The sequence below is a fragment of the Ovis canadensis genome, chromosome 23, assembly GCF_042477335.2.
Source record: "Ovis canadensis isolate MfBH-ARS-UI-01 breed Bighorn chromosome 23, ARS-UI_OviCan_v2, whole genome shotgun sequence".
Classification (NCBI taxonomy): domain Eukaryota; kingdom Metazoa; phylum Chordata; class Mammalia; order Artiodactyla; family Bovidae; genus Ovis; species Ovis canadensis.
In genome coordinates, this window is record NC_091267.1 from 55,337,952 (window position 1) to 55,468,537 (window position 130,586).

The window sequence follows — 130,586 nt, forward strand, 5'->3', positions numbered from 1 at the left end:
GGAGACAGGTGTCTACACATCTCAGGAGAACCGCCCTGCCCACACCCTGATGTCTGACCTCTAGCCTTCAAGACCGTGCGAAACTAATGTGCTGCTGTTCATGCCACCCAGTCTGTGGTGCTTTGTCATAGCAGCCCTAGAAACTACTGAAGGATCCAACATAGCAAGACAAAGGGAAAGCCCGGGATGCTGGTGAAGGAATGCCTGAAGAGGACGGCAGAGGCCTACAGAGAGCAAGTCACGGAGACGAGCAGCTCACAAGTTCCTGGAGAGACATCTCAAGAAGCAACAGACATCTGGGTGTTTACATACACAGAACACACAGCTCAGAGGAAATTACCTGTAAGTACATTGAAAACTAAATAATCAATCAAAAGCAAAAAAGCAATCACCAATTCTTCAGAATATAGAAGGTACAATAAAGGCAAGGCAGTCCTGGCTCATTACATGGCACACTTGAGATTAGCCCTGGGCTAGACTCAGTAATCCCATGGATGGAGGAGCCTGGTGGGCTGCAGTCCACAGGGTCGCTAGAGTCTGGCACGACTGAGCGACTTCACTTTCACTTTTCACTTTCATGCATTGGAGAAGGAAATGGCAACCCACTCCAGTGTTCTTGCCTGGAGAATCCCAGGGACGGAGGAGCCTGGTGGACTGCCGTCTCTGGGGTCGCACAGAGTCGGACACGACTGAAGCGATTTAGCAGCAGCAGCCAGACTCAGTCATATAAATACTGGGTCAGACCCAAATGATTGCATTGACTCTTAGAGAAATCCCAGCATCTAAAAGTATGTGATAACCTTCTATGACATTTTCTAAAATTTCATTTTCACTTGTATCAATTATCCATACACAGAAGCTGTATACAGTTATAGGACAGACACTATCCAAGAATATTAGCTTAGTGGTATGTCTGCTATCACATGGAGAGAGGCTGTCAGAAAATGAATCCAACACAAAGGAGAACCAAAAGATGGTAAGGGACAGTCCTCAAGATGCATTTAAAGCCCTAAAGCCAGCAGTGCAGAGAGTCAGTATCTTGGACTTCTTGCTTATGTGTGTGAATAAATTCTCCTTTTTTTTTAAGCAAATCTGAATTGGATTTCTATCACTTGCCACCAAAAAGAGTTTAACAGCCTCATTGCAGAAAAATTTATTAAGCATCTATTATGTGCCAGGCACTCTACCAGTCATCAGAAGTAGAATGGTGAACATGCTTAATTTTTGCTCCTGTACTTACTTCCACAGTGTTAGCCAAACCTGAGATACAGCTGGTTTAGCAAAGGTATCAATCACAGTGACTTATCACAGATTCTTGGAGGATATAAAATCATTCCTTAGAAGCCAAGGAGATTCAAGGGTTCTTGTCATAGTTTGCAAATAAATGGCACAAATTCTTTCCATTGCCTCCCATCTGGAGGTGGAGTCTATTCTCCATCCCTTGAGTCTGGGACTTGGTGTGTGACTTGGTTTGGCCAGTATCTCATTAGTAGACGACATGCAAATATTTGAAAAGTGCTCGTGCATTGAGAATGCAGCCTCAGTGGGAAGCTGAGAGTCTGTAAGAGAGGCTCACCATTGTAGCTGCTCCAAGCGAGCCCACCTCCACTTAACGCTGACTACAGTCACAAGAAGAGCAGAAAACTTTAAAGCCATTAAGTTGTGGGGCAGATTGCTGCAAAGAGCAAAAATGAACTCATACAGTTCTGATGCTTATTTTATTCAGTTCAGTTCAGTTGCTCAGTCGTGTCCAACTCTTTGCGACCCCATGGACTGCAGCACCGCCAGGCTTCACTGTCCATCACCAACTTCCAGAGTTTACTCAGACTCATGTCCATTGAGTTGGTGATGCCATCCAGCCATCTCATCCTCTATAGTGCCCTTCTCCTCCCACCTTTAATCTTTCCCAGCATCAGGGTCTTTTCTAATCAGTCAGTTCTTCGCATCAAGTGGCTAAAGTATTGGAGTTTCAGCTTTAACATCAGTCCTTGCAATGAACACCCAGGACTGATCTCCTTTAGGATGGACTGGTTGGATCTCCTTGCAGTCCAAGGGACTCTCAAGAGTCTTCTCCAACACCACAGTTCAAAAGCATCAATTCTTCGGTGCTCAGCTTTCTTTATAGTCCACCTCTCACATCCATACATGACTACTGGAAAAACCATAGCTTTGACTAGACGGACCTTTGTTGGCAAAGTAATGTATCTGCTTTACCATACATTTCAAAAATATACAAGCAGAACATTTCAATCATGTAACAATGCTATGACCCAGTGAACTGTTTAGGAATCAAGACCCTAGTGCCACTCCTGAGGATATAGGCAACAGGTGCTGAATTCTTTCACTCTGTTCATTGAGAGGTAGGGTTTATCTTTAGGATATTTCACTGAACACTCATATCTTAAAAAAATATAATGGCATTATTAAGATGCAGTTCACATACCATAAAATCAATCCCTTTAAGATGTATAATTTATGAAGGATTTCCATCTGTACTTCTGTATTTTTTTATGATGCTCTTGGTTTTGGTACCGGGGTGACTTGGCCTCCTAAAATAAACTGGGAAATATTCCTTATTTCTCTGTTTTCTAGAAAGTTATTATTAGGATGAGATGTTTGGATGGCATCACCGACTCAATGGACATGAGTTTGGGTAGGCTCCGGGAGTTGGTGTTGGAGAGGGAGGCCTGGCATGCTGCATCTCATGGGGTCGCAAAGATTTGGACATGACTGAACTGATTATTAGGTTGAGGGTTCCTCCCCCCTTAAAATATTGATAGAATTCATCTGTGAAGACATTTGGACCTGGGCTTTTCTTTGTGGTGGTAGGCTTCCCTGGTAGCTCAGCAGTAAAGAACCCGCCTGGGATGTAGGAAACATGGGTTAGAACATCCCTGGGTTGGGAAGATCCACAGGAGAAGGGCATGGCAACCCACTCCATTATTCTTGTCTGGGAAATCCCCTGGACAGAGGAGCCTGGAAGGCTATAGTCCATGGGGTCACAAAGAGGCAGACATGGCTGAATGACTAACACTTTTGGTTTTTTCTTTGTGGCAATATTTGTATTTAGTGATTCAATTTTTCTTACCTCAATATATAGTTGTTCAGATTTTCAATTTTTTAAGTTTGGTAATTGGTTCTCTGTAGGAATGCCTTCATTTTCATCTACCTTAAAAATTATTAGAATTATGATACTTATAATACTTCTTTATAATCCTTTTCATTTCTATAATTTGTGTTTGTATTATCCTTTTTTCCATCAGTGTAGCTAATGGTTTATCAGTTTGATCTTTCAAAGAATCAGCATTTGGGTCCTTTTCTCTGTGTTATTTTTTTAATTCATTGATTTCTATTCTGATCTTCACTATTTTCTTGCTTCTCTATAATTTAGGCTTGATTCATTCCTTTTTTTTGCTATTTTCTTGAGGGGGAGCTTAGTGGGAATATAAACTGGTAATTTAAGTTTTTAAAAGACTATTAATTTCCTTCTAAGCACACTTTAGTGTGCCATGTCACTTCAGTTGTATCCAACTCTTTGTGACCCTATGGACTGTAGCTCTCCAAATGCCTCTGTCCATGGGATTCTCCAAACAAGAATACTGGAGTGGGATTGCCATGCCCTCCTCCAGAGGATCTTCCCGACCCAGGGATGGAGCCCCATGTCTCCTGGGACTCTAGCATTGCAGGCGGAGTCTTTACTGCTAAGCCACCAGGGAAGCCCAAACACACTGATAGAGGCAATTAAATCTGATTCCCTTAGATTTGATGTTTTTCTTTTAATTCAATTAATTAGATATTTTCTAACTAAATTAAAATTAGGTATTTTCTAATTTTCCCTGTGATTTCTTCTTTGACCCGTATCTTATTTAGAAATATATTAATTTCTAACTATTTGGAGATTTCTCGGATTTCTTTTCTGTGGCTTTCTAATTTAATTTCTCCTTGTAGAAGGAGAACATATTCTGTATGTTCTTAATTCTTTTCAATTTGTTGACACGTGTTTTGTGACTACCATATGGTCTATTCTGGAGTGTCATTTGCACTTGAAAAGAATGTGTATTCCGACACTGTTGGATGGTTTTCTATAGTTGTCAAGTATTACAAGTTGGTTGATGTTTGATGGTGTAAGTCAGATTTTCTATACCCTTGTTGATTTTATCTTGTCCAATCAATGGCTAAGATTAAATTTTCAACTGCAAATGAATGGTCAATTTCTCCTTTCAGCTCTCATGATTTTTGTTTTACATCTGTTAAGCATTTCTTTCCTTTTAAAGGCTATATAGTGTTTCACTTTAGGTATGTAGCACATTTTATTTACCCATTCATCCATTAATGGACACCTGAGTTGCTTCCACCTTTGAGTGAAGTTGCTCAGTCGTGTCCAACTCTTTGCAATCCCGTGGACTGTTGCCTACCAGGCTTCTCCGTCCATGGGATTTTCCAGGAGTACTGGAAGAGTACTACAGTACTTTCCAAGAGTACTGGAAGAGTACTACAGTACTTTCCAAGAGTACTGGAAGAGTACTACAGTACTTTCCAAGAGTACTGGAGTGGGTTGCCATTTCCTTCTTCAGGAAATCTTCCTGACCCAGGGATTGAACCCGGGTCTCCTGCATTGCAGGCAGACACTTCACCCTCCGAGCCACCAAGGAAGCCCTCTACCTTTCTGCTATTGCAAATAATACCTCAAATATGGATTTACAAATCTCTTCTCTGTCTCTGGTTTCATTTCTTTGGGGTATGTACTCAGAAGTGCAATTGCTGGATCAAGTGGTAGTTCTATGTATAGTATTTTGAGGAACCACCGTGCTGTCTTCCATAGCAGATGCACTATTATATATTCCCTTCAGCCATCAAAGCCATGGGTTTTGACCTCCCACAGCAAATCGAGTCCATCCCCTCTGGGAGCAAAGCTGCTAGTTTTCTTGGCTAGCCCCACCTACACAAGTAAAATTTCAGTTCTGGGCCAACAGGGCAGCCTTGGGCAAGGTTACAGGTATCCACTCTTCCTACTAGAATCTTTAGCAGTTTTTCAAGAATAGCTGATTCTCAAATTGACTGTGTTTGATTTCCAATGCCCTGAAATGGTTGTGTTTGACAATTTTGTCCAAGTTATACTTGCTTTGTGTGCAGAGGAATTGTTGACCGTAACATATAACCATAGCTGAAAGTCTATTCCACAGTTTCTCTTCAAGTAGGAACCTGTCTTAGTCAGCGCCTTTTAACATCATGTAAAACAAATCCAACAGAATCAGTTAGGACTTTTAGAATTTTGAGTTACAGAAAACTCCCCAATGTAAACTTGTTGAATCAACACAGGAAATTCTAAACAGTCTATAGGACTGTCTACAAGACAGGCCAAAGGGGTGAGGTTTGACAGTGCAGCTCTAATGGTGCAACAGGGCACATTTGACAGTACTGACCTCATTTTCAGGCCCAACTGTTGCCTCTTCACCTAAACCTTTTCCCTCCAGATTTTCTTTTTGTAGGAGCAAAACAGCTGCCACCTGTCCAGACTTCACAAATGTACACCCTTCCAGAAGAGCAAGGAGGCTGCAGTTTACTAGAAGCCCCAACCCACGTCCCATTGAGTCTCATCAGGTTCTGATTGGGTTACCACCTCTGAAAGGCTCAGCTACCAAAGGGGATGATTACGCTGCATGGCTTAAATGGGAGGAATGACTCTCAAGAGGCAACCAACAAATATGTTCCATAACCACACAGTAATTGCACTGGCTCACTTAGCTAGCTTCACATACTCAAAGCACTTCAAATGAGCTATACAAACCATGGCTTCTGAAGCTGAAGCCAGTCTGCCTAGTGCCAGCTCCTGGTTCCTCTCCCCCTGTTCCCCAACCCCCCGTTCCCCAACCCCCCACATTTTTTAGCCTTTCATTGCTGCTGCAAAAATGCCTCTTTTTAAAACTATTTACTTATGGCTGTGCTGGGTCTTCGTTGCTGTATGTGCTTCCTCTAGTTGCAGCAAGTGGAGACTAGTCTTCCCTGAGGTTCACAGGCTTCTCATTGCATTGGCTTCTCTTGTTGCTGCAAAGCACAGGCTCTGGGCATACAGGTGTAGTTCTGGTGCATGGGGTTGCCCCGAGGCATGTGGGATCTTTCCCAACCAGGGATTGAAACTGTGTCCCCTGCATTAGCAGGCAGGTTCTTAGCCACTGGACTACCAGTGAAATTGAGAAAGGTCATATTCTTTGTGAATAACATAACCATCAATAAGATGCTACCTTTCCTCCCTTTTGTGTGTCCACGTAGCAACTTCCAACAACGATTCAATAGCCAATATGGTCAGTGCCCATCCCTTGGCCCAATCAATGTTGCCAGAGGCAGAGTACTGTAATTGGAAAGATAAAATGCCCATCCCAGTGGACAGAGGACACCGTTCTGTTGCCAGAAGAGCAGTAAGAAAGCTTTTCAAAAAGTCAGAATACAATGGCTACCGCAGACCATCTTGGTCTGTTGTGGGCCAGTTGTGGGTCCTTCCTGGACGTCAAGCCAAGGGGGCTGAACTTTTGAGTGGGAAATGCAGGGTACAAGGGAGGGATCTACCGTCAGACTTGAGGCGGGCTGATTTGGAACAGGATACGGTGGATCACAGAGGTCAGTCTAAATACGTAATGAAGTTGTAGGAAGAGGTGCACAGGCAGGAATGGAGGTGATAGGGAAGGGCCATCTATCCCCAATCTTGGGGCTTCCCCGGTGGCTCACATGGTAAAAAATCTGCTTGCAATGCGGGAGACCGGGGTTGGATCCCCGGGTCGGGAAGACCCCCTGGAGAAAGGAATTGACAACCCACTCCAGCATTCTTCCCTGGGGAATTCGATGGACAGGAGACATCCCCCAAGTCAACTGCCAAACTTTATAAGACAAGAACATTTGCAGGACAATTCTTGAAGCCTTTGTGAAGGGTTTCTGGAGGAAATGCAGTTATTTCCGTCTTCCTAGATCCAGTTCTGTGTGCACGCCTGCCGTGCGAAGGGCAGCTCTGACTCAAGAGCTCCTCGGTACAAGGTGCAAGGATCTAGAGAGGCTCTCGTCTACCCCCGTTTAAGGAACGCTGAGGCCAAGGCCGACACGAAATTCTAGCAGGTTCCTCTTTAGAAGCCCGGGGCGGTTCCTTTGTCCAAATCCCCAGCAAAAGTCCCCACCCCAAGCCAGACTCCCCACCCAGCCCGGGATGAGCCCCACCCCGCGGCTGCTGGGCTGGCCATCGGGCCGGTTTAACTGGTTGGGACTGAAACCCGCGGTGAAGACGGTCTGCGCCTCGGGAGCTAGGGAACAGGCTATGCGGAGCGTGGACAGGACAACTGCCCTTCTCCGGTGTTCGGCCGACTCTGCCCGCAGCAGTCCGCAGCAGTCCTCCCGGAGCCCGCGCTGAAGAGGTACCCGACCACCCGGTCCCAGACCACCGAGAACTGCGCAGGCGCCGGCGGAGCTCTGGCGCGACGCGTTCTCTCGCGCGCTCCCCGGTCTCCCCCGCGGGCCCCTGGGCCCGGCAGGCGTGATGCTTCCTGGATGTTGTAGTGCGCCTCCAGCGGAGGGCCGCATGAGGACTGGGCACTAGGTTTCCGAAGACTACTATTCCCAGCGTGCCCCGCGCGGGGGGTCACGGGACACTTGCCCTCACGGCCCCGGCCGTTTGCGCTGGGAGGAGGAGCCGGGAAGCTGGCTGCGGCGGGTGGAGGGAGTGCGCATGCGCGGTGGGCCGGCTCGCCCGGTTCTGTCCCAATCATTGTAAACAGGCGGAGGCTGGGGCGGGGTGGGAATGGGGAGACCGAGGCCGACCGGGGGCGCAGCGCAGGAAGCGGCCGCGGCGGCAGCGGCGTGAGAGCAAGGAGGTGGCGGCTGCGGCGCTGGCGGTCGCGCGGCGGCGGCGGCGCAGGTCAGTGGCAGGCGGCGGTCGCGTCGGGGCCCGGTGCCTGCAGCCGTCCGCGCGCCTCCCCGCGGCGTCTGTCAGGCAGCGGGCCGGGCTCTCGCGGCCGGGCGGCGAGGCGGGGGCGTGGCTGCCGGGGCGGCGGGGCCGGGCGCTGGTCGGCGGCTCCGGCCCGCGCAGCCCATTCCTCCGCTCGCCGGCCGGGGCTCTTGGGTCCGGGCGAGGAGGGTGGAAGCCGGGCCCTTCCCCGGGGCGCGGGCCTCGGATGGCGGAGAGGGACTCGGGGTTTTACGTAACCGCGGCCGGGATGCTGGAGGGTCTCCGGTGCGCGCCCGGCGCGGAGGGAGGCTGGTGGACGCGGGGGTGCTCCACGGGCGCCGACAAGTCCGAGCTGGGAATTCTTATCAGAACTCCTCGTCAGGTGGGCTTGTGCCCACAGGCTCTTGTGGAGGTCAACTGTGGGGTGGCTTTCGGGTTTTGTTTCTTGTTTTAAACGTTGTGAGAGTGAAACAGGTTTCCCCGCGTACCCCACACCCGAGCCTCCCTTAGTTCCTCACGCCCCTCGGGTTTGGGAGTCGTGACTCCAGAGCCTCCCCGCTGAGCAAGCAGAGCATCTTCTCCTAAGGCCTGGTTGAGTGCTCGAAGGTGATCAAGTGTTAACCTGAGCAGTTTTGACGGTGCGGGTGAAAGTGCTGTGGTTCGGACGCCGCGTTCACGTGGACGCGCCGGGTCAGGAGCCGGTCACCGCGGGTTGTGCGCCTGGAGCGGGCGGGTCTCCGCCCTGCGGCCCCGGTGGTGGTGCAGGTGCTCGGCGGAGAAGCGCTCACGTTCTCCGGAAGCCGCCGGCCACAGGCGGTTCGCTGGTCACGGAGTCTTGTCTGGAAATGAGAAAGGTAATCCATTTTCCGCCTTCCGAATTAGCTTGGCCACTTGGTCCTTTCTGAGTGTCTTCCTGAGGACGAGTTAATTGCTGTCAGCTGTTTCGGCAGATGGTGCCGGCAGGAAGGAAGTTAGTTAGCAGAGGGGCTTCCACTTTTCAGAGTGACCCATAAAAGGAAGCGAGGTGGGCTAGCTAAACAGGAGCCGATGGGAAGTAATTTTTTAAACGTATCTTGAAGCTGCGAGAGATAATTTATTATCTCTTTAAAATAGTATTGCTCCTTTTAGGTCTTCTAGGGACCATTTCTCCCTTGATTTAGAAAAATAGAAGTGATATCAGAAAGTGCATAATAACTTTAATTATGGTGTTTCCTTTACAAAGAGAGATTGGGCCCAAAATATAACCCAAAAGTATGTTCTTTCTTTTTTGGAAGAAAATCTCCAATAGAAGCTTTTGTTAGTATATGTAGAGGAAATAAGTAAAAGTGCAGGTCATTTAGTTTAATTTCTGTGTAGCAGGTACTGTGAAGACTTACAGATGGATAAGGTAGTGCCCCTGCCTTCAGGATGCTAAGACTATCTCTTACTTGAACTTCCATGAAGACTGTGTTTTTGAGATTGCTTTGACTGAAGGAAGGCCAGGGGCACGGTGGGTATACAAGGGAGGTAGTGGTCAGTTTTAAAGGGGCAGGGAGGAGAGTGTGGAAGGGGGCAGTGGTAGGGAAAACTATGGGAAGGGCTGAGAACAGTGAGGAGACAGGCTCAGACAGGATGGGCATTTCGGTAGGAGGATCTGTTTGAGAAAAGCCAGGAGTCCAAACTTACAGAGTGAGTGTGGGATCTGCAGGTATGGCCCATAAGGGTGGTGGGTGGTGGCAAGCTGTGAAACCCAGGAGGTAGGCAGAGGCCAAATTAGGAAGTTTTGTAGACAGGTGAAATAATTTCAGCTTTATCTTGAAGCAGACAGGAGTCACTGAGACAGGATAAAGAGGCCTAAGCCTCTCTCATAGGGACTAGAGTTACAGAGTTACATTGTAACTCTTCCCTGTGTGTCAGGCCTTGTATTAGGTGTTTTAGACTTGATGTCCTTAAACTTGAAGAAGGCTTTGGCGTGAAGGAGGCAGAAATTGCAGGAGAAGAGGCTAAGGCCAAGGGAAAGTTGAACCAGAGGACTGTGAGGGTGGAAAGTCGTTCTCTGCAGCTGTAGCATTGGGCTTATGGGATCAGGTGAGGCTGCACAGATCGGTCCCCATGCCATCCTAAGGGTTCTCGAGGGCTTTTTCTCTTGGTAATAATAGAGCATATGGATTTTAACCAGGCAAGAGTCATAAGGTTTTCATTTTAGGAAAATCACTCTGGTCTCATACAGATGTCAGAAGGGATGGAGGGAGGACAAGGCAGGATGTAGGAGGACGGTGAGCAGTTTTTGTAATATTTGAGGTGACAGATAAGGGCCTAAACTAAGGTAGGGTCAGTGGAGATGCAGCTGCTGCTAAGTCGTTTCAGTCGTGTCCAACTCTGTGCGACCCCATAGATGGCAGCCCACCAGGCTCCCCCATCCCTGGGATTCTCCAGGCAAGGATGCTGGAGTGGGTTGCCATTTCCTGCTCCAAAGCATGAAAGTGAAAAGTGAAAGTGCAGTGGCTCAGTCTTGTATGACTTGTAGCGATCCCATGGACTACAGCCTACCAGGCTTCTCCGTCCATGGGATTTTCCAGGCAAGAGTACTGGAGTGGGGTGCCATCGCCTTCTCCGGTGGAGATGCAGAGGAGTAAGTTAATAGCACAAATATTAACAAGGTAGAATTAACAGGATTCAGTGAGAATTGGATTTGGGAAGTGAGAGAGAAATAGTAGGACAAGATAACTGGATTTTAATTTGGGTGATTGAATAGACAACAGGAAAGTACACTGAGACAGGGAATTCAGGAAGATCCGCAGATCTGTGGAGGAACAGTATTTTGGCTTTTGGATACATTGAGTAGGAGTTACCTATAGAACATGCAGGTAGAAATGCTACAGGGTCAGGTGTGTGGGTTTGGAGCACGCGGGAGAGGTCTTGATAGAGTCATCAGGATCTATCATAGGTGGTACCTGAAGCTTTTCATTAGGTAACACGGCATAGGAAGAGTTTCCGCATGGAGAATAGTTGCATTTGAAGCCAAATGGAAGAAGAACTGAAATGGGAAATTCCCGTGTGTTTAGAAATGTCGAGAAATTGTGAGAAAATGGCTTAAAAGCCCAAATGGGATCATTTCAGAAGGAAGCTGTACTTCACAACTGCCTCTCCAGAAAAAAAAAAAAAATAAAGGAAGCTATATGTTGCCTTTGAGAACTTGAGGAAAACTGGGTTGTTGGGAGTTTGTTGAGTTTGATAACTGAGAGCACTTTCATAGCATCCTACTTAGTGCTATCATCTGGGGAGGGAGCTGTTCGATTGAATTGAGAGGTGTAAATGGAAAGTCAGAGTGGAGAAAGCCAATGTAGGTTATTTCAAGAATAAACAAATTTTCAGCTGTTAAGAGAAGAATAGGAAAAAGTGTTACCAGAGGTTAATAAAGGGATAGGAAGGAGCTTTTAAAGACCTGAGCCTGCTTTTTCCTTGTTGTTCAGTCGCTAAGTCGTGTCTGAGTTCGTGACCCCATGGACTGCAACATGCCACGCTTCCCTGTCCTTCACTATTTCCCAGAATTTGCTCAAATTCATATCTGTTGAGTCAGTGATGCTAACTATCTCTTCCTCTGCTGCCCTCTTCTTTTGCCTTGAATCTTTCTGAGCATCAGGGTCTTTTTGAATGAATTGGCTCTTCTCTTCAGGTGGCCAAAGTATTGGAGCTTCAACTTCAGCAGCAGTCCTTGCAGTAAATATTCAGGGTTGATTTCCTTTAGGATTGACTAGTTTGATCTCCTTGCTGTCCAAGGGACTCTCAAGAGTCTTCTCCAGCATCACAGTTCGAAAGCATCACTTCTTCAGCACTCAGCCTTCTTTGTGGTTTAACACTCACATTCGTACATGACTAATGGGAAAACTATGGCTTTGTCTATATGGACATTTGTCAGCAAAGTATGTATTTGCTTTTTAATACTCTGTCTAGGTTTGCCATAGCTGTTCTTCCAAGGAGCAAACGTCTTTTAATTTCATGGCTGCAGTCACCATCTGCAGTGATTTGGGAGCCCAGGAAAATAAAATCTGTCACTGCTTCCACTTTTTCCCTTTCTATTTGCTATGAAATGATGGGACCAGATGTCATGATCTTAACTTTACATTCCAGTCCCAAAGAAGGGCAGTGCCAAAGAGTGTTCAAACTACTATAAAAGTGTGCTCATTTCACATGCTAGTAAGGTTGTGCTCAAAATCCTTCAAGCTAGGTAGACTTCAGCAGTACATGAATGGAGAACTTACAGATATACAAGCTAGGTTTAGAAAAGGCAGAGGATCACATTGCCAACATTCGTTGGATCGTAGAGAAAGCAAGGGAATTCCAGAAAAACATCTGCTTCCTCATGAAAGTTTTTGATTGTATAGATCACAAGAAACTGGAAAATTCTTAAAGAGAGATGGAAATGCCAGACCACCTTACCTGTCTTCTAAGAAACTGTATGCAGGTCAAGAAGCAATAATTAGAACCTTACATGGAACAACTGACTGGTTTAAAATTGGAAAAGGAGTACATAAGACCGTATATTGTCATCCTGCTTATTTAACTTACATGTAGAGTACATCATGCGAAATGTCAGGCTGGATGCATCACAAGCTGGAATCAAGATTGCCGGGAGAAATATCAACAACCTCAGATATGCAGATGATTCCACTTTAATGGCAGAAAGCAAAGAGGAACTAAAGAGCCTCTTGATGAGGGTGAAAGAGGAGTGTGAAATTGCTGGATTTTTCCTTATGCTACCTTTCTTGAGATATCCATATAGCATAAAATTGATCCTTTTAAAGTGTACAATTCAATTTAAAGTGTTTTTAGTGTGTATAGGAGTGCAGTCACTCCTACAATCAATTTTAGAATCTTTCATTTTGGCTCTTCTTCATTATCAGCCACTCACCATTCTTCCTGCTCCCACTCACTAGCAACCGCTAATCTGCTTCTGCTCTGTGGGTTTGCCTGTTTCCGGCATTTCACGTGCATGGAATCATATATGTGATCATCTGTGACCAGGTTTTACTCAGCATCATGTTTTCAAGACCTGTCCATTTTGTAGCAGGTGTCAGGACTCCATTCCTCTTCATTGCTGAGAATATTCCACTGGCTGGAATATTCCACATTTTGTTTATTCATAAGTTGTTGAACATTTATGTTCATGCTGCGTTACGGCCATTTTGAATAGCGCTGATGTGAATAATCGTGTGCAGCGTTTTTTGCAGATACATGTTTTCATTGTTCCTGGGTACATACCTAAGAGTAGAATGGGCCAGATCATGTAGTGACTTTTATGTTGGAACAGTTTGAGGAACTTCTAAACTGTTTCCCAAAGCAGCTGCACCACTTCACTCTCCAGTGTAAAGATTCTCATTTCTCCATATCCTCAGCAACACTTGTTGTTTTCTGGTTTTTGAAAATTTGAGCTATCCTGGTAGATGTGAATTGGTAACTTATTGTGGGTTTGATTTGCATTTATTTCCCTGGTGGCTGATGATGTTGAACTTCTTTTCATGTGCTTATTGGCCATTTGTATATTTTCTTTGGAGAAATCTTTATTCAGGTGCTTTTCCTAGCTTCGCTTTGGGTTGTCTTCTTGTTGAGTTGTGAGAGTTCCTTTGTATATTCTGGATGGTAGACCCTTATCAGTATATGCTCAGTTGTTTACTACTGTTTTGCGACCCGGTGGACCATAGCCCACTAAACTCCTGTCTGTGGAATTTTCCAGGCAAGAATCCTGGAGTGGGTTGCCATTTCCTCTTATAGGGGATCCTCCTAACCCAGTGATCGAACCCACATCTCCTGTGCCTCCGGCATTCCAGGAGCTGAGCCATCTGGGAAGCCCCTTATCAGTATATGTGACCTGCAAATCCTTTCTTCCTTTCTCTGGGTAGTCTTTTTTACTTTCTTGATAATGCCCTCTGATCTACAGAAGTTTTAAATTTTGATGAAGTAGAATTTATCAGTGTTTTCTTTTGTTGCTTGTGATTTTGGCATCATATCTGTGAATCCATTGCCAAATCCACAGGCGTGAAGATTTACACTGTGTTTTCCTCTAGGAGTTTTATAGTTTTAGTTCTTATATGTAGGCGTTGGTTCATTTTGAGTGAATGTTTTTGTATATGGTCTGAGATAGGGCCTGTTTTTTGTATGTGGAAATCTAATTACCCCGTTCCTGTCTGTTGAAGAGACCATTTCTCCCCCATGGAGTAGAAATGGACGCATTTGTTGAAAATCAGTTGACCGTAGATGTTTGGGTCTATTCTGGACTCTTCGGATCGATTCTGCGGGGCTGTATGCTTATCCCGATGCCGGTGCCACGTTGTTTGGTTACTCTAGTTCTGTAATTGCTTTTGAAATTATGAAGTGTGAGTCTTCCCCCTTTGTTTCTTCATTATTTTTGTGCGGGTATTCGAGGCCCATTGCAATTCCATACTGAGGCTCAGATTTCCATTTCTGTCATCTTAACAGTACTGAATTATCCCATTAAAAAGGAGTTTATTTAGGTCTACTCTAATTCCTCTCAGCAGTGTTTCGTAGTTACAGTGTATGAGTCTTTCACCTCCTTGGTTACATTTATTCCTGTTTTATTCTCTTGGCTGCTAATGTCCAGTCATGAGCAGACCAGTAAGCTACCAGAACAGCTGTGTATCTCTTGGGTGTAGCTTCAGCACTCAGCCACTTGACAGCTTTGGTCTTAGCCTTTGTTTCTGTCTGTGCAGACGTCAAGATCATCCAGAGGTGAGTGGGGAGGGCTTTCTCGGGTGCGATGAGCTCAATGAGATCCACCTAAGACAGTTCTTAATCGACTGGTTTAAAGACAAGGAGAGAATCTTGAAAGTAGTAAGAGAAGTGGCTCGTCACATACAAGGGATCCTCAGTGTCATCCTCAGCTGATTTCTCATCAGAAACCACGGGAGCCAGAAGGCAGTGGGATGACACAGTCACACTGCTGCAAGGAAACAGGATCAGCCAGGAATTCTGTGTCCTGAGCATGTGCCTGGCGCTGGGCATCCACGTTTCTCCTGATTTCCAGGAATTTGTTGCAGCAGTTCAAGGTCTTTGTTCCCCAGAACATCTCCCTGCTCAGCCTTTCTTCTCATGGTTTGGAGGGAGTGTTCACTCCAGCTGTTGCCTGTTGCTTCAGGGGGCAGCGCTGCTAACACCTCTCTCTGGCTGCCCCCTAGCAGGCGTAGCCCTGGGCGTGGGGGAAGTTCTGAGGTAACTGCATTTAGGTGAGATAAGGTGGGCTGCTTCTGCAGGTAGGTCTTCCAGAGAGCCTGGATAATTTCAGTTTGTTTGTGAATGAGGTTGGTTCTGCTGTGCCAGTGCTGGGAATGTGGGCTGTTATTTTCAAGGCTGCCACTGATCTGGGAAGCCTAGGATAGGATCAGAGTGAGTTAAATATCACAGAATCCTACGTTCTCACTAAGATTCAGTTGTTTTTCCTGAATAAATACTCCCTAAATTGCTGCAAGCTTCTGGTTAGTTTCCAGGGTTAACGTGGATTCTAATTGGTTTTAGTTGGCTCTTCTGAGGGTGAACTTTTGGAGTTCCTTAAGCTATCATTTTTGGAGAAGGAGATGGCAACCCACTTCAGTGTTCTTGCTTGGGACATCCCATGGACGGAGGAGCCTTGAGAGCTACAGTCCATAGAGTTGCAAAGAGTTGGATACAATTTAGCAACTGAGCACTCAGGCTATCATTTTACCAACTTCCCTCCATCTGTTTATTTAGCACTCCATTCATTATTAGGCTGCCTCTGTTACTAGAGTTCACCTGAGTCTTTTGTAGACAGCATATAGTTGGGTTAGTATTTTTCTCTGTTCCTTGCTTTTTTCCTAAAGAATTTGAGGTGCTTGTAGAGATGCAACAAAATAAAGGTTTTTTGGCCATCAAAAACGGTGCTTTGCTTACTTTTGTCTATTTGGGGGACAGGGTTTAACAGTGGATTTGCTAGGTCGGAGTGTTAATTTTTGGTGGATGCTGCTGAATTGCCTTCTGAATGAGCCTGTTTACACTTCTTCCAGCAGCATGTGACTGTCTCACCACACCCTCCAGTGTTGGGCATCAGACCTGTTCCTCTTTAGAAAATCGGTGGGTGAAAAACAGAATCTTTAAATTCCGTTTTTGCATTTTAAAACTATTTGCTTCAGATTCAAATCCTCAGTCGCTTTTTGTTTTTGTTTATTAGTTTGCAAAGTAATTGTCATGTCGAGTGCCAGTACTTTTTCTCTAGGTTTCTTCTTGGCTTCTTATATTTGTTTATGATTTTTTTTTTAATGGTGCACTTATGATATTCTGAATGTTATTAAAAATGGGAGTCAAGGAAAGAAGAAATAGTGAAACTCTTCCTTTTCTCACTTTTATGGGTGGAGGATATAGTTTATAAAATCTCAAGTTTTGTCCAGGAATTTAATATTGTTGCTTTTATGTAGTTATTATTGTTGCTGCTTACTGAGTACCTGCTGTAGACCACGAATACTCCTTTGTTTAATCTTGGCAGTGCTGTGGCAGGTCGGTGTCAGTATTGACAGATAAGGAAACCCCGTCTATGAAGGGTGACGGTACTTAGACCCGCAGCCGTGCCACATTCTCTCTCCCCATCAGGGTCTCTCCCGATTTCTTTACTGAGGACTGGGGGCCTGGGTGAGCCATTAAGGATAATGCTGAAGAGATCACAACTTAATCTTTTCTGGTATATTCCTCCAGAGGCGTTTTATACACATATGAGCAAAGAATGTATAAACATGTATGCCCTCTGTTCTAAACAATCCTAGTGTAAATCGTGGAATGAGGCTTTTATTTTACTGTACACCAGGTGCTAGGTCTGTTTCTTTGCAGTTAATCAGTTTGAATGAAGTCCATCAAACTGATCACCTTAAAGGGTTGTATAGATATTTAAATGTGAAGCTTTTGCCTTAAAAGTAATTAAAAACAAAAATACTAGCTGAACAACAAAAATACTAGGAGAACTTGTTTGGAGTTGCTTTCAGAGTATACCTTGATAAAATGAAGCATGATCATAATCAGTTGGAGGCTAAATTAAATCAAAAGCACTGCAAATTGAGAGCCAGATTTGATATTTGTATATATTATGAAATGATCACCACAGTAAATCTAGTTAGCATTCATCATCACACACAGAAAAAATTTTTAAAAATCTAGATTTATTTTTGTCATGTTTATTGCTGTATTAATTTGTAATTCCCCAATGCTATATGATATGGAACATCTTTTCACGTGGTTATTTGTCATTTGTATCTTTTTTGGTGATGTTTCTGTTCTGGTCTTTTACCCATTTTTACATTGTTTTGTTTTCTTATTGCTGAGTTTTAAGAGTTCTTTGTGTATTTTGGATAATGGTCCTGTATCAGGTATGTCTTCTACAAATATTTTCTCCTAGTCTTCTCATTCTCGGTCTTCAGTTCAGTTTAGTTGCTCAGTCGTGTCTGACTCTTTGCGACCCCATGAACCACAGCACTCCAGGCCTGCCTGCCCTTCACCAACTCCCGGAGTTCACTCAACTTCATGTCCATTGAGTCGGTGATGCCATCCAGCCATCTCATCCTCTGTCGTCCCCTTCTTCTCTCGGTCTAAGTCTCTTAATTTTTATGTTCATTCTCCTACTCTTCCTCCTTCCCCTCTCTTTTTCTTTAGTATTAGCTAAATAAAATACATTGTATGTCTGTATATTTTGAGACTTAATCAGAATAAGGTTTTATCAGTTTAGTTTTTCCGGGCTAGTGTCTTTTTTGTCTGTAATATTAACAGCCATTGATCGTTGCCAGTATCTATTTTTAAATTGCTTATTAAGTGGTGATAGTCTTTTATTTCTTTGTTTATTACATGGAAGATTTTGATAAAAGGAAACTTGGCTGAACTATACTTCGTATAGGAGGTTCAGAATAAGTGCTCCCCCTCCTTTACTTGCCAGTTATTCCAATTACAAGGTTCTCTAGTTCTCATATCCTCCAAAGTGATCAGTGAATTTTATTTTTAAATGTCCTCATGAACTCATGAATTTAAATGTACTTGATACTTTAGTTCATGGCAGTTATTAATTTTATTGGTTCTTTGGCCAGTGGGAGCATCTTCTAGTTGACTTCTGAGTCCTTTTGTCTTGATTCCAAGCATCTTTCATTTCTTTTATGACTTGATATTTCAGCCTCATACATAACTTATGTATTTGACCTGGCGTCAGCCTAATGGAAATGTTTAATAGTATGTTAAATTATATAGTTAGGCTCACACAACTAAATACATATTTATGTCTTAGCAACTTTCAGTTCAGTTCAGTTGCTCAGTCATGTCCAACTCTTTGAGACCCCATTGCCTGCAGCACACCAGGCTTCCCTGTCCTTTACCAACTCCGGAGCTTGCCCAAACTTATGTCCATCAAATCGGTGATGCCATCCAAACATCTCATCCTCTGTCATCCCCTTTTCCTCCTGCCTTCCAACTTTCCCAGCATCAGCATCTTTTCCAGTGAGTCATTTCTTTGCATCAGGTGGCCAAAGTATTGGAGCTTCAACTTCAGCAGCAGTCCTTGCAGTAAATATTCAGGGTTGATTTCTTTTAGGATTGACTGGTTTGATCTCGTTGCAGTTCAAGGGACTCTCAAGAGTCTTCTCCAATACCACAGTTTAAAAGCATCAATTCTTCGGCACTCAGCTTTCTTTATAATCCAACTCTCACATCCATACATAACTACAGGGAAACCATAGCTTTGACTAGACGGACCTTTGCCTTTTCTAATTCAGGTTGAACATCTAGAAGATCACGGTTCATATACTGTTGAAGACTGGCTTGGAGAATTTTGAGCATTACTTTGCTAGTGTATGAGATGAGTGCAATTGTGTGGTAATTTGAACATATCTTTGGCATTGCCTTTCTTTGGGAGTGGAATGAAAATTGACCTTTTCCAGTCCTGTGGCCACTGCTGAGTTTTCCAAATTTGCTGGCATATTGAGTGCAGCACTTTTAACAGCATTGCCTTTTAGGATTTGAAATAGCTCAAGTGGGATTGCATCATCTCCACTAGCTTTGTTCCTAGTGATACTTCATAAGGCCCACATGACAGGCAACTTAGCCATTTGAAAAAAAATAATACACATAAGCTGAAAGAGAAAATAATTTTTATCTTAAATAACTAAAATTAGTGGTCTGTGTGTGTCCATTGAGCACTGTGCCGCTTATGATACTTTGCAATCAGACTGAACATCACAGCCCTTATTTCTTGTTCTCTCTTGATTTTTTAAAAACCCTTAGAAAACTCTGCTTTATGAAGGTATGCTGTTGAAGGGAATGTGCAGTTGAGTGTTGAAAGCCGCCATCTTTCCTGGTAGCTGTGCAGTGTCTGACAGGTGTCGAGTAGCACTGTGCTTCCCTCAGTTTGAGCTACCCCAGACCCTTGGAGTTTGCTCGTAGTGCCCTGGGTCCCTCTGCGCACTGTCGGGCAACAATGGACTAGATGCTTTTACCCGCTTTCTATTGTAGTCGATGGTGTGCATTTTAAAAATCATTAAATGAGGCTTATTGGGCTCCCCTGTTTCCAAGCTAAGTTCTGATTTAAGATTTACTTGAGATTAGATCATGTGATTATGAGATATGGCAGGAAAGATACCACCTGTCTTCCAGCCAAAGGATATACTGTTACTTTAAAAATGTGCTGTTTTACTGTTAAGTTCCAAATGATATTTATTATGTTCTTTAAAATTTAATTTTTATTGGAGTCTAGTTCCTTCACAGTGTTGCATTTCTGCTGTACAGCGAAGGGAACTGGCTGTACGTATACACATACCCCCTCTTTTTTGGATTTCCTTCCCACTTAGGTCACAGGGGTTTTTTTATAAGAAAATTTTCTTTTTGGTCCTCGGTGTTTGTGACTGCTGATGATGTAGCACTTTGGATTTTGTGTAAAGGCAGTGGACTTTTCTCTCCATACTTATACATACATGCCCTTTGATTTGGACAGCTGTGTGCAGAGCTGAACTGTGTCCTCCCCAGCCTTTCAGCCCAGGCAGAGGTGGAATTATTTCTGGCTGCTAGATACTGTGTGTTCTGGCTGCTCATTTCCTGACACCTGGAGTTCTGAACATCAGAGTTTTTATGTTCACCTAAATAATGGGCACAGTCTGTGCTTTGCAGATTTGTGTTTCATCCAGAGGTTGATTTAGTATTGCATTATATCAGTTTCCTAAAATGTGAATTTTTCTGTTTTCTTGTTAACAGTCATGTAATAGTTATTGTCAACCTTAAAAAGACATTCACACGTTCGTATTCATTATCATGAACTTTGGAATTTCACATCTTTTAAACTGATTTTGGTAACATATATCTTAGAGATTTTTATTAGTTACTCATTTACTTTTGGCTGTGCTGGTCTTCATTGCTGTTCATGGACTTTCTGAGGTTGCAGCAAATGGGGGCTACCTGCCAGTGGTGCCTGCGCTTCTCATTGCGGTGGCTTCTCCTGTTGTGGAGCACAGACGCGGCTCCCGGGCTCTAGAGCCCAGGCTCAGGAGTTACGGCACACAGACTTAGTTGCTCTGCAGCATGTTAAGTCTTCCGGGTCAGGGATCAAACCTGTGTCCCCTCCTTTGGACACTGGACTACCAGGGAAGCCCTCTTAGGCATATTTTAATCAGCGACACTGAGAATGTTGAGAAGCTGAGTGGAAAACATAAATCACTGTGTCTCAGTGAATTTCTCTATGGCATATGGGACACTAATTAAAAGTTTTTTGGCTAAGTCCCTGGGGGTTGGGGAGAAATTAAAATAAAGGTTAAGTTTGATGATATATAAGACAACTACAGAAAAGAAACAGTAACTCGAGTAAAATGTCTATTAAAGTACTTGTTGTTTAGTCACTCAGTCGTGCCCGATTGTTTGCGACCCCACCAGGCTCATCTGTCCTCACAGACCTGAACAAAAGTTGGAAGTTTAGAAAGGACCAATTACATAACAGTCCAGAGGGCTGACAGTTGGTCTGTGGGGTGTGCGTGGTTCTGTACCTCTGGATACTGCTGTGCGGCACAGGCACAGCCTGTGAACCTCGCGCGTCTTAGCGTGGCTGGGACTTTGCTGTGGACAATAGGAAACTCCCTAAGCCTTATCTGCTTCGTCTGAAGGATTATTTGCCTCATCTCAGCTTGTAAACTTGGTTTTGTTTTTTTTCTTGAACAGTAATATTCATGTCTTAAGAGAAATCCTTTGATGAGTAGAGTTCCTTATGGCCAATAAAATTTTGTGTAAGTGAGAAGTGTGGTTACTGGGCCTCAGCGGATTGTAGAATAGCCTGATTGACACAGAATGCCTGCCTTCTTTCTGGGAGTCTGGGACTTCAGTACCCGCTCCATAGAGAAAGCTGCTGTGACCAGGCTCCTCGGGGACCTTGGGCTGATGGAGGAGCAGCCAGAAACCCCTGGTGCTTCATATGTGTCCCTGTGTCTCCCCTGCCAGGGGGCCCTTGACATACGCCTGGTTCCTCTGGACTCAGCCCCTTGTCCTTTGCTTTTTTTGCTCTGTATCCTTTCTTTGTAATAAATCTTAGCCTGAGTGTGATTGTGTGGTTACTGATTTGAGTCCTCCTAGCGAATCGCTGACCCTGGGGTGGCCTTGGGGGCCTCAGGCAAAATGCTGGTTCCCACCTTGCCCCCGCCCCCTGCCCCCGAGTTTTATAGCTGAAGCTTTCCTTTCACCTATTTCTTTTGGTGTTTATTTCCTTTACCTAAGTAATACCCTTAAACTGCTGTTTTTGAAGATGGCAGTTCTGAATGTCCTTTGTTACCTAGGCATTAGGTGGATGAGGATTTGGGTCTCTGAGACCCTCCCCCGAGTTCGCTGCCCCCAGCCCTCCAGCATAGTCATGCCCTGCGCAGTGTTTGGTTCCATCAGTCAGCATCCATCGTTTTCATTGTGATTATTACAGAAGCATTGTGTAATCCTGAGCCAGGCAGAGGACTACAGTTTCATTTTCCCATCTGCCTTTTTTCTTAAAGTTAGTGGTCGTCTCTTACTGTTATTTGTTTTTCACTCTGTTCTTATGATGGATTTGTTCCCAAAGCTCCAGTCTTGCTCTTCTTTTCTGCACAGGCAGATGTCTTGGAGCCCTTCTTCCCCTGGGTCACAGGGACTGTGTCGCCAGCTGGCCACCGGCCTGCTCTTCCTGGGCTCCTTGCTGCCCATTGGGTCGCATCTCAGGCTGCCAAGTCTCTTGGGCAAGTGTACAGGGAATACAGTCCTTGCCGCTGTGTGTCTGGAGTATCTTTATTCTACCTGTACGCTTGGGTGGTTGTTGAAACTGGTTTTCTTATCAGAATTTTGAATATGTTTGTTTATTGTCTGTAAATTTCCAGTGTCCTATTGGCAAATCAGTCGTGATCTTTTGTAATTTACTTGTCCTGTTCCTGCCCGCTAGGAGTCCTTCAGAATCATCTCTCTCTCCCTTGCGCCCTGAGACCTCATGGGGTGCTCTGGTGGGTCTCTGCATGTATGGTGCTGGGTGCTTAGTGGCCACTTGTGATCTGGATGCTCTTTAATTCTGAGAAAATCTGAAGAACAAGAATGTGTTTTGCTTGCGCACGTGCTTATGGAGTTGGCCATCCCCAGACAGTAGGTTAATGGGGGTCGGCGCTCAGTGTGTTCTAACGAGCCAGTATCTGGATTCCCTTGTAGAGATTTAGGTTAGAGACTTTTAATCTACAGATTATTTTTAAAAACCATAAAAACAAGGAAAAGCTGCTTCCAGTGACTTTTAGGCTGTATTTAATAAAAATCCATTTATAAATACTGGACTCTTGTAGCTTGTGAACTAGTTAAGCAAGCTGTTAGTTTTTTTGGAAGAGGCCCTTGTCTGTGTAGATATTATCAGGTTTAATGAATCATTGGAGTTATTTTCAAAACCTCATTTCAGGAGACTTCAGTTTAGCTGTCAGTCTTTCCTGCTGATACCGCTTTATCCTTTGGCGTGGGTGAGTGATTCCTCTTACATGTGCTGGTTAACACTGGTACGTGAGCAGCGGAGACTGTTGGAACAGTGTGTATCCTGGTTCTTTAGAGGAGCGAAGCTTTTTAAGTCTTTATTAAGTTTGAGTCTGATTTTGTGAAACTTATTTTTGGCTTTACCCCAGTTAAAACTGTCATAACTATTCTTTTTACATGAAATATTTAATTTCAAAGGTATAATTTGGGGGGATTCTAAAGTAAATTTCTAGATGTATGGAAATACTTTTAATAGTTTTTGTTAGTTATTACAGAAGTCACATTTTTTCCCTTAAATTCTTTCTGGAGAGAGATTTTTTTCCAGATAGCCAAAGGCTTTCATTTGGGAAAGACTGGAAATAGAAATTCCTATTGCAGTGATTTGGGGTGTAGGGGGCTGGGAGGGGATGTCAACCATTAGGGTGAGAGTTGCAACATTTGAGGAGAGTTCATATTTTTAATGGCTCATGATCATCTCTGCATAGCATCTGTGTTTTTTTTCCTAATCTGTGAGATTTTACTGAGGTATAATTTATAATTCAGTGATAGGCACAGTTTAATTTTGTGTGTGTGTGTGACCCCATGGGTAGATAGATCTGGAGGGCATTTTGCTAAGTGAGATAAGCCAGACAGAGAAAAACAGATACCATATGACCTCACTTATGTGTAGAATCTGAAAAATAAGACAGAATGAAAATAGACTCATAGATACAGAGAGCAAATGTGTGGTTGCCAGAAGGGAAGGAGGTGGAGGGTTGAAGAGATGAAGGGGAACAGGAGGTGCAGGTTATTAAAAGAAAAGCCTCGAAATGTAACGTGCAGTGTAAGGACTGTGGAATAATGTTGAAATAACTTTGTGTGGGGACAGGTGGTTACTAGGCTCACCACTGGTCCTCATTTCAAAATGGACGTAAATATTAGAGCACTAGTACACCCGAGACTAACACGATCGTGTGTGTCAGCAAGTGTGTGTGTGTGTGTGTAGCCCTCATGCCTGTCAGGACATGGAACACAGCCATTAGCCTGGAGGGTTCTCTCTAGCTGCTCTGTACTCTGTCCCTGCCTCTTCCCCAAACCCCAGGACCACAGTTGTAGATTCTTGTGATGGAGATGAGCTTACCTCTCCCAGAGCTGCATATGAGTAGTCATACACTATGTAATCTCAGGTGTCTGCAGTGCTGTCTTGAAGTTCATCTGTTTTGTTGTATGGATGACTAGTTTGTTCATTTCAAAAAATGCTAGTATTCCATTGTGTGAATATATTTCCGCTTGTTTATTCAGGCTTATTAATGGGAATGTGTTTCTGTTTTTTATCTGTTATGAATACAGTTACTCTGATCATGTGAGTATGTGTGAATATGTTTCCATTTCTCTGGGGTAAATACTCAGGAGAATTGCTGGGTCATATGGTAAAAGTTTAACTAGATACTGCCAAATAGTAATACTTTTCCAAAGTGGTTAAATGTTACATTCCTACCAGCAGTGTATTAAATTTCTTGTGCCACACATCCTCACCAGCATTAGGAATTATAGTTCTGTTTGCACTTCAGCCATTCTGGATGGTGTCTGTTGATAGCTCATTGTGGTTTGAATTTCCATTTCTTTGATGTTTAGTGATGTGGAGGTTTTTTCATGGGCTTATTGACCAGTCATACATTTTCTTTTCTAAATTGTTTGCTTGATTTTGCCCATTTTTGTTTTGGGTTGTTGTCGAACTGTAGAAGTTCTGTATATATCCTGGGTTTAAGACTTGTGAGACACACATACACACACACACACTTTAAGTGTGTTCTCCACATCTTGGCCTTGACTCTTAATTTTCTTCTTACTATCTTTTGATAGTAAGTGAAAGTTTTTGCTTTTGATAAAAAGTCTAGTTTGTGGACTTTTAATTCAGTAGTTAATTGCTTTCTGTTCCTGTCTGGGAAATTCTTCCTCCAAGGGCTCACAAATGTGTTCTGTTTAGAAGTTTTAAGTTGTTGGCAGTGAAGTTTTGTGTCTGTAGTTTGTCATACACACTTCGTGGTGATGCGATGCAGGGCTGACCTTCTCTCTTGCCCCCATGGTTACTCTGCACCCCTTGCTGAAGACTTTCCTTGTCCATGAATTCCTTTGGAGCCTTTGTTGACAGGCAGTTGACTGTGTATATGTGTGCCTCTGAGGAGTTTCTGTTTTGTTCACTAACCTGTCCACCCTTGCTCCAGCGCCATACTGGCACGGTTATGTCTCTGTGCTGGAGGAGACCGCAGAGTAGACTCTGTTCCAGGCTTCTGTCTGGAAGGATCGCCCCCTTCTGGTCCTTCAGCTGAGAGGGCTGGCTTTTGTCATTGCTGGGTTTCTGGCATCTTTTGCTGCAAGTCTGCGATGCAGAGGCAGAAAGCGCCCTCCGGGATCAGGGTTGGTCCTCGTATCTCGAGGCCTCGTCCTGTCTGCCTTCTTTGCCTGTCAGTGTGCGGTCTTTTTCTTAGCTGTGCTGACATCTTTCTTAAATGTTGACAAGTTTACATCACTTCTCCTTTTGCCTCAGAAGTAGGAATTTCTTTTTCCCCCCTCACCTTTGGCTGTTTATGCTGAAGTGCCTGTGGGCCCTTCGAGGCCTGTCTCTCTGCCCGCTTACTCAGGACGCTGAGGGGTGCTGTGGCTCCCTGAGCTCAGGACCGTCCCTGCACCTCTGTTCCGGCCTCGCTCCATCCTGTGCGCCAGCGGCCGCTCCTCCCAGCCATGCATGGCTGAGTCAGGGCAGCAGCTGTTCCTCTGGAGTGGTTTTTGCAAGATCATCTCTTCAGTGTGTCAGGAACAGGACTCTTCCTGGTCAGTCCAGTGTGCAGGACCTGTGTATGGGGCCATCTCGCCCAGTAATTAGCAAGAGTACAGAGTAAGGGGCGGTCCAGACCCACCTGCGTTCTGTGATTTGTGGTCCTGCCCTCATGCCTCTCAGCCCCAGCGGTGTCGCTTCTGGACTTGAACTTGGTGGTGACCTCCTCAGCTTGCACCAGCTGGCTTTCAGTTCAGAAGCATCCTGTCTTTCCATGTGTTTTCTGTTGCTCCTTCGTGAATCTGCTCCCATCAGACCCGTCTTCTTGCTGTTCTCATAACAAGCCCCACGTTTCTGCTTGTGTCATTAATATGCTGCTCCTCCTGGCATAAGTGTGCTCTCGTGTGTGTGTGTGTACACATGTACACAGAGGGCACTTCAGCAGAAAGAACGTGTGTTTCCCTCCCAGTTTTACCTCTTGCTGTGTGGAGTAGGATAAGTGACTTCACTTCTCTGAGCCTTAGTTCTACAGTTTGTAAACCTGGAAAGACACTTTTCTCACAGGACGTGTCAGGTGATGTGAAAGTTCCTGAAGCCACAGAACTCAAATAAAATATGTGTTTCCTTTCTTTGTTTCTGTAATTGGAGGCTGAGGGCCAGGTCATTTCTCCTCATCTTAGTGTCGTCAGCGGGACACAGCATGTTGAGAACATGGAAGAGACTTGTTAGTGGGTTTAGCTGGTTAAGGAAACGTCTGGCTACTTCCTGTGCAGCCTGTGCTGTGTTAAATGTTCAGTTCAGCTCAGTCATGTCCGACTCTGCGACCCCATGAATCGCAGCACGCCAGGCCTCCCTGTCCATCACCAGCTCCCGGAGTTCACTCAGACTCACTACCATCGAGTCTGTGATGCCATCCAGCCATCTCATCCTCGGTCGTCCCCTCTCCTCCTGCCCCCAATCCCTCCCAGCATCAGAGTCTTTTCCAGTGAGTCGACTCTTCGCATGAGGTTAGGCTTGCTAATTACTGGGCAAGATGGCCCCATGCACAGGTCCTTAAGGCCCAGTGTGGCACCCAGGTGTGCTCCTTGATTCTGTAGCTTGGGAGGCGGGCACGGCTTAGCCTGGGCCGTGTGAGGCATGAGCGGGGATTCCTGGAGAAAGGGGTGCTGGTACTTGATCCTTTTTTTAACAGCTTTATTTAGGTGTAATTTGCGTACCATAAGATTTCACCCACTTAAAATGTCAATTTACAGTTTGTAACCATCACCACAATCCAAATCTAGACTGTTGCCGTCACTCCAGAAAGATTCCTTGTGCCCATCTGCGGGCCTTATGCGGAAAGATAGGTATGAGCGGGCCAAGCAGGACTCCTGGGAGGAAGGCGGGTCCCAGCGCGGAGGAGACAGCGCAGGGAGGCGTGCGGCCCGGGTCGGGGCGAGCTGCTCCTGCCTGCTCCCGGGGTTTCGCTCTCCGCTCTTCAGACCTCAGTTTCCCCACCTGTGATACATAACCGATAGGCTGGTGGCATCTTAGCTCCCTTTAAACTCTCATCCCTTCAGTTAAGAAAAGAATATATTTTAAAAAAAAAACCAGCTATCAGGACCCATGAAGTAAAACCAGAGAATTGGAGTGACAACGAGGCTCACAGTTCCTTTGATGAAATTTCTCGTTTAATGTTTTTCCTGCTTAGCTTGGGCAAGTAGTAGTGTATACTGTCCTGGTAGAAAGCTGATGAAACGTAAACAAGTGAAAAGATCACTTATAACCTTTTTAATTTAGAGATAATTGTTACTAAAGTTCCCTTGTTCTTACATTTTCTGTGTGCTTGTATATTTAAAAGTTGATACTGTGCTGTGAATTGCTTTCCTCAGACTATTAAATATTGTCAGAAACATTTTTATGAGACTAAAAAAACATGGCCTGTTCATTAGAAAAGCGTGATAATAGCAGTAAAGTGATAGACGGCGTGGTAAGGCTCAAAATAAAAGGAGATCTTTCTCTCCCTCCTCTTTCACAGCTTCGGAGACTTAACAATGGTTTACTGTGTCAGAGATGGCTTGTGTGTGACTTTATGTTCCATTATTTGGATCAAGCCTAATTCAATGTGTCTTTCATTGATAGCCATTTAGATTTTGCTGTCTTTGCTTTCACAGTGCTAAAATGATTATTTTCATGTGCACATCTTTGAGTGCTTATAAAAGGATGTCTGAAGGATAAGTTCCTAAAAAGAGGAATTCTTAGATCAAAGAGAGCACATTTAAAACTTTGATAGATTTTGCCAAGTTGCTTTTCAGAAAAGACTGTGCTGGTTTATACTTCAGCTGTTGGTGGATATTCTCCCTTAGTGGATATTCACACCCTTACCAGCACTTGGTATATTATAGACCCTTTTTTGTTCTTTGCCAGTCTGATGTTATAAAAATTCTAACTTACCGTCTTATGTTCTTAAAAATTGCAATTGTACTTGAATGTTATTTTCATGTGGATATTAGTCATTTTCCTGTGAACTGCTTCACATTCTTGCTATGCTGAAATTTTCATTGATTTGTGAGAACTCTGCTTTTTAGAAAAGTTCGCTGTCATAATTTACACTTTTTTTTTCACATTTGCTTGTCTTTTGACTTTGTTTATGGTCAGATTTATCAGTTATTACTTGTATTTGTGTGTTTTTAAAATTTCAAAATCACCTTCAGTTCAGTTCAGTTGCTCAGTCGTGTCCGACTCTTTGCGACCCCCTGAATTGCATCACGCCAGGCCTCCCCGTCCATCACCAACTCCCTGCGTTCACTCAAATTCACATCCATCGAGTCGCTGATGCCATCCAGCCATCTCATCCTCTGTTGTCCCCTTCTCCTCCTGCCCCCAATCCCTCCCAGCATCAGTCTTTTCCAATGATTCAACTCTTCGCATCAGGTGGCCAAAGTACTGGAGTTTCAGCTTTAGCATCATTCCTTCCAAAGAACACCCAGGACTGATCTCCTTTAGAATGGACTGGTTGGATCTCCTTGCAGTCCAAGGGACTCTCAAGAGTCTTTTCCAACACCACAGTTCAAAAGCATCAGTTCTTCTGCACTCAGCTTTCTTCACAGTCCAACTCTTAACATCCATACATGACTACTGGGAAAACCATAGCCTTGACTAGACGAACCTTTGTTGGCAAAGTAATGTCTCTGCTTTCCAATATGTTATCTAGGTTGGTCATAACTTTCCTTTCAAGGAGTAAGCGTCTTTTAATTTCATGGCTGCAATCACTGTCTGCAGTGATTTTGGAGCCCAAAAAATAAAGTCTGACACTGTTTCCCCATCTATTTCCCATGAAGTGATGGGACCAGATGCCATGATCTTCGTTTTCTGAATGTTGAGCTTTAAGCCAACATTTTCACTCTCCTCTTTCACTTTCATCAAGAGGCTTTTTAGTTCCTCTTCACTTTGTGCCTTAAATCAGTGCAAAGAGAAGTGATTCTGGTAGTTTTTCAGATGAATATTATAAAAACATTAAAGAGGAGTAAGAACTAACATAATTCACTTTTGAGCATGGTACTTAAACTGTGTACCGTTGTGTAATGAAGAAGAAAAATGTGAACAGATCTTGAGCTTTTCTTACATTTGTACCTTTTTATTATTTCTTAAAAATTTTTTATTATTGAAATATAGCTGGATTACAAAGTTGTGTTAATTATTGCTGTGCAGCACCGTGGTTCAGTTACACACATATACCCACGCATATATATTCTTTTTCATACTTTCCCTTCTGGTTTATCACATGATATTGAGTACAGTTCCTGTGCTGCACAGCAGAACCTTGGTATTTCTCCACATTTTCCTTTGTGGTGTCCATTCTAGCAAAACTGTTTTGTGTGCAGTTTAGGAATGAGCAAGTGAGTTTCTCCCTCTGTTAGCTGTATCAACACGTGGATTGCCTACTGCAGTATGTAACTGCAGCTAATGATCTGAACCTGTGTGAGTCACTACATCTGTCACTGTTTTGTAAATTTTACTAATGACACTGAACTGTTCATGTGTAGTTATATAAAGAGTCTTGTTACTCATGGTTGTTTGGTCATAACTTAAGAAAAATTAAGGTTTCTGTTGGATAGCAATCGAAATGAAACCTCTTACAGCGGTGGGCTCTTTTTGGGAGAAACTCTGCCCTGCCTTGATGTCCTATGTCCTTTCATTTGGTTAATTTTCCTCACACTTGAAGATCCAGTGCTTTCAGCTTTTTGAGAACTGACGTGCATGTGTGAGGCACAAATGCAACTCAAGATGACAAAACCAGCGACGGTTCTTGAGGGGGGTTTGCCGAGCTGTGTGTCTGTCTGCTGCCCCTGGGTGCTGGTGGCCACCAGGTGATCATGATGCTCTGTCTCCCGCAGGTGTGATGGATAGGTGACCGAGAAGCCCTGCTCGCTGTCATCAGGGAGATCAGGGAGGCAGCATGACCGAGTGCTTCCTGCCCCCCACCAGCAGCCCCAGTGAGCACCGCAGGGTGGAGCATGGCGGCGGGCTCACACGCACCCCCAGCTCCGAGGAGATCAGCCCCACCAAGTTTCCCGGGCTGTACCGCACGGGCGAGCCCTCACCCCCCCACGACAGCCTCCACGAGCCTCCCGATGTAGTGTCTGACGATGAGAAGGACCATGGGAAGAAGAAAGGAAAGTTCAAGAAAAAGGAAAAAAGGAGTAAGTACCGTTTCCTCTGTGCTGTGGCTTTACTCTAGATAAATATCTGCTCTAGTCACGTGTACCTGCCATCCTATATCCAGGGACTCCTGCTTTATATTTTCTTTTCAGGGTCTCAGTTTTTGTATTTTAGGGTCTTACTGTTGCAAGTAAAAATACTGAATTTCCAGAAGTGGTAAAGTTTTCTGGTGGAGGTTTCTTAAGTTGGTTTTTTAAAATAATGTATGAAAAATAATTGTTGAAATTTTGTGCTTATGGAGTCTCACTGTCTTGGTGAGGTTGTGTAGGCCAGTTGGGGCACATAGTAAAAGACAGTGTATTTGTTTTCTTAAGCAGAGGCCACGACACGCCCATATGGCATTCCTGTTCTGTAGGGAGGATGATAGCTTTCTATTATTGGGTTGGCCGGAAAGTTCAGGTTTTCCTGTACAATGTTACAGAAAAACTCAAATGAACTTTTTGGCCACCCCAGTATCATGTTCTTTTGCCATTCTGGTTGGTGTGGAGTTCGTGGTATTTTAACTAGAGGGAAATTTATGCAGTACCTTTAATCTCTGTTATAGAATCTCTATTATTAATTTCTATTTTAGCTTGTAAGATATTAGGGTAAAGAAAAGAACAGGAGAGTTTTAGATGTTTAAAAAAAACCCAAAAAACAAGGAAGCCAAACTAGGGCAGCTCTGATATTGAGTAGCTGTCAGTGTGAAACCCAGGCTTCTGACTCGGGCATGGCTGACACTCGAGGTTAGGGGTTTCCTGGTTGGTCCTCCGCAGAGGAAGCTCCATCCGTGCTGCTGCCCCAGAAGGAACTTACCAGCCAGAGACCCGGGAGCCAGATGCGGTGGGGAGGAAAAGATCACCTACACAGTCCTGCATCTCCAATTGTGACTGGAGATGGCTTCAGATTCCAGGCACCAAATAGAAAAACCTAAGCTAAGAGAAGTGTAGGTTAGAGGATGTTCTTCCGACTGTGCAGGAATGTTGTGTCTGATGGTGGGATTCTTTCCAAATAATTTGAAATAATAAATGATTATTTACAGTAATTTGGTTTGTAAAAGTTCCTTCTTGCGCATATGTATAAAATAAAACCAGTTGCAAGGGTAACTAGCTCTGGTCACGTTGCCCTCTTGTGGTTGAGGGATGTCATAGCAATACCGTTCAGCCGAGATGAGTGGCTGGGAAAACAGGAGGGCTGGGCCACAGGTGGAAAGCTAGGTCGCCAAGGCCGGGTGACTCTTCTTTGGTCCTGTTTTAAACATAAAAAACGGACAGTGTGACATTCAGCAGACTGTGACTCACGCTTCCTGCGTTTCTTTGGCAGCTGAAGGCTATGCTGCCTTTCAGGAAGATAGTTCGGGGGAAGAAGCCGAAAGTCCTTCCAAAATGAAGAGGTCCAAGGGGATCCATGTCTTCAAGAAGCCCAGCTTTTCTAAAAAGAAAGAGAAGGATTTTAAAATAAAAGAGAAACCCAAAGAGGAAAAACATAAAGAAGAAAAGCACAAAGAGGAGAAGCATAAAGAGAAGAAGTCGAAAGACTTGACAGCAGCTGACGTGGTTAAACAGTGGAAGGAGAAGAAGAAGAAGAAGAAGCCGATTCAGGAGACAGAGGTGCCTCAGCTGGATGTCCCGAGCCTCAGGCCCATCTTCGGGGTCCCGCTGGCCGATGCGGTGGAGAGGACCATGATGTACGACGGCGTGCGGCTGCCCGCGGTCTTCCGGGAGTGCGTGGACTACGTGGAGAAGCACGGCATGAAGTGCGAGGGCATCTACAGGGTGTCAGGTGAGGGCCGCGCTGCTTGCTAGCGGTCGGCTTGCCTCTGTGTTTCACAGGAAGGAGCAGAATACTTGGGAGCAAGATTGTGACCTGGGTCCTAAGCCTCATTCATGTCCTTGGTCCTTCCAGTTGAACAAAGGCTCCACACTGTGTCCGTGTGTGTGTGTGTGTGTGTGTGTGTGCGCGCGCGCATGCTGCCTTTTTACTCAATCCCCACACCCCCGTTAGGAGGGCTCACAGTGGGTTGATTGTGCAGTGCCTGGCGTGTGTGGCCAGCACCCTTCACCTGGGTGCCCCCGAGAGGCTGGGTGCTGGGAGGAGGTCAGCAGGGAGGAAGGGCATCTGGCGTCTGCGTCCAGGATGTGTCTTGGCCATGAGACACCGTGACTGACGCTGTCGTGTGAGTTTTTCCTCAGTCCAGCTGAGGGATGGGCTGTTCTTGCTAAGTGTTTAGACCCCAGGGGTGGATTCCTCTAGGTCAGCTGTGGCTCTGACATAATGTTAGTGAAGTCTAGGTTCCATTTTCCTACATTCTGTGTGTGTGAAAACTGACATCTTGTACTTGGCAGGAGTGTGATTCCTATTGGGTGTCTAAAGTCGAACTAGACACGTGTGGTCCAAAATTGAGCCTCTGTTCTTACAAAGCAGTGTGGCTTAGGTGTTGGTGGAGGATGCAGCTGCTACCTGTGCGACCCCCGTGCTGTCGCTCCGCACCTTCCCATGACTGAGGCTGTAACATGCATTGTTGCTCATGCATATTCATGAGGAGTTAGATCATACACATTTAGAATAAAGAGACTAGATTTAGTTTTTCCATTTAATTGGTTCATGCACATTTCTTGAAGGTAATTTGATATGCCCTTTGTTTGTTAAGAAAGGGCAGGCATGTTTGATAACTGGGGAGACTGTTACGTAGCCCACAGATAACATGTCGTTTAAGTGTTTTGGCTAATATGCTGCTATTTTATAGAAAATAAGAAAATGAATTAGGCACTGAATTTTAACTTATAACTTCTTAGTTACATAAAATAAACATATTTAACTGAATGTAAAACTTGCCTTTTAAGAAAAATTAATGATGGATTTTTAAAGATCTACACAATACTAACGTAGCTGCTTCTCGCTCGTGATTCTGATAGGCATGAGGAAATTTCATTTTAGGTGAAAGCTTCTCTGAAGGTTCCTACAGCGTGTTCAGAGGGCTCTCTTGACTTTGTCCTGATTTTCTATGTTTGTATTCTTTTGCCGCTGGAGGTGTGGGATGTCTGCTCTGTTCGACACTGAGCTGCACCCCTGGTCCTTGGCTCCTTGGAGAGCGAGCACCTGCTTTGATCAGTTCTGTGTTTATCTGTGAGGCTCTGGCAGAACACTGCACTCAGCATTCGGGACTGCAGAACCGTGCCTGTGACTTTTCTTTTCGAATGCTAGTAGTATTGCTTTTTCATGGATAACTTTGATTCACACTTATTCATGTCCAAGTTCTAGTTTTAGAACGAATCTCTTGTCATCTGCTCTTTCTGTACTTGAGACTTTGAAGTGTTCAGTTTTTAAAAGGAAAGCATTTTGGTAACAATTTCTGAGTAACAGACTAAACACATACTCTAATTGTTCACTTGTGCCATTTTCTGGGCAGGCACTGCTGGGGCAAAATTACACATCTACAAGGTATTCATGAGAGAGGAGGTCATCAGGAATTTCAATTAAAGTTATCATCACCATATTTTATTCAGAAAAGTAAGAAAATAGGAATTATTTTCTAACTTTTCCACCTCAAAATGAAGATTATAGCAAAATAAAATCCATATTATTATTTTCCTATTTGGAATTGCTGGGGGGGTTTTGTCAGTGCTGGATTGAGTTACTGATTTACTGTGATGCCATTAAAAGGTTTTGTAATGTTTACCATTACAATGTCAGCCTCAATTCGTGGCTTGTTTTCAATAACTGGCCTAAAGTTTTTTTTTAATTGAAGTATGGTTGATGTACAATATTCTTTAAGTTTCAGAGATACAACCGTGGTTCGCTACTTTTAAAGATGATATTCCAGTCACAGTTGTTGTGAAACACTGGCCGTGTTCCCTGTGCTGTACTGTGGAGTGTGTTTACTTTGCATATTGAGTGTGTGCCTCTTAGTTCCCCACCTCTAACTTAGCCCTCAGGCTTCCTCTCCCCTCTGGTGACCACTGACTTGTTTTCTATGTCTGAGTCTGTTTCTTTTTTGTTACATTCGCTGCTTTGTTTGTTTAGATTCCAGAAAGGAAGTACTTGTCTTTCTCTGACTTATTTCATGTAGCTTAACACCCTCCAGGTTGAGCCATGCTGTTGCCAGTGGCAGGATTTCGTTCTTGTTTGTAGCTGAGTGGCATTCTGTTGTGTATAGCGTCACACCTTGGCCTGAAGTTTCAAGTATTGAAGACAGCTGAAGCTACTTTGTGCTCTCATGAGTGAGCACTCAGTGTCACTGAATTCTGTCTTAAATGCAGATTGGAGTCAAGACTTACATACTTAGTGTCTTAAAAACATTTATGTGTATTTCTTTCTGACCAGTAAGAAAAGCAAGACAATTAGATTTTAGTAACCCAGATTTCACTTTTTTTTTTGGTTCTAGCCCTGTTTTAGATTAAGAAAACATGTAAAGAATTTAAATGTAGAAATTAGATATTAGGTATTATTAGAAATTAGGTATTTATTGGGGAATAATTTTCAGACACTTTGTTTAGATGGTGAGCTCACCTTTTCCATTTGATACAGTTTTTATTTATAAAAAAGTACTCACCCACACCTTTTTGCAGCGTGCTTGTGTGTACTGAGTTGTATTTTATATTGTCAGTTTTGTGACTGGTTAGAAAAAGCAGTTGGCCACTCATATAGAGGAAGGCTTATGCTCGAATTATAGTTTAACTTTTGCCTACCTAATCTTTAAAAACATATTTTCCCTTAATCGATTGGCATATTTGCTTAATGTTTCTGTGTTTGCTGTGATCTTTGTTCTGAATATTGTTTTTCCATTATCATTTAGCGTTTGGCTAAATTCGTCCTCAGAGTGTAGCCTTCTCTCTTATTCACGGAGGAATTGTGTGAACAATATGCAGACAAACAGTTAACATGCCAGGTTGGCTCTTTTCCCATCTCCCCCAGGGGTGATGGTGGGCATGCTGGGGAAGAAAGCTGTGTATTTGATTTTTTTTCCTTGACACTTTTATTTGTTCTGAATTTGAATGTTCTCAGGAATTAAATCCAAGGTGGATGAGCTGAAAGCAGCCTACGACAGAGAGGAGTCTCCAAACTTGGAAGAGTATGAGCCGAACACGGTGGCCAGTTTGCTAAAGCAGTACCTGCGGGACCTGCCTGAGAACCTGCTGACCAAGGAGCTCCTGCCTCGCTTCGAGGAGGCGTGTGGCCGGAGCTCGGAGGCCGAGAAGGTGCAGGAGTTCCAGCGCCTGCTGGAAGAGCTGCCCGAGTGCAGCCGCCTTCTCATCTCTTGGCTCATCGTGCACATGGACCATGTTATTGCCAAGGAACTGGAAACAAAAATGAACATCCAGAACATTTCCATAGTGCTCAGCCCCACTGTCCAGGTACACGGCCTTCCTGGCACACATGTGGGCCCTTGGGGTTGGGGCGAGGGCGCTTCCTGTTCCGAGTCATACACCAAGCAGTGGACCAGGGACAGTGGGCAAGGGCCTGGCTTGAGTGTTGCTGTTTTCTTTCACAGTGTGGATGGTGTTGACGTGAAAGGTGGTAGGCATGTTGACCTTTTAGCTGTGCCTATGAAATCTGAGTATTGTTCAGGTTTGGGTGTAGGTCTATAAGCAGCTCCTGATGACAGTGACCTGTCCTTAGTGGAGGAGGAGCCTGGGTACCTGCAGTCCCAGTTCATCTACAGAGTTTTAAAGATTTCAGTTACTCCATCAAATAGCATTACTGCTCAGTCATGTCACACAGACATACAGACTCAGGCCCAAGGGGGCCTGACATTATTCATTTGGTCAGGAACTTAACCTGAAGGTTTCAGTCATGAAGCTTATATGAAGTATTTTATAGAATCTTAACCTGGGGAGGCATTTCAAGGAGGTGGGTGGTGATTCTTTGTAACGTAAATTCCTGGTCTTCATTTCCTGCTGCTCACTTGGTGCTGGCATAGAATGTGTGGTGAGTTCCTTTACTGGAGTTACTGGTATTTCACTCTGGCCAGAAATAGAGGGCAGAATAATGAGGGGTTATAGTTTTTGTTTTAAGCCCTCTTGGTGAATACACCAGGTCACTTGTTGGTCACTGTTACAGCACACTGTTACGTGTAACAGTTTTTTTTCTTTCACTGAAGATTCCTTCATTGCTCATTGCTTATAGCTTGGAAACAAGATGTTCCTTAAATTTCCTGTTAGTTAAGTTTCAGAATTTGGTAAATGTTACATTATTACGTAGTATTTCTATAATAGGGATGGTGGTGTCACAGAAGATGCAGGTGTGTTGTCAGAGTAAGTTAGGTAGGAAACAGTTTCTTTTACTAGCTATTTAGCCACCTAACATCCTGGTGTCTTAGCATCTGAGCTTTGGAGTTTCCTGGAAGGTGTTTGTCCCTGGAGTTGGGGTTCCCATGCTCAGCCCAGCTCTGTAGCCACAGGCTCGCCTGTTCCTCAGTTGATCCAGTCGCGTGTGTTAGAATGCCTCATAGTAACCAGAAAATAAAGAACGTAGGATTTAAAAAATCAGTTAATGCTCTAGTGCTGCTGCTGCTGCTGCTAAATCGCTTCAGTGGTGTCTGACTCTGTGCGAACCCATAGACAGCAGCCCACCAGGCTCTGCTGTCCCTGGGATTCTCCAGGCAAGAGCACTGGAATGGGTTGCCATTGCCTTCTCCAATGCATGAAAGTGAAAAGTGAAAGTGAAGTCGCTCAGTTGTGTCCGACCCTCAGCAACTCCATGGACTGCAGCCTTCCAGTCTTCTCTGTCCATGGGATTTTCCAGGCAAGAGTACTGGAGTGGGTTGCCATTGCCTTCTCCAGCTCTAGTGCTAAAACAGAATAAATCAATGATAATCAACCTCTGCATCCCTTTCTTGGCTTTTCCCCCAGTCCCTCATAGTGCTGAGTCTACCACTTAATCCATACTTTCTCATTCTCTTCTTTAAATTGGCCATTAAGTAGCAAAGCATGTCTTGTGACTCCTGAGGATTAAAAGAGGTACTTAGGCAATAGACACAAATGAAATGAAATGATTTTAATATTTTTCTTGTAAATCCTGTTTTTTTTAGATTAGCAATCGTGTTCTCTATGTATTTTTCACACACGTGCAAGAGCTCTTTGGAAATGTGACACTGAAGCAAGTGACGAAGCCCCTGCGATGGTCTAACATGGCCACGATGCCCACACTGCCCGAGACACAGGAGAGCATCAAGGAGGAGATCCGGAGACAGGTGTGTGCCTGCCGCCCTCCGGCCCCCGAGCTGCCCTCGCACTGACCCTGCGGGAGACGGGTGCTGACGGCCCATGAGTCCCTGGCCCTTTAGCGCTTCTGTGTGTATGTAGCTTTCGGGCACGTTCTTCATGGCACACCAAGGCCAGAACTTCCCATGTGATGCTGATTCATGCTCATTAAGTCAGGATATCATGGTACACAGAGCACAGGTTTGGAAATCAAAAGACCTGGCTTGAAATTCTTGCTCTGCTCCTGAGTGACCAAATAAGGCACATTGCTTAACCTTAAGGCTTGGGGATTGCATTTAAAAGTAAGTCCTCTCCTAGGTTTGATCAGAAGATGACCTTAAATGAAATAATGTGTTAAAAATGTTCAGCAAGGTGCCAGGTATGTTTCAAGCAGTCCAAAAATGTTGCCTTATCTGAACAAGGCTGCATTTATTGGCCTTATTTACAGATGAGAATAATGAAAGTTGGCAGAGGTAAATAACTTACTCTGTGTCACCTGGTTTATTACCAAGTTTTACAACCAGGGTTTAACCCCGGATCCTGTGCTTTCCTGAAATAGCGCTGGTCAGTAGTGTGTGCTTGGCAAGCCCAGTAAGAAACTCAAGACTAAGACATTTACTTACGTTTGATTATTATTGCATCTTTTGTTCTCATGTAACACATAAGATCCCTGCTTGCTTTTCTTCCCTGTCCTTTCCAAGTTCCTGTTTCTTAGTAGTTGATATTGTTGGGGGAAGGGATGTGAATTGACTGCTGGGAACCAGTGTATGCTGATGGATTAGAACCTAGTGCTCAGGCAGAAAAACTACAGAGGATTTTTCAATCATAGCCTTGAAAACACAATCTGTGCCATTATGTCATTTCTTTAATGATAACTGAAAAGTAGTCGATTTTGCATCTTTAGAAATGGCATGTGGCTTTAAGATGATAAGACGTGAAATCCTATTCAGTGTGTGGTGTATTACTTTCTAGGAGTTTCTTTTGAATTGTTTACATCGAGATCTACAGGGCGGGATAAAGGATTTATCGAAAGAGGAGAGATTATGGGAAGTACAAAGAATTCTGACAGCCCTCAAGAGAAAACTGAGAGAAGCTAAAAGACAAGTGAGTAAATTTATTATTTTGGTATATCATGTTTATGATGAAGTGTAAAAAGAATGCATTAAAATCTTTTACATACTATTCTAAGTTATTTTTTTTAAGTATGTCAACAAATCCCTTTTGAAGGGAAGTTCCCTGATGAGAGATTTGTTCACATGTTTCCAGTTCTGGACTATTGATCCTTCAGCTTGGTATCAGGGAAGTGTTTCCTTTAATTTAGGAAGTTGAGTTTTTTAATTACACTGTTTGACTAAAAGATGTCAGTTTTGTTGTTTTCTGGCTTGGTTGGACCTGTAAACAGGTTTCCAGGGTGAGAAGCAGTCCAGTGGTGATATATTTCAAAGGCTGCAGGGGAATTGGAGGCCTTACACATGGAGGTATCGAAGGTCAGGAGGGGTTTTCTTTTCCTGGAAACAGGCAGGTGACACGTTTGCTCAATGAGCTTGGGGTTTGCAAGCCAGACTGTTGGTCTCCCTCTGGCTTAGTGTGTTGCTTGGCGCTGGGACTCTGTGAGTATCCTGGCCAGTCTGAGGTTGAGGTTCCACATCTCTGGCCCCTCCTACACCCATGTGCAGATTCTATGCCAGGGTCCAAGAGCACTTCCGAGGGACACAAGTTGGCATCTGTCTGATGGACCTCGTGGTGCGTGGTGGTCACAGCTGTGGCTTTGCTGAGAGACCGGACAGTGCAGTGCTCTGGCTCGAGGGCTGGCGGGCTGCATGGGCGTGGTGGTGGCTTTGTCAGAGAGGAGGCAGCGACAAGGTGTCTGCCCTACGCTCCAGGACCTGCAGATGCCCTCTGTGCATTTTCCTTTCTCCTTTTCCTCTGCCTACCAGATTATCTATCTTTTGCTTAGAATGCCTGTTTTTAATTACTCCCTTCATGACTTGTCCTGGAATCAGGTTTTAGTGACAGACCAACCAGGCCTTGTGTGGTCATTGTCTACTGTGTGGTGTCACCCATCAGCCTTTAACACAGGGTCTTGACCCAGGTGGGTGTGGCTTCCTTTCTCTCGCTTCTGCATCTCTATTGGATAAAGGAACTGTGACATAACAAACCAGAGCCAAGACAGAATGGGATGGCTTACCTCTGCTTTGCTAGTTTCTTGAAGCTGTCTTCATGTCTGCTTCTTAATTCACAGAATGCTCCAAAGGTTCTATCAAGTTGATTTTAACTTTGAGGAATAAATGACTTTTAAAGATTCATTCTATTAACAGACTGAAAATAAGAAAAATGATGAGATCATAACAAAAGATGCAGAAAAAGTATGTAGCGGAATTTGATATTTATTTCTTGATAAAAACTCTTATCTTTTCAGCCTGATAAACAGCATTTACAGAAAAAAATCTGTGATTTACATTGTACTTCATGGTAGAAGTCTGAATGTTTTCTTCTGGAATTGATTGGGTATACAGGCAAGGATTTCTGCTTTTACTGCTCCTGTTCAACATTGTACTAGAGGTGTTTTAGCCAGTGCAGCAAAATAAGGAAAAAAAAAAAAGGCATACGCATTGGAGAGAAATTAGTCTTTATACACAGATCATGGGATCGTCTCTGTATACAATCTTAAGGAATCTATACAAAATTGAATATGTGAGTTTAGCAATGCTGTAACATACAAGATCAGATATACATGTCTGTTGTATTCCTGTATGTTTGCAATGAACTATGGGATCAGTTCAGTTCAGTCACTCAGTCGTGTCCAACTCTTTGCGACCCCATGAATTGAAGCACGCCAGGCCTCCCTGTCCATCACCAACTCCCAGAGTTCACTCAGACTCACATGCATTGAGTCAGTGATGTCATCTAGCCATCTTATCCTCTGTCGTCCCCTTCTCCTCCTGCCCCCAATCCCTCCCAGCATCAGAGTCTTTTCCAGTGAGTCAACTCTTCGCATGAGGTGGCCAAAGTACTGGAGTTTCAGCTTTAGCATCATTCCTTCCAAAGAAATCCCAGGACTGATCTCCTTTAGAATGGACTGGTTGGATGTCTTTGCAGTCCAAGGGACTCTCAAGTCTCCCCTCCAACACCACAGTTCAAACGCATCAATTCTTCCGCACTCAGCTTTCTTCACAGTCCAACTCTCACATTCATACATGACCACTGGGAAAACCAGAGCCTTGACTAGACGGACCTTTGTTGGCAAAGTAATGTCTCTGCTTTTCAACATGCTGTCTAGGTTGGTCATAACTTTTCTTCGAAGGAGTAAGCATCTTTTAATTTCATGGCTGCAGTCACCATCTGCAGTGATTTTGGAGCCCCCCCAAAATAAAGTCGGACACTGTTTCCCCATCTATTTCCCATGAAGTGATGGGACCAGATGCCATGATCTTCGTTTTCTGAATGTTGAGCTTTAAGCCAACATTTTCACTCTCCTCTTTCACTCTCATCAAGAGGCTTTTTAGTTCCTCTTCAGTTTGTGCCATAAGGGTGGTGTCATCTGCATATCTGAGGTTATTAATATTTCTCCCGGCAATCTTGATTCCAGCTTGTGCTTCTTCCAGCCCAGCGTTTCTCATGATGTCCTCTGCATATAAGTTAAATAAGCAGGGTGACAGTATACAGCCTTGACGTACTCCTTTTCCTATTTGGAACCAGTCTGTTGTTCCATGTCCAGTTCTAACTGTTGCTTCCTGACCTGCATAGAGGTTTCTCAAGAGGCAGGTCAGGTGGTCTGGTATTCCCATGTCTTTCAGAATTTTGGCTGTGATCCACACAGTCAAAGGCTTTGGCATAGTCAATAAAGCAGAAATAGATGTTTTTCTGGAACTCTCTTGCTTTTTTGATGATCCAGCAGATGTTGGCAATTTGATCTCTGGTTCCTCTGCCTTTTCTAAATCCAGCTTCAACGTCAGGAAGTTCACAGTTCACATATTGCTGAAGCCTGGCTTGGAGAATTTTAAGCATTACCGTACTAGCATGTGAGATGAGTGCAATTGTGCGGTAGTTTGAGCATTCTTTGGCATTGCCTGTCTTTGGGATTGGAGTGAAAACTGACCTTTTCCAGTCCTGTGGCCACTGCTGAGCTTTCCAAATTTGCTGGCATATTGAGTGCAGCACTTTCACAGCATCATCTTTTAGGATTTGAAATAGCTCTACTGGAATTCCATCACCTCCACTAGCTTTGTTCGTAGTGATGCTTTATGAGGCCCACTTGACTTCACATTCCAGGATGTCTGGCTCTAGGTGAGTGATCACACCATCGTGATTATCTTGGTCGTGAAGATTTTTTTGTACAGTTCTTCTGTGTATTCTTGCCACCTCTTCTTAATATCTTCTGCTTCTGTTAGGTCCATACCGTTTCTGTCCTTTATCAAGCCCATCTTTGCGTGAAATGTCCCCTTGGTATCTCTAATTTTCTTGAAGAGATCTCTAGTCTTTCCCATTCTGTTGTTTTCCTCTATTTCTTTGCATTGATCGCTGAGGAAGGCTTTCTTATTCTCCTTGCTGTTCTTTGGAACTCTGCATTCATATGCTTATATCTTTCCTTTTCTCCTTTGCTTTTTGCCTCTCTTCTTTTCACAGCTATTTGTAAGGTTTCCCCAGACAGCCATTTTGCTTTTTTGCATTTCTTTTCCATGGGGATGGTCTTGATCCCTGTCTCCTGTACAATATCATGAACCTAGTCCATAGTTCATCAGGCACTCTATCTATCAGATCTAGGCCCTTAAATCTATTTCTCACTTCTACTGTATAATCATAAGGGACTTGATTTAGGTCATACCTGAGTGGTCTAGTGGTTTTCCCTACTTTCTTCAATTTAAGTCTGAATTTGGCAATAAGGAGCTCATGATCTGAGCCACAGTCAGCTCCTGGTCTTGTTTTTGTTGATTGTATAGAGCTTCTCCATCTTTGGCTGCAAAGAATATAATCAATCTGATCAATCAATGTAATCAAACAATATAATCAATCAGTATATATAATCAATATATTTCAATCTGTTGACCATCTGGTGATGTCCATGTGTAGAGTCTTCTCTTGTGTTGTTGGAAGAGGGTGTTTGCTATGACCAGTGTGTTCTCTTGGCAAAATTCTATTAGCCTTTGCCCTGCTTCATTCCATATTCCAAGGCCAAATTTGCCTGTTACTCCAGGTGTTTCTTGACTTCCTACTTTGCATTCCAGTCCCCTATAATGAAAAGGACATCTTTTGGGGGTGTTAGTTCTAAAAGGTCTTGTAGGTCTTCGTAGAACCGTTCAACATCAGCTGCTTCAGCGTTACTGGTTGGGGCATAGACTTGGATTGCTGTGTTTAGTTTTGTTTTGTTTTGTTTTTTTCAGTGTTACAGCTCTATTTTATTTAGAAGATAGCAGGAGAATCCATCCTCAAAGTGTGAGGGCATGCCAACCCAAAGATTTGAAGGGAAGAGAGTGGAGGAGCGCATGGGAGAGGGGGAGAGAGAGAGAGGGAGAGAGAGAGAAAGAGCATACACACGCGGGAGAGAGAGAGAGAGAGCACACGCACGTGGGAGAGGAAGAGAGAGAGAGAGAGAGAGAGAGAGCGCATGCATGCAGGAGAGGAAGAGAGAGAGAGCAACGCTTTGGCGCCTCCTTTTATATGTTTTCTTCCTCCCCCTGGGCCTGCCCTATGCAAATTGGGCTTAGCCAGGAGTGCTGTTCGTTCTACCTGAAGTCTTCACTCTGCTCCTCGGACCTTCCTTTGACCTTCCTTGTTTTTTAGCCACTGCCATTTTGGACTCCGTTTCCCTATTCTACCTACCTAACGTTCCCCCCTCAAGAGATGGGAGGCCCAATTCTCTGGGAACAGGGGCGTCGAGGTCTTTCTGGCTACTTCTTGCTGAACTGGGGCGGTGAGGGGTTTTGGGCCTCCCCCTCTTGCTAGTCTCAAGCCTCAGAGTCCTTATAGCAGTGTCCATCTAAGGGTGTGATATTTTTCGTGGTCGGCTGTAGTTTTATATCTTTGTTGAACTGGCACTGCATGTTGTAGCTTGTTGACCTGGGCAGAGACAAAGCAGGTTAGACAATTGACAGTTCATGGAATAATCATAAGTATCATCAATATAGCATAATAAGGACTAGTAGGGTCATTATTCATTTTTAAATTCACATCGCCAGGATGGCTCAAGTCCCTCCTTGTTCAGGTATCAGAAGATCTATCTCTTGTCTGTTTTGGAATACAATCTCTGTCAAGCTGTGTTGGCTGTTTAGAGCTATCCTGAGAAATCTTACCCCCAAAAACTAGATTTTGGGGGTATTCATTCAGATGGCACTCATTGGTAGTCCTGAATAGGTATTTGAGATCTCCCAGGGGCTCACAGATGTATTGAGTGTCCTCTTCTGTCTTCTTCCATGGCTTGACTTGTGAGTAGTTAATCTAGGAGTCATGTCCTGGTACCTTGACTGCCGGCTCTTCTTTTTCCATCCAAGATAAAGCTGCTTCCATCAGTGTACCAGATTTCCTCAGAATTGGTCAGAGGATCTTCTGACAATCCCTCTTGGGGTTTTGTCCAGTGGTCCAAGGTTTCTGCCACATCCAGTTGCACCCTTGGCTCCAGCCCCGTGATGGTTATCTGTGACAGGTGGGCTGGCTGGAGCGGGCTGCTTCAGTCCTCTTGAACCATCGTGAGAGTAGGCTTGGCGCTTGACCTTGAGGCTCTTGGGTCCCGAGGGCAGAGTGCCACCCAATGTCCCAGTTGATGGCATTTGTGGCAAGCTGTTCTAGGAGACTTGTCGCGGTTTGGACACTCTTGGCCCAGTGCCCCGCCTGTCTACAGATCAGGCATTTGTCTCGTGCCTTGTCCTTCAAGGACTCGGGGTTTGCCATAGGGCTTCTCTGGAGGGCGGCCAGCATCTGGGCATGCCTTGTCTCTTTCTTTCTCTCCTTCTCCTGGGCCTTGGCCTCCTTCTCCTGTTCTCTTAACTGGAGGTCTTCTGGGATCCGAGACTGGGCCGCGTGACCTTTCTGCTGAGTTTATTTTTCACTGTCCCGGTTTCCAGCACGATGGGCCTTCCCCTGTGGTGGGTTTCTTCGCCTTCTGCTTCTAGCGCAGGAGCTTCGCTGAGTTGGGCTCCTGCTGTGCTTGGCCTCTTCCGCGCGGAGGTTGTTTCAGCCTGGTTACATCCGAGTCACGGCACCATAGATGTCATGCGAGTGTATGTTCCTTGGTTCTTTGTCTTGTCACAACAAAGATTTGGAGCAACGGACATTAAAGCCCTCGGCGCGTCACAGCTCTCGGGTCTTGGACAAACCGTGTTATAGCTCTTAGGCAAATCAGTGTTACAGCTCTATTTTATTTGGAAGATAGCAGGAGAATCCATCCTCAAAGTGTGAGGGCATGCCAACCCAAAGATTTGAAGGGAAGAGAGTGGAGGAGCGCATGGGAGAGGGGGAGAGAGAGAGAAGGAGAGAGAGAGAGAGAGAGAGAGAGCACGCATGTGGGAGAGGAAGAGAGAGAGAGAGAGAAAGACCACATGCACGCAGGAGAGGAAGAGAGGGATTACTGTGATATTGAATGGTTTGCCTTGGAAATGAACAGAGATCATTCTGTCGTTTTTGAGATTGCATCCAAGTACTGCATTTCAGACTCTTGTTGACCATGATGGCTGCTCCATTTCTTCTGAGGGATTCCTGCCCGCAGTAGTAGATATAATGGTCATCTGAGTTAAATTCACCCATTCCAGTCCATTTTAGTTTGCTGATTCCTAGAATGTCGACATTCACTCTTGCCATCTCCTGTTTGACCACTTCCAATTTGCCTTGATTCATGGACCTGACATTCCAGGTTCCTATGCAATATTGCTCTTTACAGCATCAGACCTTGCTTCTATCACCAGTCACATCCACAACTGGGTATTGTTTTTGCTTTGGCTCCATCCCTTCATTCTTTCTGGAGTTATTTCTCCACCTACAGACCTGGGGAGTTCCTCTTTCAGTATCCTATCATTTTGCCTTTTCATACTGTTCATGGGGTTCTCAAGGCAAGAATACTGAAGTGGTTTGCCATTCCCTTCTCCAGTGGACCACATTCTGTCAGACCTCTCCACCATGACCCGCCCATCTTGGGTGGCCCCATGGGCGTGGCTTAGTTTCATTGAGTTAGACAAGGCTGTGGTCCTAGTGTGATTAGATTGACTAGTTTTCTGTGATTATGGTTTCAGTGTGTCTGCCCTCTGATGCCCTCTTGCAACACCTACCGTCTTACCTTGGGTTTCTCTTACCTTGGACTTGGGGTATCTCTTCATGGCTGCTCCAGCAAAGCACAGCCACTGCTCCTTACCTTGGGCTAGGGGTATCTCCTCACCACCACCCCTCCTGACCGTGAACGTGGAATAGCTCCTCTAGGCCCTCCTGCGCCTGCACAGCCACTGCTCCTTGGACGTGGGGTTGCTCCTCCCAGCCGCTGCCCCTGGCCTCAGGCATGGGGTAGCTCCTCCTGGCTGCCGCTCCTCGGGCATGGGGTCCTCCCGGCTGCTGCCCCTGACCTCAGTGTTGGGTAGCTCCTCTCTCCCGTGCTTGTACGCAGTCACAGCCGCCCACGCTCTTTGGGGATAGTGAACTATGGGATAGTGCAACTAAAAAAAGAAAACATAAATAAATTAGAAATATGTTTATATCACAATATTGTTAAGATGTTAGGTTTTCCCAAGTTGATCTGTGGATTCAACTCCAGTCAAAATTTAAACAGGTGATTTTGGTAGAAATTAATAAGCTTTTCTAAAATCTCTGTGAAAAAAAAAAAAAAACTATGAGGAAATATAAATGACCTAACTGTTTTGAAAAAGGACTACATTGGAAGACTCACATCACCTGATGAAGATTTTCTGTAAAGCTACAGTGATCAATAGTCAGTATTCGATAAGAATGGGCATACAGAATAGAAAGTCCAGAAACAGACCAACACATGTGTGGGCAGGTAATTTTCAACAAAGATGCTAAGACAATTGACTAGGGAAGTTTTTTATTTTCAACAAATGGTGCTGTAACAATTGGATACCTATATGCGGAGAAGGCACTGGCACCCCACTCCAGTACTCCTGGAAGATCCCATGGACGGAGGATCCTGGTGGGCTACAGTCCATGGAGTCGCTGGGAGTTGGATACTACTGAGCGACTTCACTTTCACTTTTCACTTTCATGCATTGGAGAAGGCAATGGCAACCCACTCGTGTTCTTGCCTGGAGAATCTCAGGGACAGGGGAGCCTGGTAGGCTGCTGTCTATGGGGTTGTTAAGAGTCAGACACGATTGAGCGACTTCACTTTCACTTTTCACTTTCATGCATTGGAGAAGGAAATGGCAACCCACTCCAGTGTTCTTGCCTGGAGAATCTCAGGGACGGGGGAGCCTGGTGAGCTGCCGTCTATGGGGTCGCACAGAGTCAGACACTACTGAAGCGACTTAGCAGCAGCATGCCAAAAAAAGAGAGCTTTTTTTCCCCCTCTTTCCATGCAACATATATAGAAATAAGTGCTAATGAATCGTAGACTGACTTAATAAACAGAGAAGATCTTACTGACTGGCTTAGGCGGTAATTTTTTTTTAATTGAAGTATAGTTGATTTACAGTGTTGTTTTAATTACAGCAAAGTGAATCAGCCATGCACACGCAGATACACATTCTTCTTCATATTCTTCTACATTATGGTTTTTCACAGGATATTGGATAGAGTTCCCTGTGCTGTGCAGTAGGGCCTTGTTGTTTATCCATTGTGTGTATAGTAGTTGGCATCTGCTAACCCCAGCCTCCCAGTCTATTCCTTCCCCATGCTCCCATTCCCTTGGCAACCACAGGTCTGTTCTCTGTGTCTGTGAGTCTTTTGCTGTTTCATAAATAAGTTTGAGTCATTTTAGATCCCACATATAAGGGGACTAACTTTGCTTAGTATGATCAGTTCTAGTTGCATCTATGTTGGTGCAAATGGCATTACTGCTTTTAAATGGCTGAATAGTGTTGCATTGTATGTGTTTATATATAGATATATGTATATATGTCTTCTTTATTCATCTGTCAGTGGACATTTAGGTTGTTTGCATGTCTTGGCTATTGTGAATAGTGTGCTGTGAACATGAGGGGTGCACGTATCTTTTTGAATTATAGTTTTATCTGGATATAGGCCCAGGAGTGGGCTTACTGGATTGTATGACAACTCTGTTTTTTGGTATTTTGAGGAAACTCTGCACTGTTTTCCATAGTGGCTGTACCAACTTAAATTCCTACGAACAGTGTAAGAAGTTTCCCTTTTCTCCACACCCTCTCCAGCATTTATTATTTGTAGACTTTTTAATGATGGCCGTGCTAACCATTGTGAGGTGATACCTCATTTTAGTTTTGACTTGCATTTCTCTAATAATTAGCAATGATGATTTCATCTTTTCATTTGCTTGTTGGCCATCTGTATGTCTTCTTTGGAGAAATGTCTATTTGGGTCTTTTGCCCATTTTTTGATTGGGTTTTTAAAAAATTTTTGTTATCGAGTTGTATGAGCTGTTTGAGTGATTTCTTAAATAGAATACAAAAATTCATGAACTATAAAAGAAAAATTTAGAAAACTGTATTTTATCAAAACATACTCTTCAAAAGACACTGTTAAAAAGATGACCATGCAGGCCAGAGGCTGTGACATATTTGCAAAAAACAGATACTTGATAAAGTTCTTGAACTAGAATATATTAAAAACTCTTTAGACTTAATAAGACAAACAAATTTTTTAAGTTGTATTTTTTTAGGGTAGTTTTAGGTTGACAGCCAAACTGAGGGAAAGGTACAGAGAATTCATACTCCTTTACCCCATATGCTTAGCCTCTGTCATTATTAATATCCCCCGCCAGAGTGTTTGATTATTACAATAAAAATTCAGTTTTAAAAAGGCAAAAGTTTGAACAGCACTTTACTGAAGATCTTTACCAAAGCATATATATGGATGATAAAGAAGCATATGTGAAGATTGTTTGTCATTGAGGAAGTACAGATCAGCCACAGTGAGAAACCACTGCACACCAGCCAGAATGACTCGTATTAAAAATACCAAGTGTTGACAGGAACGTAGAGCAGCTGGAGCTCTGCTTTACTGATCTTGACTGTTTCAGTCATTTTGGAAAACAGTTTGGCAGTTTCAGAGTTAAGCACCAGGTTATCATCTGGCCCAGCAATCCCACTCCTAAGTGTTTATCTAACAGAAGAAGGCATGTTCCCTCACAGAGCAGATACTTAATGGTTTTTATAGGTCTGATTAGTAGCTCAGAAGTAGAAAGGACTGAAATGTTCACCAGGTGGTGAACGGATAAACAGACTGGGGTGCATTCATATCCTTGCATATTACTCAGCAAACTACTGATACAACATAGATGAGTTGTGAAATTTAATGTGGCAGGAAAAAGACTGCTTACTGATTAATTCAGATTATATGAAACATAAAAGAAGGTGAGACCAGAGCAATGGAAAGCAGGTTAGTGGATCCAGGGGCAACAGGTGGCAGAGGAGTCCAAGGGTACTTTGTGGTGTTGGAGACATTCAGTGTTGTGATAGACAGTGGCTACTTGACTGTGTACTATTGGCAAGACCAACTAACTGTAGGCTTAAAGTAGACCCCTTCCAAAAAGGAAGGATCACGGAAGACAGTTTATATGGGAGGGTTCCAGAAATGCTGAGCATGTTAGCTAAAACTGAACATTTTCCTCCAGTGCATCCACAGCGTGAGATCCACACATTACTGTCAAGGCCCAGTTAGCAGATGCCCTCGTCTGGAGGTTCTGCTGGCTGTGTCACTCTTAGTTTTTCAGTTCTAGAAGCTGGGGAGGAAATTTCAGGAACGAGGACAGTGTGAGTTTGTTGAATGTGTTACAGTGGGCTGACCAGTGCTTTCATTTCTCTTGTTGGATAGGAATGTGAAACCAAGATTGCACAAGAAATAGCCAGTCTTTCAAAAGAGGATGTTTCCAAAGAAGAAATGAATGAAAACGAGGAAGTCATAAATATTCTTCTTGCCCAGGTAAGTGTAACTCCTGTATTTTGCAAGATATTTAAAAAAAAAAGAAAAATATATATTTAAGGTATAAACATGATTTGATGCACCTCCACCCAGTGAAATGATTGCTATAGTCAGTTACCCTCTCAATTACCTTCTGTGATGAGAGCACCTGAAAGATGCTCTCGTGGCATAATCCACCATTTAGTACAGTGTCGTCATCAGCATTGCCTCTCTAGACAGGCCTTCAACACAAATGCAGCTGTATTTTTTTTTTTTTACCAGTACCTCCCTATTTTACTCACCCTCCAAGGCCTGGTAACCACTGTTGTATTCTCCACTGCTGTGAGTTCAACTTTTTATTTGATTCCACAAATAATCAGTGAAATCATATGGTATTTGTCTTTTTCTGTCTGGCTTATTTCACTTATCATCATGTCTGCCAGGTTCATCTGTGCTATTAAATGCCAGGATCTCCTTCTTATGTCAGAATATATTCGTTACATATATGTGTGTGTTTATGTTTTCTGTGTTTGTATATTTATGTGGGCATGTGTATACTTACGTATTATGAGTATGTGCATGTCACATTGTTACCCATTCATCCATCAGCCATCGGGCTGTTTTCAGATATTGACTGATGTGAATGATGCTGCAGTGAACATCTCTCTTCAGTGTCCTGTTTACAGTTACACATTCAGAAGCTGGGTTGCTAGAACTGTGATAGCTCTGCTTTGTATTTTTGAGGAACCTCCGTGTTGTCTTCCACAGTCGCTGTACCAATTTATATTCCCACTAACAGTGCACAAGGGTTCCTTTTCTCCACATCCTCACCAACACTTGTTACCTCTTGTGTTTTTGATAAAGCCATTCTGACAGGTGTGAGGTGATATTTCATGGTGGTTTTCATTTGCGTTTCCCTGATGATGAGTGACAGTGATCTGTTGGCCATTTCAGTGTCTTCTTTTGAGAAATGTCAATATAAGTTCTTTGCCCATTTTTTAATTGGGTTGTTTTCTTGCTATAGAGTTGTCCGACTTCTTCTTGTATATACTAACCCCTCATCTGATGTAAGGTTTGCAGTATTTTCTCTCCTTCCGTAGGCTGTCTCTTCACTCCATTTTCTTTGCTGTGTGGAAGCTTTTTAGTGTGATGCAGTCCCCTTTGTCTGCTGTATATCTGTGCTTGTTAGGTCATATCTAAAATTCTTGCTCAAACCAGTGTTAAGAAACTCTCCCTGTGTTTTCTTCTAATAATTTTATGATTTCAGGTCTTATATTTAAGTCTTTAGTCCATTTTGAGGTGACTGATGTGTGTGTAGTGAGAGAAGGTAGTTCACTTTTTTGCCTGTGGAAAACCAGTTTCTCAACATCATGTATTAAAGAGACTGTTCTTTTTCCATTGTTTATTAGCGTTCTTGTCAAAGATCAGTTGACTGTGAATGTGTGGATTTATTTCTGGACTCTGTTCTGCTCCATTGGTGTATATGTATGTTTTTATGCCAGTACTGGACTGTTTCGGTTGTGGGGTGATGCCTCCAACTTTGTTCTTTTGTTTAAGATTGCTTTGGCTAAAAAAAAAAAAGATGTTTGCTTTGGTTCTTACAATCTTTTATGGTTCTGAATGAATTTTAGGATTATTTTTTCTGTTTCTGTGGGAAACCTCAAAACCCCATTGGAATTTTGATAGAGATTCCAGTGAATGTATAGATCACTTTGGTAGTATGGAAATTTTAACAATATTATTTCTTCTAATCTATGAACATGAGTTACCTTTCATTTTATCTTTAGTGTTTTCAGTTTCTTTCATCAGTATTTTATAGTTTTCAGTATATAGATATTTAACCTCTTTGTTTAATGGATTTGTTTTCTTAATTTCTTTTTTGGATAGTAGTGTGTAGAAATGCAACTGATTTTTTTATGTTGATTTTGTATCCTGCAACTTTCCTAAATGTATTACTTCTAACAGTTATTTGATGGACTCTATGGTTTTCTGTGTATAAGATCATGTTGTCTGTAAACAGACAATTTTACTTCTTTACAATTTGGACACCTTTGTTCCTGCTCCGTTACTCCGGCTGGTACTTCGGTACTGCATAACCAGAAGTGGTGAGACTGGGCCTCTTGTCCTCTCTCTGATCTTAGAAGAAGTACTTGCAGCCTTTCACTGGGGTACCAGGTTATCTGTAGTAGGCCTGTCATATCAGCTGTATCATGTCAAGGTATTCCTTCTATAGTCACTTTGTTGAGTTGTTATTGTGAAAGGATGTTGAATCATTTCAAGTGCTTCTTTGAATCTTTTGAGATACGATTTTTATCCTTCATGTTGTTAGTGTGCTGTATCACATTCATTGATTTGTGTTGAACCATCCTTGTATCCCAGAGATAACTAAAGTCCTACAAGTTTCAGTCCTTTTCTGTCACTTCCTTTTCTGTCATGCCTGTCAGGGATGTGTAACTCTCCTCCCCTGAAGAGAGAGTGAGGTCCCAGATGCATCTTTATTTCAGAGTTTTCATCCTGGTGTTTCTTGGAACATTAGCTTTCATAAAAAGGATGAACATCTCTGTTTAGAAACGCTGGGGACTGTGAGGAGCACAGCTCTGAGAGAGGTTTCTTATGCATACTGAAGACTTCTGTGGGTTTCTTATGCATACTGGAGACTTCTGTGGGTTTCTTATGCACACTGGAGACTGGGCCATTGGACTTTAAAGTGAACTTGACCGCAGCACCTTTCACGTTTGATCACAGGTTCTTATCCTCCCGCCACCTGTTAGTTTGGAAAGAAATGTAGGCCTTGGCTGCTTCCAGCTCATTTCTATAGCTTTCCATCTCTGTTCTCTCCTAAGTTTTGTCTGCTGTGGTGGTTTTCTTTGGTTTGGAGGGGCTAGCTAGATCCTGGACAGATGTCAGTTTTAGAAATGCATATTCTGTTAAATGCATATTTACTGTTTAAATATTATCCCTGGGGACATGGGATGAGGAGGACAGTGGCTTGTATTGAGGAGGAAAGATTTCTTCTGGGAACACTTTTCCATCACCAGCTCTGCTTTCAATGATACTGACAAGCTGCATGTCGCCGGGGCCTTTCTTGCCTGGTGACACTGTTGAAGGCCCCTGTGGCCCTCAGACAGACTCTGTGAGAAGGTGTTCAGAAAGGCTGGGGTAGAAACAGTCCCTAGTACTCTGCTGTGTGCCTGCTGGCTGGCCTCTTGTGGATCCTTTGCATAACAAGGATCCCTAAGTACCGTTTTATGTCTTGAGGAAAATCTAGTCATTCCTCCCAAGCAAGTTAGTCTACCTTTGCTGGGGAAACTGGGTATTTTAGGGGTGTGCATTACAAGCTTTCCTATAACGTGTGGGTTAACGTGTGTGTATGAAGTGTGAAGTGTTAGTTGCTCAGTCCTGTCCAACTCCCAACTCTTACAATCCCGTGGACTGTAGCCTGCTAGGCTCCTCTGTCCGTGGGATTTCCCAGGCAAGAATACTGGAGTGGGTTGCCATTTCCTTCTCCAGGGGATCTTCCTGACCTAGGGATGCAACCCGGGTCTCCTGCATTGCAGGCAGATTCTTTACTACCAGAGAAGCCCCAGTGTTGTGTGTATGGGCGTAAACAGTTCAGGGTGACAGAGGAGACCCCAGAAGAGCGACCTTTCTTAGACTTTCAGAGGTGCTCACCAGTGTCACTGCTTTAGGAGAATGAGATCCTGACTGAGCAGGAGGAGCTCCTAGCCATGGAGCAGTTCTTGCGCCGACAGATTGCCTCGGAGAAGGAAGAGATCGAACGCCTCCGGGCGGAGATCGCCGAGATCCAGAGGTGAGGGCAGGGGTCAGGGCTCAACTTGGACTCTGGGGAGAGCAGGACAGTCCAGCCTCAGCCCTTCCTGTGATGGGGCCAGGCAGAGCGCCCCCTTCCATACCTTCTGTATTACCTCTGAGGTGGGCCTTGTCCCGAGTGGACCCGCTAGAAAGCTGGGCAGCCTGGAAGCAGACCACCAGCCTGTCTGTGCGGGTGGGTCACACGCTCCCCGCCCCGTCCTGTCCCCACACAGCCGCCAGCAGCACGGCCGCAGTGAGACCGAGGAGTACTCGTCGGACAGTGAGAGCGAGAGCGAGGACGAGGACGAACTGCAGCTCATCCTGCAGGACCTGCAGCGGCAGAACGAGGAGCTGGAGGTGCGCAAGCGCGGGGCCGCTGCCCTCGGGAGCGCTGGGGTCCACGTCGTGCTTATCGGACTCTCTCCTCGCCTCTCACGGGGCCTGTGGGCCTGGGCTGCTGTCGCTCCTTCCGGCAGGGGCTCCAACACAACAGAGAATCCCACCCGGGACGCCCCTCCCGGGGTTGCTGGCCTCAGAGCCAATTGGGGGGCCAGGAGACAGGCCCCGGGCAGCAGCTCGCTCTGCCCCACAGTTTACAGATTGTGTTAGTGCTGAGCAGGAAAACACCCCCGGGAAGGAGGGAGCCCCCTGGGTCCACAGAGGGGGAGGGGCCCTGCCCAGAGGGAGGCAGGCCTGCTGGCCGTGGGCAGTGGCTCAGCCTGTTTTTGGGGTCGCGACTCCTCGCTGACCGGCCGCTGCGTCTGTCCCTGCAGATCAAGAATAACCACCTGAACCAGGCCATTCACGAGGAGCGCGAGGCCATCATCGAGCTGCGGGTGCAGCTTCGCCTGCTCCAGCTGCAGCGCGCGCGCCCCGAACCCCTGGCCGAGCCCGAGCCCGGCGCCCGAGAGCCGCCCCCGCCCACCAAGGAGCAGGCGCGGCCGTCGCCAGGCAGGGAGCGGAAGGAGACGCCCATCTGAGAGCTGGCCAGGGCGCGCGGGCCTCCAGAGACGGCTGGTCGGCACACCGGTGTCCCAGACGGTCGGCTTCTTGGAAGAGTCATTTCCTTTGTTAACTTAAAATAACTATTTTAACCCTTGAGTGGCTTCTTTTTAAACCAAAAATCGTCTTTCTTTGCTTTTTTATTACGGCAGAATCAGGATTTTTCTCTCGTTCATGGGGGAGCCACACGGGGCCGCCCTGCCCGCCACGTCCCCAGGATCTCGCTGCCGCCACTTGCCCGTGCCTTCACACCTCTGCGGTGCGGGTCCTGGGGGCCTCCATCCTGACCGGCCGGCCCCCCAACCCTCCCCTCTCAGCCCCGCCCGAGTCACCCCGGTGGCCTGGGTCATGGGAGGACCAGGGCGTCCACACAGCATGTTTCTTCAACCTTCCATTAGGACAGAGCGCCGTGGTTGGCTTGCTCGGGCCCGAATGTAAGCGTGTCTTTGCCTGCATAAGCCATATCGATGGGTAGCCGTGCGCTCACACAGGATTGCAGTCGGTGTCTACACAGGCTCGGTGAACTGCTGCTGGACGCCGGGTGGGCCAGGCTGAGTACTAGGAATCGGACTTCCTCGGGAGTCAGCCGTGGTCCTGACCACCCCCTCCCCCCACGACCTTGGTTACCCGTGGCGTCTGGCTCACAGGCACCGGGGTCCAGTGCCATTGGGTCCAAGCAAGTGGCTCTGAGAGGCTCTGGGCTGTGAAGACAAACCCACACGTCCCGGTGATGGAAACACCCCCTGAGGGCGCATCCTCTTCTCCTGGTTAGTATTTATTTCAGCACCTGGTTAACTGCGGTTTTTTATTCTCTACCTATTGCACTGTTGTGACTTGTTGGCCATTATTTGATTTTTGTACGAAAAAAAAGCTTTGTTATAGAAATCAGCATACTATTTTTTTAAACCTGGAGAGAAGATATTATGGTGACTGAAAATATGGTCAGGTGTCAAATATAAATGTATAAAAGCCTTCTTGCTGTCCTGTCGGTCATGTTACATTTATTTTATATTTGCTGGCAATACTGAAGGTTTCTTTTTTGTTTGTGTAAACTCTTAATTTCTATCACGGTGTCATGAATTTTTAAAATCAGTATTTCATTACAGTTGTCTCAGCGTTGGTAAACTAATTTTTGCCAGGACCATTATTGATTAAGCAAATAAATTCAACAGCCATTTGAGGGAGAAAAAAAGCTTCTTGTTTTCTGTGCCCATTCTTCCTTTGAAATACCTGAGTGTACTGAAGCTGGTCTGACGTGCCTTCAAGGTCTGCTTGTGAGCAGGACGTTTTGTGCTAACTCACTTTGTGTCCCTCCCTACCCCTGCTGGTGCTGAGCAGCTGTCTGGACTGGATCTGCAGTGGCTTGTGTGAGTGATGCCAGGTCAGCTGGCCCAACTGGGCAGGAAGGTGGGTTTGGCCAGGTTACTGTCTTGTAGGTGATGGCAGGGGTCTGTCTGTCTAGTGGGTCACCTCTTTGGTGCAGGTCCCGTGATTCCAGGCTGATGGTTTCAGGCTCGGGTTCTGGGGGAGCCGACACTGATGGTCTCAAGTTTGGTGAGAGCCGGGCTTCCTTTAGGCGACTCTGTTTTGGGCCTGCTAACTTACCTTTTAATCAGACTCTCAGCCTGAGAATCCTGATTGAGATTTAAGGCACTGGAGCTCCTCTCAGCTGCCGCACTGGAACTTGCACAGATTTTGCTGAATTTGTGGCATTCACAGGTCCTGACCTTGGTTCACAGTCTTTAAGTTGGTGGTTCTTTCTGCTTCTTTTCTGTTGTTGCTCCAGTCTTAGGGAGATCTTGGTCTGCTTGCTGGTGAGTGCTACAAACACACATTAAGGCTTTCCCAGCAGGATCATCACCAGTGAGTGTCTGGGGCCCTGAGACCTACACCAAAGTCATGTAAGTCAGGAAAGAGCCTGCTGAAGACACTGCTTTCTGCAGCCCAGCAGCTTGTTCAGTGACCTCAGGGAGCCGAGTTTCCGCTTCTCCAGGGCTGTTATCCAGACGCAGCAAGCAGTGTTGGCCAGAGCGGACACCTCAGTGCTCAGCTAAAGGTAATCGCACAGTTTTCTGGAGTCAAGAACAACTCTGGCCATTCGGGGTTTTGTTGGGCAGCTCTTGCTTTATCAGCAGCATCTGCAGTGTCTGGAAGAGTTTAGGAGCGGTCCCTGACCACAGCCTCTTGCACCTTCTAGCCAGGGCAGTGGAGAGCTGCCAAGGGAAGGGATTTTTGAATCACGAATGCCTTCTGCTAATTGTGGCTTAGTCTGAGGCTCAGGAGGGGAAATGCCAGGATCTGCAGGCTGCATGGGTGGTTTTGTGCTGGTGCCCCTTTCTCCGCCTAGCACGTAGATGCAGTATTCCCTCAGCTTGGGAGTTGCCAACCAGAGGTGGAGAAATAGACCCAGGGTCTTGATATGATCGAGAGAAGGCTGAGTTTGCTCCAGAGCAACTGTCGCTCTGGGCATCAGGGCAGAGTTTGTGATGGACAGAACTACAGGATCTTCAGATGCATGTCAGACCCTGTTGTGTGATAGCCTGAGACAATAGCATTCCCTTTCCAGGCTGGAGGAAGGTTCACAGAAGGTGAGTAGAAGACCCAGAGAGGCCTTCTGGGGTAGCAGTTGGGAAAAGGAGCGTCAGAGAGGGAAGGAGGAGTGGAGAGAAATGTTCTCAGTCCTCTTGGGAGGGGGCATCTTACCATGATGTCAGCCACTTCTCTTCCTGGTTGGTTTGATTTGTGATCTCCAGCATTTGCACAGGACCAGATGTCTGGTGGGGCCTTCTTCAGCTGTGAAATACACAGCCGAGGTTCCACACCTTGTAACCTGGCAGTGGTGTTCGTGGTCCAAGAGCCTTTGGCAGGATGCTTTCCATGTATCTGCTCTTTCCAAAGGCACACGTGTAAGACAGTAACTGTCTGTAAAGGACAAAAGACCTAAAAATGCCCGTGATTAAAGAGCAGATGAGGTTTCATTTGATAAGGAAATGCAGTTATTTCTGTGGCATACACTACTCTCACTGTCCAATGATTATCCTAAAGTACTGATACATTTCTAGAAACTTCAGACAATTTCTGGAATACATATTAGGAACATACGTCCCTACAAATATAACCTAAGGTTTATCATTATCATTTCTTATTTGACAATTCTTCCCAAGTATTTAACATCTCATTTACAAGATGAGAGGCAAATCTTTTGATTTCCTAGAGGGCTCCTGGAAAACCTGAGTTTCAGTTGAGTTCAGTCGCTCAGTCGTGTCCGACTCTTTGAGACCCCATGAATCGCAGCACGCCAGGCCTCCCTGTCCATCACCAACTCCCGGAGTTCACTCAGATTCACGTCCATCGAGTCAGTGATGCCATCCAGCCCAAGTTTACTTTGAGGTAAAAAGACTCTGAGTAGTTTTTTTTCTTTGTTTTTAAATTTCTTGGCTGCAGCATGAGGGATCTTAGTTCCCCAACCAGGGATGGAACCTGCGCCCCTTGGAGTGGAGGCATGAAGTCTTAACCACTGGATCGCCAGGGAAGTCCCTCTATTTAGTAATTTGATGAGAAAATGTCAAAAGGATTGAACATTTAATTCAGTAGGATCACAGATCATTGATACAGTGATACTTAATTATCTATTTAAGCAAGGTGACAGTAGCAGATATTAAAGGGAAATACAGAAGTTTACCTTAAAAGTCAGTGCTCTTAATGTTTAGAAGACTGGGTTTTGTTAAGTGAAGACCTGATAAAAATAACGTGAAACAGAGTCAGTTATTCTTGTAACCGAAAATTTTTGCTGTCCACACAGATTACTTAAAAGGTAAACACAAACTCTTTCTTTATAATATAAAGAGCAGAACAATAATCGAAGAGAACTTTTTATCCTTTTAACAGAGGGAAAAATCAAATTCTTAATTTTGCACCGGTGTATTTTAATGATAAAACTAATTTTTTAGAAAAGCTTTAATCCATTTCAATCTTAGCCTGCTTGACCGCATACACACTTCCTTTTCCACAGACATTCTGCATCCTGTGCTGTCCATCCAGGCTCTGTCCCAGATTTCCTCCTCTTTCTTATCCTGGGACTGTCATTTTACTTTCCTTATCTACTTTTCATACTGAGTAGTTACTATCACTGACTTAGTGATTAGAGTTCTTAACCCTTAGAATCCTTAATTCTTGGTGAACACTACCTTAGCACTAGCATTCTGTGGACTGGCAAATTAATAATTTTATAATTTCTAGAAGCACATTTATCCTTGTTAAATTTTCCAATGTGGCACAAAAATTGTTTACAGAGAGACCCAAATATCTTTAAAACCAAAAGTGGATAAAAATTTGTTCAGTAATTAATGTGTCAGAATTTTTATTTTATTTGAAAATGATCTAGATATTCAGTGATATCTAATGAATGTCCATCACTTAACTTCTCTCAGTATAAGTTTAAGGTTTCAAGTTACCAAAAAGATTTTGAAAACTATTTTTAAGTAGACATACTGGTAAAGTATAAAACTATTGTTTGGAAAGTTGATTTATAAACGTTTATCTTACCTCTATTTAATTCACTTGTTCTCAACAATTATGTTCAGTCATGAAAATCTCACAAGATGTTAAACAGCTAATCATCTTAAGTTCTCTTTCTTGCTGACAAATTCTGTAACAGAGATAACAGCTTATTTTTTAGTAAACCTAGGTAGAATAAAAATATTATATTTTATGTCAATAACTTTAATGACATGCCTGTTTTACTTAAACCAGCTTTTATTTACTGAATATTATCCTAGATCATATGAACCTGAAAAACATTTAGGTTAGTTTCCATATTTCTGAGAATATATGATTTATGTCACACCTGTCTATATAACCTAATTAAATAGAGCTCTTTACAAATTAACTCTGGCAATACCATTTGGAGGTAGACATACATAAAGATAGACATAAGGAGATACCTTGTAGTGTCTGTTTTAAAATTTTAGCCATGATTTTAAAGACACTGTAGAATTTCTAGAAGAGAACAGAGAGAAAACATTCTGTGACATAAATCACATCAATGTTTTCTTAGGTCAGTCTTCCAAGGGAATAGAAATAAAAACAAAAATAGACAAATGGGACTTAATCAAATTTATAAGCTTCTGCACAGCAAAGGAAACGAGTAAACAAAATGAAAAGACAACCTGCAAAATGGGAGAAAATATTTGCAAATGATGTTGTCAACACAACTTCCAAAAGTATATAATCAGCTCATACAACTCAACAAAAAAACACAAATAATCCTATCCAACAATGGGTAGAAGATCTAAAAACACTTCTCCAAAGAAGAAACACAGATGGCCACTAGGCACATGAGGACATAGCTCATCATTGCTAACTATTGGAGAAACGGAAATCAAAACTACAATGAGGTACGACCTCACAGCAGTCAGAATGGCCATCATTAACAAGTCTAAAAATGCTGAAGAAGGTGTGGAGAGAAGGGAACCCTCCTACACTGTTGGTAGGAATATAAACTGGTCCAGGTACTGTGGAAAACAGTATGTGGTTCCTTAAAAAGCTAAAAATATAATTACCATACGATCTAGCAGTGCACTCTTGGCATATATCCAGACAAAACTATGATTCAAAAAGATGTATACACCTCTATGTTCATAGCAGCACTATTTACAATAGCCAAGACATGGTGACAAGCCAAATGCCCATCAAGAAGAATGGATAAAGATGTGGTACACATATACAATAGAAGATTATTCAGCCATGAAAAGTAGAAGTTGCTCAGTCGTGTCCGACTCTTTGCAACCCCATGGACTATAGAGTCCATGGAATTCTCCAGGCCAGAATACTGGAGTGGGTAACCTTTCCCTTCTTCAGGGGATCTTCCCAACTCAGGGGTCAAACCCAGGTCTCCCGCATTGCAGGTGGATTCTTTACCACCTGAGCCACAAGGAAAGCTCAAGAATACTGGAGTGGGTAGACCTATCCCTTCTCCAGCAGATCTCGAACCGGGGTCTCCCGCATTGCAGGCAGATTCTTTACCGAGCTGAGAGAAGCCCATTAAAACACAAAATAATGCCATTTGCAGCAACGTGGATGCAATTAGAGATTATTATAGTAAGAAAAGGACAAATATGTTACCACTTATAATCTAAAATATGACACAAATGAATTTATCTATGAAACAGAGAACAGACGTGGTTTCCAAGGGGGAGGGAGCAACTGGGAGGCTGGGATTAGCAGGTGCAAATATTACATACAGGATGGATAAACAAGGTCTTGTGTACAACACAGGGACCTGTATTCAATGTGGTAAACCACAGTGGAAAAGAATATTTAAAAGATGAATATATAAGTGAGTCACTGCTATACAGTAGAGTGAGTACAGTAGTCTTCAGAATCCTCTCCTCTGATGAGAACTGCTTAGAGAAAGCAGGGAGAGCACTTACAGCCCAGAGGCACAGAGAAAGAATGCAAGTCCCACCGGGGAAGGACTTCCGCTCCCTAAATCCCTGTCTTTTTGATGTCTGCAAGCTTTCTGAACAGTATGAAAAGGCAAAATGATAGGATACTGAAAGAGGAACTCCCCAGGTCAGTAGGTGCCCAATATGCTACTGGAGATCAGTGGAGAAATAACTCCAGAAAAAATGAAGGGATGGAACCAAAGCAAAAAAAATACCCAGTTGTGGATGTGACTGGTGATAGAAGCAAGGTCTGATGCTGTAAAGAGCAATATTGCATAGGAACCTGGAATGTCAGGTCCATGAATCAAGGCAAATTGGAAGTGGTCAAATAGGAGATGGCAAGAGTGAATGTTGACATTCTAGGAATCAGCAAACTAAAATGGACTGGAATGGGTGAATTTAACTCAGATGACCATTATATCTACTACTGTGGGCAGGAATCCCTCAGAAGAAATGGAGTAGCCATCATGGTCAACAAGAGTCTGAAATGCAGTACTTGGATGCAATCTCAAAAACGACAGAATGATCTCTGTTCATTTCCAAGGCAAACTATTCAATGTCACAGTAATCCAAGTCTATGCCCCAACCAGTAACGCTGAAGCAGCTGATGTTGAACGGTTCTATGAAGACCTACAAGACCTTTTAGAACTAATACCCCCAAAAGATGTCCTTTTCATTATAGGGGACTGGAATGCAAAGTAGGAATTCAAGAAACACCTGGAGTAACAGGCAAATTTGGCCTTGGAATATGGAATGAAGCAGGGCAAAGGCTAATAGAATTTTGCCAAGAGAACACACTGGTCATAGCAAACACCCTCTTACAACAACACAAGAGAAGACTCTACACATGGACATCACCAGATGGTCAACACCAAAATCAGATTGATTATATTCTTTGCAGCCAAAGATGGAGAAGCTCTAAACAGTCAACAACAAAAAAAAACCAACCAGGAGCTGATTGTGGCTCAGATCATGAACTCCTTGTTGCCAAATTCAGACTTAAATTGAAGAAAGTAGGGAAAACCACTAGACCATTCATGTATGACCTAAATCAAATCCCTTATGATTATACAGTGGAAGTGAGAAATAGATTTAAGGGCCTAGATCTGATAGATAGAGTGCCTGAGGAACTATGGACTAGGTTCATGACATTGTACAGGAAACAGGGATCAAGACCATCCCCATGGAAAAGAAATGCAAAAAAGCAAAATGGCTGTCTGAGGAGGCCTTACAAATAGCTGTGAAAAGAAGAGAGGCGAAAAGCAAAGGTGAAAAGGAAAGATATAAGCCTCTGAATGCAGAGTTCCAAAGAATAGCACGGAGAGATAAGAAAGCCTTCCTCAGGGATCAATGCAAAGAAATAGAGGAAAACAACAGAATGGGAAAGACTAGAGATCTCTTCAAGAAAATTAGAGATACCAAGGGAACAAACATTTCACGCAAAGATGGGCTCGATAAAGGACAGAAACGGTATGGACCTAACAGAAGCAGAAGATATTAAGAAGAGGTGGCAAGAATACACAGAAGAACTGTACAAAAAAGATCTTCACGACCAAGATAATCACGATGGTATGATCACTCACCTAGAGCCAGACATCCTGGAATGTGAAGTCAAGTGGGCCTTAGAAAGCATCACTATGAACAAAGCTAGTGGAGGTGATGGAATTCCAGTTGAGCTATTTCAAATCCTGAAAGATGATGCTGTAAAAGTGCTGCACTCAATATGACAGCAAATTTGGAAAACTCAGCAGTGGCCACAGGACAGGAAAAGGTCAGTTTTCATTCCAATCCCAAAGAAAGGCAATGCCAAAGAACGCTCAAACTACCATACAATTGCACTCATCTCACACACCAGTAAGGTAATGCTTAAAATTCTCCAAGCCAGGCTTCAGCGATACATGAACCGTGAACTTCCTGATGTTGAAGCTAGATTTAGAAAAGGCAGAGGAACCAGAGATCAAATTGCCAACATCTGCTGGATCATCAAAAAAGCAAGAGAGTTCCAGAAAAATATCTATTTCTGCTTTACTGACTATGCCTAAGCCTTTGACTGTGTGGGTCACAATAAACTGTGGAAAATTCTGAAAAAGATGGGAATACCAGACCACCTGACCTGCCTCTTGAGAAACCTGTATGCAGGTCAGGAAACAACAGTTAGAACTGGACATGGAACAACAGACTGGTTCCAAATAGGAAAAGGAGTACGTCAAGGCTGTATACTGTCACCCTGCTTATTTAACTTATATGCAGAGGACATCATGAGAAACGCTGGGCTGGAAGAAGCACAAGCTGGAATCAAGATTGCCAGGAGAAATATCAATAACCTCAGATATTCAGATGACACCACCTTTATGGCAGAAAGGGAAGAGGAACTAAAAAGCCTCTTGATGAAAGTGAAAGAGGAGAGTGAAAATGTTGGCTTAAAGCTCAACATTCAGAAAACTAAGATCATGGCATCTGGTCCCATCACTTCATGGGAAATAGATGGAGAAACAGTAGAAACAGTGTCAGACTTTATTTTTGGGGGCTCCAAAGTCACTGCACATGGTGACTGCAGCTATAAAATTAAAAGATGCTTACTCCTTGGAAGAAAAGTTATGACCAACCTAGATAGCATATTGAAAAGCAGAGACATTACTTTGCCAACAAAGGTCCGTCTAGTCAAGGCTCTGGTTTTCCCAGTGGTCATGTATGGATGTGAGAGTTGGACTGTGAAGAAGGCTGAGCGCCGAAGAATTGATGCTTTTGAACTGTGGTGTTGGAGAAGACTCTTGAGAGTCCCTTGGACTGCAAAGAGATCCAACCAGTCCATTCTAAAGGAGATCAGTCCTGGGTGTTCTTTGGAAGGAATGATGCTGAAGCTGAAACTCCAGTACTTTGGCCACCTCACGTGAAGAGTTGACTCATTCGAAAAGACTCTGATGCTGGGAGGGACTGGGGGCAGGAGAAGGGGACGACAGAGGATGAGATGGCTGGATGGCATCATTGACTCGTTGGATGTGAGTCTGAGTGAACTTTGGGAGTTGGTGATGGACAGGGAAGCCTGACGTGCCGCGATTCATGGGGTCTCAGAGTCGGACACGACTGAGCGACTGAATTGAACTGAAGCCTTCTAGGGTGAACAGGGAGGTTTGAGGACTGGAGAAAAAGCACAGGTGGAGGTTTGGTTTGTTTCTAGAGCCGCATTACTCTTCTTGGAAAGACGGTTTGTGAGACAAGTGCTGTTGTTAAATTCTTCCAAGAGATGAGTCATGGTACCAACGTGCTGCCCACCCTCCTGACTACATCATCTTCCTTTTGCTTCTTGATATCAGCGAGGTCAGTCAAGATGAAAGTCAAAAGGTCCCACGTCCTAGGTTTAGACCTGTGTGTCTTTGCAGAAGGACTTCCTAAAACATTCTAAAGGCTTCAGAATGTTTTTCTTTCTCTGTGGGTATACAGTTTCATTCCAGCTTTGGAGAGAAGGCTTAAAGAAATTTCATATTAGGCTCTGAATATCAGCTTCTAATTTGGCCAACTTCTGACCATAGAGCTACCTAGAAAAAAAAACTTTCACATATCTTGTCCAGGTTTGGTCAGTATTCCTGACAGTGAACAGCCCCATGAATGCAAGGGGTGTCCCCAAAGAGGGTACAACAGATGCCCACAAAATCCAGAGCCACCCCTAAAGGGCCCGAAGGAGGAGCTCTTTAGATGATTCCCCTGAGAGCTGGCGAGTCAGTAGGACCCTAGCAGCAAATGGGGTGCAGCCCTCAGTTCTGCCTCATCTCCAACCTGATGGCAACTTAGCCTAGTTCTGAGGACACAAAATGAGACCAGTAAGAAGGTAACATCTGTCCCCGGGAGAGAAAAGGTCAACAACCAGTGGGTGCCTGAAAGCACACATATCACAGTTACCACTCAGTTCTCACAAGGACTCTGCCTGCTGGTCTGGATCTGGAAAGCAGGTGATAACAGAACATTTCCCCTCCCTCGCCACCGGGCACCATGGCGGACGCTAGCAGAGCTGGCTTTGGCAGGATTCTCGCCCTCTACCGGCTTCTCGCCCTCTACCGGCTTCTCGCCCTCTACCGGCTTCTCCAGTTTCCTCAGGCTTCCCTCTGCAGGCCCTGGGACGAGTTGTGTCCGGGGGTGTCTTTCTGGTCAGTGGACGCTATGGAGGAGGAGACAGAAACTCCTCTAGGTTAAAAGCTCTCTTCTATAGACGCTGATTCCGGATCACCTTTGGTACCATTACCTGCTTGTTCATCCTCAGACGTGAGGCCTCAAGGACCCAGCTGAGCCGAAGTCAGACCTGGTTTAACCATAGATGTGGCTGGCTCACAAGTCAGACCCAGTCAAATCTGGACCCAGTCTCGTTTCTCAGGTCGACCTAGTCTGACACAGCTGATTTCCAGGACCCAGACCGGAAGAAGAGATGTTCAGATAGAGTCTGATGGCTCAGGATAACAAAGCTGTGGGGCCCAGTGAGTACCTGCGCCTGGCAGTGTGCTGCTCGCTGGACCATCGGGGGCTCCTCTGGGTCCCACGTCCGATGCTACAACTGTTAATCAAGAATTGGGGCCTAGAAAAACATTAAAAGTTGATTTGAGTAAAAGTGACTTGAATCAGGCAGCACGTACTCTAGCAGCTAAAAGGAGTTCCAAGGAGCAGGAACAGGAAGTCACCTTGGGCTAAAGCTGGGTGGGTTATTGTGAGGTCATCCCAGCAGACCTGGAGACGTGGTAGGTTTGGTTCCAGGCCACCCCAGTAAGGAGAATATTGCAATGAAACGTCACAGGAAGGCTTTGGTTTCCCAGTGCTTATGAAAGTTACGTTTACATTACACTGTAGTCTGTTAAGTGTGCAATAGCATTTTGCATAAAACAACATACATGCCTTAATCTTTAAAAGTTGCTATTGGATAGACTTGCTTGACTCAAGGTTGCTACAAACCTTCAATTTGTTAAAGAAAAAAAAAATCTGCTGAGCACAGTGAAATGAGGTGTGTACCTGCCTTTAGGAGATGTCGGGCATTGTCAGGCGCTTCCTGATTGACTGGTTTAAGATTCATTTCTTGGAGAGCTGAAGCTGTAGTTAATTCAGGCCAGGGCTGTGCACAAACCTCTCTCCATCTGGGGCCCGAGTCAAGACCGAGGCTCAGAGCCCCTGGGTGTAGCTGCCGATACTGCACATCCCCTTAGTCTGAGAGGGGATGAGCTGGCACCAACCGACAACCTGGGCCCCAACCTCCAACAAGATCGGAACAGCTGGGCGTGGGGGGAACGGACAAGCGTGGTGCTCTTCTGAGCTGAGTGTCCCAGGCCTCACAGCTGCAGGCAGCGCTGCACATCCCGGCTGCAACTGGAGAAATCAAGGGCTGCCCTCTGGGGGTTGCAGGGTGGAGGGGGTATTGGCAGCATTCCAAAGGAGGGCCCACCCCAAACTCCACTGCTTCTCACGTGGGGATAAAAAAGTGTGTCCTCTACTGCTGCAAGGTTAACTCGATGCTGGGGGCTTCACACCAGGGGCGGCAGTGCGGAAGGGCCTGCGCGTTCTCTGGATGAAACCTTAGCTCGGCTGGTGGCGCGGCGCCCACAGCACACACGGTCCACCCCCCTGGGGACAGAGGCCCCAAGCAGAGGTGTGGCTCCCAGTTGTCTGTTGACATCAGTTGGCGTTACCAGGAGGCAGCCATGTACACAGACGCCCTGTTACAGTGGAATTTCAGGTCAACCGTGATTAGTATTTGAATGTAAGATTGTTCCACACTTCATTGGGTATCTTTTTTTTTTTTTTTCCTGAGACTTTTTGCCTAAAGCAGTGACCTCAAAAGCTGTCTTTACTGGCTTTCCTCTCCTTTTCTGTTTATTTTCAGTCTGGCGTGCCCTGCCTTAAGGGCCCGGATGGCACTGATGGTGAAGAGCCCGCCTGCCAATGCAGGAGACATTAAGAGACGGGTTTGATCCCTGGGGTGGGAAGATGCTCTAGAGGAGGGAATGGCAGCCCACCCCAGCATCCTTGCCTAGAGAATTCCACGCACAGGGGAGCCTGGCAGGGGATGGTCACAAAAAGTCGGACAAGACGAAAGCAACTTAGCGCTGCCTTAGCATCTCAAGTAGCAACTGGGCTGATGACCCTGATACAAAAGGGTAAATAGGTCCCTAGCGGTGTGCAGGTCAGAGCTGGTGATACTTGGGGGAGACTGGTTGAGGGAGGTGGGGGGACCCAGGGTGGTGACTGCAGAACACGCACGGCCTGCTGATGGCTCGAGCAGGTGGGCCTGGAGGAGCAGAATGGATTACAACTGACCGGGTTTGGCTCTTGGCCTTGCGTGTAAAAGCGTGGGGACACCCACTGAGCAGGCGCACCAGGGCTGACGCTGCCACCTGGGGGCTATATTCAGGCACCAGAGAAGCTGCTTTAATAGGAGACATCCTTCCCCTCTGCTCTCACCCACTGTGCCCACCGGGCCTGCAGGAGGGCAGCCCTGGGAACCCCAGGCTCTGGGCTCACCCACGTGCAGCTCAGCTCTGCACTGCCATCGCAGCTGCTGAGGCTGTGACCACCTGTCACCTACGGGCGTGACACCCAGAGCGTCTCAAAGCACTGACTTGCAACTGAGGAAATAAAATGCAAATACTGAGTGTGGAACAGTCGTTTTTGATGAGACTTAAGAAAGTTATGGAAAGAGTGTTAATCTGGGCAAGGCAGGACCCCACAGCCATGGGGTCCCCCTGCTCTGGTAGGAGCACTGGTCTCAGGCCTCACCTAGACCTGCTGGGTCACTGGCTGTATTTTCATGGGCTCCAGGGTGACTGAATGCACAGCGATATTTGAGCAGCACTGTCCTAAATCACCTACTCAAGATACTTGAAAGCCAAAACACACTAAGAGTCCAGAAAAATCTCCAAATGAAGGACCATCAAAGACAGGTGGCAGCCTCACCATGAGCATGTACACACCCACACACTTATACACACACACACCTGCACGTGTACAGGCACGTACTCTCCACTGTCTCTTTCTGTTCTGTCTGAGCCACAGGGAATGCCCTCCGGGCCTGGCACTGCTCGCTGTGAGGCCGTCCTCATATCACCCTTTGCCCATCCGCTCTCGCTGGAACACCCTGGGATGAGCGGTCGCCCAGTGCAGGAGCGGCTGATAGCCTGTGCCATGGAGCATCTGAAGACACCAGTCCCCCCAGGAGACGTCTGCAGCCAATCAACCACCACCGATGACTCCTGAACATGAAACACAGCTGACGAAGGTGAAAGAGTCACGTGGTTAGGCTAAAACTGTGTCTGATTTTGTCAAATTTAAACCAGCAAAATGTGTCCTCAAAAAGATTCAGCAGAAATCAAGCTATAATAGTGCCGTAAAACATTCCTGGGACTAAAATCTGATCACTTAGGTTTTCTAGGAAAAAAATTTAAAAGGAAAACAACTTTCGTAAGATCGGACTAAAACTAGTCGGTTAGTCCCCTACGTAAACATTGCAGAGTACTGACTGTAGGGTTCACGGCAGAAGAGGCCTTCAACAAAAATGGGTCACAGCAGGAACTCTGTTTATAAATAGTCAAAATGTCCTCAAAGTCAAATCTCCACTGGCTCAAAACCCTCACTTTCAAGCGGTCACAAAACCCCCAGTTTGGAGTTGCTGGTGGAGGGTGAGAGCTGGACTGCCCTCCCCACAGTCATCTACCCCACGTCCAGCTCCGACCCTGGCAGGTCATCGCCCCGTGGGGCTTGACGCGTTCACAAAGGCGAAGGTGGGGAGCCTCAAAGGCCTGCTCCCCCACGTCTGCTCCCAGGCTCACCTGCTCTGGGCTGGAGGACTCCCACCATTCCGGAGGCAGGGGCTCAACTCTGGGCTCCTCTGCTTTTTCCTCCCGCTGCCCACTGCTTCCATCTCCTGGAACCTCAGAGACAGCAGTGCTGGCAGCCGGTGCCTGAGACACAGCGCTTTTCCTGTTGGGGTCAGTTTCATATCGGCTGCTCCCTATCTCCAACACACTGCCCCTCGCCACCCCCCAGGGTCCTGGCGCCCACCTGCTGGGAACGGGCTGCCAGGAGCAGGCCCACCCAGTGCCGCACAGAGGTGGGAGGGACCCTGTGGGCTGCGTCATCAGGCCGGCTGTGGACTCAGCCCTCACCAATTCACGGTTCCAGAGAGTTCCAGAAAGACTGCAGGGTTCTGGCACCACAAGGGCCTCGGGGGCTTCAAGGGGAAGCTCACAGGCGCAAAGGCAACCCCCAAGCCTCTAGGAGTCACAGAGGGCTGGTGGCCTTGGGTGGTGGGTTTTGTTAGGGAGGGACACTCAGGTACTTGGGAGAGGCTCAAGGGGGACTCCCTACTGGGGACATGGGGGACCTGGGAGCAGGCCCGGCTGGAGGGAGGCAGGTGACAAAGGGGCTGCAGGAGGGGTGACAATCAAGGACACTGGCCAAGCAGGAGGCTCCAATTTGGAAAAAGTTTCCTGTTCACTCAGGTCACTCAGAGTCCCGCAGCAGCACAGAATTACTCCCGCAAGGAGCCGCCCAACACTAAATGCCACCAGCACAAATCCTGTTCATTTTGGGTACTTACCAGATTGTGGTCTCTTTTAGCCTCTGGGGGACCTGGAAGAGGCACAGAGGCGTCACTGTCTGAGTCCGCTGGGTTTCACTGCCCCTGGGGGCCGGTGTCCTCCCGTCCTCAGAGGCTCCACCTGCCGCTCCATTCACCCCTAAGGGTGACTAGAGAAAGCCGCGGTCAGGAGCTGACGGGCCAACCTCACCTTCTCTTGAGCTCTGCCGGAGGTGGCCCACGCTGAGAAGCCTTGACCATCACTCAGGTGTCCTCCCCTGCCCGCTGTGTGGAGGCCCCTGGAATCCAGCTCAGGACCTGACGGTGAGGACATGGCCCAGTGCCACGGGAGGAGCTGGCTGATGCTCTAGCTGACCCTAAATCCAGGTTCTTCACCCCATAACGGACTGTTCTTGCCACTGCTTAAAAAAAAATGCAGCTACTAGTATAGCTGTTGTTCAGTTGCTCAGTCGAGTCTGATTCACCATCTCCCAGAGCTTGCTCTAACTCATGTCCATTGAGTTGGTGATGCCATCCAACCACCTCATCCTCTGTCGTCCCCTTCTCCTCCTGCTTTCAATCTTTCCCAGCATCAGGTTCTTTTCTAATAAGTCAGTTCTTTGCATCAGGTGGCCAATGTATTGGAGATTCAGTTTCAGCATCAGTCCTCCCAATGAATATTCAGGGTCGATTTCCTTTAGGACTGACTGGTTTGATCTAGTGTAGAATTCTAATTAATTTACGGAACTGAAATGTGGGGGAAGGGACAGTATATCTTTATAGCCTAATAGCAGAGAACATGCATCTCAGAAACTAGGCTGACATCAAGAGACCTTACCTCCTTCCGTCTCTACTCTTATACTGACACAGACGTGTTCCCCTAATGCCTGCCCGCCACCCCCATCACTTTTTACTCTGTGGCTCTGCCCTTATTACCTGCGTCACACATTACCTGTGTGTTTACTTTTTTGTTCGTCTCCGTGAATCTGCCCACACACGTTCCCAGAGCACAAACATCCAGTTATAATGAAAGAGGAGGAACCAGAGGCTCATCTGTAATGACAAGTGCAGGAAGCAGCCTGTGGATCCCCGAGGTCTGAGGTCACAGTGGGCTCACGACACGTCTGGGGAGTCCCCACCAGCTGAGAAGACAGAACAGAAACCACGAGCAAGCATCTCTCACAGCCTTCACGAAGCTTGTCCATGCGGCATCTCACTTGCCAGACGTGGGGCGGGCAGGCTTCACCATCCCCTCGCACGCACAGACCTGGGCTCAGAGGCCTTTCCTGGGAGTGAAGACCCTCCCCCAGGCGGTGTGGGGGGTGGGAACCGGGGTGCATACTCGCCCTCAGTGGGGAGGCCCTGCTACCGGCCCAGGGTGTGCACAAGTTTCAAAGAAGTTACCAAACTAGTTAAAAGACAAATATTTTAATCCAGTTTTCCCATTTTATACTAAAATCATTAATACAGGTCACAAATTGCATTTATTCTAGAAAGCAGTCAGAAGTGTGTCCATCTCTGTATAGATCTTAGTAATAAATTTTATTTGGACAAGAGAACTTGTGCACAACAGTCCAAGAGCATGATTACAGACTGCGGCCCTCCCCGGGGGCACGGTGGTATACAGTATGTGAGACAAGTTGCACCTCAGAGCCGATCATGATCAAGTTAAAAACACCTGACATACAGAATACGTGCTAATAAATTTCCTCCGGGTCATGACCAGCATGAAGAAACCAGGACACGGATGCTCGGCAGACTCTGTGAGTGTGCACAGCAATATGCTGCATTTAAGAGTCACAATCAGCTCCACGTAGTGTTAGCATTGAGCCCTCAGGAGAAATCCAAAAAATATCTCCTCCCCGTTTATGCACGGCTAAACTAGTCATACTTTGGGCTGGACAGGGCGGCGGCCACAGCCCCTGCAGGGCCCTGCCCGCGTGGACACGGCGAGGCCTGGTGCTGGCGGTCTCGGCCCAGCCCGGATGGCGGTCTCCGCCTTCTGGCTGCACTTCCGTCTCGCGGTGGTGAGATCAACCAGCGGGAAGCAAAGAGGCCTCGGCGTCGCATCCCTTCCGAGGAGAACGCTGGGCGATTCAAGTTTCGTTCAGTCAGGAAGACGGAAGGATTTAAGGCTTCGGTGACAATTATAATCCTCTGAGAAAAGTGTTTTCCCTTCAAGTCAAGACGAGACAACGGCGTTGACTGCACTTTCTCTTGACTCTGAGAATCCCTGGAATCGGTGTAGGCAACTTGCACCTGCAGCCGAGTGTCGCGGGAGGACGGGCCCCAAGGCTGTCCTGGCCACGCGTGGGCGCCAGCGGGACCTCGGCTCCCCGGGCGCGGGAGGCCCCGGGACCACGCCAACTAGTAGGTGGAGGAGGCTGTGCTCAGGGCGTCTTCAGAGATCCTGGTGCTGGCCGGGTGGGTGCTGGCGAAGTACTTGACGTCACTGTCGCGGTCCATCTGCAGGGCCATGATGGTCTGCTCCACGGCTTCCTGGTGACAGCTGGCGGAGGTCAGGAAGTGCTCTGGCAACAGGAAGTGCAGACAATCAGAGTTAGCTTTGCTGGATGACCAACAGTGATCCATAGAACTCATATTCTATGGAAAACACCCGAATATAAGAGAATCAAAAATTTACCTTGTTTTTCTAACAGACTAAATCTTGTGAGATCTAATGGCAGCAATGCTAATAAATATATTGAAACTGGTGCTTGTTATAGCCATTACTTGACTTAGGTAGAGGAAAAACTTTTCCAAATACAAACTACCTACACAAAGAGAACCAGAGTCTTCTCCAACCATTCAGTGATGAATTCCAAAGGAGAAACAGGGAGCAACGTACAGGCCCCTGCGTTCTATTTCAAAGTTAGTCTACGCAAAACTCTACCTGTCCCTGCTCACGAATTCACACGTTCAAGGGACATTTATCAGGCATTTGGGTGGGGGCAGTCCAACAGCCTGAGTCTTGAGGGAGGAGCTTATAATCTGCAGCAAAGCAGACAATAAGGGCACGTCCTCCACCTGACGCACATGCGCCTCCCGCCCCAAAGCTGAGATGGAGGTCAGGTGGGTGCCGAAGGCATGGTCCTCACAGGATACCCAACTGGCCACACTACTGACTTCAAAGTATGAAGACAAGGCCATGTGGGACAGGTGGGTGAAAGTTCAGCGTCCCTCTCCTCGCCCCTGACTCAGTGTCAGACTTTCCCACAACCCCAGCCCTCCTGCTCAGGCCTCCGGCCCACCTTTCTCCAGCAGAGTTTGTCTCAGTGTCTTCGCAAGCAGCACGCGCACGTTGGGAACCCTGTCATTCGCCAAGGTGAGCAGGTGTGGCATCAGCTGCACGGCGAACTGGTCCATGGGCAGGCAGTCATCCTCGATGACGGTCTGGGGACAGAGACCTGCATCAGCTGCTGGCTCCATCAACCAGGCTGGAATGCCAGCTCGAGAAGCCCTTCAGAAACTGCTGAAGTGCCTCAGAGTCCCGCGACTACCTTTAAACTAATATCCCGGGCACTCAGGAACTCGACGTGATGCAGTAAGTCCCCGAGAGATGCACAGTGGAGGCCTGGCAACACGTTCACCTTCACAAACCTGGGAACTCCAGGCCGCTACTGGGCCGCTACTGGGAGCTCGGGGGATGGGGTGGGGGTGGAGTGCCCAGATAGCAAAGCTCTGCCCTCAGGGACAGGACGGGAGTGAAGGGGGCCCTCACCTGGCAGACAAAGACGAAGGCCTGCCGCCCGGACCACCGTGGACAGCGGCCGAAGCTCTCCACCAGCTCCTGGATGAGGTCTGCACCAAAGGTGGGCGGCGCTGCCCGGTGCAGCTTGCGCACCATCTCGCTGACCTGCGGGGGACACGCGGGTGAGCCACACCGCTGCCCAGCCTCACCGAGGCCGCTGCTCCAGGGCCCCGTTTCTCCTTTGGAATTCATCACTGAATAACGCGACCACCTACCAGCTTGTAGGAGATCCAGCGCACGGAGGACACCTTGTCCGCACAGAGGTTCAGGGCGATGGGGCGCAGGTAGTCGTACACATCCCGGGGGCTGTACAGCTCTAGGAGCAAGATGAGCTGCCTGCAGAACGATGAGAGACAAAAATGCAGTCACAACCCCTCCGCCAGCCTGAAAGACGGCTGCTCGCCTGCAGCACATGCTTTTCCTGGTTGAGTCTGAGAGTGGAACGCACGGCGGGTCACGTGCACAGTCAGGTGAACAACAAAGCGACGAGATGCCCCATCAAAGGGCACGCAGACCCCGGGAGAGGTGCCCTGCAGACCCTGTCCCAGCCTGGGAAAGCGGAGGAAGCCATGCCCTCATGAGCAGAAGCCTCAAGCCCCCAACTCCATGGAAAGGCAGCAAAGCCTGTCAGCGCCCCACGTGGAAGCTGGCCCAGAAGGCCAGGCGGAGCTTCCTGAGCCGAGACCCCTGGCTGATGCCAAGCAAGGGTCTCGTCCTGCTGGAAAGGGGTGGGGAGCACTGCCCAGATGGAGCACGGATCCAGGCAGTGACATGGCCCCAGGGAGGGTGAGGGTTCCAGGGGGCTCCAGCACACAGGCCTCCCCAGGACTGAGGCCCAACCAAGGGGGCAGAGGGCCTCCCTTTGCCCCACACTGGGCAGCCTCTTACCACACAGGTGGCAACCCCAGCCCAGGGCTGGGAGGGCTCCGGGTAGAGGAGGCCCCCAGTCCCCACCCTCAGCAAAACGCAACGGCAGCCCACACTGTGTAGAAGCGCCCTAGGCACAAAGGTGACACGGTGACACCACCTGACGTGGCGTCCGCTGCCTGGACAGACGCCCTGCATCCACACCAGCTGCAGAGGAGGAGGCCGGGCAGGACAGAGCCCGGGTCAGTGACTCTGGAATGCGCTGAAATAAATACCCCAACCCCACACCCAGGCAAAGGCATCTTCTGAAAATGCAGGCAATGCCCAGAATCCAGAATATTTGACAAAGACCTCTGACAACGCCCAATTGAAAAACAGGCAATGGACTTGAAAAGACGTCTCTCCAGAGAACAGGTGCAAGTGGCCAACAGCACGTGAGAAGGTGAGCATCACTAATCACTGAGGAGACGCACACCGAGACCCACGGTGCCACTCTACACCTGCGGCAATACTGGCTACAACTGGAAAAAGAGGGAAGCGTGGGAAATGCGCCCCTAACCCGGGCACCCCCGTCACTGGTGGGGAAGCAAGAGCCGGCAGCCGTTGTGGAAACAGCCATGCGGTTCCTCGATCAAATGAACACACAATCAGTGGATGACCCAGCACGTCCACCTCAAAAACCTGAAACCACCACCTATCCATGGGTATTCACAGCAGCAGCGCCCACAGCAGCTAAAACGCAGAACCCGGCCAGGGGAACAGACTGAAAGGTGGTGTGTTCACGAGAGCGGTGCACACTCGTCACAGGGAAGGGCATTCTGACAGCTGCCCGCGAAGAGCATGACGGCACGGCTATGCGAAGGGGCCGCACACCCGCCTGCGGCTCACACGGTCGCCCCGGAGGAGCTGCTCACAGATGTACGGACACAGCGGACTGACTGGGCTGTGGGTGCCCGGGGCGTCCTTCTCGGATGAAGAGACGCTCTAAACGGGACGGTGGGGGCACCGTGCCAGCGGCAAAGGTGCTTGTGTATATTTTACCACAATTTAAAAAAACGAAGGTGACAGAGTCTTAAAAAAAAAACCAATCTGTGAGAACTCACTGCCAGTCAGACCCCACATCACAAGCCTCATGAAAAGAGCTGGACGCCAGACAGAAGTGAGGATCCACGCGGTGACGAGGCAGTAAACCCAGGACAGGCAGCGGGGAGCAACCCCCACCCCCAAACACCCCAAAGGTCACTCGGTCGTGAGGACTCACTCGGCCAGCTCGGCTCGGAAGCGCCAGTTCCTGCTGTTGTCAGTCACCAAGAACTCCTGAAGCTGATACAGGTACTCTCTTCTCTTGTCGATGTGAAGAAGCTGAAGAAACAAAACAAGAGCGCTCACGAGGACGAGGCGGAGGCGGCTTCCCTCGCCCGCTGCTGAGCAGCTGCGAGCCGCGCGCCAGTCCTGGGGGAGGACAGAGGCCGTCTCCAGCGCCGGCTGAAGCCTGCCGCTCCTGACTCCGCCACCCACCGTTCAGGAGTCCTCCCGTCCTCGTCTTTGCTTCCTGGGCCAGCGCATGGCCTCCGCTGAGCCCTGCCCCCACCCCAGGCCGCCCTCGAGCAGGCACCGTGCTCCTGCTCACATGTCTGTGCCCAGTGCACGGCACTGTAACGGCACACTGTAGGTGCTCATAAATACTTGACTGAAAAAAACTAATTTACCCCAATAACGGTTCTGTAAATATTTGAAAGTAGCTTCATAGTCAATGAGGGGGCAACCTCTAAAAGTTGACGTGTCTATTAGTCGCTCAGTTGTGCCCTACTCTTTGAGACCTCATGGACTGTAGCCCACCAGGCTCCTCTGTCCATGGGATTCTCCAGGCAAGAATATTGGAGTGGGTTGTCATACCCTCCTCCAGGGGATCTTCCTGACCCTGGGATCAAACCCAGGTCTCCTCCACTGCAGGCAGATTCTTTACCATCTGAGTCACAAAGAAACAGTCTAAGTTTAAACTCAGTATTCCGATTCTCTAGCTTCACAGAGTACTTTCTAACGACAATGTGCTGAAGGAAGTCCTGACCCTTATGTGGCTGGTTTCATGTTGGACTTATTACTGGAGCAATTCTGAAACTTTTTCATTTGCTCAACTAAAGTAGCAAATGACTAAATATGGCAATGATGCTAAAAAACAGAGCTTTTACCACAAGAAAAGAAAAAGTGTGAAGAAAGGAGAGGAAATGGTATTGGACTGGAAGTGAAGACACCATATAAACTAAATGCCTTTTCAAACCCCCTCCCCAAGCTCTTGTCCCCTGAGAATGAGAGCCTGGAGCTCAGCTCCAGACACCCAGGCTCCCCAGGAAGGACCAGGGCTGCCAGGGAGACAGGAGAAGCCGGGCCTGAAAGTGAGACGGGCCTGGAAATGAGGGGCAGAAAGGACACAGGAGGTGGCTTCAAGGGCTCTCAGTTGCCAAATTTACGCTTCAAACAAACAACAGAAATGGATTCTGTTACACAGAATAAAAAGGTAATTCTGGAGTCCACACTGATACTATAAAAAAAAAACCAAAAAACTTCCAAAAAGGCAGAGGAAGAGAAGGAAAAGGTTATCTTTACAGGAGATACTAGTAACTGTAGAAAGAGTTACAAAAATAGAACATTGGTATTTTACAATCCACACGGTCATAAGTGATTCGGGGGGAGCTGGGTACAGATACACGAGCACAGAAGCAGCAGGGAGAGATGCTCAGAGCCTGAATGCACTGCCCACTGAGAGGCGCTGACCCATGACCAGGAGTCTGGACTCAGCACCACTGGGGCCCCAGGAGCCCACACCGTGTTACCCTTGAGAGGAGACCCAGGACCCATGCAGAGAGGCCGTGCCCCTGCACGCACCACCTGTGACACTGAATCTGACTGACAGCGCTCAGACATTTCAAACTGGGGACATTCGGCAAGACCACCAGCCCAGCCTCTTCAAGCAGGCCCAGGCCACTGAAGGTGGGAGTCAGGGAGGCTGATCTAGATCTAAGGGACTGAAGAGACACTTCAATGCAACGTGTGATTCCCCACTGGGGTCTGAGTCGAGAGGGGACAATTCGGGACACTCTGAGAAACTGTGATTACAATTCTCCCGCACCTCAGACTTAGGACTACGGTAGCTGCCCAGGGCTAAACCATTTACGGTCAGTGCTCTCGTACTGGAGACCACGGTCCACGTCAGATGGGGAGGACAAGGGGACCTCTCAGAGTTCCCACACAACACAGAAGGCTGAACGTCTACGGGACTTTCTGTGTGGTCAGTTCAGTAACGTTTGAGGAAAAAATGTACTAATGTTTGTAACCGTGATCTAACATCATTTTCAAATGAAACTCAGTGTGATTTTTAAATTAAACACTAAAGTGACACCAGCAAAACTGATCAGAGTGGGACTCTTTTCTAAGTCACCTTTTGCCATCAAGCTCATGGCAACACTTCTCACGGAACACAAGGGAACCTATCTTGATGGCAGCGTGGAGTCAAGACTCTAAATCTACAGTGCAAGGCCAGTGTTTTAATGTAAAAGGACTTAGAAGTTACCTTCAGAAAGTCGTGCAAGTGCTTCAGGACACCTATCCTGACTTCATCGAGGTCTTTTAAAAATCCATTAAAAATTGGGACCAGGTCTGCAGCTGTGAGCTGGTCTCCCAGGATGACGGCGAGCTCGTGGATGGAGAAGGCTAATGTTCTTCGAACCTTCCACTGCACGAGTGAAGACGACGGCATTAGTGAGCTGAACACAAAGTCCTGGTGCTTTGACGTCCAGACAATACACGAAGGCTAATTTATATCTGAACAGTGTTATTAACCTCAAGTGAAATCAAAATAAAATAGTAATAATAGATACCCAGTTTAAAATGCTCACTTTCTATCAAAAACTGGCAGAAGAACGTCAAGTCCCTCAGAGTATGTATCATTCCCCCTTTCACTCAGGAAGGAACACAACACTTGGCGAGCATGGTGGAGCCGCCTGCGCGCCTTCGGAGCACGGGGGGCCCAACCTCCTGGTGCACCCCTCCTGGCTCCACACGGTCTACCCTGGATTCAAAACAACTCCAAAACATATTCTTAAGGAACTGGCCATTAAAGAAATACAAGATTGGGGAAATCTCTTGAAGGCAGCCCTGGAAAAGAACCACTGAACAGGAATGCCCTGCTTTTATAGGCAACTTTATATCAAAACCTTATTTATCTTCATGTGGGCTTGATTTAAAATTTTACTTTTTTATTTTGCTTAAAACTTTACTTGCTGAGAAGCTGGTTAGGACAAGGGGTTTATCCCCATTCCCAAACACCAGGACCTCTTCCTGAGACAGAATGCTGTGCCTGCAGCGATGTGCGCCCCCATGGAGGAGGGCAGGGTGCTCCGCTCAGAGCTGTCCCGTCACTGTCACCACAGCCACGAGAGGCTGGGGAACAAAGGCGGAAAACCGCTCAGGGTCACCGGCTGTGTGGAGGAAGCATTTCTGCTACTGTTTCTGGGGGAAGGGCCCCACTTTCTTAAGAATTAATCTGCACATACATTTCAGACCACAGCGCCAGCACCTCTGTGAGTTGGGGACGTCGGCGGTTCAAATGGGAGGCGGATTTTAGGGGTTTAGTCCAAAAGAAGGCGCGATGTGCGAGTGGAGGGAGGAGCCTGGACCCGCAGGGAGACCCTCTGCGCAGCGCCCCGTGCCCCGGCCCCGAGGTTTGGCCGGCGGCCCCGCACCTGCATGTCCGAGGCCAGCGTCTCGTAGGTCTCGCGCAGGCAGTGCCAGTTCTGGCGGCCGAGCGTCAGCGCCACACCCGGCAGGCTGTAGGCGCAGTGCTTGGCGATCTCGGTGTCCACGGTCTGCGCCCGCGAGGGGTCGGTCATGGACAGGTACTGGTCAAGCAGGGCCTGGGGCACCACGTCCTAAACGAGACAGGGTGAGACTTTGTAGATTAGGTATGCTTATGTTAAATACCTGGATTTAACGCAGCATCTCATACAGCAGCAAAAAACCTGTCTCCACATCTCTAAAAACTGAGAGGTAAGAAAACATGCAAAGGGAAATACATGTATCAGTGGATAAAAGTACCTCTAGGACAAAGACGACAAACAAGACCTTAAAACAGAAAACAGCTTAGATGACGATGAGAACTGTTCACTAAATTTACAAGACGCCAGAAACAAGAGCAGGTGGTTCAGTGCTGGCAAAGATTACAGAGTCTGGAGTGACCCAGAGACCCAGGGGAAACGGGTCTGCTCCCGCGCCGCCAACCAGCCAGCATCTTAAAACCACCACCACCACCTCCAGAGGGGAGTTTTAGCAATTATCTATGGAAACTCGAAGTGTGCACACCTCTAACAACTTGTATCAATGATCTTGGGTGATACAGCTTTGCAGGGAGCTACAAGATAAAGGCACAACTGCTGCCTTGGGTGAAAAACCAAGTGGGTGCTCGAGAAAACTGTGAAGGAAGCTCAATTCTGAACTTTGTAAACTTAGTCTCTATTTTTAAAAAATAAAGTGGAAGTTCATGGAAGCAAGGAGCCAGTCTGTATGTACTAGCTTGGAAAAGCGTGCTTTAAAACACTGTGAATGTGGGCTCCATTTTTAATCAACAACAAACAACAATCAAGGATTCGCCGCCTTTGGCCCAGGCACCATCATGGTGCATGGGCTTCACCTGCAACGTCAGAGCACACCTGCACCCCCGCCACAGCCCTGCCCACATGGCGGGGGCGCTGCTGTGCTGGGGTGGGGGCGGAGGCGGATCTGTGTTCCTGTGCAAAGAGCTCCAAGACACGATGTTTTTAAAATGAAACGAAAGAAAGGCACCACCACACCCCAGCGGCCCCACACTTGAAGCCTCTGTCTCAGGGCACCCTGTGGCCGACGGCACCTCATGGCGGCTCTGGCCCTGCGTCCACGTTCTCCTCTCTGAAACCCAGCTCCACTTTACAAACCACACAACCCAGGCATGAAGACCAGGCGTGACAGCCTGTCTGTCTCTGAAAGACAAAGGTGCGCACGCCTGTGCTCACGTGCCCGCAGACTCGCTCTGAGGAAACACGGAAGGAGGGTGGCTGTGGGCACCCTGGGGGGAAGGGGTCATGGTGTGAGAAAGGAAAGGCCTCTGCTTGTCCTCCACTCCACTGCTTGAATCTTCTCATCAAAAAAAGACACACAAGCAAGCACTCCTTTCCGAAACCTTATCAGGAGGGCCAGATTCGGGGAGAAATGGGCTGAAAGCGGGGTGAAAGTAACATGTATGGGGTTGCTGACCTGGACTTTAGCTCTCCTTTCCTCTTCAGGGCTGAAGCCACTGCCGGGGCCCGTGTCTGAGCCATTGTGCATGGAGTGCAGGGCAGAGTCCAAGGTCTGCTGGGAGAAAAGCCACTTAGACAGCCACCCCGTCAGGCAGCTCCTTGCTCCTACACCGTCCAAGCTGCTCACCTTTCACGACCTCCAAAGGAGGAATGCATATGAAGTCTTCATGCTTTTCAACGTTTATAAACAGACGTAAGACCTCCTAAGAGTTCCCCTGCCTCAAATCAAATTTGCAGAATAGGCTGCTTAAGGTTTAAAAATAAATTCCAGAAGAAATGTAATTGAAAAGCAAATTTAGAAGTAATTTTGGAAAGGCCCAAATATCTAAAATTAGCAATCAATAAAAACAGTACTTAGAGGGTACTACAGTCAACTCTTCTACGGTATGTTGTACGCAGTTTTTCTTCTACTATTTCTGGCTATTTCTAAGTTCACAAAGACACCTTTTTTTCTTGTCACAGATGACACGGTAGCACGGGGAAAGCCACTGCAGGACACAGGCCAGGGGCCAGCTCAGCCCACACCTACTCCTGGCCTCAAGTCCCGATCTTCGCTCAACACCATGCCTGCTGCAGGGAGAGGCCGGTCAGAGACCCAGCGCCTCTCCAGAAAGACAGGGGGGGAGTTCGTCACCCCAACAGAAGGCTCTGCCCCCTGAGGTGCCCTCACCTGGGCTGCAGTGGGCAGGTGGGGAGGATGGACCAACTGCTAACTCCAAGCACGAGCCGTGACCCTTGGGTGTCACAGAGATGACACGTGGTGACTTTATGCAGAAGGGGGGCACTAAGTGGCCAGGATGAGCCCCACGGCCGCCCGAGAACATGTGCCCGCCCCGTGGCACCCTCACCTCCTCACTGATCAAAGGCCCAGAGGCGTCATGGTCGAGCCGGCAGCTGGGGAGCTCGTCCTGGGGGGCCCTCCGGGCGGCCTCGCCGGCCTCGTCACCAGCGTCCAGGCTGGAGGCACGCAGGGCAGCAGCCAAGACATCCACCTGTGCTGTGGGTGGAAGGACAGGCTGTGAGCGGGGCCGCTGTGCGGGACTACCCCTTCGCGGACGCTGTTATGGGCTCAACGAGGCGCAGTGTTCTGGGGACACTACCCTCGAGAAGCTGGAAGAGACCACTGCTGTGGTCAATCATTAGTTTTCCCAGGGAAGAAGTAGAAAACTAATACGCTTTCATGAGATTAAAGTGTTTACCCACTACTGTGCATTATTCTGCGTTAGTACGAGAAGAGGTGCTATCTAGTCAATTTCAAGGTCAGTGAACTATGTTTCGGGGACCATGAGTGGGACTGGCTTACTTACTAAGCCACCTTAGCAGGAGAGCAGTCACACAGACCCTGCCAACATAAAACACGGGAATTACAAAGACGTCTGTGGCAGTCACATTTAAACATCTCACATCTTACTCTGGTTTATTTATATTTTCCTCTAATTTTTTTAAGTGAAATCAGTGACTTGCCCCAAACACAGGGATCCCAAACAAGCACTGTCTTGTTCTCAGGAAAGCAAAACAACAGATCGCCAAGCAGCAGTGCTGAAGTCTGACAACCAGCATTGTCTACGACTTTGAGTTATATCTTCTGTATAAAAGTTGTTCAAAGCGAAGACAAGCATTCTTCCTCCTCTGCCCCAAATGAGGAATTTAGCAAAAAAAAATATATATATATTTTGTTTAGCATTAATTCAAGTAACAATCCCCCTGGATGCTCAAAACATAGGAATTTATAAAGTTTAACTGCAAATTTACTTAGTACAAAGATGAGAAAGTGGGCTCCTGCTCTACTTAGAGATGATTAAAAAGCAATCAGCATTTTATTAAGATAGCCTATTACCATGCTTCAGCATTTATAAAATTTACTATAAAGTTTCCTACGAGTAACTGGCAGCAGAGACACAGGAAATGTACAGGATGAGCTAACTGAACACATTACACTGAGGTGTCCAATCGTGAAAGCTTACTCGTGGACTGTATCCCCACTCTTCCGGGAATCTCAGCGGCTATCTGTACTAATCCTTTAGTCACTTCTGCTCCCCTTTCAGAGTCCTCTGAGTTCCCACAAGGAAATCACCGCAGAACTAGAGGCGGCCAACTGTCCGGTCCATGCTCTGGACTGGGCAAGTGCTCTGCCCCTGGTAGACATGGCAGGTGGGGTCTGTGTCCCTGACCCCTGATGACCCTGTCCCGGGAAGCCTTTCACAGAGCATGCCTCACACAGGCAGCCTGCTCCAGGGGGCGCTCTGTACACGCCTGCTAGTCAGCCAATTCTCTAACACCTAATAAACATTAATGGGAATATCGAATATGCTACTTTAAATGCTTTTTAAACAAATAAGCTAGAAGTAATTTGTGTAGTTTGCTTTTTGAAAAGAGCTACACGGACATATGAGTTTCAGGATATAACTGTGTGTTTCCCATCGTGAAACTGACTAACACTGTCTGACCTAAAATTTACAGCCTGTAATTGAGATTTTGGTAGCAATACTGTATTACGATTTAATTATTTCTCTAATTCAGCTCCTAAACCTGCTACAATTTAAACGTGTCACCCCATTCTTTCTGTCCGCAACGCTGATGATTGAGAACACAGTCATTTATCGACTAAATCATCCAGCGTCCCTTACCGAGCACCTCGTATGCATCAGGTGTGTCCTCCAGACAAGTGACCATACAGTGACAACAGATGCTAAGGCCCAGAGAAGACAACTGCTGACTTCCCCTCCACTGACAACACTTCCCAAGTTCAATGCCACTGGATTTTGTGTGTCTGGAAGGACACTGAAGGTATGGCTCTGTCTGCTTTAAAAGCAGTGATCTGCCAGCACTGAGCTAACTGACAGTTTACAAGTTTAGCTTCTGCAACAAACAAGGAAAGCCAAGTCCACAGAAGATCTGGAGACTTGCAGTTTGGGGATTTTTCAAAACTGCTTTCTGTTTTACAGTAACATTCCAGATTGCCCTGACGGTTAGCGTGGTCAGGAACCCTGATGATGCTCTGATGTCACCGGTGTCAGATGCCCACGTTCAGACCGTAAACCACCCCCGGAATGGGGCGGCCTGGGCCCTCTCCCCACACCCTTACTCCACGATGTGAGAGCAGCTTGCTGTTTTTAAACAGTCACACAGAGCGACCTTCAAGGCTGCCTTTCACAATGGCAGAACCCAGGTGACACATGTGTAACCCAATGGGAACAAGGGCCGAACTGAGGCACGAAGATGCCAGTGGGACCCTCGCCAATGAGCACCACATCCTGCTCCACAGGAAGACGGGCATCTCATCCCCGCTTACAGGTCATGGGCCTTCCTACACAGTCCTCCTTCTGTAAAACAAAGCACTGTCTGTTGAGACCCAGGGCAGACGAGCAGAGGCAGGACTCAAGGTTTAACCTGTAGACCAGTGAGTGTGTGTGAACATATCAGAGCGATCTGTGAACCAGGACACTGGAACCTGCTACACTCAGACAATGACAAGCTCCTCTAAAATTAACTCCCTAAAATGCAGACCAATCATGCTCAAGATAAGAATGCATGATGACAATGGTTGATAGCGATTTTTAAAAGGTAATCTTTCTGGCAGAAAAAACTCAGAAAGTAACATTTCATCAGAACAAAGAACCGACTCCCTCACATACCTTTCACATCGGGGTCGTCAATGTGTGGCTCCAGGTTTTCTATCATCTCCTCCAGCTCCTTCCTGGTGGCCATGGTGATGCTGGCGGGGCCGGGGGCGGGCACTTCGGGCTCCACATCCAGCCCCTGTGGGCTGGGCTCGCTCCCGGAGCCCTGCTCCAGCTCCACGTCCAGGTCTATCTCGGGGAGAGGAGTCCTCCAGAAGTGGAAGGAGTTGTACTGCTCCTGGTCCAAGGGAGCTGAGTCCTGTGCACCGGTGCCCGCCTCTGGCTGGGATGCTAACCTGCAGGCGCAGGCCTCTTGCTCCTCCTCGCTGCCAGCCGCGTCTGGGGGAGGCTCGGGGGAAGACCGGTGAGGTGACGAGCTCTCCGTGGGAGCGCTCAGTTCGCCCGGCGGCTGCCTCGGGGTCTCGGCGCCGTCCGCCAGCGCCTCTTCCAGGTGGACGCTGGAATCGCCCCCCGTGGGCCTGGCCTCTATGTCCTCTGGAGCATCTGCACTCCTGGTCCTTTCACTGCTTTGTTTGGGAAAAAGAAAGTCAAAGTATCAAGATAATTCCTGAAGAAAACCAAATAAAGATGCTACTTAAAACAATTTAGAGTTAAAATTAAATATTAAAGATTTTTATTTTTAGAAATATTAACTTTAAATGTTAAATATTAAAGATTACAAGTTATCCATACAAATTCAGTGGTTTGTGTATATCACTGATGATGCTTCTTTTTCCATCAGGTGTCCTGTGTTCAGAGAAGCAAACATCAGTTAAGTCTAGATATTAAACTACTAGGTATTAGCTGGAGGAGATAATATTTAAGATGTGATAATAAAATATCATGCTAATTTCAATAATAAAGAAACTAAAAAGGAACAGTAGGAAGATAAATTCCCACAGGGCATTTTAAGCTAAATACATCTTCTAAATTATCTGATTTTTAGGATTATGGTATTGTCACTATGTTCCAGTGACATACTGACAAGCTCAGAAGTAAAACCACCTTGCCCACACTGAAAAGAAACAAACCCCTCCACACAACCTTAGAGAAGATCCTTATTCACTCTTACAAAATACATTCAAGTCCACTTAGGTGTAATACAGTTAATTCTACTTCTGCACTTTCAGCTCTACTCCCAGATGTTTCCCTAAAATGGAGTCATGATCTAATTGGTAGAGAGATGGTACAAGCCACTACACCTAAAGCTCACTGGTCACTACATCCATCACCTAAGCTAAGTTTATCCCCTAAAGTTTATTTGACTCAATTACATTTAACAAACGTGTACTGAGCACCTCCTAGGAGCCAGGAGGTGACACTGTATTGAGGATCTGTGTGTGAATGAGACTCAGGTCCTGCTCCTGAGGTTGTAATTAGAGGCAAACAGCAACAAAGCAGGTGACCACCGGCAAAGCAGTGCGCACAGAAGCACGCCCATGATCCTGGGAGGCGGGGCTGGGAGGAAAGGCTTCAGTCGGAACAACAGGAGTCGTGTCTGAAGGAGCAGTCAGCGTCTGCGAGGCTTGAGGGGAAGCGAGCTCAGACAGGCGTGCGAAGGCAGGGGCGACAGAAGAGGGGCAGCGCTTTCAGGAAGCAGAAATGCGAGTGTGATGGCTCAGAGAGGAGACGCTGCCATCAGCATGGGCCGCGCTGGGGTCTACACGCAGCTCCAGGTGGTGACGCCCTGGGAGGGTGGTCACACCCTGAGCCAGACCAGAGGGGACTCAGGAGGATGAGTGTGGGCTGGGCATGAATGTCCGCACGCCAGGCGTGCAGAGTAACCAAGAGTGCGGCATTCCTCTTGTTCAAAAGGGTGCGTGAGGCGTAGGGAGAAAGGTCAGAAGAGATGAAGAACTGGAGATGCAGGAGGCTGATGGAATAGCTGGCAAAGCCACATCTTTCTCGAGAGGACAGACGGGGGCTGAGAACCCAGGCGGGCAGAAGAAACAGGTGATGAGACACCTCTTTCTAAGAACCATGACAGGGAGGTGAGGATGGACACATGTCCCGTGAGTGTGGGGGGAAAGCTAAAGGTGCTCCCCTGAAACACAGAATAAAAGGCATTACACAGGAGGCTCCCCGGCCTGCAGGGTGACAGCACCACCTATGTGATACCCCGGCCACCGTGAGTGGTCTCGGGAGGTCACTCCCTTCCCGGATTAGGTTTTGTCTTATAGGAATGTTTACACTGTTTTCAGAAACGATTTGCTGAAAACACAGCATGATTATTTTACAAAGCTGTTTTAGATACAGATACAAACATTTTAAAAAGTCATCTGAAAACAGACCACACAGTTACAGCATTTAAAATTCTGGTGTTTCTCCTCCGTCCTGATAAACCATAAACTAGGCCACATGCAAACTGTGCGAGAGCTCGGTCCTCACCCTGCATTTGCGCTGCAGGCTCCACGCTCACACCCTGTTCAGAAAGCGAGGGGCTGGCTGCGAGGCCTACAGCACCCTGGAGGCCCCCAGCAGTCCTCCAAGCCAGTGCTCCTGTGTGTAATAAACGTCCTCCATGTACATATGAATTGCATGACATTTTTCCAACCATCTTCTCTATTAAAGATATTTTTTATTTTGTTTTAAAAAATGACTGGGATAATTGGTAATATTTGAGTGAAATCTCTAGATGACAGTATTGTATCTATTTTAACTTTTCAACTGTGGTAATGAGACTGTGGTTATGTGTTCATGTCTGTGTGTTTTGAGAAAATACACAGTGAAATATTTAAGAAAGTATATCATGTCTAAAACTTATCTCAAAGAACTCAGAAAAATAATAACAAAGCAACTATGGTAAAATCTTAATTTAACATTTGAAGAAATCTAGAAGAAGGGTTTATGGGATTCTCTGTGGTATTTTTACAGCTTTTTTGATATTATGCAAACTAAATTTTAAAAATCAAAGCAACAGGACATTGCTTGGTGGGGGTGGGGAGCAAATGACTGAAACTTCAGACATCATCTGTTACCTGAAGAACTTAATAAATTTCCATTTAAAATTCACAAACAAAAACTTATTCAAAGCCAATTAGTTTGGAAAACTATTCCAAGGGCCTGAAGCTCCTTTATCACTGCCTCATCTCGGCATTAAAGTTAAATTTTAACATTCTCAGCAAGAAGAGCAGAGTCACCAGCCAAGTCACTCTGTCTGCTAATGAAAATTACTAATCTGTCCTGACTTCAAACTCCTGCCACGGTTTTCAAGAGAGAAAAACATCTTCCCTCACATGAAATTCTGCAAAGTATTAAATTCTGTATGAATACCAGTTCCTTCAAACTGTCAAAAATATGAATTCTCTAAATATGCTTTTTCCTGAAGCTGAGTAATAACCAGTGCACCATCAAGCTGCTGAAGACAGTCAGGATTCTGACCTTCCTAATAGTCAGTCTTGCAAACACCACCATACGAGAAAACACCACCATACGTGCAAACACACTGGAGGAGAGGGGTTGGCACAGTGAGCAGAGCACCCAGCTCCTCGGAGGTGCCAGAGGGTCAGCCGGGAATATGTCTCCATCAGCACCCACGTCCCCTCGGATCTACACTGGCTGACAGTTAACATCCTTAGGGTCCAGGTGAGCCAAGACCCTGGCCTAGGAAAGTGACTGGGGAACCGCTGGTCCCAGAAGTGCACGGGCGAGCTGGGCGGCAGCAGACACGGACTCCACGTGCTCACTTAATGGAGTCTCAACATCAGTGAAATACTTCCAGATTTAAAACAATAACAATCAGTTTTATTTACACAAAGTTAGCTTTATGCTAAACTGACAAAGACTAGCAAAAACGATTCAGTTACTTAAGGCTTTTGGGATAAAATCCATTACTTTCTTACATTAACTCATTTGAGATTTATCATGTGCCGAGGGCATGCCAGGGCTGGTGATGGTATGAGAACACAAGATAAACCCAGGCTACCGTGCAAGGGACCTGTAGTCTGTGGATGTCGTGTGCAAGCACAGGATGAGGAGACAGGCCCACATCAGCGCTTATTCGCCAGCGCTCAAGACAGACAGGATGCAAACGCTCTGGGTTTCCTCCAAGACACTGAGGTCGTCCGTCCAGACAGCTCTCTGTGAAATGAGGCGTGGGCAGAACAGGATGGCGTCCCAGACGGGAAGAGGGAGACCCAAAAGAAGGCAGTGTGCAGAGAGTAATGTGATATTAATAGCTGGTTTAGCTAAATGGAAGACGGGGTGCTCATTTCAGATAACAGTGCAAATCTCAACACTTAACTACTCTGGAAGCACCTTTCTCAACACCTTCAAAGAAGCCTGATCCAGGGTGAGTGAGAGAGAAACCTGGCATTTTATAAAGTCAGAGATTTATAACCAATACATGCTTCAAAGAGCAGTAAGTGATATTAAGTAGCTCCAGGATCAGATAAAACAATACAAACAAAATAAACAGCAGTGGAAACATATTGCTAAAAACTTGCTTTGTAAGACATCTGCTTGAGAAATCTGAATTCTAGGAAACTGAGAGGACCCTGAGAACAAGAACCAAGTCCTGTGTATCTGGCTACAGTCACTGGTTCACAGTAGGTGTTCAATTAGGTTTTGCTAAATGAACCAATCAACAAACCTTAAAAAGCAAAACTAGATTTAAGGCAGCTCAACACGTATTTAAGAGTAGGCCATCCAGCTAATGGCTCTGAGATAAATAATACATGGAACTACATGACGGCTTTTACAATATCTAACAGAACTCTTTTCGCAGCCAGGAACTGCCTCCTCCCTCCACCAACATCATTAACATGAGTCAACAAAGTCTGAAAATATAGTGAAAGTCCAATGCTACAATCGCACTGACCTGACGCTAAGACAGATCTCATTACAGTGGAAGGGGAGTTAAGGTTTGTAGCCAAAAGATGACCAACAGTCTTTAAACAGCTCTTCCAACAAGATCCTATAGAGGCAGTCCAGCAAAACCACCAGCCATGTTTGGCCACACCAATGTTTTTGTCAATAAAGTTTTATTGGAACACAGTTGAGCCCACACACCACGGACTGTCTGCAAAGGCAAGGTGAGTAGTTCTGACAGAGACTTTAAAGTATTTTCCGCAGGTCTTTTATGGGAAGTCTACTCACCCCTGTCCTATACGATTCTCCGTAAATATACATTATCACTTCCTAGACTCTTTCCAGATTCATAAATAAATAAAAGCTATGCAACAGTCTTCATACAATTAGTGCCACTAGCGAAAAGCTCGCTGACCTTAACAGTGAGAGTAGAGAACCCCCACCACCCATCATCACTGAAAAACGTCCTGCAGCAATGGTTTTCAAAAGCAGTGACTAACTTTCCTGGCTAGGAAGATAGCTTTAGGGTGATTTTTCTTCCTTCACAGAGAACAGTACCTTGGGTTTGACTATTTAGCAGGACAGGAGGAGAACGGGCAAGAAGGTAGAACAAGGCAGCAGAGAAGAGAGGAAGGAGTGCCAAGTCACAACATCAAGAGAGGAAATGCCCCAGAACCAAGACCTACAGAAGAAAATGTCCATGAGCATCGTGACAAGGGGGGCGGGTGCCCAGGGCACACCTGTCAGAGTCTGTGTGTGTTTCTTGTGCACTAAGTTAGGTTAGGTCTGGGCTGCTTTCCCCCAAGGATATTCTAAATCGTAAAAACTAAAACTCAATTTAAAATTAAATGCAAAAAAAATTTTTTAAAGTAAAAATCACAGGTGTCCTCTTTAAGCTTTAAAATTTGGTTGCCTTATTGTTGTCATTCAATCTCTAAGTCATGTCTGCCTCTTTTTGACCCCATGGACTGCAGCATGCCAGGCTCTTCCTTGTCCTTCACCAACTCCCGGAGTTTGTTCACTCATGTCCATTGAGTTGGTGATGCCATCCAACCATCTCATCCTCTGTCGTCCCCTTCTCCTCCTGCCTTCAATCTTTCCCAGCATCAGCGTCGTTTCCAATCAGTCAGCTGTTCGCATGAGGTGGCCAAAGTACTGGAGTTTCAGCTTCAGCATCAGTTGTTTCAATGAATATTCAGAGTTGATTTAAGATTGACTGGTTTGATCTCCTTGCTGTCCAAGGGACTCTCAAGAGACTTCTCCAGCACCACCACTTGCAAGCATCAGTTCGGTGCTCAGCCTTCTTTAGGGTCCAACTCTCACATCCATATATGACTACTGGAAAAACCACAGCTCTGACTATATGGACCTTTGTCAGTGAAGTGGTGGTCTCTGCTTTTTAATATGCTGTCTAGCTTTACCATAACTTTTCTTCCAAGGAGCAAACGTCTTTTAATTTCATGCCTGCAGTCACCATTTGCAGTGATTTTAGAGCCCAAGAAAATAAAATCTGCCACTGTTTCCACTTTTTTCCCTTTTATTTGCCATGAAGTGATGAGACCAGATGCCATGATCTTAGTTTTTCGTCTTATTAAATGCTCTTAAAAGTTGATATTCCAGTTAATAAGTACACTGGTGGTACATAGTTTAGTGGCTAAGTCATGTGTCTTGTGATCTCGTGGACTGTAGCCTACCAGACTCCTTGCCTATGGGATTCTCCAGGAGAGAATACTGGAGTGGGTTGCCATTTCCTTCTCCAGAGCATCTTCCCAACCCAGGAATCGAACGCAGGTCTCCTGTATTGTAGGCAGATTCTTTACTGACTGAGCTATAAATAAGGGAAGCCCCAATAAGTACACAAACTTGGGGCTAATCATTAAAATATTTCCCCCATATAATTATTGACAAATAATTATTATGATTACTGACATAATCATTATTCTGAGACAGAATGGAAGATCCAAAAGGAAACTGACTAAAGAGGAAAATAATGGTAAGAAACTGACTTTAGAGTAACACATAACCTAAATTAGGTTTTACTCCTTGAAAAACCAAACCCTTTAAATTGTATAACCATTACTTTGTATATTCTTTGTGTTAACAGATGGTTTACTAGGTAAATTATTAAATAAACTTACGCAAAAATTATCAAATCTATCATGACAGCTTTCCATGTGTCCAGCACCAAGCCAGCTGTGTTATATGCATCTCCATCTTCTCATTTCAATACACAAGTAACCAAAGAGATGTTTAACAAATGTGTTTACGATAAGATTCTATAAAAAATATTTGCCAACTTTTATAATCAAGAGAAATAATAAACTCTCCCAAAAGAACATAATAAAAGTAGTGAAAATGAAAAAACTGCTCACAGGAAGTAAAACTTGAAAGCAAAGTTTTTAAAGATCTTACCTATTTTTGTCTTCTACTGATGTATCTTCTGAGCTTTTGTTTTCTTCTTTAAAATACTGGCCCGAGCTAGATGGATTAGCGAACGTAGATATGAAAGGTCCCAGAGACTGGAAAGCTGCTTGCCGAACCTATGGAGGGAAGAAAGGATAGGAGAAGACCCTGAGTCCATCCTCAGCGAGGAGTTACAATTCCCCCTCAATCATTTTCTCCTTTTTACTTTTAAGCTTTTTAATCTTGGCTTGAATATCCAAACCGTGAGGATGTGAATATGAGACCCTACAAAATATTTGCATGGAATAGAAATTTTGTCCTGTTTAAAAAATAAAGTTAATATAGAGTCCATCGTCTACTCCCAGAAGTTATCTGCAGTAACGTGTGTGTTTGAGTGTGTGAAGTCGCTCAGTCGTGTCCGACTCTTTGTGACCCCGTGGACTGTAGCCCACCAGGCTCCTCTGTCCATGGGATTCTCTAGGCAAGAATACTGGAGTTGGTTGCCATTTTCTTCTCCAGGGGCTCTTTCCAACCCAGGGATCAAACCCAGGTCTCCTGCATTGCAGGCAGATGCTTTATCCTCTGAGCCACCAGGGAAGTCATCACCAGGAACATAACTTAAATGATAAATTATTTCTTAAATTATGGGATTAAAATCCTATTTTCTGTAAAATGCACTGTTTTACAAAAATGGTAATTAAACAAAGCCCTACCCAACGTGAAGGATCACTGATCAAATTAATGAAGAGTGCTGATAGTTTAGTCCGTCGAATCTCTTGACACGTGGCACATGAAACGGCCATGAAGCACTCCGCGCAGGCCTTGCGGACGCCCCACACGTTGTCCGAGCAGAGCTGGAAAAACCTGGGCAGCTGGGCGAGAGGGGCCCCGATCATTAGGAAGAGACACGCGGGTTTCAGTTGTTACTTTTACTTCATTCCTCACTTTCCCGGCATTTAAAACATTAGCTTAACAAAATTTAGAAGACTCATTTAATATTAGCAATTAGTAGCTTTAAATAAATCACACCCAATTCATTCCACTCCTGACTGTGGAAAAGCAAAGACACTCCTGACAAATACAGCTGGAGTTTGTACTTAATGACTCTCTGCATAATAGGTGGTTTCCAAAACTCGAGCACATTAACTTGTACATTAAGCCCTTACATCCCATGAACTAACCATTTAAAAATCACCTGCTGTAAATCTAATTGGTCAGTAAAATATTCTAGGATTGTAATAAAAGATTCATTTGAATAAATAAGTACTGATTTTATAGAAATGAGAATTAAAAAGGGATTGATGTTTCTTAACACATCCACACTTTTAACAAACTGTCCTTAAACACAATACAACCCAGATTACAGAAACTTAAAACTCTCAGCATCATACTATCTTTCTGGAACTATGTTAACACAATTTGGTGGCCGCTGCATGTATTTCAAATTTCAGGAGCCGCTCTGTGACGCACTGCTTTCTCCTCGGTTCCTGTCTGCAGGCCTTACCAACATCTCCTCAGTAGCTTGCTGGCCGACGACGCTGCAAATGTCTCCAAAATTGGCGGCACAGACCTGACAATGAAAGCATCATTGACATTTCAAAATATCGTAAGCGTTCTTTAAAAAAATCTTTTAAATCCCACAGATCAATACAGTAACCACGAGAAGAACCAAGTATCTTAAGCACCACCAGCACAATACCTTTCGAACATGAAACATTCTGCAGTCACAGCACATCTCACAAAACCGAGGGAGGATCAAACGCTCCGTGATGTCCTTGCCAACCATGGGGGCCATTTTGCACATTATCTAAAATAAATGAGAGCACAGACATACTGAATGCACCTTCACACTAAGACCTCTGCCGATTTATTAAAAGTATGTAACCTAAGGAACTATAAAATATGACATGATGTCCTTATACATCACAAAAGAATTCATCTTACTTGTCCAAGTTGAAGACAGAAAAACAGATATTAACTACTACCAACAGAATCAGCCCAACGACTATTAAAGGTACAATAAACCCAGAGAAAATCCTAAAAATTGCATTTTTACCTATAGTTTCAACCTTATTCATCATTTTGCCTAATAAAAGTAAAAAAAAAAAACTCCTATATTTCCCTGATAAGAGAATAAATGGTGACTGCTCGAAGGCAAGACTATCCATCTACAAAAAGGTCTGGACGCGGGACACCTGCACTGCTAAGGAAAGCCTGCACACAGCCAGTCCTCATTGTGCAAAGCACCCACTGTCTCTGAAACTCGCAAATGGGAAGACCACACGCTTACTCTGCAAAGCCAGGGCTCCAGGAAGGCATGGACAGAGGCCTGAGACGCACAGGATCTGGATAACACCATTCCAGGCAAAGTGAGGACAGACTGTTTGAAAACCAGCTCAACGTATTTGAATACCCTCCCCACAGAGTTAGAATACAAGGAAATCTGACGGTCCGTCATCATATGTTACGTCCACCCCCAGCCCAGGCAAATACTAGGAGGACAGGCAACTGACTGGGTAGAAAGGGGACTCTACCCACATGAGCATGACTGTCTACAGACCACATCGCGCAAGGAACCTACAAGGAGCACTGCAACAAACAAGTGAGCTTAGGAGGTTTGCAGGACAAAGGACAGAATGAAAAAAAAAAAAAGGTATTTCTATAAATTATCAACGAACAACCGAAAATGTATACAAATATTCACAATAATGAAAAACAAACACACAAACATGAAATTTAACACAGTACACATATGATCTATTGGAAACTACCAAACACTGAGGAGATGAGGGAAAGACCTAAACAAATGGCGAGATCTCTGCGCCCACAGACTGTCAGGTTGGCCCATCCCTATCAGCCCCAGGACCCTCAGAGTGGGGCAGGGGCTGTGGGGTGCACTGACACCCCCCATCCCCTAAAGCAACGTGGTTTCTTGACTCCAGACTGTTTCCAGGCATCTCCAAGCCCAAGCTAACGATCACCAATCTGGCATAATTAAATTCTTAGGATGAATTATTCCCAAAACAAAACAACTGGGAAGACAAGGAATGCAAAACATAACAGAATAAACACAAACCATTTGTGAGAGAATCACATGCTTCTCATTAGCACTGGGTGTAGCCTTTTGTTATAATTACAATGTTTTACTATTCATAAATCACATCAAAAATCATAACACAGCAAATTAAGCTCTGCTCAATATAAACCAACAGTTACACCAAAATTGATTTCCTTTTTCTTGAGAAGTTTGAGAAATTAAAAAAAAAAATCTATAATTTGGAACTTGACAGAGGTGATACACCACCATGAATGTACTAAATGCTCCTCAACTGTGAACTTTAACATGACTGATCCTATATTATGTGAATTTCATTCCAATAAAAATGCAATTACTGAAAACTATCTAAATTCATTGTTAACTGGTACCTAAGTATCTAAAAATAAAATAATGGAACTTCCAATGAAAGGCACTAGAGAGAAAATAAAATTCATCCTAAACAAGATCCAGAAGCACTATTAAATCATTTCTAGTGTAACTTTCTTTCACATCAACACAAATCCCATTGCATTAGGTTTAAATAGCAAATTCTTACTACCTAAATAATTTAAATTAGTTTTCAGATGGATTCATCACTTTTCTATTATAAGAATTCTTACTTTCTAAACTGAGGAACCACAGATGTGAATAACATACTATCCGTGTAATTCAAGCCCAACTTGCAATGGCTCTCAAGTAATCAAACTATTTGCTAACCATGTCCCCAAACCAGAGAACTCACCATATTTGACTTTATTATGTGCATGACGACTTAATCTGTGTGTTTTTCTAATAATCGTAACTTGTATCATATATTTCTCCCTGCAAAGAGCATGCCATCAAGGACAGGAGCAACAAGCAGCATCCCTCTCTTTTCTAACTGTGCACTCACAGTGCCTAGAAAAGTGCTCAACAGCAACTCGAGGAGCTCAAATGCGTCTTTATTCAATACAGGATTTTTAAAAAGATCCTGGCTATCTTTGCCACCTTACTTTTTCCTTTTGATGAGATGAATTCACAGCTGATTCACTATTTTCTTGCCGTTCATCCTGGCCTCTCTGAGCCTAGCAAGGACCATCATCCCAGGAGCTCCACGCAGCACAAGCCCTCCAGGAAAGACACCTCTGCCCTCGGAAGCCTGTGTCCACTCCGAGCCCAGCATTTATGTTTCAAATTCCATGACCCGTGGCTACTCTGATACCCAACACGTACCCACCCTACCACATGTAATATGGTGTTGTGTCTAACGTCACCTCCTACGGTTACACACTAGCTCATCTCCCTGAACTGAAAAACTAAGCTCTGCTTACAGCCACAGCCTCCGTCTTCACATCGTCGTTGCTGTCGGGGGCTGTCAGCTCCACGAGGATGGGGCACACCTTGGTCTCCACATCAGAGCGCTCAATCAGCTCCTGCTCCAGCAGGGCCAGCAAAGCTGCCTGGCTCGTTTTTCTTACCTGGGAAAAAACAAACACGTCAACAAGGCACGTCCACAGTATGATGAAACCCTAAGGCATGAAGTTCACAAATCTGCAGACTCCTCACCAAAGGTTCACAACTGGCACAACTTTGCAGATGAAAACTGGTGGCTGTTCTGCAAAGACAGAACTCAGCAGACTGTGTCGTAACAGGTCAAGGGGAACAGAAAAGCCACTCCTGGAAAAGAGGTCTCCCAGTGACAAACTTCTGGGGGCCGCCTGGAAGGGTGGCAGGTGAGCAGCAGCCATTGGCGCTGTCTGCTACAGCACTAAGGCGATCTCCTAGACTCTGCCCCACCTCCTCTGAGATGTCATTTTGTCATTCTGAGAAACCGAATGACCAGATCTAAGTGGAAGGAACATTCTAAGCACACCACCAGATGGCACACATTTCTGTGGGAACGTGGACAGGGCCCTCCTACCTGGTTATTCTGATCTGCGAGATATCGAACCACAATGGGCAGCAAGTACTTTGAAAAGGCGTACGGGATTGCTGGCCGGTTTTCTTGGCAGAACAAGGCAATGTGAGGCACCTGCTCCATCAGCTCTGCCCTCACGGTCGGCTCTGCAGAAACGACAGGAAGGTGAGTGGATGCGTCCTGCCCGAACGGGGTTCTCGCCAGGCAGGCAGTCAGGGGAGCCCCAGACTCTCCTCCTGGCATCCTGAGTGCTCGGGCAACACACTCCACTCTGTGATGCTCTTCACAGTCACGGCAAGGTCACCCCCTCCCAGATTCTGTCTTCAGAGCCTGCCTGGAGCCTGCGGTCACTCCCTGTGAGGACTGAACCTGTCCACCTGAGTTCAGGTCAACTGTACATGGCATCACCCACAAACTCTGCTCTCTGAGAGCCCCCATGACAGGCTATCCGGACTGGGTCCTAACCTGAATGCAGCCAGTGAGTGCAGGGTTTGTAGTCAGACTTAACAACGACGATAGAGGGTCAGCAAATGGTAAAGGAGACCGACAGATTGAAAATAACAACAACAAAAATCTGAAAAGACCCAAGTGCATATGGCAAATTAAATGTGACAGCGTTCCAAAAAGACCGCTGTCCCAAGTAACGGTAAGAAAGCAAGCTGGTTACATGAGGAAAAAAGGTGAGATTCCTACACTGCTCTCTACACATAAATTCTAGGTGAATCAGAGATCCAAATTTTTTTTTTTTTTAAGATCAAAAGCACTAAAAGACAAGATTTTAAGGGATTTTCCTGGTGGTCCAGAGGTTAGGGCTACGCACTTCCACTGCAGAGGGTTCAATCCCTGATTGGGAAAATAAGATCTTGTAAGCTGTAGGGCAAGGTAAAAAAAAAAAAAGTTGAATCTTGAGGTGTGAAGCCCTTCAGTTCAGTTCAGTTGGTCAGTCGTGTCCGACTCTTTGTGACCCCATGAATCGCAGCACGCCAGGCCTCCCTGTCCATCACCAACTCCCAGAGTTCACTCAGACTTGCGTCCATTGAGTCAGTGATGCCATCCAGCCCTCTCATCCTCTGTCGTCCCCTTCTTCTCCTGCCCCCAATCCCTCCCAGCATCAGAGTCTTTTCCAATGAGTCAACTCTTCGCATGAGGTGGCCAAAGTACTAGAGTTTCAGCTTCAGCATCATTCCTTCCAAAGAAATCCCAGGGTTGATCTCCTTCAGAATGGACTGGTTGGATCTCCTTGCAGCCCAAGGGACTCTCAAGAGTCTTCTCCAACACCACAGTTCAAAAGCATCAATTCTTCAGCGCTCAGCTTTCTTCACAGTCCAACTCTCACATCCACACATGACTACTGGAAAAACCACAGCCTTGACTAGACGGACCTTAGTCGGCAAAGTAATGTCTCTGCTTTTGAATATACCATCTAGGTTGGTCATAACCTTTCTTCCAAGGAGTAAGCATCTTTTAATTTCCTGGCTGCAATCACCATATGCAGTGATTTTGGAGCCCAAAAACATAAAGTCTGACACTGTTTCTACTGTTTCCCCATCTATTTCCCATGAAGTGATGGGACTGGATGCCATGATCTTCGTTTTCTGAATGTTGAGCTTTAAGCCAACTTTTTCACTCTCCTCTTTTACTTTCATCAAGAGGCTTTTTAGTTCCTCTTCACTTTCTGCCATAAAGGTGGTGTCATCTGCATATCTGAGGTTATTGATATTGAGGTTATAGATATTTCTCCCGGCAATCTTGATTCCAGCTTGTGTTTCTTCCAGTCCAGTGTTTCTCATAGAACTGTTCAACTTCAGGTGAAGCCCTTCAAGGCAAATAAAACCCCCAAACTAAGACCAGCTAATTTCACCTTACAAAGACTTCATTATGGACAAAAGATGTATCTAACAGGAGTTCTGTATTTTAAACCACTTATAAAATGTATAAAACATTTTGCCGACAAAGGTCCATATAGTCAAAGCTATGGTTTTTCCAGTAGTCATGTACGGATGTGAGAGGTGGACTATAAAGAAAGCTGAGCGCTGAAGAATTGATGCTTTTGAACTGTGGTGTTGGAGAAGACTCTTGAGAGTCCCTTGGACTGCAAGGAGATCCAACCAGTCCATCCTAAAGGAAATCAGTCCTGAATATTCATTGGAAGGACTGATGCTGAAGCTTCAATACTTTGGCCACCTGATGCGAAGAAATGAGTCATTAGAAAAGACCCTGATGCTGGGAAAGATTGAGGGCAGGAGAAAGGGATGACAGAGGATGAGATGGTTGGAGGGCATCACTGACTCAACAGACATGAGTTTGAGCAAGCTCTGGGAGATGGTGAAGAACAGGGAAGCCTGGCGTGCTGCAGTCTATGGGGTCATAAAGAGCCAGACACGACTGAGCAATTGAACATCAACAATAAAACATCTACTTAGACAAAAGAAAACGTAAAAAAATATAGGAGTCTGAGATGGAGGAAACGTAACATTAAAAATATTAAGACCAAAACTTCCTGATATCTGACAGAGAGACTAGAACCCTCAAACTCAAGGAGGCTGCGATGGCGTGGCTCTGACAACCCTCTGGCCCTGACACCGCTCCCAGACGACTCCTAAAAGTCAGAGGAGCTGCCCAGCAGGCCTTCCTGCCAACCCAGCTTCTCCTCAAGTCAAGGCTCTCTGCATTACTGTTTCAAATCACAAGCGGTGTGAACTCTCAGGCCAAGAACAGTATAAATCTTTACAATCTAGCCCTCAGTCCCCTCGCTTAAGCTTAGTTTTTCTAAACTGCAGGACTAGTAAACCCACTGTTGACCAAATGGGCCAGTGTCCTAAGCTCCCCAGGCCCGTACACCTCTCCTTTCTTCTCCCCTCTGTGCCATCAGACCCAGTTCAGATGCCTCCAGCTGTCTGAAGCCAGCCCCGATCCTCCCTGCTACGGCTTACTGCTAGTATGTCGGCTGCACTCACTCAACTGTTAATTTGATGACAGGAATTCTTATTTATCTTGGTAATGGCTCTGACATTCAACCTAGAACCTGGCGGGCTCCAATCCATGGGGTTGCAAAGGGTCGGATACAACTGAGCAACTAACACTTTCACATATTAAAAAATAGCAGTGCAGGTGGTAAACAGGCAGAAGAAATACAAATTCTGCCTTAAAGAATATCTAGGTCTCTGCTAATAAAGGAATAAATACAATGGAATGCAACAATGCCAAAATTTTAAGTTAAATTGTTTATCTCTGCCAAATCAAAAATAAACTTAAGTAAAAATAATAACTGATGACACTCCCCTAAAAGCACTTTGGAACAGGCATATACATGAGCAATTACACAGAACATCATATGAGATAATAATGGAATATTAGTGAGCTTACTCACTTTTTTTTCTACAGAAAAATAAAACTATCTAAGGCTGATGTGAGTAGTAAACATATTTCCATAAAAAGAGACGCTCACCAAAAAATGAGCTCATCTAAGAATAAAAGGATGAGAATGCTGACATGCCAGAAAGTTTGATAGAAATGGAAAAATAACCCATTTCAATAAAGAGATCATGGATTTAAGAAAAACATTTATTTCTGAATTGTTTCTAAAATCAAATATAGGAATATGCTCAAAGCAATATTAGGTTAAAATGGTAAATTTTACCTATGTTTTGCCTCAGTGAAAAGTATTTTTTAAAAACGTAGTAAACTGTATTCTAAGTCTCAAAACAAGTTTACCTCGTAGGCAGACTCTCCTCCTATCTGCACTTTAGAGACAAACAGCTTTAGTTTTACATCGAAATGATTAACATCTTTTAAGTAAGAATGCATTTTTTGTCAAAAAAGTTTTATAGCCCACTCATCCCTTTTTACTTATTCAAAAGAGTTTAGTTTTTATTACAGTAATAAAATAGTCATTATGAATGTACATGATGCAAAACAACGTCCTTAGATTCTTCTGAAAAATTTCCAAAGTCAAACTAAATGGGCCTGGTATATAAAATGTCTGGATCTTAGTAACAGGTTTTTTTATTTTCTTGTTACTCATGGGTTAGATAATTTAGTTAGGAAATATTTCCAAGAAACCTCATGTTACACTTAAGTTTTTCATTAGTTTTTAGAAACTTAAATATGATAAAAGAAACCTTATTCTGCATAAACACACACCTGAGTCATCAGCTAATCTGCTGATTCTTTCCAGAACAGCAACGCACTCTCTCTCATCATCACACACTTCCCTCAGCGTGTCCAGCAGACTCCGGGCCACCATCTGTCTGCACAGAAGAAGGTTATACCCTGGTCAGTGGCACCCAACAGTTAGTATGCAGAATTTAAAAGCCAGAATCCATACGGATTTAAAAAGCTTTTCTTAACACATTTTATAAGTGACAATTTTCTAAGTGACAAATACTGGTATGGATTTTATTTTAATTAAGATGAGACTGAACATTTACCAGAATGCTTCACCTTTATCTGACAAATTTCTAAGGTCACTGAAAATTTGTTTCAAGTAACTATTAATACTTTCAATTATCACAGATAGGGGAAAAGTATAATTATTTTCCATATATAAAATGTTATCTTTACATATTTGATTAAATGAGTTTCATACATCTGCACTCAGAAGATGCTAGAAAGACTTTTCAATTTCCCAGAGAAAATGGGAATTTCCCAGGTGGTCTGGGGGCTGCAGGTGGAGAAACTGCAACTGGGGAGAGTGAGCACAGGTCCCGCCCCGACAGCCAGACACCTGGTCCACGGCAGGGACACACCGCCCCCTGCTGGAGGAATAACAGACTCCTCAGTAGCCACTGCACATGAATGGCAAAATGATGCTTAACAGCAAAAAAGTAGTGGGGTTTTTTGGTTGTTTTTTGCCAAAAAGCCAAGAAAGAATGCGTTTTCTTACAGGATGGAGGAGTAACGCGTGTAAAGGCGGCCACAGCTGTGACCAGTAGTGAAGCTGGGTGACTCTCACTGCCTGTGGCAGTAACACCTGGTTTACACTGGGTACTTCTGTGAACTGAAATTCGTGCAATAAAAGCCACCCTCCCACCTCCCCCAGGGGCGAGCACATGCACGAACCTGTTAAATACGTTCTCACTCGCAGCATACTTGTCCAGTCTCCCCAGCGGCGTCAGCATGTCATCTTGCGAGACGAAGTCCAGGGCTGAAGGTGCAACAATCACATCAGACTCTGAGCTGCAGTCATCCAGACCAACTATCAGAGACATGAGAACAGTCCTCACACACCGCGCACGGAGAGGCGCCCGGGCCTCCCGGGCAGCACAGGCCAACCCGCCCCTCGCTGCGTCTGGAGGGCACACAGCCACAGGAGGAGCCGGGTCGGAGGCCACGGATGACAAGGGGCCTCCTCTCCTCCTTCGATGGGTGCATTCTAACCGCCCCGAGAAGCACAGGGGTCAGAGGCCGCAGATGCTCTGTCGTGTGACCAACTAACAGAGAGACCAGAAAAGGGTGACCCCACAGGCCTGAGAGCCCACACGCCCAACCAGACCACTGCCGACCTGTAAATAAACGAAGGGTCAGACACCGACAGAGTTAATCCTGCCAGGCAGCCAGAGAACCCACACTATACAGAGAAGAACAAAGACGAGAATTACAGCAGCCTTCTCGCCAGGAAGAACACAAGCCAGAGGCAGCAGAGCAGGTCTGCAAGGGACTGAAAAGCGAAGGCGCCAACCTACACCTCCAGATCCAGTGAACGGAAGTCGCTCAGGTATCTTTGAAATTCATGTCTCTTGAACATAAAGAGCCTCTTGATGAAAGTGAAAGAGGAGAGTGAAAAAGTTGGCTTAAAGCTCAACATTAAGAAAACGAAGATCATGGCATCTGGTCCCATCACTTCATGGCAAATAGATAGGGAAACAGTGGCAGACTTTATTTTTCTGGGCTCCAAAATCACTGCATATGGTGATTGCAGCCAGGAAATTAAAAGACGCTTACTCCTTGGAAGGAAAGTTATGACCAACCTAGACAGCATATTAAAAAGCAGAGACATTACTTTGCCAACAAAGGTCCGTCCTGTCAAGGCTATGGTTTTTCCTGTGGTCATGTATGGAGGTGAAAGTTGGACTGTGAAGAAGGCTGAGCGCCAAAAAATTGATGCTTTTGAACTGCAGTGTTGGAGAAGACTCTTGGGAGTCCCTTGGATAGCAAGGAGATCCAACCAGTCCATCCTAAAGGAGATCAGTCCTGGGTGTTCAATGGAAGGAATGATGCTAAAGGTGAAACTCCAATACTTTGGCTACCTGATGCGAAGAGCTGACTCATCTGAAAAGACCCTGATGCTGGAGGGATTGGGGGCAGGAGGAGAAGGGGACGACAGAGGATGAGATGCCTGGATGGCATAGCCGACTCGATGAACATGGGTTTGGGTGAACTCTGGGAGTTGGTGATGGACAGGGAGGCCTGGTGTGCTACGGTTCATGGGGTCGCAAAGAGTTGGACACGACTGAGCGACTGAACTGAACGTAAAGGTGAAACAAAGACTGACTTTTTCTGACATAGAAAAGCTGACAGACATCAGTAGCAGCAAACTTACAAGAAATACTGGAAGTCCTGGAACCAAAAAGAAAATTACCCCGGATGGAAATCGGAACCTACACAAAGGAATGAAGACCATCAGAAATGGCAAATGTGTGGGCAAACACAAACGCCTCTTCTTATTGAAAAAAAATAAAACAAAACACAATCTTTAAAGATAACTGCTTAGGGCAAAACTATGCACTGTAAAATAAAGAGAAAAATATACTGTGAAGTTTATAATAAGTGCAGAAGTAAAATACACGGCTGTGTGTACTCAGTTGTTAAGTTATGTCTGACTCTTTTGTGACCCCGCGGACTGTAGCCCACCAGGTTCCTCTGTCCATAGAATTTTCCAGGCAAGAATACTGGAGTGGGTTGCCATTTCCTCCTTCAGGGGATCGTCCTGACCCAGGGGCTGAACCCAGGTCTCCTGCATCTGCAGCACTGGCAGGCAGAGTCTTTAGCACTGAGCCACCTGGGAAGCCCAAAACATAAGATTACAACAGCACAAAGGCAGAAAGAGTGTATACTGTATACATATACATGAAGACTGACGGTAATGAGTCAGAGGAGCACACTACTCATAAACTTTGCAGCAGCTACTAAACACCAAAAAACCCCACCTGAAACATACAGCAAGTAAGGCAATAAAGGCCATTAAATGGAATCACAGAAAATACTCAGACGAAAAAGAGAAGGAAAGGAAGACAAACAGGAAATAGCAATATGAGAGGAAAATCAAACCGTATCAGTAATCGCAGTAAGTGCAAACACTCTAAACACCCCCAATTAAAAGGTAGAGAATTGTCAAACTGGACTAAAAATAACACCTAACATGAAAATAATTTCTTACATACAGAAAGATCTTACCAGGTTATTCTGATCTACGAGTTACAGCAAAGTACTTCATGCGTTATGAATCAGTTGTAAAACCACCCAGGCACTATCATTTGGCCTGTTTCCTCCTCTAGGATTGTTGGCTGGCATGACCTGGAAGGTGCCTTTATGCAGGCTCTAGAATTCTATGACTATGACCAAACTGTTTCATCAGTCGCACACCTGTCAATCTTAAAGATAAACATGAACATTGCAGGTTCTGGTCCCTAAAAAGGCAGGGGCTGTTGGGAAGAGTGCCAGAACAGTGACAGTCACGCATGGCTGTGTTTAGGACAAGCCTGGAGCACTCACCCTAAAAGGCAGACCCCCCCACGTCTCATGTTCAGACCCTGATTGTGCAGGTGTGGAGTGAGACTCAGAAGCGATCGTTTTTAATAAATACCCCCAACAGGCTTAAACACAGATTGTCGAACAACTATATTTGAGAAATGCCAAGAGGGGAACAAACCATATTCTGCCTCCACTGTGTTTCTGTCTGTCTTCACATCGTGGTTGAGGTTCGTCTCTACATGGAAGGGAGTGCTGTGCCCCAGCAGGGTGCTGGGGCAGACATACGCTCCCCAGCGCTGCAGCCTCCTGCCAGCACTGGTGGACGCCCCCTGCCTGAACATCCTCTCCAGGGTCAGGACTTCCTCGTCAACTCCTGACTGGACTAAGTGGCTCTGGATCTTCTCTTTATGGAGGCAGCAATGATCTAATTACTGTGGCTACAGACTGCATACTTAAGTCTTTACCTAGCCATCCTGCAAATGCCTGCCGCAGGTGACAAGTAGGAGAAGCACACAAATAATCAATAAAGCTTTCACCACTAAAAAAGAGAAATCCTGCAGCATAAATGATGGTACAGTCAGTAACATCCTAGATAAAAAAGACAGAACACAGAGCGTGAACGTAGCTATGCTGCTACAAGGACTGTGAATAGCTTATGCAAAGCGGTGCATTAATTTAAATAGATTATGGTAGATTAACGATGCAAATTACAATCCTGAGGAGCCCTGGCTCAGACAGTAAGAGTCTGCCTCCAATGCAGGAAACCTGGGTTCAATCCCTGGGTCGGGAAGATCCTCTGGAGAAGGGAATGGCTATCCACTCCAGTATTCTTGCCTGAAGAATTTCAGGGACACAGGAGCTTAGTGGGCTACAGTCCACAGAGTTGCAAAGAGTCAGACACAACTGCGCGACCAATATTTCCAATTCCAATGTGAAACGTGCAAGAAAGGATGGCTAGAAAGCCAACTGGGAATTAAAATAGAACGCTAAAAAATAATGAGTTAATATCCCCAAAGAAACTCACAAAAGGAGCAACAGAGAAAAAAAGACATGAAGAGAAATACGCAATCAGATCAATAATTACATTACTTATAAATAGACTAAACATTATAAGTCAAAAGGTAGAGAATCACAAACTAGCAACAAGGTAAAAACTACAGATGTTACTCAACTATAATCTGTCTATCAGAAATGTATTTTTAAAGTCCAAATTTCAACCCATGGATTGAAAAGAAAAGGATTAAGAAAAAAAGACATAAAACGTGACACAGCACAAGAAAGCCAGCGTGGCTATTTTATCATCAGACAAAACAGGCAAGGAGCATCTCAGGAGAGGAGGAGGATCTTTCATCACCTGACATGTGTGCTCCAAGGCTGCCCCTCCTTTCTGGAACACTTACTTGATTCTGGATTCTTGGACACTACATAGTAATAGCCCCTTACAGTGCTCACTGCTTTAAACATCCAACTTCCTCCACTGACGAAGTGAAAAAATCATGTTGGCTTTTAATGTCATTTGAAATTTCAAAATGACTCAAAAGCAATGAAAACAATGATCATTCTGAAATGTTTTTTCAAATTGTATCTATACTCCCCAAATCCCAAGGCTCCTCTTCCCCTGTAAACCCATCCTGGGTAGCTGAAAGGGGACCAGCATGGAAAGGAAAAATGAAGACGACCTGAATGGTCAACATGAGACAGAATTCCTACACTTGTGCAGGAAACCCTCATTTCTCAAAATTTAATATTTAATTATAAAATAAAAGCTTCCATGAAGAAGCTAAATGATACAAGTGTCAACAAAAACTTGTGTTTCTTAGTGAATTTTAACAGAATTCCTTACGGGAAGAGAAACCTGGGATATGGACTGAAGCCCTGTCCTTAAGGGTTAGTGCATCTTGCCTCAAGTCAGAGTCAACAGATTCTTCTAGTTCAAATCAGACCAGAATCAAATGTGTTACAATGTAAATAAAGAGAACATCCAGGAAAGGGGAACAAGAGAAAGAAATGCTAAGACAAGGGCCTTCATCTTGTTACTTATAAAAGTGAATCCCTCCCCTTGTGTGAAACTAAGGGGCCACACAGCAGAGGTGGCCGTTGACACCCCTGCAGGTCAGGAAGGCTCCGTTCGCTCCAACCCCACTTGGGCACCAGCAGAAACCCAGAACCACAGGAACCAATACCCCAACTTCCAGCCATTTTAAATTCAAGGAAAACGACGTCTTAAAATGTAAAAATTTTAAAGCTGGACCCATTTGAAATGTAAAGATGAGAGGTCCCTACATGGTTACAGCGAGAGTGACGTGACAAGGACAGAGGCTCGTTAAAGTTAAGACAAATCTGAGTCCAAATCTCAGGTCCTGCTCCTCGCGAACTCTGCCTGTGAACTTGTGCAGGTCGTTCATTAACTTGGCTGCATTTCCTCACACAAACACGTGTTTGTTGTCAAGTCTTTCAGACACACAAAGAGAACATCTATCCCGCACCTAACACAGTGTCAGCTAGGACATCAACATTCCCTCAAACCTACAATTCACCTGTTTCTGAGACAACCTCAGCACGGTTTCCCTGAGTTTTAAAAGTCTTCACCCATCTCACTCAACCAGTAAGCAGGACGCTGTCTCCTGTTTACTGTGAGTGTCAGGCACTCAACGGAGAACACAGATACAAAACCTAGACAGAGTGTGCACACACAGAAGTGTCTATGAGCACACATGTATATACAGGCATGCACAGACACAGACACAAACATGCTCCACAGAGCACACACACAACGTGCTCTTCACCTTACATGGCTAGGTGTGCCCGGAGAGCAAGAGAAGGCCTCACAGCCCAGTCCTGGGAGGACACGGGGCTGCCCCGCGGGACAGAGGGTGGAAGAGTGTCCTAAGCCAAGGAGCCTAGGGACAGGGTGTCAAGGAAAACCAAGTCACATCAAGACAGATGAGAAGACGTTCAGGGCACAGGGTTCACACAGCAGTGAGGCGGGAGGAAGGGGAGGGGCCCAGATCAACCTGGCCTTCTGCATTTCAAAGAGTTTGCAAAATCTTCCTACTTGGCTGGAAAACCTGCCTTTGAGATTTTCCAAGCAACAACATAGTTAAATTCAACCATTACGTCCTTTGAGCAGTGGACATATTCAACTATATGAATAAGTGATTTAAATGTGATTTTAAAACATCAATTGTTAATTAAAACCATATTTTTCATTTGGAAAGAAGCAGAGCTCGTCATGTCTCTCCCAAGGGCAGGGTATTCCAAGAGCACCAGAGCCTGAAGACAAAGAAAATCCCTGCTGGAAGGCTGGCGTTAGATGATTGGTCGGGCACTGTAGGCTGTTCACTGGAGTGGGCATCTTTGCCTAGCTGGGAGTCAGGAAGCTTGCTGGTGATCATCAGGGGCTTTTGGCAACAGTTACAAAGGGGCTCAGCCAGCTTGAAGGTGACCTTGCTTCTGGGCTCCGATTCTGTGGCCTTGGTGCGAGGCCTCCCACCTGCGGCCTGGGGGCAGAACTCAACATCCCTCATCCTGACAGCCTCCTCTCTAGTTCCTGGATTCTCTGGGAGTACGTACTCCATCTTGAGTATTTCCCACCTTTCTAGACCATCCTTGCTTCTTTCACAACCTTTTGTGTAGGTGGTTTCTCTTCCCCCACTCTGTCCTCATATGGATGCTGTTCACACACACGCCTCTCCTCCGCTGGATAACCCCCAGCTTCAACCACACTCGCAATGCAGAGGACCCCAACGTTCTCCTGCTCTGATCCCCGCGTCCAGGGCTGCAGGTCCTTCAGGGTCTCTGCATCCATGTCATGTGTTTTCTGAAAACCTAACTGTCCAAATTAGTCTTATAAAAAATCAGTTTCTCCTGCAGACTCTCTAATGACCATCACTTCCCCAGGAAACTGAGTTCTCAGGCATGAGGCCTGCAAGTACTTTTCAAAGCCCTTTTCTTGCCCCTGTTATTTAATTGGTCGCTGCTGCTGCTGCTGGTAAGTTGCTTCAGTTGTGTCCGACTCTGTGCAACCCCATAGACGGCAGCCCACCTGGCTCCCCCGTTCCTGGGATTCTCCGGGCAAGAACACTGGAGTGGGTTGCCATTTCCTTCTCCAATGCATGAAAGTGAAAAGTGAAAGTGAAGTCGCTCAGTCGTGTCCTACCCTCAGCGACGCCATGGACTGCAGCCTTCCAGGCTCCTCCGTCCATGCAGCAGACTTAAGAGACATGGTTTCAATCCCTGGGTCGGGAAGATCCCCTGGAGAAGGAAATGGCAACCCACTCCAGTATTCTTGCCTGGAGAATCCCATGGACAGAGGAGCCTGACAGGCTACAGTCCATGGGGTCACAAAGAGTGGGACATGCCTGAAGCCACTGAGCACACGCACACGCGAGGTACATGAAGCTTTCCCGACGAGTAAGTCAAGCGGGTGACTTTAAGGGCTATTCCAGACCTATTTCCAGGAATGCTCCACCACAGACATGCACCAAGGGTGTGGACCCAAAGTGTTCCCATCCACAATCTCCCACCTCCCTGAGCTCAAGACTGCATGGCCCCTGAGCAAAAACCCTCCACTGCACAGCACAGGGACCCTCTGACACACGGACAAAGGCGTTAAGATACCACCTCTCTGAAGGCTGTAATACCTACTTTCACAAGTCAGGTATTTGTTCCACAATGATTGATAGCTCATTAAAAATAATTTTCAGATTTTTGACATGTAAGTTGGGAGAAATTCAAGAAAATTAGTGGCACTACTAGCAAAACTCTTTCCATCCACTTATCTACATCAACAAAATTTCTCTGTGCTTACAGCTCTGAAAATCAAAACTAAAACTTATGCTAAATAGTCTCATTTGAGCAATAAATTATACTCACCCATGAATACATAAGTTATTTTTTAAACGCTCCACTTTATTGAGACGCTTATTCAATAAAATTTTGTTTACCAAGTGTTTATTATAATTTGTAATACATTCTGGTGGATCAACTGAGTATTAATAATAATAACAAAAACAAAGTTTTAAAGATTTTTATGCCCACAGGAAATTAAAAATTTCTATTTTTCCTTATATCTTTGGTGCCAAAAATAAGTGATAGAGGAATCAATAAAACTTTCAAGCATAAAAATATATTAAGGTAAAATTTTGTTAAGGAAATAGATCAAAGAACAATGGAAAATCCGCAATTTGAAGAATTTATTCTTAGATTTTTGAAAATGGCTAATAGTGTATATATGTGCTATATTATTTAAATACCATTTTTAACAGTGATATGACAGTTTCATTTTGAAAATACCTTTAAACTTAAAAAACGTGAGTTTTCTAAATTATTTTTAGAAGATATCCAGTAGTTAAGTGTGAAGACCACTGCCCTCCACCATCACAATAGTCTACTGTCTACTCGCCTCCTCATTCTAACCAGGCTACCCGGCCTCCCCTCCCCCACCCACCTGGATGCACCCCACCCCCCCACAGCCCACGCTGGGGGCTCTTTTCTGCAGGTGCCTCAAGCTCTACCGTACCAAGCTGCTCCTGGTCTGCCCTCTTTTTCCTCATTGCAGTTGAAACTCACCTACTCACAAATACCATCCAGGAAGTACTTCCTACTTCTGATAAAGATCTCTTCCTCCAATGAACTGCCCCCATTCTTGGGGGGGGCCGGTGCTTTTCTCCACCAGCAGTCGCAGTGTTTCATTTTCTTCCTTTCCTTTTGCCCTCCAAACCAAACACAGATAAAGTCCCAGAAGACAAAGCCTGTTTGCTAATCTTTTTATTAACAAGCAAACCCAGACAATGGAGTCTCATGCTCCTGAAGAATGCCTGTTCACTCGTAACTGTTCATGAGGAGGTGGTCCAGACACCCGTGAGGGGATGAGGGTCCTTTAAGAGCACTTTACCCCGCCCCACCCCCCATTCCCAACATCATTAGCCTATCAGCACCTCTGAGAAGCACGGCACCTGAGAGAACTGATACATGAATACACCCTAACTTTCTCCAAGCTTCATCAAAAACATCCTTCTATCCCCACACAGCCTCTAGGAAGAGCTGCTAAAACAGGAAAAAGCCAGCAGTCTGACACCCTTCCATCTTCCCCTTGATAATGCTAAGGCCACGATAAACTTGCCCAATTTTGTTGTTTCCCAAGTCCTTTATATCAGAAAATGGAAGATAAGACAAACCATACAGATTTAATCATTTTTATAAGAACTACCTTAACATTTAGGGTTTTACACATTTTAACAAATAAACCTACAGACAGAGAGGAAGGGCAAAATCTTCTGAAAAGCAGAAAGCCGGCAAGGAAACTGATTCAGGTGAAAGTCACCAACACACACTAATGCCAAGAGGTGTGTAAGGCTTGCCTGGGGATGGAAAATCCCCTGGAGTCAAATCACTGCCCTTACTAACAACAGAAGGAAAAGGAAAGATTCTTAAAGTAGAGAAAGCTGGCAGGCATCACACTTTAACCGAGAGCAGAGAACTGACATTAGGTGCCTTCTGAGACAAGCACTGGGAAAACAAGGGAATTACTTACACAGCATCCCTGGAAAGGGAGGGAGGGAGGAAGAAGCAAGCAAAACCTGAATTAAATCATGAGGAAACATTAAAACCAGGTTGACTCCTCAAAACTCGCTATAATGAATGATAAAGGCTGAGAACTTTTTCCAAATTAAAGAGACAAGACAACTAAATGCAGTGCAGGGGCCTGGAAGGCAAGACAGTTGCTATAATTGATATTATTGGACCCCTGGTGAGATCTGACAATGAACTACATATTACATAACTGATCAGTGTCAAAGTTACTCTTTCTGAACTTGCTGTCAGAGAAGCCTGGCCTTACTCTCAGGAGATACAGCCTAATGGTCAGGTCTAGACATGGGTGAACTCCGGGAGTTGGTGATGGACAGGGAGGCCTGGCGTGCTGCGATTCATGGGGTCACAGAGTCGGACATGACTGAACTGAGACAACTTCCTCTTAAAAGGCGCAACAAAGAAGATTAAGTATATATTACAGTTGTGTGTCTAATTATAACTGTAGAGAGAAAAAGAGCAAATTGCCAAAATGGTAACAATGCTGAATAGAGGTGAAGAGTTTGAGGAATTAACTATGACACCTGTGCAACCTTTGTGTAAATCTGAAAGTTCTCAAAGTAACAAGTAATTGATTTAAAAATAAATCAGTTCATTATTTTACTGCAAGTTAGGTTTATAGCCTTATTCGGCTTGACCAGAAAAATCACGATTTATCTTGGCAAGCATATACTGAAGTCCTACAGTATGGGGGCGCTCTGCGATGGGTGAAGAATTAAAGGCTCCAGATGTAGCTCCTTGAGCACCTGCTATATCCAGTATCAATTTCTTTTTTTTTTTTCAATTTCTGACAATATAATGCTTATCAGAAATCTTTTCTTTGAATATTAAAGTTCTTAGAAATGATCTTTACTCCTAAGAATAAATCTGTCCTAGAGCATATTTAATTTAACAATTGAATTTAAGCTGGAATAATGTGCTAAAATCAACCCTGAATATTGACTGGAAGGAATGATGCTAAAGCTCCAATACTTCGGCCACATGATGTGAAGAGCCGACTCTCTGCAAAAGACCCTATGCTGGGAAAGACTGAAGGCAGGAGGAGAAGGGGACAACAGAGGATGAGATGGTTGGATGGTATCATCGACTCAATGGACATGAGTTTGAGCAAGCTCCGGGAGACAGTGATGGACAGGGAAGCCTGGGGTGCTGCAGTCCGTGGGGTCGCTAAGAGTCGGACATGACTCAACAACAACACTGAGCCAAAGTTCAATCTATGAATATTTCAAAAAACATGTCCCTAAAGTACGCACATAAAAGAAGCAGGGGTGTGTCTACCTGCTCTGCAATTAGGTACCAAGACCTCGTTGTCTGTGCAGTACCTGCGGGTCAGCGATGCGGCATTCGGAGCGCTCGCAGGCGTGGACTCGCATGCATTATAGATGGGGAGTTTGTTCCTCCATGAGCAAACGTGTCACCTGCAGTCGTGCTAACCCAATTGCTCAATTAGTGATACTTTCGTTCTGTATGTGATCCAAATGCAAAAGTCGAGCTAATCCAGGGCCAGACTGCCACCAATCCCTAGAAATGAAGCGCTGAATCTACCTGCGTCTTGAAGTTTATTTCCACCAAAAACTAACTTGACAGATGTCAAATCTGACTCTGAATACAACTTCCAAGCTGTATATAAATTTCAATACAAATCCAGCCACAAGAGTTTGGACTGATCGCTTTGATAACCAGACACATCGGATCACATAGCACCCTTCCCACCTCTGCTCCAACGACTGGCTCCCTTACACACGAGTGGGTTAAAATACAAAGAAAAAGGGTACACTGTGCCTCCAACATTCCCATGACAGACAGGTGCTACTTGGACACAAATGAGTTTACCCACCAAATAACATGGAACATGCTATGACCTTCACATCCTCCAGAACCTTCAGGAGGGCAGATGACCTAAATTAGTGATAAATCAAGGGAAGTCACAGCTGGCAGGCAGGAAAGGCACAGTAATAAGGAGTAACACAATAATAAAGACTGTCGGGGTTCAGGAAGATGGGGAGGGGGCGGTGAATGGAGAGTAGCATGGAAACACATACATGAACACGTGTAAAACAGACAGCCAGTGGGAATTTGCTATGACTCAGGGAACTCAAAGGTGCTCTGTGACAACTTTGAGGGGTGGGACGGGGCAGGAGGTGGGAAGGAGGTTCAAGAGGGAGGGGACATGCATACCCATGCGTGATCTATGTTGATGTATAGCAGAAACCAACACAATATTTTAATTATCCTTCCATTGAAAATAAAAAAAGAAAGAAAAAAGGCATTTGGTGATTGAAAGCAAGATACAATTGCCCTGTGACAAAGAAAAAAAAAAAGACTGTCAGCCAGCTCTAGATGGGACCTAACCCTGTCAAGGCAGGTGACAGAGCAAATCACTTAACTGTTCAGATGAGCCTCATCAGGTGCCACTTCCGTGGTGAGTAATTTAAGGGGCTACACACCTCACAGGTGGAGTGTCAGCAAGGTTACAGCACAATGCCCAACACACAATATGACAATCCATGGTGATTTAAAAAATGAACAAACTCCAGAAATTTCTCCCACTTCCCTTCTGCAGCAAGTTAAAGAGCTATGTCAGTGTTATGAAGCAGCTTGGATGGGATGGTAGTTTGGGGGAGAATGGACACATGTATGGCTGAGCCCCTTTGCTAAGCACCTGAAACTATCACAACATTGCTCATCAGCTCTACTTAAAAAAAAAAAAAAATTTAAAGAGCTATGTTAGATGATATTTAGGAAAAGAACTTTTAAAACCTACAAGGTCTGAATTGTAGCTGAAGCTCCAATACTCTGGCCATCTGATGTGAAGAGCTGACTCACTGGAAAAGCCCCTGATGCTGGGAAAGATTCTAGGTAGGAGGAGAAGGGGGCGACAGAAGATGAGATGGTTAGATGGCATCATGGACTCAATGGACATGAATCTGAGCAAACTCCGGGAGACAGTGAAGAACAGGGGAGCCTGGCACGAAGCAGTCCCTGGGGTCGAAAAGAGTGGGACACGACTTAACGACTGAAAGACAACGAAGTCTGCCTCCACACCATCTCTATCTGCAAGAGCTTGGGTCTACACTTTTTCATGCTTGACATGAAAAGAATGAACACATAACCTGCCCTCTAGCTCCTGGTTTCTATAATCCTGGAACCACTGGCTCAGGAGACACACAGCACAACTCACGTCCATGTGATCCTCTGAATGATACAGCAAACCAATTTAAAAGGTGAAGTTTTACAATATTCTTGTTACCACTGAGGCTGACCCCAAAGGGCGAAATGTGCTTCTTAGCAAGACGAAAACAAGCAAACAAGCAAAATGTTGCTTCTTTTAATCTGGTAGTCAGTATTTAGATGAAAGTGAATTTAGTAGTTAGACAGATGAGCTTTATTACAGTAGAACATGCAAAGAAAAATGTCTTAAGAATTTCACCACTTAAACTTTCATAAGTTATCACACCTCACTACACCCTTAGATGTCATTCTGTCCGCAGATTAGAACATCAGACTCGTGAAAGATTTACAGTTAAAATAAATGACACCTGGGATGGCCTTAAAGCACTCTACTGCCTCCCCTACAAAAGTTCAGGTGTTAGAAGGTGGATAAGTGAAAGCTGAGTGGTGGGTTTATGATGGTTCATTTGCTTTTGTGTATTTTTTAAAAAGCCCGTTAAAAATATTAACAGTACTTACTTTAAAAAAAATGCAATTCATCATATTAAAAGACTAGAGAAAAAATCATAAATGCAGAACAAGCATCTGAAAAAGTCCAACGTTCAATTCTAATTTCCCAAAAGGTCTCAGGAGACTCAGGGGACTTTCTCAACCTGAGAAAGGGCATTTGTGAAAAAATAATACATTGAACATCAAGATTCAAAACTTCCGCTCTTCAAAACACACTGTTAGGACAATGAAAGGAAAATCAAAGAATGGGAAGTTGCATTTGCAAATCACGTATCTGAGAAAGGATCTGTGTCTGGAATATACAAAGAACTCTCAAAACTTAGAAAACAAATAACCCAATAAATAAACGAGCAGAAGATCTGAACAGACACTTCACCAAAAAAGACAGATGCTGAAAGAGCCATGAAAAAAATGAGCATTATCAGACTTGACGGAGATGAAAATTCAAACTGCAAAGTTGTGCCAGCAAAGGTGCAGGGCACCTGGGTTCTCCCACACAGTGGGGTCGGGGGGGAGAGGTAGGGGGAGACTGCACAGCCACTCTGGAAAACGGGCTGGCAGCTTCTTAGAAAGCTCAGCAGCCAAACCACCCCCAGGTACACACCCGAGAGAAGGGAATGGGTATGTCCACCAAGAGACTTGCTCCTGAGTGCTCAGAGCAGCGTGGCGGAGCCAGCCCTAAGCCTAGCAACACTGTAAAGTCAGGAAACAGCTGAGGAAAGTAGGTACTTGCTCCAGATGGTATGGATCGTGATACAGCGGGTGAAGGTCCATGGCCGCAGCCTGGAGTCAGCTCTGAGCTTTATGATGACGGGTGCTTCTTACCCTACATTCAGCTATAAGCACAGCATGATAAATGCTCAAAGACTACCCACACTGGTACCAATCAGGCAGGAAAACAAGTCTGCCCCTAGGTCTGGGGAGAAGGGGGCTAAAAAGACCAACTCAGGAGGGGAGAACTGTAGGGAGGTGGCCCAGGGGCCTGTGCTCAAGTCCCCTCTTACAGGCTCCAGGGAGTGCGGGCCTTTCCACCACCTTCCCCAAGGTGCAGGGATGTGTCACCTGCCCTTCTCTCAAAACATTAAAACAGCTGTATTTTCAGATCCAACTTCAAAGCCCAACAACTTCCCAATTTAAGGGTAGGAACTGCCCACCCTATCATGTAGCTGACAGCAAACATTCTCAGTCACCAGGAGAGAGAAATCCGAAATTCCAAAATATAAGGCACATTTTGTGAAGTAACGACAGTTCAATAAACAAATACAACACCTTTGTCTGGACCAGAGGAGGAACAAGGCCCGGGCATAAGAACGAACAGAAATCCCCGCGTGTAGCTGTCTGGGTCCCAAATCCTGCAGCCACCAGCCCAAGAGGCCGGCACAGCGCACGCGGTTACAGAGGACAAAGACGACTCTCCCAAGAGGACTCTTTCTTTGAGAAATTCCACAAACGGGATCATGATCCAAGGCATCATTGACCGATTCCATACGCACATGGGTGCCACTAAACCCATGTTTAAACCCCTTTCCTAGGACACCAACTATATTATCTCCAAAGAGAGACTTCTCCCGTCCAGTCTTGTCGGTAGCAGTCGAAACATGCTACCAGTCTCTTGACTCACTCTCCCAAATCCCCATTTAAAAACTCTTCTAAACATGGTTTTCAAGGACGCCTTCCTCGGGGTTTGCGACCCACTGACTGGCCACCTGGGGACACACACTCTGAACCTTCCCAGGCAATGTGACTCCCAAGAAGCTTATCAATCCCAGTCTCCCTAAGTAGCCGTGGGCACAGAGGCTCCGAAAGGAGTGAGGCGGGGTAGTTACACCCCATCAGTCCTGGTTCTATCACTAACTGCTTCAAGCCAGAAAAACAGCACTGGGCAACAGGATTCCAAAACTTTAACAGGAAAAAGTCATGCTATGCCATATTCCAGAACACAGCTCCAAGGCCCGTCCGAGGCACGCTAGTCACAGCTGAAAGAAATTAACATGAAGACTAGATTAGCTGTATTACCCACGAGCCTCATTCGAATCACCCCTCCCTACCAGGTTAAATTAAACCTTAGGCAGCATGCTACATGCACCTTCAAGGGTATTATTCTAAGTACAGGTTCAAACAAACTGCCTACACTAGCTGCGGCTGCTCGATGGTGCAAACTCAGGAATCTAAAGGAAAAATGGTCTTTAATATAAAAATACTCTAAATATTAGAATCAGGAGGTTTGGCTTAAATTCTGGCTGGTACTTAGAGGAGTTTTGTCCCCTGAGAGAATCATTTGGTCTCTATGCATATCAGTTAATATATTTATTATTATCAGAACACCAGAGTCTACAGATCCCATCGATTCTAGGAAGAACTCACGTACGAGAGCAACTGGAAACCACTAGCCTGGTGTCATCTTTCTCTTAGAATAATATTCTTCAACATATTACTTGAACCAAAATTTAAACTTTAATGAAACTCCTTCAGTGAAATTATTTTTACAAACACTAACTCATCAAATCCTACTGTATCTGAAGTCCCATCTTACCTACCCTAGAAATCCAGCAACTTAACTGTACACCAGAATTGTGTCTGTGAAGAACTGATGACAGAAATTTAAAATCTCCTCCTCCGAGAGTCTATCTGGAACTCCACACTGGAACCCATCATCCCGGGAACACAAAGGGTTCCCTAGCTTGGAAGTCGCTCTGCTTTCTCTTTGAAATTCAAAGTGCCTCTCATCAGCGGTTAAGTACTGGAAATATCACTTTTAAGCAAACTGAGTTTTTCAATGGGCTAGTCTCCTAAACTTAATAGTATCGTACAAAGATGTCCTGATAAGGAGTCTGCCTGCAATGCAGGAGACCAGGGTTCGATCCCTGGTTTGGGAACATCCCCTGGAGAAAAAACTGGCAACCCACTCCAGTATTCTTGCCTGGAAAATACCACGGACAGAGAGAAGCCTGAGAGAGTTCATGGGGTTGCAAAGAGTCAGACACAACTAACAGACTCCACTTCTCTCTCTTCTCTATGATCCTTTGAGGTGTACATACAAGGTACCATTTTTCACACATTAGGGGTTTTTTTCCTCCAAGAGTATCAGTCAAGTCCATCTCTGACCAACCCTTTCCTGTTCTACTCACGTTTCTACTGATTCTACATAGAGACTAGAGGCTTAAAATGAAACAAATCAATGAATGACCTGAGACTCTCATTTCAGGATCTGGTGATGGCCCCTTTTCAAGATCTGGATCTCACCTGGGGCCTCCCCCGGGCTCCCCAGCTGCTCATTACTTGTACAACAGCACTGACTCTCTTTTGTCTTAAGTCTAGGACCTGCAATTAGGAAAGGCCACCAAGAATCTGGAGCTCAAGCAGCTGACTCAACCCTTGGTGTAGCTGAAGGGGCAAGCCCCGAGATAGCCTCCGCCAGCATTGCCCCAGGCAGAAGACCTGGCTCGGAGACATAGTCCAGCTGTGCAGGCAGCCCAACCCCCACCTCCTCCACCCCAACATCTCTGGTCCACTCCCTTGTCCAGGACATGCCCAGCCTCTCCATTTCCTCCCCAGCCATCTCACCCTGGCCAAGGCCCCATGGCTAGCTTCCCCTCTCACCCACCCCCTCCCTTCACAACAGGCCGTGAGGGGTCCTTTAACTGGCCGTAGGTAGGTTCCAAGATGGCTTGTTCCTGAATATTCTGGGTAAAGCCATCACCTGTAGAAACTGCAGCCACTAAGAAAAATAAGCAATTATTCCAACAAAGACTTCCACCAAACTATAAATATGCAAATAAGCTACCTGTACCTTCTAAGGTTGAACATTTTATCCTAAATTGAAACACACTCGACAGCACTCAACAGTAAATCAACTGTACTTGAATAAAACACACACGGAGGGAACAAACAGGATCTTAAAAAAGTTAAGAGCACTAGCAGCACCTGTAAATATGTAAATTCTGTGGCGTGATGTTCAACATCAGTATCCCCTCCCTGCACTTTCTTTCCAGCTTCCCTTATAACACCAACAAAAATTGTAGTCACTATTTACCAGGTATTATCCTAAGTGTTCTGTGTGAATTAATTTATGAAAAGCTCTAACAGCTCTCTAAGGCAGCTAACGTTAATTACACCTATTTATAAATGACTACATTTGGCACTGAGAAGTTCAAGTGAGTTGCAGTCTGCTCAAACTGAGGACGCCAAGGCTGGAACTAAGCAGTCCTGCTCCTAAGCCCGGTCTGTCCAACACTGTACTGGGATGCCCGGACACCTCACTGTCACACTTACATCATCAAAGCTACTTGGGAACCGCTAGAAGGGCACAGAGCGTGATCGCCTCTGCTGCTCTCCCCTCAGCAGTCTGGACAGTCCTGAGGAAATCAGGCCAAGTTCCACACCGGTGGGCTGCCCCTTTCAGACTGTGCTCCTTAAGGATGAAGGAGAAAACTGCAGCTCATCTCTTAGGCTTTGATTATCCAGGGCACCCAAGTGACAGTAAATGAATGAGACAGTCCTCGACACCTGCTGCAGAGGGGCGTCTTCCACCGAGAAAAAGCCTTGGGCCTAAACACACGCCTGAGAAGGCCCCGCATGGGGACAGTCCTTAGTCAACTCTCCGAACCTCTCCAACGCTAACCCTGCAGGAGCCCCAGAGCTGCGGTAACCGACACCTGAAACTTAGCAGGTGCGCGCGTCCTAGTGGACAGCACGAAAGGAGATGGGAGAGCCGGCCTTCACTACATGAGCACTGCTGCCTTCAGAGAGCCTTTTTACTGAAGAAGAAGAAAAAAAAAAACGTAAACCCAGACTGCACCAAACGCGAGTTTACGTATGGTTCATTCACTTTAGAAATGTTTTTTTCCTAAAAGCTCCTTATAAAGAGTCAGTTTCCCTCACGTCACTCAAAATACCCCGTAATTTAAAAACTGAGCTTAATTTGGGCAAGGAAACCACGTTAGACAACGCTAGGGATCAGCTCCCGGCACCTACAGGAGGGACGCCCAGGTACAGCCCCCGGGGGACCCCCGAGGCGGCCCGGACCACCTCACTGTTCCCGGAGCCCCCACGTCCCCGTAAGCCGCCCCCGCTGGAGCCGCCTCCCAGCTCCCTTCCGACCCCGGAGCAGAGCACGCGAGCGGGACGCCTCCTTCCCGACGCTCCTCCGGGAACAATGTCAAACTTTTTGTTTTTCCTGAAGCACAAGACTCCTCCACTCGGAAACTTCACGGTCCCCAGGAAGCCAAGCGTGGAGGCGCGGGAAGGCCCGGCCAAGCCGCCAGCCTTTGCGCCGAAGAAAGGCGGTAGATGCTTGCGGGCCCGTCCCGCCGGGGCCGCCCCTTCCGCCTCCGCGGACCCGGGCCCCCAGGACCCCTCAGCCCGGACGCCGGACCCGGGCCGGCGGCCTCGGCGGGGCTCTGGGCGGCGGGCGGCGCCCCGAGCCCTGCCTGCCGCGGCCCCGGCCCCGCCGACCAGCCGCCGCGCTCCCGCTTCCGCCGCCGCGGCTCCGCCCGAACGGCCGCCCCGAGCCGCCGAGGCCTGGGCTCCCCGTCGCCCGCGCCCTGCCTCCCGCCCGCCCGGCTCGCACTCACATCCGTCCGCGTCCTCCGGCAGGTCCTCCTGCAGCAGCGACAGGTCTGCGCCGAGGGAGACAAGAAAGGCCGTGAGCCCGCCGCCCGCCGCCCCGCGCCCTCGCGTCCCCGCCCGCCGCCCGCCGCGGGGCCCGTACCCGCCATCTTGCGGCGCCCCCTCCTCCGCCGTCGCCCGGGGACCCGGGGCTCCAGGGGCGGCGCGCGCGGCGGCCGGTGGACGCGCGCGGGGGGCGGCGCCGCGGGGACGCGCGGGGCGGGCCGAGGGCGGCGGGCCGGGGGCGGCTCCGGACGCCGGGCGGACCCGGCCCGCCCCGCCCGCCTGCGAGCCGCTCCGCCTGCCGCCTCGCTCGCTCCGCCCTCCGGCGCGCTCTCGGCTCGGCCGGCCCCTCGGTGCGCCGAGTCCGAGGCGCTGCTGCTGCTGCTGCTGCTGCCGCCGCCGCCGCCGCCGCCGCCGCCGGGGCTCCGCGCCGTGTGCCGGGCTTAGCCGGGCGGGGCCGCCGCGCGCTTTGTTGGGTCACTGGCGCCGCCCGTCGGCCCGCGGGCCCCGGTCCCGGCACCTGCCCGCCCGTCTGCTCGGCCGCGCGCCGGGGCCACCTCCGGGCGTGAAGCGCCGCCTCCGCGCCGGCCGCCGGGTGCGGCGAACAAAGCCGCGGGGACGGCCCGGCGGTGGGCGTGCGGCCCGGTTGCAGGAGTACCAACGAACCTCGCCCCCGGGGTCGTTGGGATTAAGGAAGAACGACAGGAGCCGAGCACTGAGTACTGGGCGTCCCGCAGGTGCTGGGGAACAGCGCCTCGCCTTAGCTTTTGTCTGTAAATAATTTAAATAATTGTCGTAGCACTCGAGGCGCTCGGCTGAAATTTGCAGCACGCGTTCTGTTACTTCCGTCTTTCCATAAGTGCTCAGGGATGCACGCAACCGCCCAGTATGGAGGGGGCCTCAGCCCCAGTTCCCTGCCCCACTGCCCACTGGCCTCTGTCCAGGACTCAAGCCTACCTACCGGTCCCCCAAGGCCTCCAGGATGGTCATGCCCTGAATGACCGTTACACAGGGACGTGTGTAAATGACGCCACGTTGGGGGTCTGGCCTCGGGGGAGGAGACGGAATTCCGACTGGTCTGCACGATGATCTTAACCAAGGACATTATATTACATTTAATGCCGTGAAAGAAAGCCTCTGAAATACGTAATTCTGGATAATAAAATGGGTCCCACGTAGCTATTCAAAATACTTCTCTCTCAGATGTTACAGGTTGCAATATGGATTTCAAGAAGAGAAGTCAAAGTCGCTCAGTCCTGACCCGACTCTTTGCAACCCCATGGACTGTAGCCTGCCAGGGTCCTCTGTCCATGGAAATCTCCAGGCCAGAATACTGGAGTGGGTTGCTCCTTCCCTTCTCCAGGGGATCTTCCCAACCCAGGGATCAAACCCAGGTCTCCTGCATTGCAGGCGGGTTCTTTACCGTCTGAGCCACTGGGGAAACATGCATTCCATAGTATGTATTATTAATATTTTGCTAGAGCAAGAAAAACTGGAATAGCATCTCTAACTCTAGTGTCTAGTTTTCTAGTGTCTGTCTAGTTTAACAAAATAATTAAAACTAAAAGCCAAATGGCCATCATCTAGTTCTCTCCTTCCTTGCAGGACACTATTATGTAAATTCAGCTGATACTCTCAAAATGACAAGGAGTTAGAAATTCACAACTGTCATTTGACTCAGTCTATGAGAGCTTTGCCCTGCTAATGCTACCACTTCAGTAATCCTGGGTGGAAAGGGGAGGGCAGGGCACTGGGGTCTTTCCACTAGCTTGGGGTCTCCCTGCAGCAGCACAGACTCTACAGTGCCAGCTAGGCTTTGGCCCCCAGACACACGTGGAGGTGAAGGGGACCATCTGGGCGATCCACCCAGTAGAGTAAGACTCAGTGATGGTGATAAAACAGATGTTATGTTACAAATACTTTGGCCACCTGATGTGAAGAGCCAACTCATTGGAAGACACCCTGATGCTGGGAAAGATTGAGGGCAGGAGGAGAAGGGGTGACAGAGGATGAGATGGTTGGATGGCATCACTGACTCAATGGACATGAGTTTGAGCAAACTTGGAGAGAGAGAGAAGGACAGAGGAGCCTGGCATGCTGCAGTTCATGTCAGCAAAGAGTCGGACACGATTGAGCAAGTGAACAACAACCAAATGCTAGCCTGGGATATATAGGTCGACTAAAACTCTGCCTTGGGTAAGCAAGGCTGCACAGTGAATTTTATCTCACTTTCTCTGGGAAGGCAGCCAAGGAGGAGGGGCTGTGTAATTGTATCCATATTGTTCAGGAGCTGTGCATTTGATTATCATCTTACCTGCATCCCACTTTAGGGCAGGTCCCTGGAGGCAGCTCAGTGTTTAGACATTTCAGTGAGGACATTTTTATTCATGGTTCAGCACAAGCACGTTTTTTACATGTGATTATTCTGTCACTCTCTAGTCCTTGCTCAAAGATACAATAAATGGTTTTTACGCCAGTATTTGTAAAGGGTGCTGTGCTTCCTCCTCATAGTAAATGACATTTAAAGAACAGTCATTGTTGTGCTATGGCCTTACCCCAACTGCACTTACAGTGTAGACGGTGGATGCCGAGCTGTGTGTCTGGAGGTCAGAGCACAACCCAGAGTCTGCGTCCTTCACCTGCTCTGCCCCTAAAATCTGCAAAACAGGGGGAATTCACATGTCACTGCTTTCAAAAGTATTATCCAATCATGGCTACTAAGACCTGGATTTTTCAGAAGTCCTCCTCCAAATGATAGTGAAGACGTCTATGAGTAGCCAAGGAGCCTTGGAAATTGATAAACTTGGCTCTTAAAACAACTTAATAAGTATGTTTATTATTGCAGACATAAGTATCATGGGAAAATATTGCTAATAAAAAACCTACCTGACATTGCTTGCTATGTCATTTATTAATTTTTGAATTGGTAATTGAATGGTTTACTTTTTCTTCAGGATGGTCCTTCCTAAAGTGGAAAGTATGTAAAAGGCAGATCTTTTAGTTACTGTTTTGAATAATAATAAATGAATCAATCTGATAATGGAGACATGCTTTTACAATAAAAATGGCTTTTAAATAAATTTTTTAACCTTTATTTTCATTCATCTCTGAGTTTTTTTTTTAAGCCAGGTATATTTTCCTTTTTTTAAAAATTAATTTCCAATCTCTTACCCAAAGCCTCCTGTACATATTTTGGCAAATTGTATAAAGATAAGTATTTGTGTGAAGTTTCTGTTATCTTTCTTTTCTATGCTTCTTTTAAGTCCCATTTAAGCTCTGTGTCAAGATGAAATTCCAAATTGTGAGTTCATAGTTTTTCCCAGAGCTTTCATAGTTTGGTTTTGTTTTTCAAAGACACTGGTCTCTTTTTATTCACATTTTTTCACACCACCTTAGGAAAAGAAAGAATAAAGAAGAGAGGGAGGAAACAGCCACAAAACTGAGCCAGAGTTCTCTCTACTCAGGCTCTTTCCCTGTTTATAGGGGTCCGAGGCTGCCCTGAGATGCACAGAACTTCAGCTCTGTCCACGGTCACCAGGCCGCAGGTTCCCCAGCCTAGGCTTGTTCTGAGCAGAACAGTGCAACCTGGAACCACTACTGTAACCAAGTAGAAAGGAAAGTAAACCCTGTTTCTCATCCACCATGTTAAGGACTCCATTTCTTTCACCATGCTCCAGATGAATAGAACCAAAAGGATTCTGCATCAAGGAATTTTGTAGCTATTCCAGCCAAGGAATGGCACCCATCCAGATTGTTCCACACATTTTAATTTCATTAGGAAAGCTAAGATGTGAAATAGGGAGCATTAATGGCAGTATTGGTTTTCTTTATGACTTTCTCTCAAAATGCGCAAAGCACCAGTGGCAATCAAGCTCAGAGCAACGTGGAAGAACCTGTCCTTGGTGACTGGTGGAGTACGTGCTTGAGGAAATGTTTATTATTCTGAATCTGGATGGATGAGTCACGTTGAGCCAGAAAAAAATCATAAGCAAACCACATACTCAAACCCAGATAAGCTCAATGATTAAACTATGTCTTAATTCTAAAGTCTTTCTCATACTATGGCTGCTCCCTGGTTCTGTGATACAGAGGAAAGAGTTTCCATTCCAATTTCACTTCTGTGTAACTCTTTGTAACAGAATTCCTCTGTTCCTGGTGGTTGGTTCCTTTATTTGATTGAAAAAAAAATGTATATATATATACATATATATATATATATATATATATATATATAGGTACCATACACAAGACAAGACTCTACACATGGACATCACCAGATGGTTGAAACGGAAATCAGATTGATTATATTCTTTGCAGCCAAAGATGGAGAAACTCTATATAGTCAGCAAAAACAAGACCGGGAGCTGACTGTGGCTCGGATCATGAACTCCTTATTGCCAGATTCAGACTGAAGTTGAAGAAAGTGGAGAAAACCACTAGACCATTTAGGTATGACCTAAATCAAATCCCTTATGACTATATAGTGGAAGTAAGAAATAGATTTAAGGGACTAGATCTGATAGACAGAGTGCCTGATGAACTATGGATGGATGTTCATGACATTGTACAGGAGACAGGGGTCAAGACCATCCCCAAGAAAAAGAAATTTAAAAAAGTAAAATGGCTGTCTGAGGAGGCCTTACAAATAGCTGTGAAAAGAAAGGAAGCGAAAAGCAAAGGAGAAAAGGAAAGATATAGAGTTCCAAAGAATAGCAAGGAGAGACAAGAAAGCCTTCCTCAGCGATCAATGCAAAGAAATAGAGGAAAACAATAGAATGGGGAAAGACTAAAGATCTCTTCGAGAAAATTAGAGATACCAAGGGAACATTTCATGCAAAGATGGGCTCAGTAAAGGTCAGAAATGGTAGTGACCTAACAGAAGCAGAAGGTATTAAGAAGAGGTGGCAAGAATACACAGAACTGTACAAAGAAGATCTTAGTGACCCAGATAATCGTGATGGTGTGATCGCTCACCTAGAGCCAGACATCCTGGAATGTGAAGTCAAGTTGGCCTTAGAAAGCATCACTACGAACAAAGCTAGTGGAGGTGATGGAATTCCAGTTGAGCTATTTCAAATCCTGAAAGATGATGCTGTGAAAGTGCTGCACTCAATATGCCAGCAAATTTGGAAAACTCAGCAGTGGCCGCAGGACTGGAAAGGGTCAGTTTTCATTCCAGTCCCAAAGAAAGGCAATGCCAAAGAATGCTCAAACTACCGCACAATTGCACTCATCTCACACGCTAGTAAAGTAATGCTTAAAATTCTCCAAGGCAGGCTTCAGCAATACGTGAACCGTGAACTTCCTGATGTTCGAGCTGGTTTTAGAAAAGGCAGAGGAACCAGCGATCAAATTGCCAACATCCGCTGGATCATGGAAAAAGCAAGAGAGTTCCAGAACATCTATTTCTGCTTTACTGACTATGCCAAAGCCTTTGACTGTATGGATCACAATAAACTGTGGAAAATTCTGAAAGAGATGGGAATATCAGACCATCTGACTTGCCTCTTGAGAAACCTGTATGCAGGTCAGGAAGCAACAGTTAGAACTGGACATGGAACAACAGACTGGTTCCAAATAGGAAAAGGAGTACATCAAGGCTGTATATTGTCACCTTGCTTATTTAACTTATATGCAGAGTACATCATGAGAAACACTGGGCTGGATGAAGCACAAGCTGAAATCAAGATTGCCGGGAGAAATATCAATAACCTCAGATATACAGATGACACCGCCCTTATGGCAGAAAGTGAAGAAGAACTAAAGAGCCTCTTGATGAAAGTGAAAGAGGAGAGTGAAAAAGTTGGCTTAAAGCTCAACATTCGGAAAACTAAGATCATGGCATCCGGTCCCATCACTTCATGGCAAATAGATACGGAAACAGTGGAAACAGTGGCTGACTTAATTTTTCTGGGCTCCAAGATTGCTGCAGATGGTGATTGCAGCCATGAAATTAAAAGATGTTTACTCCTTGGAAGGAAAGTTACGACCAGCCTAGACAGCATATTAAAAAGCAGAGACATTACTTTGTCAACAAAGGTCTGTCTAGTCAAGGCTATGGTTTTCCAGTGGTCATATATGGATGCAAGAGTTGGACTGTGAAGAAAGCTGAGTGCTGAAGAATTGATGCTTTTGAACTGTGGTGTTGGAGAAGACTCTTGAGAGTCCCTTGGACTGTAAGGAGATCCAGCCAGTCCATCCTAAAGGAGCCCTGGGTGTTCACTGAAGGACTGATGTTGAAGCTGAAAGTCCAGTACTTTGGCCACATGATGTGAAGAGCTGACTCATTTGAAAAGACCATGATGCTGGGAAAGGTTGAGGGCAGGAGGAGAAGGGGATGACAGAGGATGAGATGGTTGGATGGCATCACCGACTCGATGGACATGGGTTTGGGTAGACTCTGGGAGATGGTGATGGACAGGGAGACCTGGAGTGCTGCGGCTCATGAGGTCGCAAAGAGTCGGACACGACTGAGCGACTGAACTGGACTGACAGGGACAGAAGTGAAATTACTCAGTCGTGTCCAACTCTGCAACCCCATGAGCTGTAGCCTGTAAGGTTCCTCTGTCAATGGGATTTCCCAGGCAAGAATACTGGAGTGGGTTACCATTTCCTTCTCCAGAGGATCTTCCCAACCCAGGGATTGAATCCAGGTCTCCTGCATTGCAGGCAGACTCCTTACTGGCTGAGCCAGGAGGGAAGTCCATTGGCGCCATAACACAATGCAATTCATACAAAAGATAGCTACTCCACTTTTTAATTTTTATTTTGAAGTAATTACAGATTCATAGGAAGTTGCAAAAAATGTACAGGATGGTCCTGTGTACCCTTTCCCCAGCTTCCCCCAATGGTAACAGTACATCTTAAAACATTCTTGAGATGTATGTACTAGGTATTATGCCAAGTGCTTTTCAGATTTAATCCACAAAACTCTACGAAGTCAGTATTGATATTTACCTATTTTACATTTTAAAAATCAAAGCTCAAAGACGTTAAAATTTTATGAAAGTCAGATAGAAAATAGCAGAGTTGGAATTCAAATGATGGAATCCTAATTCTAAATGATGCTAATAGGATCTATATGTCATCATGTTCATGACTTTTCCATCAAATTTGTCTCTCAGCCAGAGAAGCTGGTCAAGAGAATGAAAAGGAAAGCCTCAGGAAAGCCTCTGTCATTTCACACGTACAGTCTTGGGATCATCTTAACTCCAGTTGGGTCGTCTCTCTGTCCCCTGCTGATTTTGACCACAGAAACATTTTAGGAGTCACTCTTTCCCTTTGTTCTCACCTAACACCCTAACCAAGGGATAAGCTGCTTGAAAACCATACTAGCAACTTCCTAACTAGCCTTTTACGATTTCTTCTGGCCAAGGATGCAAAAAATTATCTTTCTTATGTAATGTTTTGCTTGTATCAGTTCTGTGCCTTAGTTGTGACCTGCCACCAGATCTCCCATGTTTCATTAGAGACTGTTTGGGCTCCTCTGGTGGGTCAGCTGGTAAAGAATCTGCCTGTAATGCAGGAGACCTGGGTTTGATCCCTGGGTTGGGAAGATCCCCTGGAGAAGGGACCAGCTACCCACTCCAGTATTCTGGCCTGGAGAATTCTGGGTGGCAAGGAAGCCGCACAACTGAGCGACTTTCACTCATCATCTTTCCACTTTTTTTTTTTTTTTTTGGCCCTGCCCTTCAGCTTGAAGGATCTTAGTTTCCCCACCAGGGATGGAACCTGTGCCCTGAGCAGTGGGTCCACTTGTGTGGATGCCTCATAACAGTGGCAATCTAAGGTAGTAAGAGAAAGACAAAAGCAGAACAGCAGATCTGGGAGCAGTGTTTCCAGGTATTGGTAATATTCCATTTCTTAGACTGCATGGAGGTTGCCTGTGCATGAATGCTTTGTGATCATTTTTCATGCCATGTCTTATGATTTGGGCCATTTTTTTCTGCATGCATGTTTTACTTTTAAAAGCACTTTACTTTTATTTACTTTTAAATACACTGAACTCTTCAGAACCGAACACTTAAAAATGGTTAAGATGGTAAATTTAACGTTATATATCTTCCCCTTACACACAATTTTAAAGAATTTGCCTCTTCCTGAAAAATTTGGGTCACAAAATCTAACCCAGCACCTAAGAATTTTAAATATTCTGTTTTTCATCTTTAGGCAGAAATAAAGTAGTGGAGGGGAGGGAGAGAAAGGAAGGAAACCGGGAGGAGGTGGGGAAGGGGCGCGGAGGAGGAAAACCAGGAAGCAGAGCGGGGTGGGGGCGAGGGCGGGGAAAGTGAAAGAGGAAGCCTTTACCTGATGTCATTTGATTATTCGTGCTACTTTTGATTTTGAAGCCTGTTTCCCAGGCAGGTGAGAGGCACCGCGTGCGCCCCTAGTTTCTCCCCTCCCGTCCGGACCCTCAGCCGCCCGTTAGGATGCTCAGCCCTCCGCTCTCCCCCGCTCCTCCCCCACAAGCCCTTCGGGTGAGAGTCCGCGAGCCTTGAACTGGAGAGAGAAAGAGGCGCGCGCCTCTATCCAGAGGCCCGGGCTCCGCGTCCTGGGTCGGTGGAGGTGGATCGGTCGCTTCACCCCCTTCCGATGTGGCTCCCAGGTTTGCGAAGTGCAAGTGGTAACCTGCAAGTGCCTTTCACGCGGGCTATTGTGAGGGTCTCAGCAGTGAATCCCTGTAATGTGCGGAGACCTCGTCTACACGTGGTGAGACGCACAGAGAGCCCCGGGTCCCGTCCGCTGCGTGCACCTGCGCGTCCCTGTCGCCGCCGTCGGGGGCACCGAGGGTACCCAGGGGAGCGCCCGGGCTTCCTTTCTGCAGATGTCACTGCGCGTACGGAAAGGACGCCTAGCCCCCAGTTTAACGCAGCTCGGGACGGCACAGCTCTCACTTCCATCTTTCTGCCGGTTTAGACATAAATGAAGCGTATCTCGGGGAGGTCACGGCGCTTGACTCCAGCCTTGGTGGTGTTTAACTTCAGCTGGCTTGCAGCATTGGGGGCGGGGGTGGGGGTGGGGGTTGGGCAATCCTCGCTGCTCCTACGTCATTTCCGGCATCCCGAGACTGCGCTGCTCAGTGACCACGTGTGCGCCTCCAATCGGGTATGACTTTGTCAATAATTGGAATAACGGTGACCTGGTTTTGTTACTATCATCAGAAGATGCCGTTTCAAATATAATTAGGCAGCCTAAACATGGAGGAAAATCTCCTTATATGCTTCCTGTTGAAATTCTATCAAAGAGCTCTTAATGCATACATTTATAACTGCCAGAGTCAATGCTGCAATGTTAATAAATATGGTGAAAGCTGTTATTTTATAAAGACTGTTTTAGATAGAGAAAGAACATCATATACTTTTGAAGCCAACAAATTTTTATAAACATTTGATTACTAATACAGGGTAGTAGTGATGATACAGCGATTCCAAACTTTTCAGAGTTTCGTTGGTGTCCGACTCTTTGCGACCCCATGGACTGCAGCAGGCCAGGCTTCCCTTACCATCACCAACTCCAGAAGCTTGCTCAAACTCATGTCCATGGAGTCAGTGATGCCATCCAACCGTCTTATCCTCTGTCATCCCCTTCTCCTGCCTTCAATCTTCCCCAGCATCAGGGGTCTTTTCCAATGAGTCAGTTCTTTGCATCAGGTGGCTAAAGTATTGGAGTTTCAGCTTCAGTATCAGTCCTTCCAGTGAGTATTCAGGACTGATTTCCTTTAGGATTAGCTGGTTGGATCTCCTTGCAGTCTAAGGGACTCTCAAGAGTCTTCTCCAACACCACAGTTCAAAAGCATCAATTCTTCAGCTCTCAGCTTTCTTTATAGACCAACTCTCACATCCATACATGACTACTGGAAATAGCTTTGATTAGATGGACCTTTGTTGGCAAAGTAATGTCTCTGCTTTTTAATATGCTGTCTAGGTTTGTAATAGCTTTTCTTTCAAGGAGCAAGCGTCTTTTCATTTCATGGCAGCATGAAATTGTTTCTTCTAATAAACTTAAAAATAGATGCTACAAGAATACTTCCAACAATTCCTTACAGATTTAAGCCTATAGAAACTACACATTAAAACAAAAAGCCTATCAAAATATTTGCTATGGTGTGCCAGCCATTTCTTGGTAATTGAAGACATAAGGTAGTTTTAAGATTTTCCTAGGTAGTCAATACCTTCAAGCAAATATGTCACTGAAAGCCATTTTCCTGAAATAATTCTGTTATGCACAAAGATTGGATTTCCCACGTGGCGCAGTGGTAAAGAATCTGTCTGCCAGTGCAGAAGACGCAGGTTCAGTCCCTGGATCAGGAAGATTCCTTGGAGTGGGAAATGGCAACCCACTCTAATATTCTTGCCTGGAGAATCCCACGACTGAGTGACTGAGCACAGACACGCATGCACAAAGAGTAGTGCTGTCTCATAAGTGTGCAGCAGAATGACTGTGAAAGTGACTTTGCTGATGATGACACTGACAAGTTTTGTTTCTACGCTGAAGTGTAAAAGTTTAAAATACAGGTTACTAAACTATTTAAGGATAAAATTATAATCCTAGTTAAATTTTTTATAACATGCCATGTATTTTTGGATTTCAGAAACTCAGTCTGTGATGGTGATAGTCATCTTCTGGCATTAGGGTTTCTCTGTAGGCTCAGACATAAAGAATCTGCCTGCAATGCAGGAGACCTGGGTTCAGTCCCTGGGTCAGGAAGAGCCTCTGGAGAAGGGAATGGCACCCCACTCCAGTATTCATGCCTGGAAAATCCCATGGACAGAGGAGCCTGGTGGGCTGTAGTCCATGGGATTGCAGATAGTCGGACATGACTGAACAATTCACATTTGAGTGAAGTTGGAGTTCCCCTACCTTTGGTTAAAAATGTTGTTTTTAAGATTTGATCATTAGGTGTTTGACCATGATATACATTGAGGAGATTGC

General features: G+C 45.8%; 3 protein-coding genes across 12 annotated transcripts; 1 reads left to right on the forward strand and 2 right to left on the reverse strand.

Moving 5' to 3' along the window:
• The first annotated feature begins 7,002 nt into the window (after window positions 1-7,002).
• Window positions 7,003-55,568, forward strand: RALBP1 (ralA binding protein 1). Of its 4 annotated transcripts, none has more exons than XM_069568649.1 (10): window positions 7,003-7,397; window positions 30,029-30,334; window positions 31,656-32,114; window positions 35,337-35,686; window positions 37,363-37,524; window positions 38,507-38,638; window positions 49,475-49,582; window positions 53,251-53,372; window positions 53,608-53,731; window positions 54,148-55,568. In XM_069568649.1, exons 2-10 carry the CDS (start codon window positions 30,091-30,093, stop codon window positions 54,352-54,354), a joined length of 1,908 nt encoding a protein of 635 aa, XP_069424750.1. In that variant the 5' UTR covers window positions 7,003-7,397; window positions 30,029-30,090; the 3' UTR covers window positions 54,355-55,568. The 4 variants fall into 4 exon arrangements, with proteins under 4 accessions (XP_069424750.1, XP_069424748.1, XP_069424749.1 ...); XM_069568647.1 differs by having other exon boundaries at window positions 7,217-7,871; XM_069568648.1 differs by having other exon boundaries at window positions 7,246-8,781.
• Window positions 55,569-56,143: 575 nt separating this feature from the next.
• LOC138428218 (uncharacterized) lies at window positions 56,144-70,423 on the reverse strand. Of its 2 annotated transcripts, XM_069568650.1 has the most exons (9): window positions 70,323-70,347; window positions 69,582-69,789; window positions 69,392-69,423; window positions 68,622-68,772; window positions 67,791-68,045; window positions 65,297-65,386; window positions 58,922-59,024; window positions 58,059-58,112; window positions 56,144-57,298 (listed from the first exon to the last, which is right to left on the reverse strand). In XM_069568650.1, exons 2-6 carry the CDS (start codon window positions 69,702-69,704, stop codon window positions 65,369-65,371), a joined length of 579 nt encoding a protein of 192 aa, XP_069424751.1. In that variant the 5' UTR covers window positions 69,705-69,789; window positions 70,323-70,347; the 3' UTR covers window positions 56,144-57,298; window positions 58,059-58,112; window positions 58,922-59,024; window positions 65,297-65,368. The 2 variants fall into 2 exon arrangements, with proteins under 2 accessions (XP_069424751.1, XP_069424752.1); XM_069568651.1 differs by having other exon boundaries at window positions 56,144-58,112; window positions 67,791-68,062; window positions 70,323-70,423.
• Window positions 70,424-70,893: 470 nt separating this feature from the next.
• PPP4R1 (protein phosphatase 4 regulatory subunit 1) lies at window positions 70,894-119,983 on the reverse strand. Of its 6 annotated transcripts, none has more exons than XM_069568641.1 (20): window positions 119,755-119,983; window positions 119,618-119,662; window positions 101,142-101,277; window positions 100,224-100,330; window positions 96,084-96,226; window positions 95,494-95,640; window positions 92,846-92,953; window positions 92,651-92,716; window positions 91,860-92,018; window positions 91,156-91,283; window positions 83,950-84,458; window positions 81,163-81,311; window positions 80,271-80,366; window positions 78,728-78,913; window positions 77,557-77,718; window positions 75,250-75,350; window positions 73,337-73,457; window positions 73,092-73,226; window positions 72,622-72,763; window positions 70,894-71,901 (listed from the first exon to the last, which is right to left on the reverse strand). In XM_069568641.1, the coding sequence occupies exons 1-20, from the start codon at window positions 119,759-119,761 to the stop codon at window positions 71,738-71,740; spliced, it is 2,811 nt and encodes a 936-aa protein (XP_069424742.1). In that variant the 5' UTR covers window positions 119,762-119,983; the 3' UTR covers window positions 70,894-71,737. The 6 variants fall into 6 exon arrangements, with proteins under 6 accessions (XP_069424742.1, XP_069424744.1, XP_069424743.1 ...); XM_069568643.1 differs by having other exon boundaries at window positions 101,142-101,226; window positions 119,755-119,969; XM_069568642.1 differs by having other exon boundaries at window positions 83,950-84,461; window positions 101,142-101,226; window positions 119,755-119,969.
• Window positions 119,984-130,586: the final 10,603 nt, after the last annotated feature.

Coding starts and splice junctions, on each gene's coding strand:
- RALBP1 (XM_069568649.1), top strand. CDS start 30,091: ATGACCGAGTGCTTCCTGCCCCCCACCAGCAGCCCCAGTGAGCACCGC. Junction 49,583..53,250: donor TAAATATTCTTCTTGCCCAG/GTAAGTGTAACT, acceptor TCACTGCTTTAG/GAGAATGAGATCCTGACTGA. Junction 53,732..54,147: donor GGCAGAACGAGGAGCTGGAG/GTGCGCAAGCGC, acceptor CTGTCCCTGCAG/ATCAAGAATAACCACCTGAA.
- LOC138428218 (XM_069568650.1), bottom strand. CDS start 69,704: ATGTCCTCACCGTCAGGTCCTGAGCTGGATTCCAGGGGCCTCCACACA. Junction 68,773..69,391: donor CTAAAAGAGACCACAATCTG/GTAAGTACCCAA, acceptor TGACCCCAACAG/GAAAAGCGCTGTGTCTCAGG. Junction 68,046..68,621: donor AGTCCTCCAGCCCAGAGCAG/GTGAGCCTGGGA, acceptor TTTCATGTTCAG/GAGTCATCGGTGGTGGTTGA.
- PPP4R1 (XM_069568640.1), bottom strand. Junction 78,914..80,270: donor AAAGGAGAGCTAAAGTCCAG/GTCAGCAACCCC, acceptor TGTCTCGTTTAG/GACGTGGTGCCCCAGGCCCT. Junction 71,902..72,621: donor ACAAACTCTGCTGGAGAAAG/GTGGGCCGGAGG, acceptor TCCTGTTGCCAG/AGCACTTCCTGACCTCCGCC.